General features: G+C 40.4%; 6 protein-coding genes across 10 annotated transcripts; 3 read left to right on the plus strand and 3 right to left on the minus strand.

Moving 5' to 3' along the window:
- Positions 1-999: 999 nt before the first annotated feature.
- On the plus strand, positions 1,000-10,439 carry dhx57 (DEAH (Asp-Glu-Ala-Asp/His) box polypeptide 57; the record flags this gene model as incomplete). Its single annotated transcript, XM_083907004.1, has 23 exons — positions 1,000-1,178; positions 1,294-1,569; positions 1,708-1,905; positions 2,062-2,957; positions 3,066-3,247; positions 3,344-3,465; positions 4,031-4,226; positions 4,348-4,472; positions 4,848-4,981; positions 5,070-5,124; positions 5,218-5,432; positions 5,528-5,644; positions 5,736-5,832; positions 6,524-6,697; positions 6,788-6,988; positions 7,230-7,506; positions 7,720-7,815; positions 7,928-8,011; positions 8,223-8,360; positions 8,463-8,537; positions 8,616-8,750; positions 8,834-9,034; positions 9,569-10,439. The coding sequence occupies 23 exons, from the start codon at positions 1,000-1,002 to the stop codon at positions 9,710-9,712; spliced, it is 4,317 nt and encodes a 1,438-aa protein (XP_083763130.1). The 3' UTR covers positions 9,713-10,439.
- On the plus strand, positions 9,976-11,225 carry smkr1 (small lysine rich protein 1; the record flags this gene model as incomplete). Its single annotated transcript, XM_083906805.1, has 2 exons — positions 9,976-9,981; positions 10,955-11,225. The coding sequence occupies 2 exons, from the start codon at positions 9,976-9,978 to the stop codon at positions 11,204-11,206; spliced, it is 258 nt and encodes an 85-aa protein (XP_083762931.1). The 3' UTR covers positions 11,207-11,225.
- Positions 11,221-12,969, minus strand: stmp1 (short transmembrane mitochondrial protein 1). Its single transcript, XM_083907011.1, has 3 exons — positions 12,813-12,969; positions 12,481-12,534; positions 11,221-11,951 (listed from the first exon to the last, which is right to left on the minus strand). Exons 1-3 carry the CDS (start codon positions 12,825-12,827, stop codon positions 11,880-11,882), a joined length of 141 nt encoding a protein of 46 aa, XP_083763137.1. The 5' UTR covers positions 12,828-12,969; the 3' UTR covers positions 11,221-11,879.
- A 251-nt stretch (positions 12,970-13,220) lies between these two features.
- LOC310942070 (dynamin-1-like protein) lies at positions 13,221-32,278 on the plus strand. 2 transcript variants are annotated; one of them, XM_083907350.1, is made up of 19 exons: positions 13,221-13,323; positions 13,783-13,924; positions 16,824-16,870; positions 16,959-17,030; positions 18,678-18,764; positions 19,183-19,345; positions 19,486-19,606; positions 19,863-19,994; positions 21,042-21,248; positions 21,459-21,579; positions 23,097-23,252; positions 23,342-23,431; positions 23,627-23,719; positions 24,662-24,715; positions 25,046-25,126; positions 26,198-26,326; positions 26,423-26,532; positions 31,297-31,456; positions 31,563-31,735. In XM_083907350.1, exons 1-19 carry the CDS (start codon positions 13,222-13,224, stop codon positions 31,617-31,619), a joined length of 2,124 nt encoding a protein of 707 aa, XP_083763476.1. In that variant the 5' UTR covers position 13,221; the 3' UTR covers positions 31,620-31,735. The 2 variants fall into 2 exon arrangements, with proteins under 2 accessions (XP_083763476.1, XP_083763475.1); XM_083907349.1 differs by having other exon boundaries at positions 31,297-32,278.
- A 3,238-nt stretch (positions 32,279-35,516) lies between these two features.
- tnnt2e (troponin T2e, cardiac) lies at positions 35,517-49,463 on the minus strand (the record flags this gene model as incomplete). The annotated part of the gene is made up of 15 exons (XM_083906806.1): positions 35,517-35,660; positions 37,219-37,259; positions 38,275-38,365; positions 38,474-38,586; positions 38,923-39,021; positions 41,219-41,296; positions 41,375-41,491; positions 42,582-42,639; positions 42,733-42,754; positions 43,276-43,296; positions 43,804-43,818; positions 44,029-44,049; positions 44,157-44,171; positions 49,344-49,351; positions 49,432-49,463. 15 exons carry the CDS (start codon positions 49,461-49,463, stop codon positions 35,621-35,623), a joined length of 771 nt encoding a protein of 256 aa, XP_083762932.1. The 3' UTR covers positions 35,517-35,620.
- Positions 49,464-55,607: 6,144 nt separating this feature from the next.
- On the minus strand, positions 55,608-117,881 carry cald1a (caldesmon 1a). 4 transcript variants are annotated; one of them, XR_014593090.1, is made up of 16 exons: positions 117,747-117,881; positions 87,013-87,098; positions 77,812-77,949; positions 75,566-76,001; positions 75,444-75,473; positions 73,997-74,091; positions 71,528-71,795; positions 68,976-69,113; positions 64,312-64,355; positions 64,040-64,115; positions 63,616-63,756; positions 62,447-62,542; positions 61,346-61,414; positions 61,138-61,189; positions 59,981-60,017; positions 55,608-57,361 (listed from the first exon to the last, which is right to left on the minus strand). XR_014593090.1 is itself a non-coding variant. In XM_083907287.1 (15 exons), the coding sequence occupies exons 2-15, from the start codon at positions 87,087-87,089 to the stop codon at positions 57,348-57,350; spliced, it is 1,659 nt and encodes a 552-aa protein (XP_083763413.1). In that variant the 5' UTR covers positions 87,090-87,098; positions 117,747-117,881; the 3' UTR covers positions 55,608-57,347. The 4 variants fall into 4 exon arrangements, 3 of the variants coding, with proteins under 3 accessions (XP_083763413.1, XP_083763414.1, XP_083763415.1); XM_083907287.1 differs by lacking the exon at positions 61,138-61,189; XM_083907288.1 differs by lacking the exons at positions 61,138-61,189; positions 117,747-117,881 and adding an exon at positions 88,593-88,697.
- Positions 117,882-144,179: the final 26,298 nt, after the last annotated feature.

Here is a 144,179-nt window from a genome sequence, read left to right on the forward strand (position 1 = left end):
CTGATAAATTAGTCCCGACGACATGCGACCTTATTCCCAGTAAGGAGTAGTGAGCTGTTGAGCGTGACTTGTTGATAAAACGCTCTGTGAGGCAGTCGACCGTGTCGTTCTGCTTAGGCTGTCGGTCTGCGTGTTCAGTGTGATTGTATAATTGTAGCCACCAGCGCTGTGTGTGTGTGTATTGCTCACACATGAATTGAAGTGTTAGAACGAGCCACCTCACAATTCTGTGTTACTCTCACTCTGTTCACTGCAGTGGATGTTGTTCAGTGCAGTAACTCGCAGCTTCATCACATACCCACAGGAATGAGAGAATACACCTGCCTCTATTCACAGATTTTTGCCGCAGGCTATGAAAAGACACTGAAACAACGTGAGTATTTTATTTTATTTTTTCACTACATTTTTCTGTCCAATAATACAGATTTTCAGTATACACTTGTATGGGATGCCAAATTATTTGATATTACCCACTCACAGTAGGTACATTTTCTGTTTTAGGGTAGTAGTAAATGGGAAAATTGTTAATGTTATTAAATTTGGGTCTTGAATATGTTACCAAATGCCCCAACATATAGTCCTGCTGATTTACTTTGAAGTGCCACAAGGAGGATCAGTCAAAGCTGGCGATGTCCCAAGACTTTAATACTATATTGTATGTCTAAATGCTGTTTTTGAACATGAAACGGTGCAACAATGCTTTTGTAATGTAATATATTAAATATTTTAGCAACACAATGCACATGTTGTTATTTTTAGTAATGTTGTGTAAATATATTTACATTTAAGAATCTTAAAACAACTGTATTTTTAGGATTATTGCAAAAGTATCCCAAATTGCAATTATTTTGGTCAGGAGAATTGTGACTTGAAATGTTTGTATCATGCCATTAGTCATACTTGGGTCCCACCAGGGTGTTTTTCATAACACTTTGAAGTTCAATTACTTTAAAATGTAATTTATCTGATCAAACTCCCCACATGTGTTTTCATAGAAAAATGAGTGCAAGGAGAAGAGGAGGGAAGCCAAACCGAGGAGGGGGGAAATTTAACAAGCCAAGAGGAGGTGGCGGAGGAGGTGGTGGCGGTGGTGGAGGCGGGCGAATGAAAGGAGGAAGTGGTCGATGGGATGACGAGGATGACTTCAGCCTTGATTTTGGACCCTCACGTTCCAGCAGGTATATCTGAACTGTGGCGGACATAATTACCAAAATATTCCAATCTATTATTGATTTAATCCTCTTACCCACGTGTTTTTTTTGTTTCCATTCTACTTTTCTGGTTTGTCTCTAGATCTGGCAGAGGACAAGGTCGTGGGGGCAGTCATACTGGGGGCAGGGGTCGAGGTAGAGACAGGGGAGGTAGGAGTCAGCCACCTCTTCCTTCTCAGAAGAGAAGTGTCAAGGTTTTACCAAGTTCTCTGGCGAGAGTCAGACCATCCCCAAAGGCATCAGATGGCAACATCCGGGAGGTGAGCTCTATGCCTATGCAGAAGATCTTCATGACTAATGAGAACCAAAAGCAACTTGTGGAACTACTGCGTGATCTGCAGACTCAGGATTTTGATGAGTAAGTACGTCCTAGTTTCCCCAGGTTAGGCTGAAGGCATTTATGTGTTTAAAAAAGGTTTAAATGGCTGTTTACGATGATGTATTTTTCCACCTATTTCAAGTCCACCTGATCTTACACCAGTGCTCTTTCTCTCAGTGAATCTGGTTCAGATCATACAGACGGAGAAGAGGAGGAATATGATGAGTTGGATCATAGAGAGGATGGTCAGTTTTGGGTCACTAATGATGAGCCGGTGGAGAGGGCAGAAAGCCCGTCATATGATCCTGAGTCTGATGATGAACGACCTTCCCCTGAACCGATCATCTCCTTATTTGCAATAGGCAAACTTTGCAGGTAATAAGTCTTTATTGTCAATGCAGATTTCGGATGTTGTCGCCTTTAACAGTTATTGAATCTTTGTTGTTATGCTGTCACAAGCCTAAAAAATAAGTTTGACATGAATTTATGTTGTTGTCTCCCTCTGAGTTTGCTAATGTTTTCTGTTCTTAGGTATGGATTTGACAGGGAGCGTGGTAAGCTGGCGCTGGTGTCTAGTGGAGGAGATTTCGGAACAACTTTGGAACAGCTCCTCCAACAGGTTTTTAGTGAGCGTTTTGGCCTGAAAGCAGTTTCCCCTGATGGACTTGAGGGACTGCCTATGGATGAGTGTTTGAGTCAGAGGCAGGAGGAGGCTCTGGCTCTAACTGCTATTTTTGGTGAGCGTTTCAATGAGCGTATTGCTAATACAGTGTGGACAGTAACCCTGGACCCCTCATTCATGGCAGCCACCAGTGCTACGTATGTTGAGAGTCGATGTGGTGGAGAGTCTGTTGACATCCGTGATGTGTGCAAATTCTACTTGAAAGGACAAGGCTGCCGCTTTGGGAACAGATGCAAATTTAAACACCAGCTTCCCACCAAAGGCAGGTCTGGAGCTGGTTCCCCAGACCTGGAGGGCCCGAGCAAACCCGGATTTAGCAGTTACTCTCCCCCCGAGTATGAATTAGAGGTGCGTTTCCCCAAAGGAAATCGATACCCATTTCAGGCACCAATAGTTGCCTTCAGCACCAATGATGAATCTTTTGGAGCTGCAGGGCGGCTTAGTGTGACTGAGAGATTATTTGAAGAGGCATTCACTGCAGCAAAGAGCAGCGAACCTGTTGTTTATACTCTGGTCACCTTGTGCGAGGATGAAAATGTCATGAAAGAACTGCTGGCCGTCGGTCACCACAAATACAGTACGCCACCACCTGTTGTGGTGGCACCACCTCCACCCTCTGTCACCATACCCAAGAGTAAGAATGTGAGGAGTAAAGTATCGGAGGAAAGCAGGAGTAGTACTACAAGTAGTAATCAGACTAACAGCAGAAGGACTGCTTCATCCAACAACCAAAGACCCACTGATTGTGAGTCAAAAACACTTAATATTCATTTATTTATATTCCGTCTTCATCAATTTCATGAGTTCATGTGTATTTGCTTGTGTATTAAACCAGCCATTTCTGTTTTTCAAGTGAAAGAGACGAGCGAGGCAGAGGAGCTGGATGAGAGGGATGGAGATCGAGAACATCAAGCTGTTCTAGTTAATAACGAGAGTTATGTTAGTCAGAGGAAGATGGTAAATAGGTACAACATAAAGACAGAAAACTCACTGCAAGAAAACCGCAAGCTGTGTCGCGACTTCCAAAAGAAAAGGGTAAGAAGAGAAGTTCTGTGTTGTTTTCTTTTTTTCCTTGACCACATAATCAATGTTTTAATTTTGTGTTGTTCTTTCCTCTTTCTTTTCATCCAGTCATCAAAAAATTTCATGTCCATGCTGGAGCAGAGGAAAAGTCTGCCGGCTTGGCAAGAAAAAGACCACATCCTTGACCAGTTGGAGCAATGTCAGATGCTGGTGATCAGCGGGATGACAGGGTGGGTCATTCAGAGAAATACCCAGTATTAGCATTTTCACAGTCTTAAATGGGGGGGAAATGTTGTTTTTTAAGCTGTAGTTTGTAACTTGTGTTGTTTTTCTTATGTTGCTGATGTTATTTGTCTGCCCTCTGTTTGGATCAGTAACATTATTTGTAGCTTGTATTTGCCAATAGACTCTGGCTCGCAATACCAGACCAGGCTGTTTGTGTGTATACAGCAGCAGTACAGGGGCAGGCAGGGCAAAACATATTTATTCTGTCAAACTGCTGAACAACTCTTATTTTTTTTATTTTTTTGAGCATTAGCATTTACTTCTGAAACTTTTCTTGGGTACTTCTCTGTTTTTTTAGTCAGACAGAAATGTCATTGGGCAACACGAGATCTAAACACTGCTTTGCTAAAAAAAAACAGATAGACGTGTGGAGCTGATGAGCTTAATGAGATTGGCTTACATTCAAGAGTTAAGCATGAGAGTTTTAAGAAAAAGTCAAACAAAACCTTCTCTTAATATCTGTAGGATTATCTTTTTTTATGTTTTTTTTTTTTTTTAACATCTCTACAGGTGTGGTAAGACCACTCAGATCCCTCAGTTCATTCTGGATGCCTCATTACGTGGCCCAGCAGAGCAAGTCGCAAACATAATCTGTACCCAGCCTCGCCGTATATCTGCCATTTCCGTGGCTCAGAGAGTGGCCAAGGAGCGTGCAGAGTGTCTTGGCAACTCTGTGGGATACCAGATCCGTCTGGAGAGTGTCAGGGTATGAGCACAATCAACCGTTAAGTCTTGAAAAATTAACAAACATCTTAAGCTCTGGGAAAGTGAACAGAAATCAATAAAACAGTAGTAATGAATAAATAATGACTGCTCTTCTCTGTCAGTCTTCTGCCACCAGACTTCTGTACTGCACTGTAGGCGTGTTACTGAGGAGACTGGAGAGTGAGACAGACCTCAAAGGCGTCACACACATTATTGTGGATGAGGTGCACGAGCGCACTGAGGAAAGGTGAGACTGTGCAGAATGTGTACATTCCTGCTTTTCATTGTGCATGTTCATATTATCCTACTTATCTTAATTCTGCCTCATACTGACAAATGTTACTGTATATCTCTCATTGATTAGATTATTGGTTAATCTGTGAAATTCAAACAGTGTTTGACAAACCACAAAATTGCAATGTCCTCAAATGTTTGCCTTGTCCACAAATCAGAGCTCTTCAGTTTTACTGCTGAAAAATGTTCCATTTCATAAAAAAATGTATTTCAGTAAATGATAAATATTGATAAAGGATTATCTTACTCAAAATGAATACTTAACCAGTTGATTGTTGTAGCACTAATATGGATAACCTTCTTAAATGGCTTCTCTCATTTTCATCAGTGATTTCCTGCTGTTGGTGCTCAAAGACCTGACTGAGCAGAGACCAGACCTGAAGATTATTCTCATGAGTGCTACACTGAATGCCAGCCTCTTTTCTGAATATTTTTACAACAGTCCTTCTGTCCATATACCAGGTACAAAAAAGAATAATCCTGCATTATACTCTTCCCATGTGTCATTTGGAATTTTGACTTGTTCATACTCATTGAAATTCTGTTCCAGGGCGGACGTTTCCTGTCGACCAGTTTTTCCTTGAAGATGCTATTGGTAAAACTGGGTATGTTATAAATCAAAACATCATTGAACTTAATACATTTTCTGCTTCTTGGACTATCTTTATTTTATTTTTTTTTGTTATTTGTTTTCCCAGCTACGTCATTGACGATGGCAGTCCTTACTTACGCTCAGGGAAACAGAACTCTTCTTCCGCGGGTGGACGTACAAGCAAGGTACAGCCGAGGGACATGGAGGATGATTTGTCTAATGACTCGTGGAACTTCTCGTCTTTCTGTAAGAAGGACTTTATCAAAGACTCGATCCCAGACCAGCAGCTCAGCCTGCAGGATCTCACAATCAGATACACAGGTGAGCCAATAAGTATCATAATGTGCTTCTGGGTCGGATAAACTGCTGCTGCATATCTGTGCATTAATTTCACACTTTGATTTGTTGTTGTGCAGATACTAAGAAGTCAGTGCTAAAGACCCTTGCTGCAATGGACCTGGACAAGATCAACATGGACCTGGTGGAGAACCTGCTGGAGTGGATTGTTAATGGAAAACACAACTACCCTCCAGGTGAGACCCACGCACATACTCTGCATACTCACAGCCCAGTCCCAGTGACTGCGCTGAATCTTATGAACCTATACCATGTTTCGGCCTCCAGGGGCGGTGCTGGTGTTCTTGCCTGGCCTGGCTGAGATCAAGATGCTCTATGAACAGCTCCAATCCAACAGACTGTTCAACAACAGGGGCGCAAGCAGGTCTGTGCCTTAAGATATGCTTCTACATTTTACAATGCATATTACATCAGAATTTATATTCAGGAGAATTTTAGATTTTATGCAGATAGTTTCGGAGCAAATTTAAATTTCCTGGAAAGCAAAACTTGGACTGAGTATAGTGAGTTGGCAACATACGGCTCAATTTCACATTAATATGTTAACACCAGGCTGTACAATTATTTATTTTATATGTATTAGTTTTGTAATATATACTGTATTAAGAATCTTACATATTTCTAGAATTAAAGGACACAATCACCCCTTTATTTCCCAAATATGATGGAACTATGGTGGAATACACACGCCTACAAAAATGTTATTGTATTCTGTTAAAGTTCCCATAGATAGAGCTGTTTCAAATATTATTTATATAATATTATTTATTGGTTGTAAAATGTAAGGTCATATTCACAGTTCATAGATGGTAAGTTCTTCTTTGTTTACAGATTAATCTTTAAGTTTAAGTACATATGAAAGGCTAATTCTAAGCCTATGAAAACCATACGATTTTTATATTTAATATTGTTTAATACTCTTAACCAAATATACTTATAATTATACATTTTCTGTCAATGAACCCTCCTAAACACTGGACCTTTAAACTAAGTAAGAAATGAACACAAGCCATTTGTCGAATGTTAACATCCTCGAGTGTTCATCCCCACTTCAGGTGTGTGGTGTACCCTCTTCACTCATCTCTGTCCAATGAGGAGCAGGAGGCAGTTTTCAGTCGTCCACCAGAGGGCGTCACAAAGATCATCATTTCCACCAACATTGCAGAAACATCTGTAACCATCGATGACGTGGTATATGTTATCGACTCTGGCAAAATGAAGGAGAAAGGGTAACTAAATGTTTAGCTAACGTGAACATTTGCTCTGCTGGTGACTTTTGACAACAGATGTGAAGTTATATTACCCTTTTTCTTATTAAGGTACGATGCATCTAAAAGCATGGAGAGCCTGGAGGAGTCGTGGGTGTCCCGGGCCAACGCGGTGCAGAGGAAAGGACGAGCGGGGCGTGTGGCCTCGGGGGTCTGCTTCCACCTCTTCACCAGCCACTGCTTCCAACACCAGCTGGCTCAACAACAGCTGCCTGAGATCCAGAGAGTGCCTCTGGAGCAGCTCTGTCTGCGGTAAATCCATCTGTTTACTCTTTGCACGGTGCAACCGTACTGCTGTTTGTGAATGCCAATAATAGAGTTTTGTGTATGACAAGGGTATACACAGGATTCATGATTGGAAATACTGCATGAGAATATGTCCAAACTTGGGATTTGTCTAATCCTGCCAGGCTTTACCTGTGATACCTGTCAGTGAATAGCAAAGCAGTTGTTTATCATGCTAGTATTTACAATCCCTTAATCTCTCTGACAGAATCAAAATCCTGGAAGTGTTCGCTGAGCAAAATTTGGAGTCTGTTGTCTCTCGGCTCATCGAACCCCCGGCTATGGAAAGCTTGGACGCAGCTAAACAGCGCCTGCAGGAACTCGGAGCTCTAACTGCTGAAGAGAGCCTGACCACGCTGGGCTACCACCTGGCCGCTCTGCCTGTTGATGTGCGCATTGGGAAGCTCATGCTGTTCGGAGCCATCTTCCGCTGCCTCGACCCAACGCTCACCATCGCTGCCAGTCTGGCCCTTAAATCACCATTTGTAAGGAAACCAAGTAGCAATGTTTGTTTATTGTTAACACAAAAATGATTTCCTGATCAACAATGTTACAGCAACATGTTTATCAAATGAAGAGTAAAGCTGCTCAACTAGCTCCTTCATCTTCACAATATATGTAATATGTGACCTAAATGTGTCTTACTTTATGGAAATTTTATGTTTCTATATTTTGTCGTGGTTCGCCTTTTTTTCCAGGTGTCTCCCTGGGATAAGCGAGAGGAAGCCAATGAGAAGAAACTTGCCTTCGCAGGGAACAATAGCGATCATGTTGCTTTGTTAAATGCATATAAGGTAGGTACTGGGGTTATTTGTGTGGACAAATGACACAAAAACACTGATGTTGATGGAGCCTTTGGATACAGCATGTTTTTTTCAGTGTGATGTATTTCCCCCTCTGTTGCAGGGATGGTGTCGTGCGGCAAAGAATGGCTACAAGGCCAGTTCTGTTTACTGCAGAGAAAACTTTCTGTCCTGGCGAGCATTACAGGTCAGACGCTGCTGTTTGTCTTTTCTCTTCTATAAATGTGTAATGTGGTTTCTGTAGAGCTCTTGTTCAGCCAACTGCACTGCACAACAGTGTGTATTTATTTATTTGTCAATGTTGATGTATTTTAGACTACAACTTTTACCTTGTACCCCAGAATTCACAACAAAAAAGGTTAAATTGTGTAATTATTTGTGTAATGTGATGTTTGTAGGAGATTGCGAGTCTGAAGAGGCAGTTTGCTGAGCTGCTGTCTGACATTGGCTTCATCAAGGAAGGACTGAGGGCCAGGGTGATCGAGCGCATGTCGTCTAATGGCACTGATGGTGTTCTAGAGGCTACTGGTCCTGAGGTAACACACACACAGTAAATGTACAAAAAACATACATTTTCTAGTATTGGTGTAGGAGAAAATGTGATAATGATTAATAACATATCTGTCCACACTTTCTAGGGAAACTTGAACTCAGAAAACCTCCGTCTGATGTCCGCCATGCTGTGTGCTGCCCTCTATCCCAACGTGGTCCAGGTAGATATTCAGTCTCACTGTTGTTTTGATGAAAAACAACATCCTGGCTTGACTTTACACTCTGATGCTGTGATGTAGGTAATAGAGCCGCAGGGGCATTACCAGATGACCAGCACAGGAGCAATGAAGATGCAACCTAAAGCCAACGAGCTTCGCTTCATGACCAAGAATGATGGCGGTGTTTACATACACCCCTCATCTGTGAACTATAAGGTGAGACGGAGACGCACAGATGGGGCCATGTGTATGAAGGAAGTGAAGAAAAACAAATTCCTTGACTGTTGTTGGTGTTCCAGGTTCGTCACTACGGAAGCTCCTACCTGGTTTACCACGAGAAGGTGAAAACGAGCCGCGTCTTCATCAGGGACTGCAGCATGGTCTCTGTTTACCCGCTTGTGCTATTTGGAGGTGGTCAGGTCAACGTGCAGATGCACAAGGGAGAGTTCATCATCAGCCTGGATGATGGATGGATCAGATTTGGTGCTGCTTCTCATCAGGTCAGAGAAAATATATATATTTATTTGTGTGAAATTGGGTAACACCCCATACAGACCTCATGTTGACATCCGTTTTCAGTGACTGTCTCCCCTCATTACATATGAATAGTTGTAAGATAAGATGTATTTAACGACTCTGACTGTACAGTGTACAGGTGCATTAATGCCCTACTCTTGCTGCTGTAACATGTAAGAAGTTTTAACCAGTGATGGAAGTTTTTAATTTTGTGGCAGTGACTGCAAAAAAACAAAACTGTGGATCAGGGGACGTAACGTGTGGCAGTGCTCTCTAATCCAGTTTGTGTTCATGAAGATCAGGAATGTAGTCGCATGTATCCTTTAACCACCTCCAAATGTGGCTTCTGTAGTAGAGGATACATTCTGGACAGAGTGATTCTGACCTATACCAAATGTGATCATCAAAACATCAGTGAGATGATGATAAGAGTTTAGAAATATTGTTTTAATGAATAATCAGAGATTAGGAGCTACTATATATGGCTTTGTGAATGAACTTGGCTCTGTTTGAACCAGGTGGCCGAGTTGGTGAAGGAGCTGCGATGGGAGCTTGACCAGCTGCTTGAGGACAAGATCAGGAACCCGAGTATGGACCTGTGCAACTGTCCCCGTGGCTCCCGCATTATCCGCATGATCGTCCACCTCATCTCTACAGAGTAGCTCTGCTCCTTAATTAACCTTTCTGCCCCTATTTTCAATCTCAAGGGCTTTGATTCATCGATGTCCTCCTATCCTGCAGCACTGCTACACATTAAACAATTTATGTTCTACCAGGATGAGGTTTACAATTTATTTGTACTTTGTAAAGAACGAGCCACACCACTCTGCTTTCACCTGGCACTTTACTGAAAGTATCAGTTAACACCAAGCTTCTGTTGTGCTGCTGCTCAGGAGGCTTATCAAGCAAAGTCTGAAACAAATCTATGCAGGTGATCAACAAACCTCCATATTTTGATACCTGACGAAATGGAAAAAGCTCTTGTTTTTGATACCATACTGTATGTGCAGTAAATTGACACACGCACACTAACAATAATTTAACTGTGCACTTCTATTTTAGGTTGTGTCTTGCTCGCAACTGAAAACGTTCTTGTGTCCATATTGGACTTGCTCTGACAGAAATGGTGTGCTTTTTATGTTTGTGGATATTTATTGATTATGCATGAATGATACACACAAGAGCTTCTGCATGAGACTCGGTCGTTTTACATTTACTGAATGTATTTAAATGTTTACGGCAATGACAAAACTACACTTTTACAATATGAATGCAAGGGCTTTTTCATTATCATGAGTGATGACTTCTACTGCATTCAAAACAAAAATAAAATTGTGACTTGAAAAAAGGCTGACCTTTTGCCTCTTTATTTTTTCCATTTCATTTTTGTTTACCTTTTTGTCTTGCATTTAAACACTTGCTGTGTTGTGGATGCCACATAGGAATTTGCAGGCTTTTGGAAGAGGCCAACCCTCTCATTCATGAGCAAGTATGTTCCATCTCCATGACAACAGGACAAAAACAAAACAAATGGGGTATCGCTGTTGAAGCTGTCCGAGTTGAAGCCATTCAGTTGCCATTTACAAGTGCCAATTCCAGAGCTGGTAAGACAAATGTATATATTATTAATTTGTGCTTACACTGTTGTGAGAAAGCATTATTTATTATATGTCCATTAAAGCATCTTGTTTCCTATGTTTATATGCTGCTTATTTTAACATGTTTTGTTTTACAGTAGAAATCCTCGTCCGCCTGGATGTAACCTTGACGTTTTCACTATGGTATGTATATTAAGCACATTTTGCTCCAATTAAAAAAATTAAAAAGAGTTCAGGGCACATTGTGTAGAACGCCGATTGTGTAGGAACTGAACCTAAACAGACGTCTTGTATTTTCTTCAAAAGCCAACCAAGTCAAGGAAATCAAGGTCCCACAGTTCTCGGCCTGTCAAGAAGACAAAGTCACCCAAAAAGAGGTCTTCTAGTGCCAAACCGACCAAGAAAGAGGTGGACCTCCTCAGCCCAGCAGCCATGGAGAACGTCTACTATATTTCTCATAATGCGGTGGACTGTCTGAAATTCAGAGGCTTTGGCCGGCCAAGTGCAAATAAAAAGAAGAAAAAGAAGAAAGGACCAAAGCGAAAGAAGAAAAAGTAGATCATAATATCTGCCAAAGTTAACAGAATTTTATTATTAGCGTAAAATGATTGTATTAAAATGCCTTGTCAGTAGTGCTGTCTAGTGGACAGATTTGTAATAACACATTTGAATCTGAAGGTTTTGAGGGCTGGAACTATTGTAGTGCAAATTAGCAGTAAAATGTTACTAAATTCATGACGACTTAAAATTTCTTCATCAACTTTAATGTAAGCCAACTGATTCAAATGTGCACCTCCATTAAAAAAAAAAAAGGCTGCTCAAAAACTTGTTGAAGAATGTCTTATCTCAATGGAATTCAACACCGGAGCAAATGCACACTCGGTCTTGTGATGTCCACATAAATGTGGAGATAATGAAGGTTAAACACCAAAATGCATCACACAAAAGGCCTTTCAACAGTGCTTTGATCAATTCTGCAATGTCTGTCATGGCACTATTGGACAATGTGATCTCACAAGTAAGTTGTAACAGTTTTAAAATCCACTATTTTACTATCTTACAAAAATAGGCTACAATTGAACATGCCTATACAAAGGGATAAATAAATGGTGTTTTAGGCACTGCTGACATTTTCAAACGTATAAACAATCTGTCCTTCCACCAAATGTACACTCTTTATACCAAAACTAAAATAAATAGTTTCTCTCTGCATTGCTGGTCTGTTCTTGGCTCACTCTGGGGGCTTCTTCTTGGCCTCCACGTCTTTCTTGAAAGCCTCGATTTTCTTGGCTATGTTGGGGATCTGGGAAAGAAACAGCATTGCATGACTTAACATTGTTTCCTGTTTAAGATTTTTCTTTTCCTCGGTAAGTTTACCGAAAGTGTGGATTGCATGGACATCTTCTGAAAGCTTGTGGATATGCGTGAACAGAGGGCTCTTCCCAGCTATGTTTATGAATGTAAAGAAATTGAAGCATACTCTTACAAGTATCACAATAGTATTGTAAATCCCAATACATTGTGGTCTAAATGTGACAAAATCAAATCCCCACATATCCAGGCCAATTAAACAATCATCTAAACTAAATACAGCAAAATGCCATTCAGGAAAAGGTTTGACTTTGAGCATCATTAGCATAGATTGTGTCTAAATATGTGTTCCAAATAAGATGGCGGCTAATGTAGGTCACTGAAGGGGAGATAACTTTCGGTTCACCTCTCTAAACACACATAGTTTGGGGCAGAGGGAGAGACGCAGGTAACTAAAGTAACTTGTTGAATTCCAGTTGTGGATTACGAATAAAGGCAAAAAAGAGAAGAAATAAACTCACATCGTAGTTTTGAGCGAGGTACATCCCAACAACGTTACCCAGAGTGAAGCCAGCCTGAAAGGTAAGAAGGAGAAAAAACTGTCATTAAAGGCCGAAATATGTAACCAGTAGATACCACAATTGGCAAACTCGTAATATTTTTATTTAATTCGTGTCATTTAAGTAGAAGTGAATAGCATATTTAGAGGTGTTTGACCATTTAAGCTTAGTTTGCCTAAAACTAGCAACACTAGTTATGTGTACTGACTGCCGTTTATCATTACGCTAAGCTACATTCGCAAGCATCTTTTATCAATGTCGATATTGTGCACGTTGACGTCAGTTTAACTCACCAGGAATTGTAGCATGGTTGAATAATTGAGTCGGTATCTTACTGTCCACAGAAAAGTACCGTGCTGGTTTTTAAAAAAGACAAGTCAACTGAAAAGTTTGACAGGAAAAAACAAACCAAATTGCGACTTAGCCAAACAAGCTAGTCTGACAGCAAGCCCTAACACTGTCACTGCGCGAGAAAACAAACCATCGCGATATCTTGAAGAGCAGATGTTATTTGTAGTCTTTTCCTGTTCTTTACCCTGTGGTTTTTACCGACAGGAAAACTACAACTCCCACCACAGTACGAACTCGTGCCTCCATCCAGTGGGTGTTGCTGCAATGGTGGTGTCGATGGGACATTGAATGACTTTGGCTCAATCACGAAAATAACTGGTTTTTATTCACTTTCACAGCGTCGACGCGAGCATGGAGGCTCTTATCCCGGTCATAAACAAGCTCCAGGATGTGTTCAACACCGTGGGTGCGGATATCATTCAACTGCCGCAGATAGCGGTGGTCGGTACCCAGGTGAGCAGCTGTGATTGTGATTGTGTGTGTGTTGACAGCTAAACAGATAACCTTGCTTAAACAACATTCATACATGAATTAAGACACTAATTATGAAACGTGTAATAGCTCCATAGAGTGTATTCTGGTCCCATTCTGGCGCTAACACCCTTCTATTTAATGAAGTCGTCTGCTGCAAAGGCTGCACTGGCAGTGGCAGTGAAGTCTATTTTGATCATCTTTAAATTTAATCACTGCTATTTTGACACACACACACACACACACACCCATACACACACTAACCTCTGTTAGCTAAACCAGGTCAGAGCTTTTGGAAAAAGACAGGTGCAATTAAACTGTGCTGTCTCTATCTCTGGTTCATTGTGGTTCAGACCTTGATGGATTTGTTGTCCTAAATCAGTCCTTGGTTTATTCCATCATATTCTAACCCATATCTGTGTTTGTGTTCTTCGTCTCCAGAGTAGTGGAAAGAGTTCTGTGCTGGAGAGCCTGGTGGGCAGGGACCTGCTGCCCCGTGGGACTGGCGTGGTAACTAGGCGACCTCTCATCCTCCAGCTGGTCCATGTGGATCCAGGTGACGCCAGAAAGAATGATGACACTGGTAGGTACCAATATAGCTGGGAAGTTATTAAAATATGGCTGTCAAACTATTATTTTTGTTTCTCTTCAGGATTAATCGCATACATTGAATATTGATTTGCAGTTTTTACAGTTCATATCAATAATTTAAAGCAACTTTTTCAAATGAATGCAAAGAAAGTTACTTAATGGCTAACGGTGATAGTCGTGTTTCAACTGGAAGGTTGTGGATTCAGTTCCTGGCTCTGCTAGTCTGCATGTCGATGTGTCGCAGGGCAACTTGACCCCCAAGTTGTCTCTGACGGCTGTTTTGGCAGCTAATGTATGGGTATAAAAGATGTGTGAATGGATGAATGGCAAAACTGTTGTGAAAAGCAGTTTTGAGTGGTCAGCAAGACTAAAAAAAGCACAATATCGACCATTTAATGAGCTTGACTTTTAGATTAATTGATTATTTCAAAACTGCTGAAGTACACTGAGCCTGAGGATACCGGACATTTACTGTAATGTTAATTAATTTATTTATTTAAATTAGGACAATGCATATTCATCGACATGTCAGCATAGAGCAACAATGTAAATATGCCAGAGTTAGCACAATAGCTAGTTTTCATCCGTTGTCCTAAGGCAGGTCAGTACATTAGACATTTAACAGGACATGGTACAAAAGAATACATAAATCACAAGACATTACAAAAAAATAAAAAATAAAAGTGGATAATCTAACTGTGAGTGCATGTCTGGTTAGTTTTCAACCATTGTTTCAGTGATTGTTTAAATGTTGAATAGGTGTCACAGTTTCTGACATGGTCTGGTAGCTTATTCCATGTCTGTGTGCCCCTGATGGACCCCACCATTTGGCCAAATTTCGTCCTGCGCCTTTGTACGTTGCAGTCCCCTCTGGTCACTGCTCTGGTGTTTACTCGACTGTTGTCTATTGAGAGTTTGGAAGAAATGCATCTTTTTTTGTTTTTTGATTGCAGGATTCAAGGACTTTAGCTTTGCAATTGGTTCTGAACTTTTTGTTTCAGTCTTAGAATCATTTACCAAAGGTGGTAGTCCAGGCCCAGGTAGGAGTAGAGGTGGTAGCCCCGGTAGTTGCAGAGATGGTGGCCCAGGTGACTGCAGAGATGGTGGCCCAGGTCGCTGCAGAGGTGGTAGCCTAGGCCCAGGTAGGAGTAGAGGTGGTAGCCCAGGTCCAGCTTGCTGCAGAGGTGGTAGCCCAGGCCCAGCTAGCTGCAGAGGTGGTAGTCCAGGCCCACCTAGATGTCGAAGTGGTAGCCCAGGTAGCTGCAGAGGTGGTAGCCCAGGTATAGCTAGCTGCAGGGGTGGTAGCCCAGGCCCAGTTAGCTGCAGAGGTAGTAGCCCAGGCCCAGCTAGCTGCAGAGGTGGTAGCCCAAGTAGCCCAGCTAGCTGCAATGGTGTTAGCCCATGTGGTTGTGGTTGCCTAGTTAGCTTTAGCCCTTCTAGAAATGGACCAGGATTTGGTTCAATATCACCAGCCAAAAGTAGTATCATCACCAGGTTGCCAACTCCTAGGAATGGTCTAGAAGTGACAGATTGTTCATTTTTACCTGGGGGTGATCTAGCATGGCCATGGTTCAGCAGTCTTGAAAACAAAAGGTGTTGATGACTCCATCTGACTGGGTTATCCCTTTTCCTTGGGCACGTTAAACTCAGGAGAAGATAGGCAGATATAAAAGCAATCGTCACAAATGTTGATGGCAGAATCCGAGGTCTAATGATGACTTTGAAAGATTTTTTAGGCAACCACACAGGACCTGCCACACTGTGTGCCTGCACCTCAGCGGCCATCTTTTCCAAGATGGCCGCACCAATTCACCAGCATGAATTGGCTCACACCAATTCACCAGCATTTGTAGGAGTGGCAGTTAAGTTTAATTCGGACTGCAAATTAGGCTTAAACAAAACCACAGCACATGCAAATGAGTCAGGCTGAGTGATTCTGTAACACAGCAGAAAGCAGCAGAATTATTTCTCACCATTTCTCAGCAGATGCAGCTTCATTCATTCATTCATTCATTCATTCATTCATTTATTTATTTAATTTCCTGTAGCTGCTACAGTCTGTTTCCCAGAACTAGTCCAGTTATTTTTTTTAAGATCATCAGCTGACTTGAAAAGATTTATCGCCATAGACGTACATAAATATTGCAATAAATTCTTGTTAGCTAATTCAAGATTAAGCGTTACTCCTGAGTGTTAGTTGAAGAAACCAGTAAATGGTGGCTTTAAACTTCTTTGTGAACAGAAAACAACGATTACTAAAGGAAGAAACATTTCACAAATCTGAGGCAAAACATTTAACAGCAATTATGTGACTTATGTGTTGATTCGATATAAAAGAAAATTCTATCACAATTTTCATTGTTTTTGGATTTTCCTATTCTCAGATTTCAGATTTTCATCTTTTTAGAGATGCTTGTGTGTGTGTGTGTGTGTGTGTGTGAAAATCCCAGTAGATCAGCAGTTTCTGCAAAACTCAGACCAGCCCATCTGTTATAGGGAATCCCATTTTTCCAAATCTCCTTTATTCTCCATTTTGACGCCGAGTTTGAACTTGTCCATGTCTATATGCCTAAATGCTTTAAATTGCTGCCTTGTGATTGGTTGAAAAGATATCTGTATAAACAAGCCATGGACCTAAAGTATCGGCCACTAAGTGTATTGGGGTACATCCTAGTCCTCAATAAGCAAGCATGACGTTTATATAGTTTTTAAAGCACTGTACAACACTTTAAAATGCCCCAAATAGTCTCCTAATGTTGCTCCTTTCATCACAAAGACACACATTTCTGCTTCCTTATTCGCAGAACAACTATCTGTCATCATGTGTCCTCATTGTAGTTTTATTTTTACTGAATACCATCACACACACGCTGTTTTCTCTCGATTCACAGGTAGAGAAGGTGAAGAATGGGGCAAGTTTCTTCACACGAAAAACCAGGTCTGGGTTTGTGCGATGTCAAGTGTTTTTCCTTGTCGGTGTTTGTCACCAATTGACTTTAGCAATCTCTGCGTTTTCCTCTTTGCAGATCTTCACAGAGTTTGATGAAATCAGGCAAGAAATTGAAACGGAGACTGAGCGAATATCGGGAAATAATAAGGTGAGGAGGACATTCAGCGTGTTTTCTAAACCCCAGTCATCTCATTTTCTCACATATGTCGCAAAAAACGAGGACTTCAAATAATTCAGTTTCATCCAAGGCAGTGCTCAGATTTAAAGGTGCATTATGTAATAAATCTAAAGCAACTGGCATAAAATCCTTCTAATATGTCACATAGACTCAGGAATAATGTTCATATAACAAACTGAACTCACCAACAACAACAGTACAGCCAAAATATTCGCATTAAAAAAATCATGTTTTGGCATGTGGCGCCACCTACCGCCGTCTATCAATCATTGCCGTCAGTAGAGTCTCAGCTGTCGAGCAACCACACATCTGAGCTACAATGGTGGAGAAAACGAAACCTAAAAGACCTCTGTATATTGAATTTGTGTGTAGTAACTGTTTTTGGCCACATTCTTACATATGGCGCCTTTAATGTGGCCTTGGATATTTTACTAAATCGTTTTTGTCACAACTAGGTTGAAAACACAACCAAATGTAATTGATATAATTTTCAAACAGATGTAAATACATGTTTGAATGAAGTAGAGCACTAGCTAAGTGTGATGGGTAATTTTTTTTACCATTATACACCAGGGTCACCCTTGGCAACCACATACTCTCATTTTACTGAAAAGAACAAATTAATAGATTTGGACATAGTTTATCATCTGTTCATCAGAACAAATTATAACACACAACATATGCCTGATTTGGAAGACATAAAGTTCTATATCCACTTCAATGCCCTGAAATGTAATGGATTCTTTCTCGTATCACAGCCCAAACTTCCATCATGTTTCAAGAAAATCAGGTTTGCCTGATCCTGCTAACACACACACACACACACATAGACAAAGAACCAAATCAAACAACCAACACCCTTGGTGGAGCCAACAACCAGACATTCTTACTTACTGGAACACCGGCTGCAGGGATTGGTGACTAACAACAGAAAAATTACAATAATCCAACCCCAATTAGATGAAAGCATACAAAACTTAAAAAAATACCCCCTCAAGAATGGGATTATGTATAATATATACAGTTTATATTATATTAGTATTTTATCATATTAGAAACCAATAATTTTGGGACAAGTATGAGTCATACACATTCCTTTGTGTGTCATTAGTGAGTGTCACACTGTTGTGAAAGCCCTCTGTGTGACCTCATCAAAAGTGACACTGACACTTCAGCAACAGCGATTGTAAAACTCCTCGGCGTGAGATACTGTCTCTCGATCCCTGCTGTTTCCTCCAGAGCGGAGCATTGAAAGTCTCAGTGCACTCGGTCTCCTCACACAATTTTTGTCTTGGTCTGTTCTGGTTCTGTGGGAGAACTGTGTTACTCCGTAACTGTAAACAGTCCTAAAATACCTGGAAAGTCTTCAGCCTCTCCTCAACACCTCTGGGTTGCCATGTTTGACATCAAGGTTCCAGAGCAAAAGCTTCCATTTGTCAGAGATACCTCAGAATCACACAAGGTCATTCAACAACACGTGTGGCTGTTTCCTAGTCTGCTCCTGTATTCTTAATAATCCTGTGTTTACGCCATAATTCACACAAAGACTGTGCTCTGCCAAGTTTGGTAAACCAGTGTCAGAGTTGTTAAAAACTGTTTGTTGTTGTCTCTCTGCAGGGGATCAGCGAGGAGCCCATTCACCTGAAGATATTTTCTCCTCACGTTGTCAACCTCACACTGGTGGATCTGCCAGGAATCACTAAGGTAACACAAGCTGTTTCTTCTGACCTCCTCCGCCCCAAGTCAAGGCTTTGATCAAATACTACAGCACTCCGTTGCTCGATTGAAGATGCAGCTGTTCATTAAAAACATTTCAAAGGCGTGATTTTCTCAAATATATATGGTCATTATTGCTAAAAAAAAAACCTATGTGGCTAATGGTTTTGTGTATTCAACGTTTGTACACCGCAGGGAATTATCAGCTCGGGCTTAATTTTTCAGAAGCGTGTGCTGTTAAAGTTCAGGTGTATCCACTCAGCAGGCTTTAATTCCACACTCATTAGTTTCTTCCCTCCGGTGCAACATGTTCATTTTAGAAATCCCCCGCTGCACTTCGTAATGAATCACACACCGACATGCTCCCGTGTTTTTGTTTTGACTCTTTGGCATGGCTTCCGATCAGGTGCCTGTCGGAGATCAGCCGAAGGACATCGAGGTGCAGATAAGAGATCTAATCCTGAAGCACATCTCCAACCCTAACTGTATCATCCTGGCTGTCACGGCTGCAAACACGGACATGGCCACTTCGGAGGCTCTGAAGGTGGCTAGAGAAGTCGACCCTGATGGTGAGGAAAACACTTAGTCTTTCATGATAGATTTTTGTCACCAATGGTGACGAGATAAAACGAAAAAAAAAAACAGTTTAAACCGAGGATTAAACTGTTTTTTTGGGGTATTAGTCACCATTTTTGTGACTCATCACTAGGCAGGAGGACACTGGCCGTGGTGACCAAGCTGGACCTGATGGACGCTGGCACTGATGCCATGGATGTGCTAATGGGCAGAGTCATACCGGTCAAACTGGGCCTCATTGGAGTGGTCAACAGGTCTGTACCATATTTAATAAATCATGAAATAATGTATTACTCACAATGGAGGTGGGATAATAATAGAGACATTTTTAATACTCTTTAAAGGCACATACATCATCAATGGACGTTTTGCTTTATTGACTGCATTTACATTGTGGATTATATTTTTTAATGTCATCACTTACTCTATGTTTAGTTATCAGTGATCAGTGAGTATTATTATTATTTTTTTGCCGCACTGCTTTAAAGTGTTGCTGAATTTGAATCTCAGGAGCCAGTTGGACATCAACAATAAGAAGCCCGTGGCCGATGCCATTCGAGACGAATACGCGTTCCTGCAGAAGAAATATCCGTCTCTCGCCAACAGAAATGGAACCAAATACTTGGCCAGGACCTTAAACAGGTAAAGGATACAATGCTCATGTTTCTTAAAGAGATAAAAATAAGTAATTGTGACATTTCTGACAGATAGACTGTGATTTATTGATTTGTCTTCCATGACTTCCATTTAACCTGTGGAGGTCCAGTGTTTAACAGTGAGGGTTTATTGGCAGAAATGAAATATTCTATCCATAAATGTGTTTATTCACTTAAAAATAACTAATTAACTTATATATAAAGCTTTTACGTGTACTTTAGTACACTAAAGTCACTAATTCATACACACTGGACCCTTAAAAGTTGATAGAACATTAACATGCAATTATTAAGTTCTTTCTCATGCAAGAATGAGAGCCATAAGATATTATTAATTGGCATAAAAACCCAAACAATTAAATAGCAATGTTTGCAATTTGCCAGTTACATTTATTTTGAAACTGACTAATTGTTCAGTCCTTGTTTCTGTAATTTCAAACCATTCTAACAACAGTCTCTATAACAGTTGATGACAAAACCAGACATAACTGTGCGCCGGTAAATTTATTTCATTACATCATAAACCAACTTATCTAATAGTAAATAAGGTAACACTTTAGATTAGGGAACACATATTCACCATTAACTAGGTGCTTACTAACATGCATATAAGTCGCATACTAGCCCTTTATTAGTAAATATTAAGCACGTATTAACACCTTATGTAGGAAAAATCTTAATTATTGTCATTATAGAGTTAGAATAAGGTGTTTAATGATTACTAATAAAGGGCTAGTATGTTACTTATATATGTTAGTAACCATATAACCTAGTTAGTGGTGAATATGTGTTCCCTAATCTAAAGTGTTACCATAAACAGTAATAGTGCAAAAATTAAGATGTGATACAGATATAGATTTAACCTTCAACAAATGAAGATATCCCAGTTTCTTTATTTTGAATAACAACAGGAAGCCTCATATTATTATTATTAATAAAATGTGTGATGAATAATATTGACGTCGCGTGTGAAGCCATTTTCTGCCGTTTTTAAACAATAGCAATGGTCTGCCCTTTGCTGTGTTAATGTCAGGTTACTGATGCATCACATTCGAGACTGTCTCCCCGAGCTGAAGACACGGATCAATGTCCTGGCAGCACAGTATCAGTCCCTGCTCAGCAGCTACGGAGAGCCCGTTGAAGACCAAAGTGCCACCTTGCTCCAGCTCATCACCAAGTTCGCCACCGAGTACTGCAACACCATCGAGGGCACGGCCAAATACATCGAGACGGCAGAGCTGTGAGTACCCGGTGTCTTTCCCCCGCTCGGCCACACGGTGATGCTGTCGGTCCAGCGCCGTGAAAATGAGCAAAAAACAACTGCATTGGTTTCATAATTTAATATGACACAACTTGTGAGTTGAGGCACGCACAGCTGCTGCGAAGGAAGAGCTGACAGGAGAGGAGGGCTTCACTCTACAACTAATATCCCCCCGCTGCTGTTTTTCAGGTGCGGTGGAGCCAGGATTTGTTACATATTCCACGAGACTTTTGGCAGAACACTGGAGTCTGTGGATCCTCTGGGAGGACTCAGCACCATAGATATCCTAACAGCCATAAGGAACGCAACAGTGAGTGCTGCTGCATTGTCTCATGAGAAGTGACATCATTAGGGTCACTGCGGTTTCTCCTCTCAGCATCATTAGCAGTCGAAAAACAATAAAATATGACCCTTTTTTTCCCCAAGCACGTGTCTATCCTAGTTTTGTAGAACTAGGATAGACACATCCTTAAACTGTAGGCTGCAACTTTTAAACATATAATGATGCGCATGGCACTCAAACCTTTGTCAAATAAGTGAACACAATGCTGATCAAGCCTATCAGCTTCAAACAACTCTGTCTGTTTTTCTCGCTGTAGCAGTGATTCACCTGGTGACATTCATACACAGGAAGGGATTTATTTTATATCAAGACAGACTGACAAAATGTCTTCACTCCGAAAAGATGGACATTCAGTCGGAATTAGAGCTGAAGCAATTGCTCGATTATTAATCGATAGTTAATCGTCGACTATTTTGATAATCAAGCTTTTTTTAATGATTTAAAAAGAAGATTTCTTATTTTTCAGCTTCGTAAATGTGAATATTTTCTCATTTCTTTGCGCCAAGTAAGAAGGAAATCATTAAAAATTAATAAACGATTTGCGAACATCATCCTTTCCAGGTTTGAGAAACACTGATCAACATGTTTTAACGTTATCTGATATTCTATAATCAACAGATTAATCGATTATGAAAAGTTGCAGCCTGTCTGTTCACTATCCGTTTCAGGAATAATCACATGACTCACCGATCTGTATGATGTTCGGCATATACCAGGCCTCTCGTTTCCCAAAGAAATTTATCGGATCAGAGTTTTTCGGATTGGCATGTTTACTTTTATTCCGATTACTTGTGTCCATGTAAACATAGCTAGAGACCGTAGTGACGTTGCGCTAGTAAAGCAAAATGGCTCCAAATAGGTGAGAGTATGACTGAAAACACTAAGAAGTATCGACGATAAGTTTCAGAAGTGAATTCTGTTGGGGACTACACTACCGTTCAAAAGTTTGGGATCACCTATAAAGTTTTTATGTGTTTTCCATTAAATCTAACACTTTTATTCGTCAAAAGAGTTATGAAATGAATAGAAAACATAGTCAAGACATTGACAGGATTAGAAATCATTGCACAAGGGTTTTCTAATCATCCAATAGCCTTCTAACGCGATTAGCAAACACAGTGTACCATTAGAACACTGGAGAGTGTTTAATGTTCCATTAAAAACCAGACATTTGCAGCTAGAATAGTCGTTTACCACATTAACAATGTATAGAGTGTATTTCTGATTCATTTAATGTTATATTCATTGAAAAAAAAAAGTGCTTTTCCTTCAAAAATAAGGACATTTCTAAGTGTTCAAATTTTTGAACTGTGGTGTATGTGTAATAAGAAAAAAACAACTGCTAGTTTTGCTTGTCAGAGTGGGATTTAAGATGAAGGACGCAGCAAATAAATAGACCAAACACATGCTAAATAATAACATCATCACCAGTTGTGATTCCTGGTAAACCACTAACCTGCAGCTCCCTCTCCTCACCCAATCAGGGCCCTCGTCCGTCACTGTTTGTGCCCGAGGTTTCCTTCGAGCTGTTGGTGAAGAAGCAGGTGAAACGCCTGGAGGAGCCCAGTTTGCGCTGCGTGGAGCTCGTCCACGAGGAGATGCAGAGGATCATCCAGCACTGCAGCAACTACAGCACACAGGTAACTCTGCTCTGCTAATGCTCTCATGAGACGAAGAAGAAGGAAGGACGGTTTGATTTCTACTCATGTCCTGGTGTTTTATCACGCAGGAGCTGCAGAGGTTCCCTAAGCTACATGAGGCCATTGTGGAAGTGGTCACCTCCCTCCTCAGGAAGAGACTGCCTATCACCAATGAAATGGTACCTCTGCTTTCTGCCTTCAGCTCATAATGTCAGCTCCCAGCTGTGCTCCATGGCGCGCAACTGCTACTTCCATCCAATTTTCTGAGCTTTTTCTTTTCTAACGGGGAAAACTCTGTCCATTTTTGTACACAGTGGACAATTTCAACAAAAAGACAGACCAATGACTGAAGTTGTTCTCTTTTCACGTTGTAGGTCCACAACTTGGTTGCAATTGAGCTGGCCTACATCAACACCAAACATCCCGACTTTGCAGATGCCTGTGGGGTCATGAACAACAACATCGAGGTTTGTGTTTAAAGTAAATCAATAAATATATATACAGTACATTTATTTCCTTAAACAAATGTATGAATGTATAATACGAGTGAGATTGTATTGAGTTTAGAGCTGAAACGATTATGTATCAGTTTGAAGCTTTTTTCATTATTAAAGGCGCCATATGTAAGAATGTGGCCAAAAACGGTTACTACATTCACATTCAAAATACCGAGGTCTTTTAGGTTTCGTTTTCTGACGTAACTGGCAACCCGTGGTTGCTCGGCAGCTGAGACTCTACTGGCTGCAATGATTGGTAGATGGCGGTAGGTGGCGCCACATGCCAAAACATGATTTCAAAACATGATTTGCAGTCTGCAAAATATTTTTTTTAATGCAAATATTTTGGCTGTACTGTTGTTGTTGGTGAGTTCAGTTTGTTATATGAACATTATTTCTGAGTCTCTGTGACATATTAGGAGGATTTTATGGTCAGTTGCTTTAGATTTATTACATAATGCACCTTTAAAACAAGATTTCTGATTGTTTCAGCTTCTTAAATGTGAATATTTTGGTCGTTTCTTTGCTCTTTATAAGAAAGAAATCAATAAAACTGAATCAATTTGGTTTTTATGGACAAACAAGACATTTGAGAACATCGTCATTTCCAGGTTTGACAAACACTGATCAACGTTTTATGGACCAAGCGATTAATCGAGAAAGTAATAGACAGATTAATCGATTACAAAAATAATCGTTAGTTAGCCCTAATTGAGTTTAGATATTTGCTTTTTCTATGGCACAATTAAAGGAAACTTAAACATGCATTTACTTGCTTTCTGCATTGCCTCTTTTCCCTTTTTTTTATGTGTTTTCTAGCCGATTATCTTCCATACTTTCCTGTGATGTATTGAATCTGTTTCGCCAAAACCCTCCGACTGTACCAACATCTGCTTTTGTGTGTCTTCGTAGGAGCAAAGGAGGAACAGGATGAGAGAGCTGCCCGCTGCAGTGCCCAGAGACAAGGTAAAAAAAAAAAAAAAAAGACAAAAACCCTGCTTGGAAATGTAATAACAGCAGCCTACATGTTCTGTGTGTTGAGTATAAAGGGGACTTGTGTGGCGTAAATCACTCATATCGCTACAGGATGAGGATCTCTGAACCCAAATGCTTCGGCTAGTTTCCATTGAGGAATTTTATCCCCACATCTCCTCTCTCTTTCTCAGAGCATCTCCTCTCCTCCCCTCAGATGTCTTTCCACATTTCCGCTATATATTTTTTTCTCTCTCTCCTCCCTCGCCCCCTCTCTCTCTCTCTCTCTCTCTCTCTCCATTCCTGTTCCCTTATTCCTACTAGTCTGTTGGTAAAGGCCCGGCTGGTTCAACTGTGGTTTCTGGCGAGCCCCCTGCATCTGGAGCAGACGTGGACGGTGCCAAGGTGGGCACGTACGCAGCTCGCTGGCTGTGGTGCTGGTGGTGGGGCATGGATGGATGGATGGATGGGTGAATGCGTGAATGGATGAGCACGGGCTTCTGGCATGCTCTCTGATCTGTCTGCTGATGCCATGCTTATCTGTCTGTTTGTGTGTGAATGTGCATTAACTGCTTCTGTTTTCTGCATTTTCCCCCCAAAGCTGCTCCTCCTGTCTCACAGAAAATGCCTTCTCTCTCCTCTCAACCCCCTTTTTCAGCCTTTAAACACTTGGTCCTTGCTTTTGTCGCGCTGCACTCGAGTCATTTTAACAGCTTAAAGTAGGGCTGATATGGCCAAAAAATGTTTTTCACATTATTTGATATTGATTATCATAATAATTAATTTTTTTGCTCTTGAGTAAAAATTTAAACCATTGAAACCATTTTTATGGACAGAAAACAACAAACACTTGTTAAAAAATGAAACTTTTTACAATTTAGATTTGTAATTCCTCACGGTTGTTTGTGTAATGCAATTATTACATCTATATACCCTACCGTTCAAAGGTTTGTATATAATATATATATATACACCTATACATTTTTTTTTAAAAGGCACACTTTTATTCATCAAAAGAGATGCAAAATGAATAGAAAATATGATTTTTATTCCAAATAATAAGTTTGCCCTTTCGTCAAAGAACCAGCAAAACTGTTTTCAGCTGTGCTAACATCATTGCAAAAGGGTTTTCTAATCATCCAACAGCCCTTTAACGCCATTAGCAAACACAATGTACCATTAGAACACTGGAGAGATGGTTGCTGGAAATGGGCACCATTTTTATGGTGACCTATTTCTACAGCAGCCTGAGCGTACATTATTGTGTTTTGAAGGAGAAGGCGAAGAGAAGGGTCCTTTTTGTTATGGAAAGGCCTCTGTTTGTTGCATCGACAGTCTCTTTGTCCACACGCATATGTTGCATATGAAGATTATTTTCAAAATACTCTCCTAGCAAACCTTGGCGACAAGTGAAGAGTGCTGGTCAGCGGCCTCGGTGTTGAAGTGGTGATATTTGGTCTGTTCTTGGCTCCTCAGGCTGCAGCAGGACCTCAGGGCGATCAGGAAAGCACAGGCAACTGGAGAGGGATGCTGAAGAAAGGAGACGAAGCCCCAGGCTCTGGACCTGGAAGCCCCCTCAAAGGAGCCGTCAACCTACTTGATGTGGTAACTAAACATCTGCCTTTCACCATGCACCAGTATTTTTTTTGTCAATGACCAACTGTTAAACCCAAAAACGTCCTCTTCCTTTTGTCCGTACAGCCTGTGCCAGTCGCCAGGAAGCTGTCGTCACGTGAGCAGCGGGACTGTGAGGTCATCGAACGCCTCATCAAGTCTTACTTCCTCATTGTACGCAAGAACATTCAAGACAGGTAGGATAACAAACTCCTATATAACTGATACATCTGGTCCTATATATATCGAAATATATACAATATTTTTGACCATTTTTAAGTGACATACTATTCTTTATAGACGTTGACCAATTTTGATACATTGGATGACATTAAACTATGATGTTTTGGTTCACTTAATTAGTATGAAAAATGAATCTGTGATGAAATCAAATTGTCAAAATGGTATAGTATGACGTTTTTTTATCCAATTTTGGACCAAAATATGTTTTCAAAAAAACTTACTTCAAAAAGTAGAGTATTTACACATTTGTAAATGTTACTACTACTACTACTTACTAATAACGTACTTCTACTGCTTTTACTTAGCCGCCTACTACTAACTTACTACTATTAGGCCGCCTACTACTACTACTACTACTACCTGCTTTTTTTTTTTTTTTTTACTACTAGGCCCCCAGTCCCACCTTTCCACCACTTTTTTGCCACTCCGCACCACCGAGTTATCTCTAGGGACTGCGAGGTGGAATCGAACCAGCCACCACCAGACTGGTACAACCTTACAGTTGTGAACTCAACCACTACGCCACACATCCCTGAGAGATTTGGGAGCCCTTGGTGCTTTTCAGTGTTCACTTTGGATGTGGAACCTTAAATGTTGGCGTATAAGGGGATTGAACCCATAGCCTCAGGATCCTGATGACTGCTCCTTAACCAGTTGAGCTAACTGCACACTCTTGCTTTTATTTTCTAACTGTTTGGCTGTGTGTGCTGACGTTATTAAGTAGTTCAATACATTGAGGTCATGGGTTCGATTATTGAAAGGCTCCCAAATTTTGCAGATAAGCACACAAGGACAAATAGCTCATGGGACTAAGAGAATGACTCAAGTTCCTAAGATTTGTGTGAGTATGGGTTCAAATCTTGCATGGACTGATTTTTAAATACAATATTCAACCAGAAAGAGTAAATAGGAGTTCGAAAAATGAAAGAAAGAGTCTGGCGTTAGCTCAACTGGTTAAGGAGCAGTCCTCAGGATCCTGAGGTTATGGGTTCAACCCTTGGTTCCTGTGAGTATGGGTTTGAATTTTAAATACAATATTCAACCAGAAAGAGTAAATAGGAGTTCGAAAGATATAAGTTTGAGTGTGGAGTTAGCTCAACTGGTTAAGGAGCAGTCCTCAGGATCCTGAGGCTATGGGTTCAATCCCCTTATATGCCAACATTTAAGGTTCCACATCCAAAGTGAACACTGAAAAGCACCAAGAGCTTCCAAATCTCTCAGGGATGTGTGGCGTAGTGGTTGAGTTCACAACTGTAAGGTTGTATCAGTCAGATGGTGGCTGGTTCGAATCCACCTCGCAGTCCCTAGAGATTACTCGGTGGTGCGGAGTGGCAATAAAGTGGAGGATGGGAGGGAGAGGAAGAGGGAGGAGAGTAGGAGAGGAAGAGGGAGGAGAGTAGGAGAGGGAGGAGAGAGGGAGAGTGAGAGGAGAGGAGGAAGAGTAGGAGAGTGGAAGAGGGAGGAGAGTAGGAGAGGAGAGGAAGAGGGAGGAGAGTAGGAGAGGAAGAGTGAGAGGAGAGTAGGAAGAGGGAGGAGAGTAGGAGGAGAGGGAGTGAGAGGAGAGTAGGAGAGGGGGAGGAGAGGAGAGGGGGAGGAGAGTAGGAGAGTGAGAGGAGAGGAGGAAGAGGGAGGAGAGTAGGAGAGGAGAGGAAGAGGAGAGGAAGAGGAGAGTAGTAGGAGGAGAGTGAGAGGAGAGTAGGAGAGGGAGAGGGAGGAGAGTAGGAGAGGAAGAGGGAGGAGAGTAGGAGAGGAAGAGGGAGGAGAGTAGGAGAGGAGAGCGGGAGGAGGAGAGTAGGAGAGGAGAGCGGGAGGAGGAGAGTAGGAGAGGAGAGCGGGAGGAGGAGAGTAGGAGAGGAGAGCGGGAGGAGGAGAGCGGGAGGAGGAGAGTAGGAGAGGAGAGCAGGAGGAGGAGAGTAGGAGAGGAGAGCGGGAGGAGGAGAGGAAGTGGTAGGAGAGGGAGAGGAGAGTAGGAGTAGGAGAGGAGAGGAAGAGTGAGAGGAGAGTAGGAAGAGGGAGGAGAGTAGTAGGAGAGGAAGAGGGAGGAGAGTAGGAGAGGAAGAGGGAGGAGAGTAGGAGAGGAAGAGGGAGGAGAGTAGGAGAGGAAGAGGGAGGAGAGTAGGAGAGGAAGAGGAAGAGGGAGGAGAGTAGGAGAGGAAGAGGGAGAGGGAGGAGAGTAGGAGAGGAGGAGAGGAGGAGAGGAAAGTAGGAGAGGAAGAGAAGAGGAGAGGAAGAGAAGAGGAGAGGAAGAGAAGAGAAGAGGAGAGGAAGAGAAGAGGAGAGGAAGGGAAGAGGGAGTAGGAGGCAGAGAAGAAAACAGAAGGATGACTTCCTCTCCCTCGAGCTCTTGGTGCTTTTCAGTGTTCACTTTGGATGTGGAACCTTAAATGTTGGCATATAAGGGGATTTAATCTACTCTCCTACCTCTTCTTCCACTCCTCCCCACTCTCCTCCCTCTCCTCCCTCTCCCTACTCTCCTCTCACTCTTCCTCTCCTCCTCTCCTCTCCTACTCTCGCTCTCCTCTCCTACTCCCGCTCTCCTCTCCTACTCTCCTCTCCTCCCTCTTCCTCTCCTACTCTCCTCCCTCTCCCTCTCCTACCACTTCCTCTCCTCCTCCCGCTCTCCTCTCCTACTCTCCTCCTCCCGCTCTCCTCTCCTACTCTCCTCCTCCTCCCGCTCTCCTCTCCTACTCTCCTCCTCCCGCTCTCCTCTCCTACTCTCCTCCTCCCCCCACTCTCCTCTCCTACTCTCCTCCCTCTTCCTCTCCTACTCTCCTCTCACTCTCCTCCTACTACTCTCCTCCCTCTCCCTCTCCTACTCTCCTCTTCCTCTCCTCTTCCTCTCCTCCCTCTTCCTCCTCTCCTCTCACTCTCCCTCTCCTACTCCTCTCCTCTCCTCCCTCTTCCTCCTCTCCTCTCACTCTCCCTCTCCTACTCTCCTCCCCCTCTCCTACTCTCCTCTCACTCCCTCTCCTCCTACTCTCCTCCCTCTTCCTACTCTCCTCTCACTCTTCCTCTCCTACTCCCTCTTCCTCTCCTCTCCTACTCTCCTCCCTCTTCCACTCTCCTACGCTTCCTCCTCTCCTCTCACTCTCCCTCTCTCCTCCCTCTCCTACTCTCCTCCCTCTCCTACTCTCCTCCCTCTTCCTCTCCCTCCCATCCTCCACTTTATTGCCACTCCGCACCACCGAGTAATCTCTAGGGACTGCGAGGTGGATTCGAACCAGCCACCATCTGACTGATACAACCTTACAGTTGTGAACTCAACCACTACGCCACACATCCCTGAGAGATTTGGAAGCTCTTGGTGCTTTTCAGTGTTCACTTTGGATGTGGAACCTTAAATGTTGGCATATAAGGGGATTGAACCCATAGCCTCAGGATCCTGAGGACTGCTCCTTAACCAGTTGAGCTAACTCCACACTCAAACTTATATCTTTCGAACTCCTATTTACTCTTTCTGGTTGAATATTGTATTTAAAATTCAAACCCATACTCACAGGAACCAAGGGTTGAACCCATAACCTCAGGATCCTGAGGACTGCTCCTTAACCAGTTGAGCTAACGCCAGACTCTTTCTTTCATTTTTCGAACTCCTATTTACTCTATCTGGTTGAATATTGTATTTAAAAATCAGTCCATGCAAGATTTGAACCCATACTCACACAAATCTTAGGAACTTGAGTCATTCTCTTAGTCCCATGAGCTATTTGTCCTTGTGTGTTTAGTTGCAAAATTTGGGAGCCTTTCAATAATCGAACCCATGACTTCAACGTATTGAACCACTTAATAACGTCGGTCCAGCACACACAGCCAAACAGAAAAGGTAAAGCAAGAGTGTGTAGTTAGCTCAACTGGTTAAGGAGCAGCCTTCAGGATCTTGAGCTTGTGGGTTCAATTCCGTAATCCTCCAACATTTAAGGTTCCACATCCAAAGTGAATACTGAAAAACACCAAGAGCTCTTAAATCACACAGGGATGTGTGGCGTAGTGGTTTCATTTGCACCTGTAAGGTTCTGGTGTCTGGTGGTGGCTGGTACGATTCCACCTCGCAGTCATACTATGTATACAGATACAGATATTTGCAAATTACATGTTTTTTCTGTGCAATTAATTAGTAATCTTCAAACGTCAATTTGAACTTTTATATCCGACATACAATTCCACACGGCAGTGTTCATTATGAGGCTTTTATTTATTTTTTACTCAAGGTGGACTTCAGTGTTTTATTATCTCACAGATACACATCGAACCAATCAGAGTCCATGTTGTTATTGTTGATGTGACATCAAATACAAACCTTACTGCGGGTAAAAAAAAAAAAGAAAAGAAAAAAGTCTTCTCTCTCCAATTTTTTTGCCTGTATCCAGATATTTTCTTTTTATTTAGTAAAATGACTAAGCATCAGCACAAGATACCCACTCCACTCGTTTCTTTCCAAGAAGTGAGTTCTTTTTTCTGGTCTGTATAATTTATTTGCTTAATGGCTTCTTAACTCACTTCCAAATTATGTGCAGTTTCATAGCCTTCCTCATACCAATCTGTTTTGATGTTCATTACCTCCAAGAAGGAAAAAACTTAAATCTTTCAGTCTGGGGTGCCTGAGCTCTATTGAACACATTTTGTTAGTGGACTTGATACCGAGACAGACATAATCACCAGGTGGGTCAAACCTGAACCATCTGTTCCATTTGTTTCCCCTCTCTCTCTATCTGCTGCAGTGTGCCAAAGGCAGTGATGCACTTCCTGGTCAACCATGTGAAGGACAGCCTCCAGAGTGAGCTTGTTGGTCAGCTTTATAAATCTGGCCTCCTCAATGATCTGCTGACTGAGTCGGAGGATATGGCCCAGCGGCGCAAGGAGGCGGCGGACATGCTACAGGTAACGCACCTCACCTTGTTTGTATTTGATGCCTTGAAGCTTCCCTTTTTCAACCCTTCTATTTTTTTGTGTGCGTTTTTAAAAAAAAAAAAATTCCTGTCCACAGGCGTTGCAGAAAGCCAGTCAAGTGATTGCCGAGATCCGGGAAACTCATCTGTGGTGAAGAATCAACAAAGGGAGCTGAACCTGATCCATTATCTCCTAGCCATGCACTCATGTCTGAACTTGAAGTTTACAATTTGCAACCTGGATAAAATGCACTGTTCTGATCCCTGCGGTACTGATACTTAAAGTTACCTCTAGAGGTAACTTTAAGTATCAGTTTGTCTCACAAGCTAGCTGAAAGTAATTAAGGTTAATTGAAATTGTCAATTGAAATTCTTTGTGTTAAATTGAGTAAATTAAGTATGCGTCTGCTGTTAAATAAGGCTCATGGTTAGATTTTGGACTCTTGAAAGTCCCACATTGCTACAGGTGCAAAGAGCATTTCAGTTTTGACAGACTGTGGTGAACCATTATGAAAATGGATTTTAGTGTGTAAGTTAAAATGAGCTTTTTGATGCCATATTGGCAGTAAAGCATTCTGAAATTCTAGGGTAATATAAAAAAATAAAAACAGTCAGTCCCTCATCTGCTGCTTTTTCATGTAGTAGTAAACCACAGAGCCTTATCAGAACATATCATGGTGTAACAATACAGCATGGATTTGTTCACAGAATTAATATACTTTGCTCCAGACTTGTAGCAGATATTGGTCCCATAACCTGTGTAGTGTATATACTTTATTTGTTGCACTGTTGTCATCACACTGTACTGTATAGAGAGGCCATCATCCTGACACTGCACTGCTAAAACTGTATTTATTGATGTTATTTAAGTGTGTGGATATTATAAGCAAACTGCATTTGGTTGATTATTTATGTTTACATGTGAAATCTGCTGTGCACTGTGGTTCTATTTAGATTGTTCCCAAAATAATAAATTGAAGTATTTTATCGCCACTTGAGTGAGTGATTTGTGGAGACTGAAGATGAGTGGAAAGAAGAGGAAGCAGGATAAATGGTAAACTGTTAAATATCATAGTATAGTATGTGGTCCAAATAGGTATAAAACGTCATAGTATACATGTAGCAAAGTATGTTGTCCAAAAATGGTCGAAAACGTCATAGTATAGTATGACATCCAAAAATGGTCAAAAATGTTATAGTATGTCGTCCAAAAATGGTAAAAAACGTAGTAGTATGGTATGTCATCCAAAAACGGTCAAAAACGTCATAGTATGTCGTCCAAAAATTGTCCAAATAGGTCAAATACATCATAGTATAGCATGACATCCAAAATTGTCAAAAACGTCATAGTATGTCGTCCAAAAATGGTAAAAAACGTCATAGTATAGTATGTCATCCAAAAATGGTCCAAATAGGTCAAATACATCATAGTATAGTATGTTGTCCAAAAATGATCAAAAACGTAATAGTATGTGGTCCAAAAATGGTCAAAATTGGTCAAATATGTCATAGTATAGTATGTCGTAAAAATTGGTCAAAAACATCATAGTATAGTATGTCTTCCAAAAATGGTCAAAAATGTCATAGTAAAGTATGTCGTCTAAAATTGGTCAAAAACGTCATAGTATAGTATGTCTTCCAAAAATGGTCAAAAATGTCATAGTAAAGTATGTCGTCTAAAATTGGTCAAAAACGTCATAGTATAGTATGCATCCAAAAATTAACAAAAACTTCATAGTATAGTATGTCGCAATGACGTCATAGTATAGTATGTCGTTCAAAAATGGTCAAAAACTTCAATGTATAGTATGTCGTCCAAAAATGGTCAAAAACGTAATAGTATGTGGTCCAAAAATGGTCAAAATTGGTAAAATATGTCATAGTATAGTATGTTGTAAAAATTGGTCAAAAACTTCATAGTATAGTCCAAAAATGGTCAGAAATGTCGTCCAAAAATGGTCCAAATACATCATAATAAGAATAATAATGCATTATATTAAAGGCACCTTTAAAGACACTCAAGGTCGCCGTACAACAACAAAATAAAAAAAAAATAACAAAAGGTAAGAGCAACGGGTAGAGAGTTAGAGGGCATAGCATAGTAAGTCATAGCATAGTATGTCGTCCAAAAATGGTCAAAAACATCATAGTATAGTATGCATCCAAAAATTAACAAAAACTTCATAGTATAGTATGTCGCAATAACGTCATAGTATAGTATGTGGTCCAAAAATGGTCAAAAATGTCATAGTATAGTATGTCGTTCAAAAATGGTCAACAACGTCATAGTATATCGTCCAAAAATGGTCAAAAACTTCAATGTATAGTATGTCGTCCAAAAATGTCATAGTATAGTATGTCGTCCAAAAATGGTCAAAAATGTCATAGTATAGTATGTCGTCCAAAAATGGTCAAAAACGTTATAGTATGTGGTCCAAAAATGGTCAAAATTGGTCAAATATGTTATAGTATAGTATGTCGTAAAAATTGGTCAAAAACATCATAGTACAGTCCAAAAATGGTCAAAAATGTCGTCCAAAAATGGTCCAAATACATCATAATAAGAATAATAATGCATTATATTAAAGGCACCTTTCAAGACACTCAAGGTCGCCGTACAACAACAAAATAAAAAAAAAATAACAAAAGGTAAAAGCAACGGGTAGAGAGTTAGAGGGCAAAGCATAGTAAATCATAGCATGTCATCCAAAAATGGTCAAAAACGTCATAGTAAAGTATGTCGTCCAAAAATGGTCAAAAATGTCATAGTAAAGTATGTCGTCCAAAAATGGTCAAAAATGTCATAGTAAAGTATGTCGTCCAAAAATGGTCCAAATACATCATAATAAGAATAATAATGCATTATATTAAAGGCACCTTTCAAGACACTCAAGGTCGCTGTACAACAACAAAATAAAAAAAAAATAACAAAAGGTAAGAGCAACGGGTAGAGAGTTAGAGGGCATAGCATAGTAAGTCATAGCATAGTATGTTGTCCAAAAATGGTCAAAAACGTCATAGTATAGTATGCATCCAAAAATTAACAAAAACTTCATAGTACAGTCCAAAAATGGTCAAAAATGTCGTCCAAAAATGGTCCAAATACATCATAATAAGAATAATAATGCATTATATTAAAGGCACCTTTCAAGACACTCAAGGTCGCCGTACAACAACAAAATAAAAAAAAATAACAAAAGGTAAGAGCAACGGGTAGAGAGTTAGAGGTCAAAAGCATAGAAAGTCATTGCATAGTATGTCGTCCAAAAATGGTCAAAAACGTCATAGTATAGTATGTCGTCCAAAAATGGTCAAAAATGTCATAGTATATTATGCATCCAAAAATTAACAAAAATGTCATAGTATAGTATGTCGTCCAAAATTGGTCAAAAACGTCATAGTATAGTATGTCGTCCAAAAATGGTCAAAAACGTAATAGTATGTGGTCCAAAAATGGTCAAATATGTCATAGTATAGTATGTCGTAAAAATTGGTCAAAAACATCATAGTATAGTCCAAAAATGGTCAAAAATGTCGTCCAAAAATGGTCCAAATACATCATAATAAGAATAATAATGCATTATATTAAAGGCACCTTTCAAGACACTCAAGGTCGCCGTACAACAACAAAATAAAAAAAGGTAAGAGCAACGGGTAGAGAGTTAGAGGGCATAGCATAGTAAGTCATAGCATGTCGTCCAAAAATGGTCAAAAACGTCATAATATAGTACGTCGTCCAAATTTTGACCAAAAAGCCATACTATAGCATTTCGTCCAGAATTTGACCAAAAAGTCATAATATACCATGTGGTCAAGAATTTGACCAAAAAGTCATAATATACCATGTCGTCCAAAATTTGACCAAAGTCATAGTATAGTATGTTGTCAAAAATCACCAAAAAGTCACAGTATCTTATGTCGTACAAAATCACCCAAAAACGAAAATCAAAATCAATATTTTGACCCACCCCCATTATAGAAATTTTAATATTATCCAATGCCCCATTTAAGCACAATTTGAACAAAGCAGAGACTCAGAAGCTGTGGTTTTATCGTTTATCTTCACCTAGTTCTAACAGTTCTTGCCTTTATTAAAGTGAAAGTTAAGATTAATCACTGCTGCTTATTTTCAGCCTCTTCCTCACAGCACTGATGTTTATCTCAGCCTGCCTTTGGTCTTGCCTCTTCCTTTGGCACTGTGGAATCAGACAACAAAACATGTGTTGGCATGGAAATATTAATTGAACTGAATTTTTATATGTGCAGAAGTTTGGTCGTTGGGATGTTCCACTAAAAATAAATCTTTAAAAGAGCTACTCATTTCTTCCTGGTGGCAAAACAGAGGACAAAAATGGTCAAATAAAAAAACGGGAATACTCTAGAATATGTAATAATGCATGTCTACACTCCTCAACATTGTCATTGTTTACCAGAAATATTGTTTCCCGTCACAAAACGTCCTTGGATGTTAGATAAGAACAAGTTGTTCTACAAAAGGCAAATAAAATGTCCAAAGTTTTAATTTATGACGTAGGACACGGACTGTTAAGATTCTTGTTAAGAATACAGAAAAGACTTCCTTTCTGCCTTAAACTATGATGGAGTAAACATTTCTGTCTGAATTCCAAAAATGAACTGATAAATTTACAGATTTCCTTTTCAAACATTTTAACTGATACTGATGAAAGAACATAGCAGGTCTTGTCCAAGGACAGTATTTTAAGACCGATATATAAACAATGGCATGCAAGTATACTGGAGTAGTATTGGATTCACCTGTCCTCACGTTCACCTGTCCTCACATTCACCTGTCCTCCAAATCATTCACATGTCCTAACATTCACACGTCCTCCAAATCATTCACCCGTTCTCCTCACATTCACATGTCCTCCACATTATTCATCTATCCTCATCAGTCACGTCTTCCACATCATTCACATGTTCTCACCATTTACTGCCAAAGTTTTTTATTAATTATTATTATCATTTTTTTAATTCAGGCCAAATTCAATAAAATATGTGATTTAAAATGTAGCAAAGTACAGTACTTATCAAAAAATCTTACTTAAGTAAACATGTAACTAATTTTCATCTTATTCTATTTTCCCTGTAAACTATATTTTCTTTATTATCATTATTATTATTATAATATCAAACAGTTACATAAAAGGCCACGCAAAACCAAAATAATGATTTAAAGCATGGTGGCTCACCTCTGGTGGTGCTGAATGTGAGCCTGGAGCAAATTAATCTGAGGGAACAAACATGGAGGAGCAACACAAACCACAGCACACAGACACCCACCAGTCTCCTGGTGGGTGTCAGCAGGGCAGGACGTATATTTATTTACCTGACGGGTGGAGAACCTCATCAGCACATGCAAACTCACCTCTGGTCTTCCTGAATGAGCCACTATTAAATTCTGAGAGATACTGTGGTGCTGTGGTTATTCCTGTATCATTAAAAGTCCAAATATCACTCATAGCTGTCACTGAGGGGAATGGAAATCTAATTATTGATTGGTGGCTTCAAATGGTGCATACCTTAATTTTTATATACCAGCTGTAGCTCCAATAGGATGTTCAAAGTAGGTCTACCTTCCGTCGCTGCAGTTTAGGGTCGTGTCTCTCTCTGCACTGACCAAGTCTGGATTTCTGACCCTCTTGCACACACACACACACACACACACACACACACACACACACACAGGCCCACACACACACAGGCCCACACTCCTCATAAAGCATTACTTACAACTTCTGGTGCTCTGTGATTCGGGTCTGGAGCACATTGATCTGAAAGTCAGGCCACATTCATTTTAGATAGTTGCCCCGAGGACAGCCTTGCATACATGCATTTAAGCATTTACTTTTTCTGGCTCTTTTATAGACCTGTCGCATGTGAACCATACATACGAGTAGGTGAGGATACTATGTTCAATTCTTCAGTTGGTATCATGACCAGACAGTATACATTAGTTCTCAATCACATCCAGGATAAATAAAAGGAAACCTGTGTGCAGTATTAAAATAACAGCTTCTACAGGTTTAAGCAGATGTGTCAAACAGGCGGCCCGCAGGCTACATGTGGCCCCCAAATCGATTACATGTGGCCCAACACTTAATATCATGTTTTAATGAACCTCCTCGAGGCATAGCTGCCAGGAATATAGACAGAATATAATCCTAAAAGCTATATTGTTGTATTAGTAATAATATGGCATTTATTTGTAACGATCACATTATTAAATGAATTACATTCAACATTAAATCACATATAATATAAGGTGTTTTAATTACAGTTATCCACATTTTTATTCACTTAATTTCAGATGTTGTGATTAATAGATTCATTATGCATCATATAGATGTTTTACTTATGAAGTATACATAATTACAAAACAAGCACTTTTACTTTGAAATTCTGTGAAATATCATCGTATTGTATAATCATTTTCTTTTTCTACTCTAGACCGGCCCCTCATTGACCAGATTATCCTCTCATTGGCCCCCATCATTTAAAAGTGTGACCTACTCTTACAACCATTCAAGGTTGTGTTTGTGCTACTATATCAAATCGACAAATATCTGCTGTTTACACACAAATGCTCCCTCAGGTCAGGTCTGATAGTTTTGCATGACAGAGTCCATTTTCAAAAGCCAGAGGCAGAAAAACAACAGCAACAACAAAACAATCATGAAAAGTTATACACTGGAGCTTTAACTGTCACCAGAATAAGTCAATGTTTTCACTGAAGCCATTGTTACAGAAGTGAAGGATGTATAGCTAAGATAAAAAATAAATACTTACATCATATTTCTGTCTCTTCAGTTTCTCCATAAGCTCAAACTTCTCAGACTCCAGTGTCATCAGCCACTGCCACAGCTCAGTGGCCTTGTCCCTTTAAAACAGAACCCAGGAGATCAGAGAGAAATAGAAAACTCAAAGACAAAGACACTGAAAGTGTGGATGTCAGACAGACTGCGGAGAGCATCTTCATTTCGCTCACTTCACTTTGTCCTCGGTGAGATGATCGACGATGAGTGGCTTCCTCCTCTCGGCCAAGACCTTCCTCTTCTTCTCTCGCTCCGTCTGCTTCTTCGCTCCCTTCTTGCCATCGTGCTGGACACGGAGAGAGCACAGGATGTTTAAAATTATAAACTCGAGGAAGAAACCAGTGAGTGCAAACCTCTGCCAAGGTGTCAAAACACTATATTTTTTTAAAAATTCTGGACAAACATGGTCAAAACAAAACTTATAACTAATCAAAACTTATAAATTCAGACTAAGTAAATTCCTTATTCCATGACACTTTATTATGATATTTTATATTTAATCCTAATATTTTCTGGCTAATTTTTCTGTAATTTAATCTCGTTTTCTTTAAGTAAAGTGCCTGGAACTGCACAGCTGTAACAAAATAACGTCCCAGTTTCGGGATCAATAAAGTACATCTACCTTCTGTTGGGTGGTGATGTTCGTAAGCGCCTTCTTCTTCTTGGCGTCCTCATCCTGCTTCTTCCGCGCCTCCTCCAGCTCCTTCCGCTCCTTTTCTTCCTGCAGAACGCAATTGTACAACACAATCAGGAGACAGAAGAAACACCTGTTCACCCCTCGAAAGACTCAGGTGACCTTTACAAGAGCTGCAAATAAATCCGTTTCCTCCCGTGACAATGGGATTAATATTGATTTCACCGACAGTTTTTATTTTTTTCTGCCTCTTGGGGGCAGTGGAAACAAGCAACTTAATACAAAACGGACATTACCAGCTCTCAAGCTGACAGAGCAAAGTTGTTTCCATACATATCTAGTTGCGGAGTACTGTTAATATAAATATGAGCAATATATCAGCTGCTCATTATACTCTGACATCACAACTCGCATGTTCCAAGATGGTTCTTCTACCAGGAACCATTTGCTTCTGAAAAACCCTTTCCAGATGAAAGGGTTTTTCAAGGCTTCTTGGTAACACTAATGGTTACTTACTTTGCACTTTTATTTCTAAGAGTGTGGGATAAATGTGTGTGAGAAACAGAAGCATTTTTATCTAATTATTTTAACAGAACATAATGCTGAGGTCAATTTGTACGTGTGCAAACGTAAATTACAAGTGCACTTTCCATTACTGTAGTTACACAACTCCAACACACAATTTTAAAATGTTTTATACTGTTCAAAACATTTTCTTTTTTCTTCATTTTGAATTGTTAATACATTATTTTAACATGTAGTAAATTGTAAATAACTGCCAAAGTTATTCTGGGACATAGGACATTTTCTGGCCTTTTTATGGTTAAAATAAGCAAAGAAAGTCCAGATGGACATTTTGAGGCTTAGGTGTTAAAGGGTTAATCTTGAACAGTAAAACGTGGAACCCAAGTTAATATTCTTGGTAAAAACCTATTTGTCGTTTATATTCAAGACAAGTTTGCTCAAACCGACTTTGAGTCACATAATTTTAATCCAAATGCCAATAATCACATAATCGGACAGACATAAAAACAAAGAGTACTGTGTTTTTAATTAATTGACCAAAATATTTCAATTGACTCACATACTAAATCATACTGATATATATATTCAAGATGAGCTGAAGGACACTAAAATGTTCTGTGTAGCAAAGAGTAACTTGGTAATAATGAGAAGAAAACTTACGAAAATGACTCAGGTTTCTCTGCAGTACTTGACTTAAATGCAGGTTTGGTAAATGCAGGTGAAGCAAAGAAAACACAAAGGAGAAACAATGAAATGTTTTCTAAAAAAAAAAACAGAAACTGGCAGCGAACAAAGGGGAACACTGAAGACTAGAGGGGGAACAGGTGTGGGTAATTAGAGAAAACACATGGGCAGGAAGTTCATCCAGACACAAACAGGGAAGAAAAGCTTCAAATTAAAACAGGAAGTTTATTATTGAGTCAATTTTAAAGCTTCTTTTAATCTCTTTTCAAGGCAACAAAACAAGAAATATGTGACTGTTTTTTTGCTTTTTTTCAATCAGTACAATCAGTTTACACAATTCCTGATTGCAAACTGTTTTTTTTTGTTTGTTTTTTTAAATAAACTGTCGTTTGTATTAACTTGACATTTGATTGGAATTGTTTGAAGACAAGTTTTGTGTGTGTCCTTGTTTTTATTGTATTTGTGCTGCAAAAACTGCAAAACAAACGTCCTCAGTCATCGCCAATCGAAATATTAACTACATCATTTATAAACAGATTTGTGCAGATTTACATTAAATCAAATTAAATACAGAACATATTTTTGAAACCCTAACCCTTATTTTTAGAGTATATAGAGTGTTTTTTCCATGAGTACAGTATCTGCAGTCTTGTATAAAGTAACCTATATGTTACTTTATATGTTAAATATGTTACCAGAAAGTGACTTTAGTAGAAGTCACTTTTTATAATATTACTGAAGTAAAAGTATACGACATTTACTGTACTTCAGTATCACAAGTATTTGTATATATATTTTCTGAAATAAAATGTACTTAAGTTTTCAAAGTAAAAGTATTAAAAAATTGAGGAATTAGGATTGAGCCATGGTAGCTCAGTGGTAGGGCAAGTTGTCTTTTCAACTGGAATGTTGTGGGTTCAATTCCTGGCCCTGCTAGTCTATATGTGACCTTGACACATGGCCAACTCCCCTGATTGTATTTCTGAAACTAGGTGGAACTACAGGGCGCCAGTCATTTATTTGTTGTTTACGCCATCAAACCTTGAAAAGGATGCGATGACTGGCGATTACTCACGGCAACACGAGCCTGCCTCTCTTTCTCCTGCTCAGAACGGATCCTCTGCTGGTCGGCCCTCTCAGCACGACGCTTCTCCTTCACACACAGAAACACAGTGTAATTGTTGGGTGCTGCATCACTCCAGTGCTCTGACGCATTCTCTGGAAGACTTACGATCCTGTTAACAAGAGCGATGAGCTCCTGCTCGTCCTTCTTCCTCTGAACGAAATGGGCCTCGATGAGTGACTGCAGCTCAGTCAGATCCTTCTCCTGACGCTTCTTCTGGATGTCCTGCAGACACAGCCGCGGCTTTTAAAGTGATGTAGAGGAGGAACTCCACTCATGACATCAGGTCATAAATCTTAAATCAGGAGCTCAATTTCCTTTACATACTGTACATGTGTCACTTAAAAAAGTGCGAGCGATGCAGAGACACTCACTTTATAGTGAACACACACACACACACACACACACACACACACACACACACACACACACACACACACACACACACACACACACACACACACACACACACACACACACACACACACACACACACACACACACACACACACACACACACACACACACACACACACACACACACACACACAATTTTCAATCAGTCACAACAAATACAACCAGTTATTTATATTCATATACTGCTGTACCTTAACTGTAGGGGATATTTGGGTTGCAAATATATTTTGAATAGTAGTTTTTATACTTAATTTGTGTTGTACATAGTATATAAACACACATATACATAATATATATGCATATACACATATATATACACACATACAGACATACATATAAACATATATACATACACACACGTATACATACACACATACATGTACACATGTATTTTACACACACACATGTATACATGTATATATACACATATACACACATGTATACACATTTAAACACACAAACTCCTGGTCAAACAGGGATCCAAACTAGCGTCCTTATTGCTGTGAGACAACAATGCTAGCCGCTGTACCCATGTGGGTCATTATAGTCTTGCGCGAACAACAAATCTAATGGTGGTCTTAGACTTTTGCACAGTAATGTATTTTTGTACGTGTGTTGCTGAAGGAGATATGTGAATATTTTAAGGGTAAACATCATCCCCTTCTTTCTTTCCCGTTATCTGTGCTCTATAAATAGTTTCGCTTAAAGCCTGGAAAAGTGGGAAATGACCAGCCGGCCTATTTTGAAAAGTGAAAGACAAGACAGTCTCTGATACACCTTGTTTGTTTTGTTGCACAATAACTGTAGCAAAATATCCATTAAAAGGTATTAGATTGTATTAAATTATGAGAATATACAAGAAAAACATTATTCATAAATAAAATCAAATGTTCCTCACGTCAAAGTCGACTTTATCTCCCTCTGGGATCTTTGGCACACTGATAGACACAGAAAACCTAAAATAAAACAGAACTGGTGTTAAAACATGAAGAACTTCACACCAGTTTGTGTATGAAAATAATTTAAAAATAAAATGACAACAGACTTACTTTGGTTTGGGTTTGAAATCCTCTATTGCAGAAAAAAAGAGAGGACACAAACACAATTTTGCATTTAAGCTTTAAAATGTCCTGGATACATAAAAACGACGTTACTCACTGGGCCTGAATCTGTGATCTACACTGAGTGAACGATTATACATCACTGACCTTCTGTATTGGAACGACAGAAATCAAATTCCATCAACACACACACACACACTTTGTACAATGTACTGTGTCAGTGAATAATTACTGACTCAATCGTACCGAATACAATATGTGTTTTTTTTCTTCCTCTCTGTCCTATTCTCTTCTAAATCTATTATTTCCCGTCTGTAACCATTTCACGCATGAGGTCCAGTCCAGCTGTCAAATAATGAACAGCATGTGGAACAGAATCAGTGTCCTGGAATTCAGTGGCCTACAGTGTGAGAGGCGGAATCTTTGTGGTGTCCTGAAGGATGTTTTTGGAATAAATCATAGCCTTTTATGTGGTTTGTCCCACAACTCAATAATGAATATTAACTGTAATCAAACGAGGCCTCCTCGTACCTTCATCTGGGGCCGGAGTCTCTGTGGCAGAAAACATAAAAGAATGTGTTATGGTGTTATTTGCAGGCAGAACACAAATGTATTCATTTTTTATTATTTTCAAATTTCACTCGGAGCAGAAATCTGCTTTATATATTTTGATGTGAAAAGGTTTCCCGGCTGTCGGAGGGAAGAAATAGAAAGTCTAAACTGTTTCTGTATGTCTTATCAGACCGGGTTTACGGTGGGACTATATAATTCAATGCCATGAAAGCTCTACCTTCAGATATTGGAGGCAGTCTTTATAAAAAAAAAAAAGTATATTATCAGAATAGGCCCTAAGGCACGAAGGGGGAAATAAGATAGCGGGGTATTTACTTACACCAGGCATGAATTCATCCATAACAGGGTATTGAAACAACTAAAATGTACTATTACTATTTCACAAAAATATCATATTTCCCAAAACTAAATGATTCTAAAACATTGTGAGATGAAAGTTTATTCACACTATAGACATAAATGTTTGAAAAGTACGCTGTGTGTTACCTTCTTCTGCAGGTGCTTTGAGAGGGAAGGAGGAAATGGACAAAATCTAATCAGTACCTTTGTTACTGTGTGTGTTAATGGTTCAGTCTCAACAAATGCCACAAAACATCAAATTGTACTGAATAAAACATATCAAACATAAAATAAAATATAAATAATACAGACCAGCACCAGAGCAGGTATCTGTGCTTGATTCCTTTATGTCAAGCTGTCATTAGTCCTTACCTTCAGCATTTGCAGGAGGTTCTGAAGTGGTGTCAGATAAATAACAATAGAAAGAATGATTAGACGCAACAATAAAAGAAACAGAACATGGAGCAGGATTAATGAGAATAAAATGAGCTGTCTGTTACCTTCTTCTGCAGGCTCTGTGAGAGGGAGACGTGAGCAGACAGTGGATCAGTGACAGTGATCAATGGAAGAAAATGGAAAAAAATAAAATTCAGACTCATCTGTTAAAAACTGCAGAGAGGAAGTTGCTCACTTAAAAATAAACTAACACCAGTGAAACATTATAATTCGATGCAAAGACAAACAGGATATGCAGCAGGATTAACGTGAACGAGAAGATGGGAGAGATTCACAGAATATTCAAATTACATATTACAACCATAACCTATATAATATAGTTAACGTTTTTATATAACCAAGACATTCAAACTCAGACTTGTAAGTTACGGAAGCGTATTGCTGCCACACATACAAAAAAAAGTGGGGTGCTCAGTATTACGTTATAACGAGAAACTCACGTTATTTCGAGATAAGAGGTTTTCTCCTTATAATGTCAAAACATCTTACCTCGAAATAACGTGACAGTTTCTCGTTATAACGTGAAAACATCGTATCTCGAAATAACGTGACAGTTTCTCGTTAAAACGTCAAATCATCTTATCTCGAAATAACGTGATAGTTTCTCGTTATAACGTAATACTGAGCACCCCACTTTTTTTTATGTGTGGCAGCAATACGCTTCCGTAGGAAGTAATTTCCTTATTCTTTGACACTTTATTATAATATTTTTATTATTATATTAACTCCTAATGTTTTCTACATACTTGCACAGCAGTAAAGATCTTCTATAATGTCTAATTCTTATTTCTTTACATGATTATTTTTGCTTTTATCTCATATTTTCTATTCTTTACAGACTATGTCGTCGTCGTGTGTGTTACCTTCTTCTGCAGCTTCTGTGAGAGGGAGACATAAGTCGATGGTGAATTATGATCAATGGAAGAAACAGACAACAGCTCATCAGTTAGTTAATTTTTGCATTACACCGAATAATAGTCCGGTCTAAAAGTAAAAGAAAACGCATAAAAACAAGACAATTTCTGTATCTGCGGTTGATTATTTTATATCACACAATAACAATAGAAAAAGTCTTTACCTTCAGCTTCAGGAGGTTCTGATGTGGTGTGTGAAATACAGATTCAGTTAGTTAATTCACTCACAGACCTCAGAAAGGCACGCAACATTTTTCGATTTTCATCCACTGGATCAAGAAAACTCTCTGGATCTGAATAGAATTTACATCGCTAATAGCTTTTCAACATTTCACATAAGCAGGACAAAATGTATCCTGATCTGTTAAGATGGACATCTGAACATGTTAAACAGGACTGAAGTTTGATTTAAATTGCAGATATGCAAATATGTCATCTGGATATGGATTTCTTGAAAATGTAAACACAAATGGGAACACACTTGAGTGTTGATCATCTACCAAGGACAACAAAAAAAAAAATCCAGATTGCAAATATAATTAGATGCAACAATACGACAACACAGTGGGATACACATGAATGAGAAGATGGAGAGATTTAAATAATTGTACGTGTTTGAAAGAGATAGACTATGTCATTGTTGTTGTTTTTGTTTGTGTGTGTTACCTTCTTCTGCAGCGTCTGTGAGAGGGAGACGTGAGCAGACAGTGGATCATGAATAATGATCAGCGGAAGAAACAGACGACAGCTCATCAGTGATAGATGAAGAATAATGGTGCAGTCAAAGAAATTGCAGGAAATCAATTAGTTACTGTATCTGTCAATTTTACACTCTTAGAAATAAGGGTTCCAAAAGGGTCCGTCTACAAGGGCTGAGGTTCTACCTGGAAAATAAGAGTGTACTGGACCCGGATTTCTACATGTTGTGTTTTATTGTTGTATTTCCTTTTATTTTGAAGCACTTTGAGCTGCAATCCGTGTGCTATACAAATAAAGTTTATTATTATTATTATTATTATTATTATAACTGTATCTGTACAGTACCTGGTTATTATTTTCTTATTTCATAATAGAATATGACACATAGAAAAAAGTCCTTACCTTCAGGAGGTTCTGTAGGGATGTGAAATAAAGATTCAGTTAGTAAATAATGATTTAAAAGTAACAGTGAGACTATAGCAGTATATGCAACCGGATTAACATGAATGAGACGATGAAGAGGTTTGAAAGATAGTAAGTTTTTCTGTCCTTGCAATTTTCTAACTTTGCCTGAGCCTGTCCCAGTTTCCACAGAGAGGGAAAATCTCATTTTTGCAATGATTTAATTCACTGCAAACTCAGCAGGCAGCTCGGTGGCAGCCAGACACTGCAGTGATTAGTGAAATCCTAAATATAACTCTGATGTAGGTAAATGAATAGTGCTGAAGCAATGTTTGCACATCAGTGGTGTAAGCTGTCACATAGAGAAAAAAGAGAAGAAAATTACCTTCTACTTTTGGTGTCATTTCTTCTGTAGAACAAGAACAAAAACACAGACTTATTAAACCAAAACCTGTCATTGTTGGCCCGAAACATGACAAAAGACGACACGGCAATAACACCCCGCCAGTGTGGAACACACAAAGGCATTATTTACGGACAAAAAAACAATTCATACAAACCTTCCCCTTTTTTTCCCAGCGTTGCCATGACTGAGCGAGCAAAATATGGATTAGTGGATCAGTGAGATTCTGGCAAACAGCTTGAGGCTGGGATTCGGTCAAACTCTGAACACTGTGTGATTTTTGTCTCTCGGGATTCACCGAAACCCCACTGTTGCTGTCTGACATTCATTCTGCACAAAGCTGAAGCAGCGAGTGATTTCTGATGACAAACTGAGCCTGTGAGCCGTTTTTATATGAAAGCCCTAAATCCCAACATGCAACAAGAACAATGAGGGGGGAAAACATGTAATGTTTTTTTTTGGTGTCAGTCGACGTTAATGAAAGAAGTATCAATAGATCACTGCAGTATTGAAAATAATATCAAAACTGCAGTAAAACAGTCGTCTGGTTTACAAGCTCGTATGATTCAGACGATAATATGAGGCAGCAAGAGAGAAAAAATAGTGTCTTCTAGAATTTGTATTCCTACTATTACATTGTTTTGGTGAAATATGAGTCTGTTGATGTTGCTGCATCTAAACAACAAATTATTTCTGTCAAAGTTTAGAGAGTAAATACCAGCTATTTATGGACATTACAATCTGTGTTGCAGATAACATGAAACCACGTCTCTGCTCCAGTGTGAGAATGAGCCGACGTGCTGCCCTAAACCGAGCGAGCTAAATGGAACTCAGCCATCGCTAATTTGATCCCGTGTCGTGTCACACACTGTGACCTGCCAAAATGGCTGCCGCAACGCTCCATTTAGACCAGAGACCTCAAACTCAAATTGTCTGTCTTGTTTGGGAGGGTCCGGGTCAAGTGAAAAAATCTAACAATTCGTGGGGAAAATGAACGGTTTAGTGATTAGAAATTAAGATTATATGTTGATCATCCATCATGCTGTTGCAATCACAAATATTGAGGATGACATTGCACACCATTTCAAAGTAAAAGAGTTTGTTTTGGTATGTAGCTCACAAAAAAAACATTTATGACGCAACATCAATCAGAAAACAGACAGAAATATACATGTAGACAATTGTAATTAAAACCCTAGACAAGCTTATATATAATTAAATGTTGAATTTAATCATTTCAAAATAAGTGTAGGGCCGCAGGACATCGACGGGCTGCAAGTTTGAGACCCTTTTTATGACAATAGAAACATTTGAGGAGACTGTTCATGACCCTGGAATAGTCACCAGATATATTTATATTATCCAACATAGAAATGACCTAATATGTCATTAATGCCTTGTTCACAACAGCTGTAAAACATGCTACTGTATATTTAGTTCATTAAAAGTTTAAAGTGGGGTATAGGTTGATTATATTTTTATATTTAGCTCATGTTTTGAAATATTTTGTTATGTAATGTTAATGTCCCTGTGCAATATTCCTATTCTTGGCGCAACATTCCTATTATTATAATAATAATTTTACAGGTGTCCTGATTCCACAGCTTCAACAGCACAGCTCATCAACTATAACTATATAGGGTTAGGGTTGTGTCCTTTTCTGAGGGTCACATTTGGAACCAACCCCAGATGGTGTGATGTCACACACCCTGGACAAGACGATGAATAATAATGATGATTTATAATTGTCACTAATGTTATTAATGTTTGAAATTCTTCTATTTCCTCTCATTGATTTTTCTGATAGATCCCAAGAGGGTCTAAGGACAGAGTGTGTCACTTCCTGTGCAGACTGTTAAGCCCTTTGAGGAAACTTGTATTTGTGATTGATTTGCTTCTGAAAAACCCTTTCACGAAGAAAGGGTTTTTCAAGGCTTCTTGGTAACACTAATGGTTCTAGTAAGAACCATTTTGATCCAGAGAACCCTTTAAAACCCCTTTCCTGAATAAAGGATTTAAAAAGGTTTCCAGGTGTACCTGAAGCCAAAAAGAGTTCTCCTATGAGGACAAGCCGAAGAACCTTATATGGTTCTACTTAGCACTTTTATTTCTGAGAGTGTAGTCCACATAGAGACAAACAACCATTCACACTCACACTCACACCTACGGTAAATTTAGAGTGTCCATTTGCCTAATCCTCAAATCCGCATGTTTTTGGACTGTGGGAGGAAACCAGATAAGCCAGTGAAAACCCACAAAAACCCCTTTCTATCTCCCGTTTTCCCTTTCACCCCAACCTGTCTAGGCAGATGGTCGCAAATCTTTGAGTCTGGTTCCGTCAAGAGAATTCTTGATTTTTTCGAATGTCATAGGTGCAAAAAAAAAAAAAAAACTATGTGAAGTCAAACTTAACTTGACAGCCACTTTAGAAAACCTCCATGCAATGTTCATCAGGACATTAAACTCCATGGATGTACGACTGCTAAAAATGGGATTGTGAGCTCACTTTGCCTCGAAAAAGTGACATTTATAGTACATGAGTCGACCTCTCAGCGCTGACAAATGAAGTGCGTTAATATTCCGACAGGAAACACATCCAGCTGTCACACTGGGGCTTTCATCGCTGACAGCACACACTGTAAGAACAGCACACACACACACACACAAAGTCCTTACCTTCCTCCTCATGAAAGGTTTCTACCTCTGAATAGACATAATCAGGTCAGCTACATCAACCAGTGGAAGCTTGGAAGTGACGTTTAGCTTCTTTCTCTTTTTTTTTAAACAGTTAATGCTTTAAAGCCTTTACTTACCCACCACCCTGAAAAGAAAAGAAATAAAGATATTAAACTTGTGCACCGGTAGGTGAAAATAAGCTTGCATGCATTTTAAAATACTTACTGCATCACCGCCTCAATGTCTTCTTCAGACATTGTGGATCAGTGACCTAAATTAAAAAGAAACACAAGAGACAATCAAAATCAAATGCTCTCACTCATTCTGTTGTTGTTTGAGTTAGTTAATTAGCACTCTTCACACTCAATTTTATATTATACTTAATGTGATTTGTATTGTTGTTTGGCTGCTGCATATTTCCCTCTTTATCTTATCAACTGTTACGAATCGTTGATTTATTTCCCTTGGACAGATGGTTTTTATCACTCGTCTCCTCTTTTATATCATTTGTGAAAACAGCCAAATAAAAACCTACATAAAAAAATAAAAATAAAACCTTGGCTACATGCATACTGTGCATAGAATTTGAGAATATTCGACCATGGGCAAAGCGAAGCAGAAGCCCAGGGCTTTAAACAGCTCCAGGCCTAATCCTCAGCCATTTACTCTTGGCACTGATCAAGGCTGCAGGAGTCTGCACAGCACTCAAACGACCAGGACCGCACCACTTTTTCAGAGACGTTCCGACGCAAAAACTCAAGCTGCGCGCCAGCTTTGATATGTACACTCGGAAACAATTTTCCAGGTGCTCGACAAACTTCAAAGAGACTCAAAGTGCACTCGAGGTATGTCATAACAAGTGGGCTTTAGTCTGGCGTTCACTCAACGCAACATCTTTTATCCTCAGCCTCCAAGAAACGTTACGTTTGTACGCGACTCCGCCGACATTTCCGTCGTCAATTGGAGCCGCTATCCCGCACGTTAACTATGCCGCACCTGAACTCTTGGCTTGGGCGGTGAAAGGAGTGACGGGAAAGAGGGTCAAGACACCTTTTGAGTTGCATGATGGGAAATGTAGGACACAGCTTTTTGGAGTTAAATATGTAGCAAGGATTAAAAGGTGCTGTTGTTTGGAAAACTATTTCTTAACGCTGGATATTTGTTCGTGGAAGATCTGTAGCTTATGTTATTATTTATGATACCAAGTATAAATGTATTTACTAATTTATGTTCTGTTTGAATTGGTTCTTTTCTGTGTTATTTATTTGTTCCAATTGTCTGTGTGATGATGACGATCTGTGTATTTCAAATTGTTAAGTAAAATTATTATAATTACTATTAGAGAGAAGTGGCAAAAGAGGGTTAAAAGACACCTTTTGAGTTGCATGATGGGAAATGTGTAGTAGGAGTCAAGATTTTGCAGTTGCTGCTGTTTGGAAAAGCATTATTTTATGCTATTTTTAAATGATGGATATTTGTTAGTGGATTGACACAGACAAGATATCACATTTTAATCTGTAGAGAAGTTAGAAATGTTAACGTAATTTAGGATAAAGCGGTAAATAATGGATGGATGTTACAGAGTATCATTCATTTATTATGTTCAGTTTAAATTGGTTCTTTTCTGTGTTTTGGTGTGATGCATTTGTCTGTGTAACGATGTCTGTATTTCAAGTTGCGGTATTATCAGTATGAATTAATGAATGGATTAAAGGATAAACGTACTACATAAAAAAGGGAGTAGGGGTGGGACTATATCAACTTGTGTTAAATTTAAATTGTGTTAAGTTTAAATTGTGTTTTTTGTTGTTATTGTTTTTTTTTTTTTACTACAACTTTCAAATCACATCAAAGATGCCTTAGCTTGGCTTCCCTGCACACATATTGATCTTACATTATAACTCTTCTGTTCTTGTTAATAATTGCTGATGCTAATAAGTAAATATACATTCAGAATAGTCAGTCAAGCCTTTAACCCTGTAAGACCCACGGTTGTAAAATTACAACGTTAACTTTAGCCATCCCTAAAAACAATCTGTTATACTTTATCTGTTTTTTTACCACATGTACATAGTCATTGGGTCTTATTGTTCAGTCTAACAATGTTAGTGGATGTTACATTTGTTTATAAGTTCCACTTTATGGCCATGAACGCACACAACTTTTCAAGATTTCCTCCGAATAAAATCTCTTTGATTCATTGGACTGGATTCATCAAATTAAAGTAAGTAAAATGTCTTTTATATTTTTTTTGGATGTTATTATAATGTGTAGAGCATGTACATATTTAGTTATTGTGGAAAAGATGCATCAAATTTCATTTAGAGCTTGTTACATAATTGTTGTAATTTTACAACACTGGGTCTTGGTGGTAGCAAAAATAGCAGGCTTGTTTCAGTGGACACAGACAGGTTATATTCCTTCCACTACACCACTGCCTGAAACAGAGGATTTTCTTTATACATGAACAGTATACATTACATACATTATACCCTTGTGTTGTGTTCTGGTCAAATTTGACTGATTTAAAAGTTTTATCTCTAAAAAATGTATAGTTAATTTGATCAGACTGAGCTAAAATCCCATGTCTTTGTCCACAAAGAGGATATCAACAGACAATTCAGTTCTGGGAAAGGTGTAAATGTTCCTGAATGTGGGGTGTGCATGTAAGTGGGGGTTTGCATGTTTTTCTTCCAGTATGATAAGTAGAGACCATAGGCTCAGACAATTACATTTAGGGCATTTAGCAGATGCTTTAGTCCAAAGTGACTTACAATCAGCAGACAGTATCGTCTGCCTTGAAAGCATTTCTACCCAGAGGACTTGGTTCACGACCCTATCTATTCCTTCATATTATGTACTACTATATAAAAAGCATATTTATACATGTTAATTCATTGCTTTTTTTTCCAGAATGCCACCAGCAAGAGCCGTGATACAGTGTGCAGGATGTGATTGATATCATCCAAACTGGAGAGAGTGAAGTTGAGATGGAACTCAATGACAATGATGAGAGTGATGAAGACTCAGATGAAGATGTCTGTCAACAAGTGGACAAAGAAAACCAACCACCCATGGACTGTCCAGCTGATAATTACGTGGACATCGAGCCAAAAACACACAAACACATCATGCACCGTGACAGGTGTCACTGGTCGATAATATATTTCATCAGTCACAACACTGATTTTTCTGGTCTGGATTTCATCTTCAGACAAAGAGAGTCCAGCAACACAGACAGTGACATCATGAAGCCTCTGAATGCTCAGAAGAGACCATCCAAGAGATGTGCACACCTGTCATTGGACGTACACAAGGACATGAAGCCAGGGAGAGGATGCTGCGATAAAGGATTCACCAACACACAAATGCAGCAAGTGTAATGTTCGCCTTTGCTTTTCAGAGGACAAGAACTGTTTTTAGGACTTTCACTAAACATGAACGTTTGTCATGAAAAGAAAAAAGGAATGAAGAAGTTGCTAGAAAAAGCTAGAATTGTATCCTTTTTATTTATTTAATTATTTATTTTTAATAAATGATTTCATAAACATATGACTAATGTGTGAATATTTTTAAATATATACATTTATGGAGCTAAGTAAGCAATCAAACTTGCAAATTAACCTTTAGTTAGTTAGTTTAGTTGTTCAGACAAAGTGAGTAAAAACACTGAAATTCTGCTACCACCAAAGCCCAACGTTGTAAAATTACAACGTTTCTCTAAAAACGTACATAAACATTTTTTTTTCCTAAAACTCTTTGATTTCTGCATCTAAGGCCTCCTACAACAACATCTGAAAGGTCAAATAATTTTTTTTTTAGGTTTTTCTTAATCTGGGTCTTACAGGGTTTTAAACAACAACAACAACAAAACTAGTCTACTGAGGTCAAGGTCAAGGTGACAGGAATGGCTTTAATGAGACTTGGTTCCTTACATGTCGGGGCATGACTGTGCACTACAGTCCCTTAGACCATGTGCTTGTCAATCATCAGATCATAAAAGTTGGTGTCAGTGGGGCAGAGCGGAGGAGAGAGCTGGGGCTCTATTTATAAAAAAAATAAATAATCGAGTGTGCTTTTGAACAGGTGTTGAGTTACTCCTCCAGACAATGGCTTTGGCTCACCTCGACATACTCACAGTAAATCTGTGCGCCGCATGGGACCAAGTTATTTTTGTCATTGCCGGGTTTGGTCAGCTGCTGGTTGGGGAATATATACTGTATATTTATATATTTAATGATATATCATATGTCACATATTATTCTGATCTATAAAAAAAGGAATACATTTGATATGTTGATTGAACGGGTGATGCTGGAATATAAGATCCACTTTCAAAATCTTTCTCCTCCAGCTGCACATTCAGTCTTAACACGCCATATTTCACACCGTCCCTGCATATGGTTATCGCACAAAAGTCCTGGCCACTGGCAAAAATTCTGTTACATCTCTTCTCAAATTCAAACACTGGGGTCCCGGGCGTGGTTGTTACTCGTTTCATCAGATCGAGGCAGCCAACGTCAGAAGGCAAGGGAAGAGAAATGTGAAGGAGAAAGACAAATACCATCTGGCCGAGGAAAAGCACTGACTGGAAAAGCCAAAGAGAATCCACAGTGTATGTGGGCTGTCATGGCTGGGGTATTAAATGTGTATTTGCTTTAATGCATGTGGTCAGTCCACCGTCTGGCTCAAACGGTGGAATAACACACAGTCTGACAGTGGCAGGAATGTTGCGGCTGCTGCTTTCAGCATTAGGCGGCATTAAGTCAAAACCCAAAGCACGTTACAAACACGACATTCTCGGCGCGGAGCTTAGCACCTTCTTCACCAGCGCGTGGATCAAGGACAAGCCGTCATAAAAAATCTTTGGAGTCGACTAAAGCCAATTCAGCATTTGTATGAGTAACAGCTCCTCGTTAGATCATGCTAGGCGGTTTGTGGATTTATCAGAACAGCTCACTTCAGCTTTTGTCAGATTTATTTGACGTTTTCATTAAAAAAAAAAAAAAAAAAACTATGAAAAATGTAACTTCAAATAAGATGCAAGGGGTCACACTCATGCTCTTACCTCCTGAATGTCCCAGAGGAAGAAACAGAATGACCAGCAATTTCAGGTCTTATCTTCACATCCACACAGAGCACATACTTAATACAGCCCTATGCGTCACGTGACCACATATCTTTTCCACCAGTGGGTCGGGTTGTCAGTTCTATTGTTGGGGTCAGAAAGAAAGATGAGTTATACCTGGAGTGGAATGCTGCCTTCAAGAGTGTCCCTCATCATCTGTTTCTCTCCAGGCCTGAAATTGGAAATACAGTTTAACTTGTTCCACTTCAAATGGGTTTTTTGGGCCGAGAATACAATTGATCTCAAGAAGTCATATTTTGCAGTTGCACAACATATATATATATATATATATATATATATATATATATATATTTACACACACCACTTCTTAAATATATTGGACCACCTGTCATAAAAACATATGCTATGTGCAGGAATGCAAATAATTGTGTGCTTTTTTCCTGTTTTTTTTTTTTTTTAAAACAATACATTTGTAAATAATGATTTTTAACTTTTTAGCTATAGTGATTTAACTAGTACTTTCTTGTGGGCTTAAATGTCATATCCACACATCTAGGACTGTTCAGTACGTGAATCACAATAAATCAAATGATAATTGGTGTCTTCAATGGATGGAAAAACCAACTACGGGTGTTGCATTTAGCTTTGTATTACTAAAATAGGCGTTATATTTTGTAAAAATAATTGTGCTTCCCTCTCTCAGTTTCCCGTAAGTTAATGAATAACTTCCCATTTTGCGCATTTCCACAAAATGACACGATTCAGGTTTTAAACTACTATGCTAGCTCTGCACTTTCATTCATTTAATTCCCAGAACGTGAACAGCGTCCGCCATCTTTGCTAACTGTTAAGCTAACATGCGCGTGTTGCTCACCAGAGTTGACTGAGAAATACAATGGCAGAATATAGTTTTCAAACTAACTGATATGGCTGCGAGGAAACAGACCTGCTTTTCGGTGAAAACGAGGAGCCGGCTCGTGGCGGCTGGCACCGGCTGCTGCCGAGGGAAAAGACCTGCCTCTCGGTGAGGATAGGGAAGTGAAGTCGGCCGGTGCGGCGGGCGCGACACCGGCTGTAGCTGTCGCCAAAATCAGCAAGGGGGAGATTAATATGAGCTCAATATTAAATAAATTACAAATTCATTATTAAAACAGTATTTTTGTTTTATTGTTTAACTAACAACACTAGTATTTATGCTGTTTCTTAAAAGCTACATATCATATGTGTTTAAAGGCCTTAAGATAAACTAATTGGTTGGACACTGCAGGTGTGTATATAGCTAATGTGGTTATATATGGACACAACAGTGTGGAATACCTCAATGTCTTTATTGCTGTTGTTGTAAAAAGGTACAATGTTTAAAACATCCATCCAGTTGGAAACTGCCCACTTGTATGACATTGGGAGTGTTCAGAGAGAATACAGAGAGTGTGTTTTTGCATAGGCTTAGCACTACACAAACAACAAGTGTCTGGTTAAACATGGAAAGTAAAATAAAAAAAAAACAAGGCATTATGAAACCATTGTATTAAAAACAACAATAACAACATAAATGTCACATTACATCACGGTGTATCATATTTTGGTCGAGCTCCCCTGCTCTTTTCAGGAGCCATGGAATGTGATTGTCAAGACTTTTGAGCAGTGACATGGATCAATTTAATGCCCCAGCAAACCATTCACATGCTTGTCAAAGCTTGTGCCGCGCATAAACAAGCGAAAAGGGGGGGGATGTGCTACTTAAGACCATGTAAGTGGAGAAACGAAGAAGAAAATAAATCAGAGTTTATATCATACTTTTGCTTTGAGGCTTTTATGTAGTTTTTACCTCAGCTGTCGTAAATGGTGCAATCATAAGGCCAGACGTTACATAGTGGTAAATATCCTTGAACTGTACTAGTATCTTGCTATATTTGCTAAAAGCACCCTGGTTTTACTTTGCATGCCCTTTATTAGAAACTATTTGCCGAGCTTTAGAGTGTGCATAGAGGCGGAAAGAGGAAAAACTAGATTTAAAGACCAAAAAAAAGGTGGTTTGTTGATTTCCCACATTAAAAAACCTACAGCTTTGAAGCAGCGAAGGCACCAGCGAGCGCACCTGCTTTTCAAAAGAGGAATGTCTGAAGATTTTAAAGTGATCAAACAGGTACAAAAGCTACAAAAAAAACACCCCAGCTTGGAATAGAAAAACATATTAATAAAAACATAAATAAAATGACATAAAGGATAATAAAAGTCATAATGGCCTTCTGGATATTCAACACGCTGGTTCACATCTGAAATGAAATGCCAGCTGGTGAATAGTTTGTGGATATAAAAACAAAAAAAAGAAGAAGAAGCAAAAATACCTTTTGTTTTGAGTATAGAGATGTTATATACGATACAGTATGATAGGTCATATTCAAAACATCACGTGTGCTAACATATATTACTCAGACCATTGCTGCACTATTGGTAGGACAAAAATAAAATGTGAAATCAGCTAAATTCTATAAGTGCTAATATTTCTATCCTGAACTGGTGAACGATGAATAAAATAGCAATGTGTGAAGCGTTTGCTTTAAATATAAATTAAAAGAAAAAAGAGACAGAGATGGAAAATGATCCGTTTGAGGGAGAGAACTGATTTCACCCATCTCTTTGGAATGTGGAAACTTTTTTTTTTTTCTTAACCGATCCACGCTGTTTCTACCAAAACTGTTGGCATGGAGTACAACTGATAAATCTAAATTTAATTAGTTTTCCTTCTTCCTGGCAGGATTGTATAAAGTAATTAGTAACAGTTATTACAATGTCCAAATTTCACAGCATTTTGTTTCTTTTAGAAAGCAAAAAAATATATAATTGTGCAAAGGCACTATACGTGGCAACCGTACAAAAAGAAAATATCTTGTTTCAGTACAGTGCTCAGACAGAGTCTCTCCTGTCCTTCTGTTTTCTTGGGGTCCCTCTTCTTGAGAGTGTGGTCGATATATATTTGGTTCTTAAGACAAAGTCAAAGGAAGTGTCTTGGATTGTCGTGGTCCCCAGCTTAAGTGGCCTCTTCAAGACATTAGTGTCCCATCCCTGGAGACAAGACACAAAGTGAGTCCATCAGCAGCTTGTGACGAAGTCGGCAAACAGATGTGACACGGAGGTGCAAAGCAAGCAGAAAAAACAACACAAAGAAGAGCAGAAATCATGCAGTGAACAAGCAGTTTAAAGCCAAGAAGGAAGTTTCCAGACAAATGCAAAACTTCTTTAGATCATTATTCTGTTAACAATGTTTATCTGTAGTATTTCTGAAAGTGCTTAATCACAACGTGTTCTAATTAGGAACTCTTCCCTACGTAACAGCCACTAAATGACAGATATTATCTATGAACTATAAACGGCTGGGGACAGATATATTATGTTAGTATTTGTTTAACTAAAAGTCTGGCGAATGTCCAAAGATCCAAAATCTATTGGAAAAACTGTATAAATCTTGTCATAATTCCAAAAAAACAAAACCATTCTGGCTTTAGTGACCTATATTTTTTTGGGTGAAAACCTCTCTACTTGCACTGTAATGTGCCTTTAAAGGTCCAGTGTGTAACATTTAGCAGGGTTTATTTATTGGAAATTGAATTACACATATCGTTAGCCGATTAGCATAATTGGCTAATTTTTTGTTTATCGTGATATCTGCCTAACTTTACCAATGTGCTTGCTAAAAAATTAGTTTTTTCTTGTTTTCAGAAAATCTTTAAATATGACTTAGGCAACTATGCTATTAGGCTAACGATATGTATGTTTACACATATGACGATTATGTATCAGACAGAGTCTGTGCTTTGGTCATGGAGGAATTACCGAACTAATCTTTTTAATTAACTGATTCTAATTATTCAGAACATTGAAAATAACTGGTTTACAAGTCACAACTTTGTGTGTGTTTCGTATAAAATGAAGTGTCATGCAGCTGTGCTGTGATGACTCCGCCCACGAGCCGAGGCGGTACTATATAGTGGAAAAACGGCATATCGTTAGCCTGATAGCATAATTGCCTAAAAGTCATTTTTTTGGTAATTGTGATATCTGCCTAACTTTACCAATGTGCTTGCTAAAATATGTGTTTTTTCTTGTTTTCTGAAAACGTTCAAATATGACTTAGCCAACTTTGCAAATTAGGCTAACAATAAGCAAACGAAGAACAACAATTTTGTGTATGCAAAGGCTACCGTAGTTCCCTGATGCACTTGGGGAAGAGCAGGGTGAGCTGAGGTTTTTAAATGTCAGAATAAATCTCCTAGCTTTCTACTTATGTCTTTCTAAATTTAGCCAATTCTGTGCGAGTTAAATTTCCACCGACTCCAGAACTGTGAACATTTTTTTTTGGAAGCTCTCGATAAGAGCCAAGTATGTGGAGAGTGTGGGGCTGGTTCACTTGTATGTGGTCCAGGTGTGGTGTCAAATGTCTGCAGCCAACTCCTGGCAAGAAACACAAGGTCTATACAAAGCCGCTGTCATCCTCTGAGTCAGACTGTGATTGTGTGCTAATCGCCAACATACCAGCTATTAATGTGACAAACTGACCTGGCAGGAACACTGCGGTTTGAGCAGCAGAAGTGGATGTGCACACGAGTGGAAAAGCAAAGAGGTTTGAGTGGCGTCAAGATGGCTGTTGAGTGGGTTTACAGGGGTGAAATTGCTGTTTTAATGCGTCTCTGTGCGTACGTGTGTGATCTGTGTGCTGAACAAGCAACACATGACGCAGACGTGTGCGGAATCCCTCAAGGCCAAAAACCCCCGTCTTCTGCCCGACCGAGCGGAACAAAACGAGGAGGAGGAGGCTGCGCTCAGATGTGAGCTTAAAAATAGCAAACAATGTTGACGTGGAATCCTAAAAACGCTGCGGGAGCAAAAGGCCAAAAAAAGGATGCAGCATCGGCAAATTACTGGGTCACAGTTATTGGATTTGGACACATGCCGTTGTATAAATCAAACGGCCGCAAGAGGGATTGAAAACCTAATGAGAAGGTCACAACTTTGGAGTTTGGACTGCACAAAGGTGAGCGTCAATCAGACATGTTTATGACCGAGTGCTGGAACACCCGTTGTCACCCACAATCTAGTTACAAATACGTGTTATTGGCATAGACGTCACTGTATGGATGCAGTTTTCCGGTTTGAAAAGGAAAAAAGATGCTAAAGCACGCCACAAATAAGTGGATTAACAGCTGGTTCATCCAATAGGAGCAAATCTCAACAGGAGTTTGTTTTACAACCAGAAAACTACAACCAGAGAGTCATAATTCCTCCATCAGTCAACCAGTGAAGGATCCTGAGCTTCACTAGCAACATGCAGTTGTGGGTCAAGACTACAAATGTCAGATTTGGCTGTTTAAAACAAATAATCCTCCTGGATTATTTGCTTCTCTTTTTCATAAACACTGTCAATTAAATTGATTCTGTTAAAGGTTTTTCCTTCAACTAAAAGGATGAAGCGCTTCTCTGTGGGCTTTTGTTTCTGTCTGAAAGCAAGGTGAAAGGAAAAAAAAAGGGCAAAAGGCCTGAGAACAAAACAGTGTTTTTCGAGGTTATGAGCCACGAGTTCAGCAGCGTACATGCTCACATACCTGCCAACTCATTTGTTTGCTTACACATTCACAAAGCTCCACGGTTACAAGCCAATAGCTTTCCGGATGCCTTATAAAAACTCACCGTTGGCGACTGATTTGGTCTCACCTCTCCCTGCCACCTACAAGACACAAAGACAGGAAGTTAATAAAGTGATCAGAGATCTATGCGGCAAAGCCTCGTCGTTTCCACCTATACAGGCTCTCGAACTCGTTGCCAATCCTCATCTTGCTCTCTGACATCACCGCATAGCAACGGTAAACTAACGACCAGGTTGCTAACCACTACCTTTCCTGTCCAGAGATCCTTTTTTTTTACGTCAGCGCCAAGTGCATTCCTCCAGCCTCACTACTCACTGTAGCGGACCACAGTCGTCGGGCCTGGTCTGCAGCTGTTGGCTGTGAGAAAACACCACTACCAGAGCAGGAAGAAGAGTTAATTAAAAAAATAAGTGGGTCGGTAGAAGGATATCCTAAATAGACTTCATTCACGTCGAGTCAGGCTCGTTTTTGCTCCGATTCAAATCTGTCAACCTGCCACTTGTGAAAAAGAGCTGTAAACACTTTCTCCATCAGGGCAATAAAAAGTCAAGTGAAGCTGGACTGAGGAGACACAGAGCAGTGATTTGTGGTTGTCAGAGCAGAGAGTGGTGATGTGATACAGCCATTTGTGAAAAGCATTCAGCCCACAATGAAAAGAATTGTTTCAGGGGTTTCTTTTTTATTTTTTTTTTATTTACACAAAACTGTAATCTTGTGGATTTTGTTGCTTTAACGAGTTCTGGGTGTTAATGGAGTCAGGCGTGTAATCCACCTCCAAAATTGGCTCCACTCTTTTGCTGCTAAAAAGTTAATTTTGCTCCTTTTTTACTTTACAACCCTTGTAGCGTTTGGCAAACACGTTTTACAAAGAGAGAGGTCTGATTTCCTAATTGCCTTTGGAAAGCATTTTTTTTTGTTTACAGGTTGATATTCACATCATTTATACAACAACATCCCCCTAAAATGTTATGCCTTTGGTGTGGTAAAGTACACCAAAGTCAATTACCTCCAAATAAACACAGATAAACATCCCCCTGGACCGAAAACTCTCATCGTGGAAGATTGAAATAAGCGGCGGTGTGGAGCCACAGCAGAACAGAGAGCAAACAAATCGACAGTGTGACGGCAGAGAGTGAGCTCGCTCGCTGTGTGTGATAAGCAAACTCGGAGAAACATTTACATTTACAGTTACTTGTTTACCTCTCCAGGCTTATTCCAGATTTAATGGTGAGATCAACTAGCTATGAGAGTTCTTGAGGAGGAAAAAACAAACAAATACGAGTGATCGTTACTCCCATTTCTGCCACACCCAAATCCATATAATAATGTATGCGATTGTTTTGTCACTTACTGGAAAACCAGTTAAAACCTCATGTAAAGAACGCACACAGACTGGACGGATTTATACCTTGGTTGGAGAAGCTCCTTTGTTTTCCCATAGACTCCTCTTGTTGGTGACGTCGACAGGTTTAAGGTCCTGTGACAGAAAACAGGAAGCAAACACAAAGCGTTACAAGATGACGTGACGTGCTGGGCGTTTGTAGGTCACTTTAAAAATAGCCGTCACGCTGTGACATTGGCAGAGTCGCTGACATTAGAGAGGGAAGTGGCGACACAGGAGCAGGGAGAAAAAAAAAAGGTTGACACACACTCTCACCTGTCCATCTCTCACTTTCTCTCTCGTAAATATTTGTGTTTCTGATTTTAGCTCAACCATAATCTGCAGCGTGGAGAGATCGAACATGAATATTATATTGGTGAAATTGACTTACTGGTGATCTCTGGTTTAGAGCCACGAGGTTGCTGATGTAAAGCTTGAGATAAAATGATTAAGTATTTGGATATTATGACAGACCTTAGGGTGGAGTTTAAAAAGAGTTGTTTTGAAAAGTAGCCACCAGGTGGTGCCAGACAGAAAGCATCTCACAATCTTCCATGAGGGACAATCTTGACATGTTTCAACTGCATCATTTGAAATAAATGATGAAATATGCATTGAAGAAGTAACTAATGACTAACTTTGTATTTGTTTGAATGAAAGCAACTCAGATGGTTCACTATACTTTTTTTTTGTGAGAATTTAATATCCATGATTCATTTGAATTATTACTGGCAGGGTTTGTTGTGGGTGTGTTTTGATCGGATCTGACTGACGGTGACCAAACAATCCATCAACTCTCGCCACATTATGAACTAAATGTTATTAAATACTTGATGACATGTCTACGTTTTTTTGATCTAATCTCAGATGTGAAAAAACAAACCACAACACAGTTTGAACAAATCTCGTGTAGGACCCAATCGTGCCCAGTTAGTTAAAGTGATAGATATATTTTCTTGCTTTCAAAGAAGATCCTGTCAGTGATAATGTACATAAATATAAACCTGAATAACAATAATGCAGATCAATCATCACAACTGTTGTTGTTTTTCCATATCAGGCCTTTGAGCTGTAAAGTACATGTCTGACACTGCTGTGGTCACAGGGGTCGCTACGGTGACAACCTACCGCTGGCCTTCCTCCTGGCGTTTTGCCGCTCTCCGGGGTTTTATTCAGCCAGTCATTGATGCGGCCTGCCACGCCCGTCTTCATCACAGCTGCTTCCTGTTTGGACGGGGTCAAAAGTCAGCAGAGCCTCGTCATCGCCGGCAACAGGGCAGAGCAGGAAGTGCTTGTGAATTGGGCTCTTTCCTCTCTGTCTCTGTGTCTCTCACACACACAAAGGACCCTGTTCAGACCTGGTATTAACATCTGTCCACAGCGATCCCATCACGGGCGGACAACCTTAAGCAGGACTGTTCACACCTGGCGTTTTAAAATATTTCTTGGATACGTCTCCAGTGATCGGGTCTGGCGTCCCCACCCTTAATTCAAATACACACTGGCCGACTGTTTGCAGGAGCAATACAATGCTTTTACTGAGTCTGACTGTACAGATGTGTCTGATGATGAACATGTTGGAGAAAAGGCTTCAGAATACCAGTCACTTTTTATATAAAATCTTACTGAAATCTGATGAAAACAGAACACTTCATATTTTTGAGACCAATATTGGGGAAATTCAGAATTGTGGCAAATTTGTGAGTGAGATTTTGCTTGGGAAGATGGCAGTCTCGTTGTTTGAATTTGCCGCACTGCTTGTTGTTGGTTGAAAATGACAGTATATGACGGTTCTCATTCATGTTACATATCCCAGAAATCGCTGATCTAGGTCAACATAATGAAGCGACACAGATCGGATTGGATCAGATCAGATTCCTGTATCCACACACTGAGCTCCGAGTCACATAAGCCTGGTTAACATACTGCAAGTGTAGCCAAAGAGAATCCAAGCTCTACTCGTGATGCTGTAGCATGAAATAATTGTAAATCATTAGAAAATAGAAACCATGTGGCAGTCAGTGTTAATATGAAAATCAATTAATGTATGAACGCTGATTAGGACAGAGGACGTCAGCTGAGGAGGTCTCTCATACATCCTGTGGACAGACTGTGTCCCCGCACGCTCAGGACTGTGACCACATGCATCCTTAGACCACCTTCTAATGTGGTTTCTGTGACTGTAGCTGAGGAAAACATTCAGGACGCTCAGACCTGTACTTGGTGATCAGCACGTGAACTCACATGATGGATTTTAATACCAGATCGGAACGTGGTTGATGTTCCCTCTGCTTTACCTTAAACACGTTCCCGCCGACTCCAGGCGAGCCGAACACGTTGCCTTTCTCCCACATGCTCTTGATGTTCCGTATGCTGTCGGTGGCCATGGGCAGATCCACGGCTCCAGAGCGAGGGGATCGAGACTCCTTGTTCTCCCTCTGTAGACACAAAGCAGTGGCTATAAACTTAACGCCTGTCTGGGTTGATAATTTATTTCCAAATGTTCTACATCAGTATGATTTATAAATTACACAGAAGATCATGAAAAGCTGTAACTGAGTGTTTTTCTTCTTGCTGGTGCTGCGCATGTATTCCTGGAAGATGTCTTTTTATATTGCCTGTGTTTGACACACGGCGGTTTTGCGTAATCCCACATGGACTCGGCTAAATGTTTGACATGGCACGAGTTTTACATTTTTTTAGAATTGAATCAATGCAAACCTGAGCAGCTGAGGTGTACTGCTCCAGCCTGTTGTCTATCTTGGACACCACAGGAGAAAAAGACGCCTTCGCTGTGCTGCTGGGCAAAAGCACACAGTTAACATGCAGCACTTTAAATAATGTATACCATTTGGGCTTTAGATCCTTGACAGTGGACACTCAAGTTTTCTGCGGATACAGTTCTGGATTATTGCTGCAAGGCGCACACGCTCAATTAAAAAAAAACAAAAAATAAAACTTCACTGAAACATGATCTGAAGTTGCATTTTTACCTTTTCTGCGCTGACTTGTTCAGGAACTCTGCTCTCTCTCCGATCTGTGGAGAAACATTAAAAAGCCTTTGGGTTAGAAATATGGCAGCGATGTTCCCCTCATGCATACATCACTGCAATGCAATATTATCCTTTCACTCTTCAGTAGCCTCAAAACAGATGTTAAACCAAAGCTTCCTTTTGATTTCCACGCTTCTATCGTTGCTTTATTGTTTGTATGAGGAGCTTCACTGTAATCAGTTTGCGTCTTAAGATCTCAAAATGCCGACACACTCATGTAATTCTGTTCTTAATAACGATGCGTCCTCTGAAGAGTCTTAACTTACACTAAAAGTGCTTTTTTTTAACTACAAAAGGCTCTATGTATAGATATTTGACTTATTTTTGTCTGTACACTCAGTAAGATTCATTTTCCTGACCAGACAGACAGACGGAGTGTGGGGAAAAAGAGGAAAAGCAAGATGTTTATCTGCCTTTGGACTGTGGGAACGTCACAGGAATGTTTATGATGTATGACATAAAGGCTAAAAAAGGGGCAACGCATGCACTCCTTGGACGCTCACAAAAACATTTAAACAGACAAAAGAGCAGACACAGTTGTCTCCCCCCCTGCCTCTGTGGAAAGAAAAAAAGGACCTTGTGCTCCGCTGCTACTGAATGTAGGAGTTCCCAAAATACTCCCAGGCAGGAAATTCCCCATTCTCTGATGCATTTTTAAGAGCTGTAGCCCTCCGATCACATTTACAGTAATCCCGTTAACCATAATCACGTTTCTGCATCCCTGCAGCCTGTCCTTCATCCTGTCTCACCGTCCTCTACCCCGAGAACATTGTACTTCATTTAGAGTATGAAGCAGAGCTGTGCTGGTGTGCTGCTGATAACATGAAGGCCAGTTCCTGGGACTGTGTGTTCCTCTGATCGCTGATAGCGTTGCGTAATTCTCCTGGTTTTAGTAATGTAATATGTCACGACAGGGCAGTTGGCGACAAACACACACATACACAGAGAACAGAAAATGAAGAAAACAAAGTTTGTTCTCAGTGTCATGCATATAGTTTTTGAAAAAGTGAAAGGGTGTCAAATTCACTCCGCACTTTTATGGAGCAGGAAAAGCAGCTCTGTCTGGGAATTGTTTATATGACCCCAGCAACATATAAAGTTCACTAGATATGAATCCCTTTTTGAGCATTTTGTTTTATTTTATGTGACTATATTGTGCGCCGTGAGAATACTCGCTGCAGTTTTATGGCAACCGAGGGTCAAATTAATGCGTGCAATTTGAAATGTCTTAATCACAGTGATGAAAACCACCCCACACACCAAAATTCTTCTGTTTTATTTAAGCGTGTGGTTTTTAGTTTTACAGACTGTAACATTAATGTTCTGGTTCAGCCTCATTGTTCTCATTAACTCCCAGAAGCGACTGGACAATAAATGGTTAGCACTGGACTGCAAACTGGGCCCAGTCAGAGATGAGCTGACAAACGTTACACGAGTATCTATCTATAAAGCAAGTTGCATCTGTCTGTGACAGGCATATCTCGCTGACTGGCTATGGGTTGAGCATGGCCCGATGGTGTGCATCTTCCATTTCCACATTTTTTGGAGGAATTTTAATTTTCGCTGATTTATTTATGAAGGCAGCGGCTCATCAGCAGCGGCTGCGCTGTCTGGAAAGGGGAGGTGGGAGGTGGGAGTGAAGAGGCTGTCCTCACGGTGGGTGAGACATTTTCACAGGGTTCACCGCAGAACACGGTGTTATACTGAAATGACGAGGTTGGTGTCCATTAACCAATACACGAGCACATGTTTATTTTGCATTAGAATGCTACTACTTTGCGGCTAACTTGGCGAACAAGTTTCCAAAGGTAAGCTAGAGAGGCTACGATTAGCATTAGTGTAGGGCTAACATAATACAAACACTGTGCAACCTCATTAGGCACAATGCAAATGTTTTCATTTTCGATTGGCATTAGCGTAGCTAGCAGTTGTCACAAAACAGTGTTTGTATTATGTTAGCCTTTATGTCCCTTATCATGCATTACCATAACTGAAAAATATTCTTCAGCTCCCACTATAGGAATACATACTTCCTACGGGCACTGCACTAGTTGCAGCAAGTCGTTTTTGACACGTTTAGCAGGTAAACAGGTGTTTCATGTGTCAAGAAAGTGAGGCCGCTAAATGGAACTTTAACTTAACATTCACTATACATTTCACTATTTACACCTGTGAACTTTCCTACTCTGTCCTGTCCAAATTAAATGACTTATGTAGCCTTTACACTAATGGGTAGATCTACACACTGTCGTGACAATAGCAGCATAAGTGATGAACTACTTGACAGACATTGAGTTAAACTTAAAAAGTGACATTTCCTTTTAGGAAAACCAATGTTCTTTTTATTAATCTGTTTTTATAGATGCTGTTTTTATGTTTCTAGTTTTATGACGTTTTTATGTTTGTTCTCTTTTATCTCTTTTAAATTGAGGCAATTTTATATGTAGAGGGTTGTTTCGCGTCATTTCATTTGACGTCAAATATAAAATGCAACATGAATAAGGTAATGTATTATTATATTATAGTATGTGTCATATTTTATCATGATTTCACACTCTCTCTCTAACACGTACACATACAAGTTGAAAGACACAACACAGACAGCACAACTCTACACAAACACACAATCAAACAAAAAGGTACGACACTGCAAAGAAACAATTCACACAGCATTGTGCGACAGACGCATCAACACAAGGGATGGGTATCAAGAACCAACACAACGATACTGCTATTAATATTTACGTTGTGTTAATTCCAATTTTAGCACAATTTGCTGCCATTTTCTGTTTTCCAGCCACCAGCCATAATTGTGGGCAAAGTTTCCTACGCCACAGGGATTAAGTGTGATGTTGCACTGTATTGTTTACTTCAGCCATTACGGAAGATTAGTGCTCGGATGTTCCGCTTCCTCGATGTCAAATTATAGAAAATTAAGGATAAGGATACCCATCCCTAAATGACAAACACACACACACACTGTACCTACAGTGAACATGATGACGAAGTAAAGCTGTGTCTGGGAGGCAATTACAGATGAACGACACTTTAAAAAAAAACTGACCACAAACAAACAAAAATACTTGATTCCCGTGCAATCACATGTGTGTTATGAATTAGATTTTCTCCACTGGCTGAAACTTTACCCTCACTTTTCAGTATGTTGGAGTGAGCAGAGGAAACATCTCTCCACATTTGTACCGCAAAACAGTGGGGGAGGGGTCACACACTGTGACAAACTGCTTAACAAGTCAGCTAAATTTTTCAATATTTTGGCCGACAGCTGACTTGTAAACATTTCCATCTCTCTGCGATGCACTGATGTTTTTTCCATTTAACTAAAGTGTCCATCTCAGTCAAAAATCACTTTATCCAAAGAGCTAGACGAGGTGACAGGGGTGGATGTGAGTAATCTGGCATAAAATCGCTCTCTCCAAATACTTTGAATGTTTAGCTTGAGCGTTGCTGCATGACCAGATGAGTGGGATTTGCAAAAATTGGGTATTTGTGTTTACAAAGAAAATGCATATCATCTTCTTCTAGTTTTTTGGCCTCATTTAACCTTTTTCTTGTTGGATATAATGCCTGTTGAGAGTGAGCGAACGTGAGCCTACTTAAAATAAAAGCCCCATGCTTCTATTATTAACAGCCATTATGTTAAAATGTGATAGACTCACTACCATTGAAGTGGCATAAAAAAAGGCCATCACTACCATCAAACTTCATCATCCAGGGTTTCAGGACTGCAACAACAATTTTGTCTGTACGCCTGTAATTATATTTTTACTATTTTAATAAGGTAATTATGGGTTGTGTGATGTGCGCTGTTAAGATACTTTCATATTTGTAAACAGTTAGATTAAAAGCAATTACATAATGAGCTAATTATTTGTTATTGTGCCGGAAAAACTGTTTGACCGAGTAAATGATGATATGTTGCTGATGTAAGTGCAGCTATCGCACCTGTAGGATTTTCTAACATCATGCTGAAACCTTACACTGAAGCGTAAAAAAAGGAAACGTAAGGCAACTCAAAAGTTTTTAGGTTAAATATTAGTGACTCTCCAAATCAGTACTTAGCAGCTGTAACCAGAATACCACGGGGCTATAGTCATAAAGAAACTGGTAGGATTAGTATGTCTAAGTTACTACCAACAGCTAAAATCCACTACAAATCTTGATAACAGATCTGAAAATCATGATTTATCAGTTTTTGAAACAGGAAATTCACAGACATCATCTGCAACCAGGCTTCGAATGGAGTGTCGATCACACTGGTGTCCACTCACATTACAAAATCAACATCGCCTTCTTTTGAAGAAGTGATTGAGACTATTAACTCTGCAGGAAAATGTTTACTGACATTACAAATCAAGTGAAGTAGAAGCTAATTTTCGCCCCCTAGTGGAAAACAGCTAATTCTGTCCTACTTTTCAAACTGGAAGCCTACGTCCATTTTTATTTCCAGCCTAGTGGTTAAATCATGACAGGGGTCTAGTAACAGTGAGGCTGGTGAGGAACTGAGCGAATGGTTAAATGGCAAAATAAAACTGGACTGACAGCTGCTGGTGGAGGTGATGAGGGACTAAAAACAATGGACTGACCTTCAGAGAGGACCCTCGGGGGCTGACACACTTGAAGGGTTTCTCATCTCCATCCATAGTGTCCTCCACCTTCTGTCTCTTCTCGGCAGCCTCTGCTCTCCTCCTTTCAATCTCCTCCTTCATCTTCCTCTTCTCCTCCTGAGAAACAAGGATGCGCATAGGGTTGAGCTAAGTTAATGAGCGCAACATTATGGACACATTTTCCTGGATGTGTTCCTGGTGTTGAGCCAGAACTCGGTCATAGTTTCATCGGAGCATCGGGTATGCAAGTGGCTCTGTGTTCTTTACTTGTTCATTTTAACCTCTAATCTATTTAGGCAAAACACAGTTTCTTATCTTACAATATATCTATAAAGCAAGTTGCGTTTGTCTGTCTGTGACGGACATATCTCTCTGACCGTTAGTCAGATCACCGTAAGACTTTGGATTTGGGTTGAGCATGGCCCGATGGTGTGCATCCTTGATTTTCAAATTTACAAATTTTCGTGATTTATCACGCTACACCAGGCAGGCAATGGCTCATCAACAGCAGCTGCGCTGTCTGGAACGGGGAGGTAGGAATGACGAGGCTGACCGGTGGGTGAGACATTTTCACATGGTTCACCGCAGAACGCGGTGTTATACTGAAACGACGAGGTGTCCATTCAACAATATGCAAGCACATATTTATTTTGCATTAGCATGCTACTAGTTTGCGGCTAACTTTACTGAACCTGTTTCCAAAGGTAAGCTAGCGAGGCTACGATTAGCATTAGCGTAGGACTAACATAATACAAACACTGTGCAACCTCATTAGGCACAACGCAATTTTTTAAATTTTCGATTAGCATTAGCGTAGCTAGCAGTCACAAAACAGCTAGATACGTTCCTTATTATGCATTACCATAATACCATGTCAGTTACTAACATGCAGCACGCACAGACAATAGATATGTGCAACTCTCTAAATGATTGACTTAATTTATCCAATGGAGCAGGTCGGGAGCGACTTCAATTACTCTGAGCTAATTCTTATTTACAGCAATTGCTTGCATCGGGAAAATAAGGGTTTTGTAAAGCCTTTTTTTTTCTCTCACCCACAATTAATGTATGAGCCATTTGTACTGTATTAAGAGGAGAGCTGGCGGTTGGCAGTGTATCAGCCCTTTCCAACAGCCTTGTCTTGGTTAATTAGTCTCTCTGTATCTCTGGGCCATCTTTTAATTAGAAACCAAAAGGCCTCATTAACATCACACAAGAGGAGAAGAACAGGGACAGATAGCGAGAGACGGGCCGCCACGTTCAGAGCCAAGATCAACAAAGAAAGACCAGTCGAGGCTCATGGTAAGAATGCTGGGTGAAATGCTGAAAGGGAGCATGAACGACGTTGTGCAATTCAGCACATATGTGAAGACACAGTGGGGAGGTTATCATGTTTAAGACACATGCGGGTGAAGAGAAAGAAGAAGTGACATGAGTGAATTTGTGAAGTATGAATAGATAACATCAGTAAGGTTTTAAGCCCAGGACACAATGACCTGTTTCAGTAAATAGCCCTCATCTACAGTACATGTATATACATTTTCCCCATTTAATTTAGACATTAATGCGACTATAACTACATCATGAAGTTAATAATCCATTCATCCGTCTAAGTGATGACCGAGCAAGATAAACAAACACTGTACGTGCGCCACCCACGGCCAAATGATTGTTCCGTTTTCAACAATTTAATGATGGATCCAGACTAACCCCCCACCTGCTGATTAAGGAAAGTAGTTTTTCTTCTCATGCTGGTGCAGAACATATGCGCTAATTGCTTGTCATTGTGATGCAGTGTGTGTGTACTGGACCTGTGTGTCCTCCGTTTGAGTGTGATGCATAATCTACAGCTCACACAGGTGTAAAAACGACGAAAACGTGAAAGCGGTAACGAGAAGAAAGGATTTGACAAATCGAAAATCATTTTTCCTCGTTCATTAAGATCGATTACATCCCGGGTGTTTTGTTTGGCCAAAACAAACAATGTAAAGTATTGTTTATTTTTCCTCCTGTGATGCTGGTTTCATCATTACCATACTGTTTGTATTATTTAAATGGGTAGATAAAGCATTTCCAAGATATTTTTGGTAAATTAATCCAATGATCCATGTTATTTTAAACACAAAAATCTGAAATAAAAGGTTGCTGTACATAATTTCACATATTATTTACACTGGACACTGAAATGAACAGTATTGTGATCACAGCTCTCCGTGGCAGTGAGATTTGACAGCACTGTGTGGGTTAGCGGGCTACGCATGCTGTGTTTCACTCAGTTGCGTACAAACAGAAGTTGACATCATGTCTCAGAGCAACACGGCTCATAAATGTGATTTAACCGCTGCCATGGGAAACACACACCCAGAGGTTTAGATGCTCTTCTTCTGATACATCCTTAAGCTTTTGCAAAATGGGAGAAATGTGCACTGCAGTTTCAGCGTTATCTTTTTATCCCTGTGTGTGAGGATTGAAATTTCACTTCAACTCTAGCAGTATTGATCAAATATAACTTTGTATCTCTCTTCCCTTACCTCCTCTTTGGCTTTCCTCTCCTCCTCCTCCAGCTTCTTCTGCCTCTCCTCCTCCTCCAGTACCTTCCTCCTCTCCTCCCTCTTCTTCTTCAGCTCCTCCAGCTCAGCTTCGGCCTCCTGCTGCTTCAGTCTCATCCTCTCATACTCCTCACTCTCGGCATCGTCGCGGCGGCGCTTCAGCTCCTCCAGCTTGAGCTCTGCTTCCAGGCGGGCGGCGTCGTCCTGGTCGTCAGCCACAGACACCTCGGGGGAGCGCACACTTCCCCGGCTGAACGAACGGGACGCGTGAAGCACAAAAGAGGATCAGGACGGACACAAAAGCTGTCCACTCCAGGGTGGAAAAAAGCTAGTTGACGTGCAGGTCAACGCCACAGACATTTGATACACGCTGAATATTTAAACATACACTTGAGGATTTATCTCTTTCATGGATAAACAAACACACACACACCCACACAAATACCAACAATCACCCCTGCAAAGATAAGGTCACAGCTTAAGTTTCTTTCTGTGTTTCAAGCTGGGGATTTACTGTATGTGATCCACGTTATAGAAAAAACAGCCGTGTGTAAATTTGATTCAGATATGCTTTTTTTGGGGGGGGGGGTTATTCTGCAGGACGCCTTATACCTCAACAACAAAAATGTCAGTATCAATAAATCCCTGTCTGTTTGAGCCGCACCAGTCCAGCATATGCAAACACTGTGGACCAAATATACAAAGACTTCTCCACAATATTAAAAATAACACTATAAAACATGTGCTTTGAAATACTTCATTTTGTCATTTTCGCTTGCATACGCCACTGTTCTATCTGAAGTGTCTTATTTTGGAAAGAAGCTGCAATCTTTGTTAGGGAACATGATCTTTTCAGCTGACCTTTCGTGGGAAGAATATTAAGTTACTGCAGTACTTTTCCTCAGCTGGTCAGGTGTAGAGGCGGTAGTACTGTATATCAGCTTACTGCTGAAAACAGCCATTTTTTTAAAATATATATAAAGAAATACTACAAAAGTTTGATTTCTGTGAGACATCCGTGACTGATAATCACTTTCAAAACAAGTCATCATGGCTTTTTCTAAAAAAACGTCAGAAAAATTGAACGGTATGGAAATTAGAACGATAAATAAAGAGATCGCAAAATAATTGGCAGCATTTTTTATTTATTTTTCTAGAATTTATTGACCTTTCAATCACTTACGGAGCAAAAATAAAACTCACATTTGAAAACACTAGTGAGTGTTTTTAAAGTCTGAAAACATTACACATACACTAAGAACCATGTCTATTAACATTTTCCCCCCTGCATGCATTTAAAAAGCACTCTATTCTTATTTATCTATTGATGCACTTCATCCTTTCTAATACGTTTTATTATGTGTTTAAGCTGCAATTCATGTATTAAAAGGTGCCATATAAATTAAATTATTATTATTATTCAACTAAGTAGGAAAATATTGAAAAAACTGGAGAACAAATATGTATATTTACAATTTACAATTTTCACAGTGAAGCAGAATGAGAGTCCTACATATTTTATAATACAACAAACACAGGGAATCCTGAAGTTAATTTCAATACCTTTGTAAGACTTTTTCCCAGACCTTCTCAAAGTATATTAAGACCTTAATGCTCATTCAAGCTGTAATCAGCAACACATATATAACTTAAAAAACAGTTTTAGTTTGCAATTAAATCTATTGAGCAGAATTTCGTGCGATTTCAGATATTACGCGCCATTAGGAACGTGTTCGCTGTCGTAAGATGCATAACGTCACGTGTACATGCACGACCCCGGGCCGATCATGTGTGTACAGGAGATAAAACATGCGATGTTGACTTCCGCGCTCATTGGGACGTCACAATGCGCTAAATTCCTGGAATTGTTGGCTCGCGGAGCTCTGCTTTGTCCATAAAACACACTGGTGCTGGCGAGGGCAATGGCATCCAAAAACCGGATGTCTGCGAAAAGTTCTATTTTTGGCTCCACAGTGTAGCACAGAGTTCTACACACACTTCCAGCCTCAGAGGATGACGGCAATGTGCCTGCTAGAGCCTGCAAATGATCACTTTTCCAAATGCTAACTACTGTTAGCTCCCAGTAGCCTCGGTGGCTGATGTCATTTCCTGTCCCTTAAGTTTTGTTTTCCTTTTTTTTAAGGTGGCCCTAAAGAGATACTACTAAATAGAGCGTTCTGAACAGGGCTGTTTTGGCAGGGTGATTGAACTGCTGTGGTGCTTCATCCTTATGGTTTTTTGACCAAAGCATGTCCTTGGAGAAATAGGGTATAATATGTCCCCTTTAAGACCATGCAGACACCCTGAAACAATAATAGCATTCAGGTAATTGTGATTTCATTAGTAGCACACTGCCACACGGATTATAGGAAAGTTCTTTGAATAATCAATAAGATCTGACTGTGAGAACCACGCAGTGACTTTGCTGGTGTTATTGTTGTGTCTGTTTACCTGAGAGTCCTCTCAGGTTTCCTGTGTTGTTTGGGAGCGTCTTCATCGTGCAGCCCTCCGTTCTGCTTCCTCTGCTCCTCCCTGTCCTCATTCACCTGCACACAAGCAACCACCAGGACGGTAAAAAAAAAACAAAGACGCAAACTGGTGGACAGACTGAGAGGGGGCGGGATCTACCATGTGACGTCACAGGATGTCACATGACATGAAGAGAGAAGAGAAAGAGAGCTCACCCCAAAAATACAAAATAACACAGAACATCACATCAAACAGTGTCCACTCCAGAATTACTGCTGACAGGGGATTATCTAACTTGTGATCAACCTGGGAGTGTCTGCAGCTGCACATGTTCTCATCTCACCACCCTGAGAAACTTTTCAGTGCATGGTTTCTTATCAAGAGTACATTTTCTTACAAACAAAATAACACATTTAGTCGACGATGGTCTTTATTTTATTCCTGAATTGTGGAAATTCATCACATATGTACAAAACAGGGTCAAGATGCCTGTCTTGACTTGACTTAATGTGATTAAACGTGAGGTGATGTAAAACCAAGTCGACTAATATATTAACCTTGCAATTCCAAAAGAACAATAATGTCACCAACGATTGTCAATAAATATCGAAAGTGTATAAATATCTCAGGTACACCATTAAACTGCTCTCTTGCAGTAAAGATACCGATCGAGTAAAATATGTCTCTCTGCCTTAATGAGTTTTCAGAGTGGAGTTGGTGTAGTGTGAAGATTGCCGTGGAAGACATGCAGAAAGAGGAAAAGAAACACTGTGACCACTCTGTGGAGCATAGCATTAACCTTATTAAACATCTGACCACATGGCTGCAACCACACCTCATAAAAGTTTGGCTCGGTTACCGTGAGTTTTCAAATGGTGCAGACCACACTGTGACGACACAAGGTGCCTGGGTAATTTCAGTGTCTGGCTCTGGAATAAATCACTATGTCAACAAGATAGCCTTATTCAGGAACATTTTGTGGCAAGGCCTCAAAAGCATAAGTATTATTTACATATTACATATCTCGAAAGGATGTGTTAAGACAGTGAAGTTACCCAGAGAGATTTTTTCCGTGCTGTGAATGACACCTCTACTAAAATTCTTACCGCATGTTTGATACCTCATTATCCTGTGACTGCGGTATCTCAGGCACCTCATTGTCCTCTTCATTGTCATGTATGAGTGTGAAAGACCTGCTCTCTGATGAATTTGAATCTACATTATCATCCTCGGGTACCCTCTTCAGTCATGCCTGATTCTACTTCCTCCTCCTCAGCCCCAGAGGACCCTCACTGACTACAGACAGCATTTTTTTCTTCAACAAGCTCCAATGAAAATGTTTCATGGCAGTTTTTTTTTTTTTTGCAAAAAAGTCCAATGATCACTTCAACAATGTGCAACTGCAAAGCCAACACATTCATGACCATACCTTGCTGTGGGTCGTGGATTCTTCCGACACCTACACAAACAAGCATCATATTTCCAGCCTGTCAGTGACAACAAAAGAACAAATTGCTATCGTAAATGGACAAGAATGAAGAGATGACTCACCTGTTCCCTCAAGTAAGACCTTCTAAGTTTGTCCTCTACCCCTTCCACTTCCTGCTCCTGCACCTCATCTTCACCCTCCTCCACGTCCTCTTCAGCCACCAGAGCAGCCACCTCTTCCTCTCTCTGCTCCTCTTGCTGCATCTCCTCCCTCCTGGAGCTGTATGTGGATGTCTTCTCTACTTCTTCTTCTTCTTCATTATCACGGAAGCGACCCCTGCGCCAGGATGGCCTCTCCTCCTCCTGGTTGTTTTTCTCCATGCCGACACTGCTGTTGTCCTCTGTCACGGTAGAATCCAGCTGCTTCTGTCTCTCCAGCGCTTCTTGCAAGCGCCTCTGCCGTCTCTCCTCGCGTTTGGCCATGCGGTCCAGGAGGGCTTGGTCCTCGTCGTCTCCACCGCCTCCATAAGTGCTCGTCACAGACACTGTCTCTGACACGCTAGGAGAAGAGAGAGAAAACACATTTTACCGAATGGTAATGAGGAGGCAGCGCTGGCATCAGTGAAAGTGAACTTATTATCCTTTCTTCTGTTACAATGAAAATGAACAAGACCTGAGAACTCTATCTGCTTCACAGGTGCTAAGAGGCAAATATCAGAGGATGTTGCTTAATGAGCATATCCATGGTGCTTTGACAAGAACAGGAAAAGGCAGAGAAAACTTGTAATAAATGAACTTGTAAGGGTTTAGATCTCTGACTTGCTAATATTATATTTTTTGATTGTCCCACAATGGCTAAAAACTAAAAAAATCTATACTTAAACCTCAAATTCATCCAAAGAAACATACAATGGTCACTAAAAACAATAGTCGATATGTAATCCAGTATCGGTGCTGGTCAAAATAACTGACTGGACATCTATAACATGAAATATATAGGATCCAAAAAACCTAAATATCACGTAAAGCGAGATGTACACCACCAACATCTGGCGAATAAAAGATGATGAAGAAAAAAGACTATATCAGACTGATATCAGTATCAGTAGATACTCAAGGTTATAATATTGGTATTGGACACAAAAAAGTAACATTGAGCCATCCCTACTAAAACTACACACAGGAGGGGAAAAAAAGCCCCGCAAGCTCAAGGAAAGCTCAAGAAAGTTTATAGAGTGGCTATAAAAATGGCTGAAGACATTTGGTTTAAATGACAAGGTTCCACAAGAAAATTCTGTGAAATATAAACTAATGCTCATTGCTGGATTCCAGGGGCTGTCATTGTCATTCATTTGACTGTCTAACGGGAACGACTCAAAACTCAAACTCATAACTATTGTGGACTGAAAGTCTGGCAAACATTATCCTTACGTCCACACAATCGACAATGGGTCGTCAGCAGCACTAGGACCTGCCTCAGCATCCTCATGGACAATCCCCTGTTGTTTGACCGGCCCAGGATGTATCTCTGAGCTCATAGAGGAGAAACATTCAAGACCACAAAGCGTCGTCTGTGTTTGCTGGATGTCAGAGCGGCCCACCACCACTTCCCCTGTAGCCAAGGCGATTGATCTCATGGCCTTAAATTTCATAGGCATTGATATTTAGCCCCTTTGTTCCCGTGGAAGTCTCTGATGAATGGGCTTGAGCTCATATATTGGTCGTCATACTGGCAACTTCTTTTTTTAATTATTATCTTGAAAATTATTATTTCAAGATATTAAAAAAGATGGTCAGCATAACTCTGTATAAAGATTGTTGTTTTGTTTACATCGCTGTCTGCTGTAGCAACATCAACAATTATAGCATAATGTGTGCAAAACACATCACCTACGTTCTCTCACCCCTCCCTTTCCTAAGCTTGTCAGGGAACTACGGTAGCCTATGCATACCAAAAAGGATTTCATTCCTCATTTGCATAGTAAGCTTTGATTCAAAAAGGATGGCTTGGGTAATATATTCAAGAACACAGTCAAAAGTTACCTCGAGTTTTGAGAGGTAAACTGCACACGTGCTATGCAAGAACAAAGAGCTCCATGTTCCACTGACTGTTTCCACTCCCCAAAAGCCTCCAGATAACCTTTCTCTGAACCATGAACTCCCACTAAAGCAGAGACTTTTTGTTTGGTATTGTTTCCTCATTTTGTCACACAGTGTTGGGACATGTGTTTATTATTTATTGATGAGGTGCAGCCCTTTTAACTTGGCAGGAAGCTGCGGCAGCGATACAGAGAACGGGAGCTGAGCACAGTCGGCTGCCGACTACATATTGATCACAGATGCAGCCTGTGTCGCTTCGTGCGTGTCACCTGTGGCTGTTAGTCACGACCAGACTGTCTGGCTGTCCACTGGGCTCCTCGCTCTCCCTGCCCCTCATCCTCTCCTGGCGCGCCCTGCGCCTCCTCTCACGGGCCGCCTCTTCTTCGTCATCGTCGTTTCTTGCCATCCTGAGGGAGACAAAAGAAGAAAGAGAGGACGTCAGAAGAGATTTTCGCTTTCGTCTCATCTGTTTCTGTTCCTTGCCTCCATTTATTCCTCCAGTTAGAAACTTCAAAGTGAACGATTCTTTTAATTGGACTCTAATCATCGCAGTGATCAAACCTGCTGGACTTTTCCTGAGTTTTCTTTCCCTCTTCTCCTATCAAGCTGACCTGTCAGCTGTGCAACAACTAATTCTTCTTATCATGGCTGCAGTTTTCACGAGCTGATAAAAACTCAGTCTGGAGACATGGTTTGGCTGATGATAAGACAGAGCCGGAGTAACTGTTTCTGGCCCACAGTTTATACTGCTTCTGCTTTGTGTTGAAACAGATCAGAACTGGGAAGGTATCGCAGAAGTAAGTGTGTGTGTGTGTGTGCGAGTGTGGTTTTGCAATCCAAAACAACCACTAACCTTGAAAATTTATATTTTTACAAGAAATTTAATACAACATTAAATCTAATATTCACATTTCTCTTGAGCTAAACTGAAGTTATAACATCTCCTGTGTCGAAAGTACTTAGGAGTATTTTGTGCTGACACGCTGAAAGATACTACTTCTTGTTTTAATAAAACAGTTATCGTGAACTCCGTTTTACTGGGACATGCATTTCAGCACAAATATCTCTTTTCCAATTCAGAAAGACGGTTCATCATTTTGCAAAACACTTATTTGCTCTTTTAGCAAAGGTTTGGTGACAAAATGTGACATCAGCCTTTCATTAAATTTGAAGCTACTAACAGCTACAGTATTTTACTTGAGCTCAGCACAAATCTGACTGCCAGGCCCTCTAATGCTCACTGAGTAACACATTATTACAAGTCTGGTGTAAATATTCATATTCATGCCAGGCTAGCTGTTTTCCTTGTTTACAGTCTTCAGGCTGAGCTACGCTAACCTGCTACTAGCTAGGGCCATGTTTGTCATGGGCAGAAATGAGAGGGGTATCGACCGTCTTATGTCCCTCACGGCAAAAGTCAAAAACGCTGTATTTTCCAAAACACTGAACTATTCCATAATGAGACACGAGAGAATCTACTCAGCGCAGTTTTATGCTGCAAAGCCTGAGGGAGCCTGTTTTTAATTACATTGCTTCTTGAATACTGCTTCTTGTTTTAATAAAATTCTCAACAAGCTCCGTTTTGCTGAAACACCCATGACAACACAAGTATCACCTTCTCAGTTTGTTTTTTTAAATAATAATGAGAAAGAAGTAGTGTTGAATGTGGTGCTGTGTGAGGTTTTTGTTCATTAGCATTATTATTTCTATGATATTTGGTCAAATTAAAGTCACGCTTAGTAATGTCTAACACATTTTTGTGTATTCCTTCTCTACGAACCATTTTGCCAAAGCCATCATTCCGTTTAATGTCAATGCAGTGGATTAAGTAGCGGGTGCAGCAGCATGTAATCACCAACATGACTCCATTGTTCACAGTCTTGCTGCTTATGAACTGCTGTGTATTTATGTGCTTACATCTGATTGAAAGCAACACGTTCAGGCCCTTATCTGGAGCCAGGCCATAAATATTCTGGAAAAGGCTTGAAATCTAACTCAAGTAGAAGTCGACAGACTGAGGGAAATTGGGTAACCCCAAAAAATAAAAAATATACTTGATGTTAAAGGGGACATATTATACCCTATTTCTCCAAGTTAGTTCCCTGGTGTCCTAACGAACATGTCTGTGACATGCTTTGGTCAAAATACCATAAGAATGAAGCACAACAGCAGTTCAGTCACCCTGCCAAAACAGCCCTGTTCAGAACGCTCTGTTTAGTAGTATCCTTAGGTCCACCTTAAAAAACAAACAAACAAGTAAAACAAAACTGGCAGGACAGGAAATGACATCAGCCACAGAGGCTACTGGGAGCTAACAGCAGTTAGCATTTGGAAAAGTGATCGTTTGCAGGCTCTAGCAGGAACATTGCCGTCATATATAACATGTATCCACTGGACAGATAAATCCTCTGAGGCTGGAAGTTTGTGTAGGACTCTGTGCTGCACTGTGGAGCCAAGAATAGAATAGAATACAACAATTCCAGGAATTTAAGCGTATTGTGACGTCCCAGTGAGAGCGGAAGTCAACATCGCGTGTTTTATCTCCTGTTCTTAGACTGAGGAGGACCACAAAAACATGAGTGAGTCATCTTCCGACTGATAAGACTCCAGAGTCCCAAATATAAGGATTTAAATTATTAAAACGTTGATTTTGCATAATATGTCCCCTTTAAAATAATGTCATTTAATGTAAATGTACTTTTCTCAAATATTAAATTAGCTCTCAAATAGCAGAGTTTCTGGCCACCTGACGTCCATAAACTCAGCTCCATGCTTGATCAGTGTTGCCCCAGCTGACCTTTACACCCACCAGTGACCACATGCTTAGCTACCTCACATCACAGCACAGGCTTTGAGGTCAGTCAGCGAAGCGTGCGTTTGCATGTTAATTGCAACATGTGTGGTGAACCGAGCTAAAGCTGCTTGGGTTTATATGAGCTTTTACAGCTCGTGAACAACAGTTTCCTCTCTTCTTCCTCTTCTTTTTCCCCCCTAATGCCATACCCCTCTGCCCCCTGTTTCTGTCTCTCAGATGATGAACGTTGTCATAACACAGCAGATTAATCTGTTAACGCCCCAAGCTGAACCTATGGGATGGTGACATCAGTGATGTAGGGTGATTCTTCACACATGTGCACCAGTATTTGCTTAGTGCAGATAATGCTGAATATTAGAGGAGTGAAAACTCATGAAATCTAATACTCATTTCAGTGTTCAGGGCCAACATATTGTATATGACTTTCATTAAACGCCAGCCACAAGTAACAGTCGTGCTATATAATGGCGAAATGTAGAGCAACCTTTAAATCTATGTTGTCAACAGGTCAGGAATGCGAGGGCTGTGTTTTGGCAAGTATATTGCAATATGATACATATCCTGATACAGAGGTGACAATATGATGTATTGCGTTATATGGAGATACTATAAGCAAGGCTATATATTGTGATTATTCCCCCCCACAAATATTATACTTTAAGAGAACGCTTAACAGTAAAAATAACAACAATGATATGAATAAAAAAACAGTTTTCTTTGTCTAGCGACAGGAGTTGAAGGAAGGGCTGTCAAATGGCCCAAATCCTGCTGCCAACTAGTGGCTGGAGGCTTAAATACAACACAAAACGCCCATCAAGAATATTTCCATGTGGATACAGTGCTTCAAAGAATCTTAGACCTAAAATAAACTAATTAGGGTTTAAATACGACTGTGCAAGAACCCTCTCACTCCATTGGAAGTGGGAGGGGCTTAAGAGCGATGCAAAAAAGTGCGAGTAGGTCATCTCCTGTCGGGTTTAACATACATGAACGAAACTTGGTACACATGTTCATTAGGTTGTGCTGTAAATACAAGTTGATGACAACTGTCCTGTGAATCATACAGGAAGGCCACCATCTTGGTTTGAACCTGAAAACGGAGGCGTTTTTAGCGTTTTTGCACCAATGCTACAAAATCTATCTAGTTAAAACTGTTGCTTGTTCGGCCTTTAAATGTGCAATGTGTTGTATTTTTTTTTATCTTGTACGGTCCATAGTCTTGCTGTAAAATAAATTGTTCCATTCATGTTCTATTAGCTTTGATAGGGCCCTCCCTATAGTAGGAACAACATTAACCCTTATTTAAAATTCCAGCATGATGTGTTATTTATGTAAGCGGGGGAAAAAAAGGAAAGTTGCGAAACAACTGCCTCAACTCCCCAAGGACTGTGCTGTCCCAGAAACGGCACCAAATGTCATGAGAAAGAGAAAATGGCAACAGCTAAAAATGGAAAACGAAAAAATCCTTGATTGTGGTGACGACGACAATCTCAGGGTTAAAGATTCCTCAGTAGGAGGGAAGAAGAAACTCCTAAAAGCTGAATTAGCATTCCTGTCAATCACAGTCTTGGCTACAGACGCATACACAACTAAAGCCCCGATTTAATATCCCTCTCCTTACCTAGGCCCCAAACTCTATCAGCATACTGACACAGAAATATGGGGAGTGGTGGAAAGGGGGGGGGATAAGAGGAGAGAAACAGTAAGTACACATGAAATGGAAAGTGAGGATAAAAAAGAGAAGTGGGAAATGAAAGATGGGAAAGGAAAAGGAGTGCACGGTAATGGAAAACGGAGTAATCTGCAGATTTTATCGCAGACAACACCTTTTCCTGTACAGAATGATGTGCAGCCACAGTTATCCACTGCGGGTACGCGTGTCTGCCTCTATAGTACACAACGGATCCCTTTTCCCCGGGTTAGCCGAGAAGAGTGAGCTGCACACTGTTGACTGACAGCGAATACTGACCCCTACACACTTAGTTTAACATGTGGCAGCTGACACAACTGAAAAGGAAATGAAAAGTTTTTTTTTACACATCCGTAACTTCCTCGTTCGCTTCAGTTTTTCACATGCCGAGCACAGTGAGGATGATTTAAGCGGTATTCTGAGTCCACAAAGCAAAAAGGCTGCAGAGGTGCACGAAACAATTAACATCAGTGAGCCTATGAGGGAGAAAATATGTGCAAATATTTTCTTTACTGTGAAATATCTCAAAAATGTCAGTGAAAACAATTTGGGAAAAGCCCATGAGAAAAGACTTCTTCTCCCCTCCCTCTGCTCGTGAAGGGACGGGAGGGAAGGGAGGGATAAAAAAGAAAAAGTAAAAGAGGAAGACAGAAAGAAAGAGAGAAGAGAAAAGCTGCTGTGAAGAGAGGAGAGGGGAGAAAGAAGGAATGGAGGGGAGGGAAAGAGGGTTGGGGCTTGTGCTGTCAGAAATGCTGACCCATTCCCACGCTGGTCTCTCTGGACTACTTCCCTTCCTACTGCAGACCCAAAGACCCACATCATACCACGTCTGTCTCTCCTCCCCACCCGATTCTCTCCAGGCTTGGCTCCAAGGAAACACAATGTTAGCGGTGACTGAATTCCCCCACGACTGCATTTATTCTTACTTACAGTTGAAACGAGCAGTAAAAACAACCTAAAGCGAGCTCAGCTAAAATAACTACGTCCCAAGCTGGTGTTGTACGTGTGATGTTGGCATACGTTTGGGCCGTATCTGTCAATCTGTGTCTCTCCCGTCGCTTCCTGTTAAAACCAAAATTGTACACAATGCAAGGCTAGTTTGGAATGATCCATTCATGCAGGGTGGGAATTACTTGGCACGGCTCATTCACAGAGGATGGGTGTTATTTCCTTTGCCCTTCCTGGTCGGAAGAGAAAGAAGAGGTAGAGGAGGATGGCGGAGAGGGGACGGGAAGCTGAACGGGAGAGGTGGCAAGAATGGCAGACAGTGAGGAGGATGATGAGGGTGTTCAGGAAAGTGAAAAGCGGAAAATGGGAAATGTTAAAAGGAAGAGGAGGGTGTGGCAGAAAGAGAGAGATTGAAAAAAACAGAAGCCCTTAATAAATTAGGTTTAAAACTAAAGGAATAGTTCAACATTTTGTAGAAATATGCTCATTAATTTCTGTCTTGCTGAGTGTTGGATGTCGCCCATTTCGGTATGATAAATATGAACTGCATGGAGGCATTTGTAGGCCGGGTAAAAGCAACTGTGCTTGTTGTGATGACGGTATCTATCTTTATGTGAAGTGTACTATTCTGTTACAGCCCTGTCTGGGACAATGGATGGCACAAATGGTCCAGCTGGATTCAGTGGGGAAGAACCCACAGTTTTTGTTGTTGTTGTTTTTTTAAAAGTTGTTGGTCACTGAATTGGCTGGGAAAATCTCTCATCCATGCGCTCTCTTCGGATAAAATGCATTGGAGACATTCCTGTGTCAGTGACTGTGTGTTTATGTCGAGGGAAACACTTTTTTTTTTTTTACTGTCCTGTAGCACTGATGAGTAGCAGGGTTTGGGGAATTGAAGAACGTGAGTGTGAGAAACCACAGCAGAGCAAAGACAGTGTGTGTGTGTGTGTGTGTGTGTGTGTGTGTGTGTTTCTCTTTGTGTGTCTTTAGGGCTTTAACCAATAGAAGTACAGGAACACTTTTTCTTACAGCTATTACTAATGCTGACAGACAAAGCAGTGAAAACATGGCTGCTGCTTTACACACGAACGCTGGTTTTGCATTCTTTGCGTGGACACTCGTAGACATAAAGCATTCCTCAGCCCCTTCCCCTAACCTTAACCATCACAAACAAATGCCTAACTCAAACACTAACCCTAAAACCAGGTCTTAATCCTCAAAAACTTAGACCAACTATGTCCTCACAAAGATATGTTGGCTTCACAATTGGTCCACACAGCCTATTTAAGATATGCACACACACACACACACACACACACACACACTTAGTTGAAAAGTGAATGGAGCTTGTCAACCCTTCGTCACCTGATGCTGATCCAGACACGGAGTGAAATGAACGTCCGCATGCTTAACTGCATGCATGTGCTCCTCCTAACTCCTGTGTGCAAGCATAACACAGACATGAGCATAGCTGCACAGCCTTGGGGGGGGGGGACAAAAACAACTCCCAGAAACAACCCAAAACTCACACATGCGCGCACACACACACACATACACAGAGAGACAGACAATCACACAGACAATCACAGCTTTCGCGCAGACATCTCAGAGCCGCAGCATGTAGGAAACAGCTCATGGAGATCTGGCCAGTAAACACTTATAATAGCCAGGAATTTGGCATTCCTACAGCAGTTATTATATGGGCCCACACTCTCCCTGCATGCGCTTTCCAGCTTCTCACAGCACACTCGGTGATGGTTGAATGGGAGCAGGCCGATGAGACGACATGTGGTTCTGACTAGTCCGACCGAGAGGGGCATGTAAATATTGATTGTTTCAATATATTGGCAGAAATGGAAACAATGCAGCGATGTAATCTTTTATCAATAGCAGGAGCGGCGCGTCGCCTGCCAGCTGACATTACTGTTGCTCGGACCAAATAAACAACCATGAACAAACTCCCGCCGAGTGAAAAAAAAGTCAACGTCGACGATCCTTACAACCCCTCTCTCTCTTCCTCTATCGTTCAAGTCAGTCAGGCCTCATCTCTTCTCTCTGCCGGGTCTGCATTTAGAGCTGAATTCCATCTCCTCCATGTAACATAAACACCCAAATGCATAAATAATTCTCACAGCGGGGGGTTTATGAGGGTTGTACGCAATGAAATGTAACAACAGCATTAACCTCCACTTCAATCACCTATTTAAAGTGTATCTGGGGAAATGAGGCTGAAAGACGTTAAAAACTTAAAGACGCCAAGTAGCATTAAGAGTGTTGCATAACTGGAAGAAAACGTACATGATCTGTCCTTAAAGTGATTCTGGGAAAATGTCCCAGGTCACGAAGTACTCAGGTTTAGTAGCCTTGAAAGTGGTAGCTAGCTATGTGTCAAAGTAGTTTGGTCATTTCTTTGTTTATCACACTTTCAGAAGATATTATTCACAACCATTCTACATGTTTTTAGCAGATAGCATTAAATAACGCCTTTAGTTGATGCCCTTAGCTGTCAATATTGCTTTAGCATCTTTGAGCTTATTATTTTGGTTTGTTGGCTCACAAACTCTGTTCTCATCAAACTCATTACAGCACATTTTTCCCTGCACAATAGTTTGTGACCTGAAAGAAGACTTAATACTGAACTTGAATTTGATCTAATATCACAGCTCTTAGCTGTCAATATTGCTTTAGCATCTTTGAGCCTTTTATTTTGTCTTGTTGGCTCACAAACGCTGTTCTCATCAACCTCATTACAGCACATTCTTTCCTGCATAATAGTTTGTGACCTTAAAGACGACTCAATACTGAACTTGAATTTGATCTAATATCACAGCCCATGAAATAATATTATAATAATAGTATTCATAAGCCCATGACTTCCAAGTGTCGCGATTGACGAATGACTCAGACCTCCATTCATATTGGAAATATAGAAGAACTTGCCCAGGCTCCATGTCATGCTATTTATCTGTATTTCAATTAGACCAATCTTGTTCATAGAAAAATAACCTTGAAAATGTGAATGACCACGATTCATAAACAAACCTGTCAATACAGCACATGAAAACTACGACTTTATGTCCGTATGAAAGACGAATTAACCCTGAATATTATTACCTGGAATATTTCCACTGATCAAAACCTTGTACCTTAGAAACGGCTGAGAAACATCTCCATATCCAGTAGTGGTGAAACCTACAGTATGTCGGCTTGTTTTTCATTAGTGAACTGGCTTTCACAAAACACCACTCACAGGTACATCAAACAGGCAGGTGACCTTGGTCAGTATCAGCATCCACATCAGCCTCCCTCTTAATTGCCAGGGCTGCACCATAGATGATGAGACTTAAGTAAAAACAAAATGCCTCTTCAGCACTTTCTATCAAACTTCCCCAAATAAACTCCACCTCACCCTTTTTTTAAACTATGTTTGATGACTGCACTTGGCTTGTACCGTTCAATTTACTGAAATGAACTTTAGTTTAATCAATTTCTTCCACTGAATCAAAGACAGTTTACAAGGCCACAGTAACTGGGAGAGAAAATTGAAAAGAGGGAGGGCACGATTGAACATTGCCACTTAAAGGTCATCGCATCGCTTATCAAACTTCTTATCGGGCTTCTTTTCTTCAAGCCAGAGTATATTATTTGCTGAGCGATGTCTTTAAAGACTTAGAGGAGGGTGTAAGCCGTTAGAGTTGGCTGCCTCTTTTTTTCCCAGCTTGGCATGAACATCTGAGGAGGTGAGCTGCACACTGACAACCAGAGCTTCATTACATAACACAGGCTGCTCCCTCAGCTTCACGCCACCTTAGCAACAAAATCATAACCAACAGTGACTTCACTTCCTCTGGACTGCAGGGCCTCTTTGGCTCCAACCACCAATTAAGCCAGTCCAAAAAGCAAATTGAGTCTATGTGTAGAGCTGACTTTTTAAAACACATTCTGCTTTGAAGGAGAATAAAAAAAAAAAAGTATGCGTCTGCAGACACGAATGAAAGACAAGTAAATGGATCTTACCTTTCAGCCTCCAGGCGCATCTCCTCCCGCTTCTGCCTTCTCAGCTCCCGGCGCCGCTCAAAGTCCATTTCCTCCATGATTGTGCCCTGTGGGATGACATCATCACACCAGACATGGTCATTCACTCAATTTCAGGAAAGAAGACATTCTTAAGAGGAAATGCTGCGTCACAACGCCTCAGGTTGTTGGACATTGAACAGTTACATTTTGAAAGTATGTATTTACATCATGTAATTACCACAGTTTTATTGTTAAAGAAATGACGTCAAAGAAAACAAGGGGTAGTTAATAGGGCAGTCAATTTTTATTGAACCAGAGGGTCCTGTGCTCCCAAGCGTGGCTTTAGATCCACTTTGATCCACTTGTCCATTCAGAACAATAAGACAGTGATGTTGTTTTGCTATGAAAATGGAGGATAATCAAGACACTACACTCTTAGAAATATGGGTTCAAAAAGGGTCCTTCTACAAGGGCTGAGGTTCTACCTGGAACCAGAAGAAGAAAGGGTTCTTGGTAACACTAATGTTCCAGCACACCATAAACCATTTTGATCCAGAGAACCCTTTAAAACCTCTTTCCTGAATAAAAGGGTTTTACAAGTTTTCTTGGTGGAACCTTTATAAAAAGGTTCTACCTGGAGCCAAAAAGGGTTCCCTATGAGGACAAGCCGAAGAACCTTATATGGTTCTACTTAGCTACTTTTATTTCTAAGAGTGTAGAGCATCTGAAGGGCATGTGTGGAAGCGGATTCTGCATCGTAAATGGCAAAGCAACAAACGAATCAACAGAACTCAGCTGTTAGCTTCACAGCTCCACCCGAGTGAGGCAGCAGACGAAGCAGATCACAGATGAACAATGCAACGCTAGTCCTGCATTTTAACCTCACATGACTAAGAGTGGGAGGGATAATTCAATGTTAAATGTGATGTCATGGTAGTGATATTTGGAGAAAAATTGTGTCATGTAGTATTCGATTACTAGTGTGTGACCTCCAGTGTCACCAAGTCAACCAGAATTACAGCAGGTACAACAATCCTAGTTCACACAGCACTAACTACAAGTGTGGAGACAGCTCTCTGTCCTGTGACACAGTCCTGTGACTGGCTGGAATGCATACCGACAAAGTTTGTTGAAAAACAGCGGATTTGAGGCAGAAAGTAAAAGAAAGAAGAGTGGAGGTATATATAGGGAGAGAAGGGAGAAGCCAGGACAGGATGTAAACTCAATCAGTTACAACTACTCTCACTAAAAATACCACGCTAGGGACTGGCTCTGCTGTGAGGACAGAGACCACCCAGGAGCCGCTGAGCCTCCCATCATACGTCTACGACCCCTGCTTAACCACAAGTGCCACTGACTGTACACCGGAGCTGATTGGACAGACACTCGCCGGGCAGCTGTGACACCTCACTGAATAAAAGCACGACATTGAATTAAGTCACATTTCACTGCTGTGTACTTGTTGTGTTGCAGCACACCAGCAGTAACAAGACAGGCGGAAAAACAAGACGTCTCAAAGTGCTGCGGGACAAATCTGGAGGCAAAAAAAAAAAAAAAGGAAGCAACTGTGACTGCCATACCTTGAATTATCCTTCAAACAATGTCTTGCTCCTTCATACCATTCCAGGTTTTTACCGTGACCCCTCCAAGCACAAACACAACAACCTCGTGTAATAGTCTTCCACAGTCCAGACTCAGCTGACAAAAAAAAGGCAAATGCTTGTTCCTTGCCCTCCCTGCTAGTCGTCCCTCCCTCCATCCCTCTGTGACCTCCTTCCTTCATTCCCTCGATCTTACCCCCCTCTTCCTCCCTCCCTCCATCCTGTCTCTGTTTCTCTCCCTATCTATACTGCTAGCTTTTCCTGTGTTGTTTATCGACATGTCAGAGCTTGGCTAAACTCTGCACTCGGACATGACTTGACTCTTGAGACCTGTTTCCTGTGTGTTATAAGCATGTATTTCTCCATCTGCTGGGGGGGGGGGGGGGGGCGATTTCCATGGAAGTACGCATGCACATGTGTGCAACAGGAAGGACACACTGATGCGTACACATGGGCAGGACAAACACAGAAATGCTAAAAGTCTCCATGATCCGAGGGATCCTCCTAAACCTCACCCTCCCCATTTTTTTTATCTTCTCACCCAGTCTCCACCCCCAAGCACCCGTACAGTAAATACAGCCTTGTTTCCCCCCTGCTATTACATTGTAAAACAGGAGAGAGACAGAAACAGAGATATTTTAAATACCACAAACAATCCCTGTTTAGATGCACGAAATGGGTGTGGTGGTGGGCAAATGCCCCTTAGATCTGGGACTATTCATTTCATCCTAATTGAGAGAAAATGAGGGCAATAACTAAAACCAACGAGGGACTCCAAACATCTCCGATCTAATCAGATACTTCCAAGAATCATCAACACCAAGCGAGACAAAGTCATCAGCAGTGTAAGCACGGTAGAATATACATTTGGAGATATTTTTTGCAAACAACGCATGATTTACGCAGCCACTTATGGACATTTATGGTCCAACTTCACACAAACATTTGTTATAATTAATTTTAAAGATGTGCTATTTACACTTCAGAAATGATCACTAGATTCATTAAAATAAAAGGTTTGTCAACAAAATGCTCGCAAAGTATATCACATACACGGTTTTACATTAATAACAGCCTTGAGATAATTACGTCTTAAAACTGATTTATGGCCGATTAAAAGGGCAGCTCATTAAACGGGGGGCTTACTGCTGCGCACACATTGTCTTTGTCTCCACGTGGGGCAGAACCATGAAGAACAGCGTCAGCACACAAACACTTACAGAGTCAAACAGCAATCCATAAAGTTGAGCAGCCTGGACTCACAAGTTTTTGACATTTTTCAGACTATTTTACAAGTTCTGCCTGTCTGCATCTGTTCCGTCATTTAACTATATCCATCAATTCACCTCATTTCTTGCACTGTCTCTCCATTTTCCCCTCTCCTCCCCCTTGTTTCTCTCTCGCTGTCTGCCCCAACCTTCCACAATGGCTGTAATGACACATTTACCAGTCAAATTACTACCTGTCGAGACTGCCAGACCCTGGCACAGAACCCAATGTCTAAGTGCATGCCTTTTAAAAAGCCTTAAAAGCCAAGTTGATATTATCCTGGGATTACAGCACCTTATAATGTCTCTATCTTCCCACAAAGTCTTGAAATAAAAGCAGGAAAACAACGGGTCCTTATCAGCCAATTGAGGCAGAGAAGATCAAGTATAAGTCTGGGAGTAGGGCAGAAGAGTTTGTGTCATTCTATTTTATGTGAAATGTTCCAAATGCTGGTTTAGCGTTTTCTGAGAACTGCAGCATTCTGGTCAGATTTGTCACTATGATACTCAGAGCATCTATTTCCTCTCAAGCTTTAGACAAACACATTAATCTCCACATTATGGCTGCAGAGCTATGCGAGGAATGCTCCCATTTAACCTCCGATTTCAGCAGACAGGACTTGAAAGAGCCTCAGAATTACTCATTCACAAGGCCAGTCAAGAACTGGAAACTCCTCCTCTGGATCCTGCATATGTGGTGACTGGTTTGGTTGCTAAGAAAAGGAAAATAATTTAAAAGATAAACAAATAAAATGACACAAGTCATGTAAATGCCAGCGGTGAGGCTGGTAAATACAGGAACAATGTTGACTTGTCAAAGGAGGAATTTACAAGGCTTAAACATTCACAAGGCAAGTCACATACAGTTGCAGCAGTAAAAACAAGTAGTCATTCTGAATGTTAGAAAATGATTAAAATATTGTTTGAGTCTGACTCTAGCATTTTAGGACAATTGAAGTCCTAAATTACTATTACATGTATATGTTCAACTGGAGCCAAACTCGCCACGGCACCGTGCACATGCTCCACATTTCCTGCCCCCAAGCTTTGACCCAAAAACAAAAGCTAGTAAAAAACAAAAAGAGAGTTTATGCTCTGTCAACCCAAAGAATGGAATACTTTAGAGTAATGGATTGTAGGACTCAGACATGCTACTATGGCAGGCAGCTTCGGGTGACAGGATTCGTCCCTAACGAAGATAATCTGCAACGCCATTCTTACAAGTCAAACTTACTTCCAAGTCACTTTTGCCATTCATGTGTATGGGGTTTGTCATTTATAGATATCTATAACGTTATTATAAGGACTTGTCACCATTCAAGTTCAAGATTTCTTTAATTATCCTCAGATGAAGGTATCTACATTGGCCTTTTAAGATATCTTGAATTAAGTTTCAGAGTTGTAGATATCTGGAACTCGAATTAAAGATATTTACAACGACAAACCCCATGCACATGAATGGTAAAGTAGTTTGAATCTTACAAGTATTGCAGATATACTAGTGTTTAACTAATGACAACTAGTCACAATTAAATTACATATAGTCAAAATGACCTCACAGATATCTGTAACAGTAATTCCAGATAGTCAAACTTGGCAATTAAATGTTGAAAAGGCTTGCCATATGCTACAAACTAGCCGCTAGCTAATGTTTTGGTGTGTGACGCAACAGGTAAAGCAGAAATTGTCTATATACTAACAATACTAACTAATACTAACAAGCCAAAAAGGTCTGATACATTTAAATCAGTCAATGAATTCCCCACTAGTGCTTACATACTGAGATGAGGGCAGTTGTCCAATTAAATAGCAGCGTAAAGCTACAACCATAACATGACCCTTAGCATATATAAATGAAATGTTGAACCCCATATACAGTAATAAAGCTGAAAATGCTTTACTAACTAGTGACATAAGTACACTATTATCCCTATTAAAAACACCACCACTACTACAAACATATGCTAATTAGCACTAAAGGTGACGAGCTAAAGCTAGTGCTAGCTACTTTATTTGGTTGTAAACAGAAATATTAGCATTTTAAATCCTGGTTTACAGACTAAGTTATTTATTTTAGCAAATAATATGGCCAACTAATAATGTCAACAATAAGTACAGTCTGTCCATATGTCCTAAATATTTTCTATCGAGATTCTATCGTGCCACAGATACCCACTGTTACTCTCCTCATTGTTCGCTGAGGCTGAAAGAAGAGGTTAAATGTCGAAAGCAGATATGAAGTCACAGCTGTGCAGGTGTCCAGGTGAAGACAGGGATCCCAGGAATCTGGAATATGAAAACCACACTGGCACAAAGCCCGTCTCCCCCCCCCCCCCCCCAGCTTTTGCATCAATGGAACAAAATAGTTTGCCCACCTGCTGCCCACCTGTGGTCGGTATGTTGGAGAACTCATCATGAGTCACTTCCACTCTTTTAACAAAGAGCAATTTGGTTTTTCACCGCATAAACAACCTTAAAATACCAAATGCAAAATGTCATTGAGAAAAACATAATAATAATAGAATATTATAATATAACAGACTAATATCATTGGCAAATATGTACAAAATGTTTCGACAAATAGCCTCACTCTCTCCATTTCTCATCACTTTGCTTCCAAGAAGGCTCTGTGCACATTTTCCTTGACCCGCAACAATGCCAAGTTTACATTAAGTGTTTCTCAGAAAAGGACAGAGGCCTGACAAAGGTGTGGAATGAACTTCCTTCCTAAAAAACACAGGCAGAGACATCTATTTATATTGTCTGCATCCATGTTCCTGCTGTTTATCTATAATATCTCTAAAATGTGCATTGCACGGTGGACACGAGCAAATTTTTTACTGGAATTCAACCATGAAAACACTGCTCCAGAGGACAACCTACACTAAGTTGTCCATTTATGGGCATACTGGATGTTAAGTAAGGGAGAGGAAACACACAAAAAGGAGACACATGGGAAAAGAGGTAAAGACTGAGGTGTACTGGTTAAGTCTAAGGGGGCTTTTACACCTATAGTTTGATTGCTTTGGTACGCACCAGTCAGAAAAATGTTACAATGGAGCCTTTCACATATGCATAGTTCTAAACGAACCAAAATAGTCCGCGAAGACCATCGGCACCGGAACCAGACTAACCGGTGGAGGTTCCGCATGCTGACGCGCTCGGTGGAAATCCGGGCTAATCACGGATCTCATCTGATGCCCAAAATGCATTAAACTAGACCATTTTGTCCCATTTGGTTTGGTTGCTTTCACACCAGAGGAACCGTAGTCTCGGACCGGTTGATCTGGTGCGCACCAAAGTACCAAGATCACATTCACACCTATGCAAACGAACCGAACCAAGGGACCAAAACACATTGGTGCGCACCGAATGGTGTAGGTGTGAAAGCACCCTAAGCTAAGCTATATGAGCGATGCACTTTGGCAAAGTGAGACGGATCATTATATGATTACTTCATCGTACAGATATTACATGTGCAGTTTAAATGGGGGGGTAGGGGGAAATAAAGAGAGGGAGATGCTGCATGCCTGTAGGTAGCACAGATTAACAGCTGTTTTGGCAGAGGCTCTGGGGACAGCTTGAGTTGGGTAAACCTAACGTTTTCTGCAGGGGTAAAGAGTCTCCTGAGAGAAGCCTGACAGGGCATTTAAAGTATGTTCAGCCTGTGTGTGGGGGTGTGTGCATCATTAGGAGTACTGCATTTACCTTGGTAAATGTGTGTATTTATGTAAATGTGTATGTGGAAAGTGTCTACAGATGTGCACCGCGGAGTTAACGAATGACCGCGAAGCCTCTCTGTGTAGAAGAACACGAGTATGTGCTGTCAGAACTGTTCTGAAGTTGTTCAGAAGGCGTATTTCACGGTACAGCAAATGTGTGTACATGTGTGATATCCATCACCACCTGCAGTGGCCGTGTTTGGAAAGCTGCTCTTGTGGGTTTCTGTGCTAAGTGTCTCTCCCTTCACACGTCCAGGCCTCGGCAGCATTAACACGTTTACAAGCCCAGGTTGTAAAGTGGCTAAGAATAAGCATTCACAAATTCACCAGAGGTGTTTGGCAAAAGAGTCGTTCTCTTCCTGTCCTACACTCAAGGGGCCGATGTTATTGACTTTTACCATTTAGTCACTTTTTATTTGAAATTAAAGCTTGAATGAAAGTTAATATTTCTACATCTAATCTCAAAACGAAGGGTAGTAGAGGCTTGAAAGTCAATCGTTAAACTACTCTTTATATCAAATTTCCTGTTGATTATTTTCTTGGTTATTCATTTAATAGTTTGGTCCACAAAAAAAGTGTGGAAGTTTTTTGGAAATATCTCAAAATGAAGACATTCTCATATATATTGTTTGGTCAATAAACCATAAAATATGTTCAGTTTACTGTCACTGTCAGGAGGACAGAAACCATAAAAACATTGACATTTAAGAAGCCGATATAGGAGAACTTGGTTTTATTTGATGAAAAACATCATTGCACACTTTTAGAAATAAGGGTTCCAAAAGTGTTCTTCTACAAGGGCTGAGGTTCTACCTGGAACCATTTGTTTTTCAAGGGTTCTTGGTAACACTAACGGTTCCAGTAAGAACCATTTTGATCCAGAGAACCCTTTAAAAACCCTTTCCTGAATAAAGGGTTTTATAAGGGTTCTCCTATGGCTGAAAAACCTTAAATGGTTCTACTTAGAAGAATGCAGCGCTCGATATAACACTAACAATATAGGCTGTGGTGTCAAACAGCTGTCGTCCTTCTAACTAATGTTAGGTCCAAAATGTATGGATTTTAAAAATGTTTCACAAAGAAAGTTCAAGCTGTCTTAAAACAAGTAATATTGCGTTGCTTTCAAACTCTCAGATATCAAAAAAAAATTGTATGAAATGGTCCACGCTCTTTACTCGTTCGTTTTTATTCCCACTTTCTCTCACCCATTTCTCGCTGATTTTCATTCCCCCTTAGACCTCATTGCAGCAGCAGAGCCAGCAGCTGCTCACTATGTGTTCAGCTGCAATATGAAGAGACAGAGGATTGGCTGGCTATGAATTGCGCTTAGTGCTGGGTTTGAATTTTATTAGATTTACCCGTATCTAAGCAGCCAAGCTTCTTTCTGTATTTGTCTGTGTCTGCATCTGCGTGCCGCAGGGTGAATATCAACCACAATGGCCTCTGTTGTCAAAGCTGAGGCCTTCAGCTGCAGCTATATATTCTAGGCCAGATATGAGGTGGCCAACTGCATCAGAGCTCAGCTCAATCTCAATACCATCTGCTTTCCACTAACACTCTATACCCCCAAAACAAATTTTTTGAAAGTGTGACTTCAGCTCGAATGAGGAACATTTTTCAGGGAGCATGAGCAGACGGTATTCACAGGCAAACCTGAGATGCTTCTACCACAGTGGCAATTGATATGCACATGGATAATGTGCCGACAGTTTTGAGGTTTGGGGGGGGGAAAAGATGGGCTTGGGACCTTGACTGCTTCAGGCGCATTGTCATTAGTCACTTAAGATGTGCCGATCACACACAATCCTTCCTCAAAACGCCCTTTCAAATGACTCTGGATGGAAGATTTATAAAAAGAAAGACACGCGAGGGGAGATTTCACATTGGTGTAGGAAAAAGACCTGAAGTTTAAAGATGTAAAGTTTCCATTTGGTGAAGAAGAAAAGGAGACTCCTGCATTCTCAGACAACGGTTCACATTCCAAAACACCTCTCTGTGCCCTGTGAATCATACAGAGACAGATCGACTGACTGAACTTATCTGTTCATACATAAAAACACGTCCAGCAAAGAACCTATCGATGGTATATAGCTAAGATATACTTTTTTTTGGTTACATAGCAAAGTCCGCCACCACGACAGGTACCCACGGGTACACAGAAAAGGGCAGTGTGAAACGGGTGAAAAATTATAAATGCACAAGTTCAGGTAAGGGTTAAAAAGAACTCAATGCAATAGGGCAGTGGGTGGTATCAAAAACATGTGTTTTTAAAATGTGCATTATAAAATAAATCACTCTCATTAAGCCAAAATTACTTTTATTTTGAAAGTCAGATGCTTCCGGCATGAATGAAGAGGAAAAAAAAGACAGCTTTAGCACACTCACTTATAGTTACAGTTGTCCATGCTATTATTCACATATGTTTTTATTGTAAAGTATACATACTTTTACTTTGAAATTCATGAATATCTTAATTGCAATATCAAGATGGAATATAGTGTTATAATTTTACTTTAAGCTCTTAACAGTTTTTTCTCTCTCTCTCTAGACCAGGTTAGACACTCATTTTCAATTTGACACCTCTGTCTTAAAAGCTTTGTCATATTTTGTGAAACGCGAGTGTATTTGTAATTTTTTTTTTTTTTTTTTTTGACACGCTGAACTCAGCAACAGCACTGGGAAACAATCAAGCACTGCATTTATCAGAGTATCAGTGACCAAAAAGGTCAGCTATGTAATTATCAAACTTGTAATTAATAGACTAGAAGTAATTAGCTTCAAAACTGAACTAAGCCAAATGAAAAACAACAAAAAAACGACTATTTAAATTAAAACTTTATATTTCATGACCAAAAATCGCAATAGCAAACATATTCACAGATCAATGATCTGAAAAGCAAAAACTAATTAATTACTTCTCTGACAGTATAGTTTGGTGTTTACTGTACTGTATGTGTTATCCATACGGCACAAAGTAAACCTTTAAAAACTGGGATGATGCAGCCTCCTGTGAGTGACAGGATAATGCTACGCATCAACTAAGTAGCACGAGAAAAACAAACAAATTAGAACACGAAAACCCACTATGTCAACATTAGCTAACAGTAGCCCACATAGTGTATTATATTGCATGGGAATTTAACTTGAGTTCTTTACAAGAAGAAGCTGTGTGGTTACCCAGACTCACTTAAAGGTTTTTTTTCCCCCCTGAAACTCTTGGTGTGCACTTTCAGTCACACTCCAACCACTTTACTTGCCATCTCTATCTGTCTTGACATAAAATAAAACTGCTCTACTGAGAATGATGGAGTTGATCGGCTAAATCATCTTTGTGTACTCGAGGGAACACACGCTCGTTTATATCTAAACGTTACGCACTACAGCTTTAAAGGTGCCATATGTAAGAATGTGGCCAAAAACGGTTACTACGTTCAAATTCAAAATACCGAGGTCTTTTAGGTTTCGTTTTCTGACGTAACTGGCAACCCGTGGTTGCTCTGCAGCTGAGACTCTACTGACTGCAATGATTGGTAGACTTTTGCAATCTGCAAAATATTTTTTTAATGCAAATATTTTGGCTGTACTGTTGTTGTTGGTGAGTTCAGTTTGTTATATGAAGATTATTCCTGAGTCTCTGTGACATATTAAGAGGATTTTATGGCCAGTTGCTTTAGATTTATTACATAATGCACCTTTAAAGACACAATGTACTTATCATCTAGCGCTGTGCAAACAGAGTTACTAGCAATGTTTAGGTTGTGCTTCTAGTCTCTCCTCCACATAAAAAAGGACTAACTATTTTGTTTTGATAATGTGATTGCATGCTCCCAAATCCTATCGATTACTGAGGAATTAAAAACGTATAAAAACCCAATAGAAATGTTGGCCAAAACTGCAAAAGTAGTTTAATCCCCCCCCCCCTTGAATTGGAATCATCCTTTAATGTTCTTTGTGCAGCTACAGCTACGGATAAGATCATGACAACAAATAGCACTTGTTTAAATTATCTTTTAAACCGTCAGGGCCCTTTTTTTGGAAAGCGCAGTGTAGCCTGATACTCTGTAAACTCTTGTGTTGCTCTGATGAAAACAAATTACTCTCCGTGTAGACTTTTTTTGAACCGTGTTTTATTTTCCACTGTCAGCGAGATAACCTCACTAAACTTTGAGCACACTCTCATCGGTTGTATATTTAGACTGTGACTCACTTTTCTTTTAATATTTACCCGTGGTCTCACACATAGGTGGGACATTCACAGTGTTCGGTACACGTCGAAGCTGCGTTGGATCTGTCGGTATATTATGACTTTTTCAAGCGGCGGAGAGAGACAGCTGAGAACACCTGCGTTTCATAGCGTCGCCCCTTCAGGCTGAGCGTGTGTTTATGTGTCCTCAAACCTCACGCCTGAAGTTAAGTCACACTTAAATTGCAGTGAAAACATTACCTAACACGCCGTATCCATCATCTGAAAGTCACAGGTGTTTGACAGGAAGGTCTCTGAGTGCAAATTCTCTCCCATCTGGAGAAAGTTGAGCACATTCAACATCAGCAACATACACTTTAAAGCACATACACTTTAAAATTAGAATGACGAATTCCTTGCATTTCACGATCCCATTTACTGAATTACAAACGGTACCAGTTAATGTAACAGTTGGCTGAAGCAGACGAGGACTATAAAACACCGTCTTGCCTTTAAATGTTGCTTTTAAGAGGGATATTTGCATTAGGAGTTGGATTCCTACCACGTAATAATCATAAATAAAAGAGTAAAAAAGCCAACTTCTTTGAGATAGGGCAGCCAGAGCCAATTCAATTCCAGGCTTTTAAAAGACTCGTGTCCCTTTTAAAAGTTCAGACGCTATACCCACAATCAGGCAGAATCGGGACAGAAAGCATTCCAAAAAGTACAAATCCCACACAAAATAGGGATGTTTGTACGGCATCAAAAGGCTACTGCTCACTGGCAGTGCTCCATATGACCAAATATGGAAGGAAAAAATGTAGCCTTTTCCCGTAACCAAACTGGGAAAAAAGGAGGGGAAAAAAAAAAAAAAAAAAAAGAAGGGAAGGTTTTCTTGCATGCTGTGTACACAGCGAGATAGAGCTCTCACACTCACTACACAGTGGCCGCAGAGCTGGCTCCCTATCAAAACAGAATGACGGATGGTGATGGTGGAACTTTTGTGACATCTGTGTGAACGCTATTAACACACACACACACACACACACACCTGCATGACCCACGAGTCACGAGAGAGGCGCACATCGATCTTTTCCCTGCAATGACATATTCATTTTTAAACACGCACACAAAAAGCTTTCTTCACGTTCCCATAATATGAGCGCTGTAACAGAGTCTCCGACGCTGCACGCTGACTGTATTGCAGCCTCCGAGAAGGGAACATTCCTCTCGGTGAAAAAGCAGCTGTCTCAAACGCCACAATCCTCTGCTTAAGTTAGAAATGGTTTGTTTATCTGCCCCCCCCCCCCCCGCTATATGGAGTGGCTCTGACATTCTTCTGCCAGTGCTGTGCTGCAAAAAATAAATTCTCCGCGCTGGTATGTCATTTTCACAGAGAACTTATCGAATAATCTCAGACATTTTTTTTCTTGCAGTGCGTGTGAGCTGCCAGCGACCGACAAAATGGACCGCTGGAAAAAGAAAAAAAAAAGAGACGAAAAGAAAAGAAAACCTCTGCAGAGTCATAGGATCGAAACAAAATATAGCATCACACATGGCGATACATAGGAGTCGGAGTTTTATTGAACAAAACCATTCGGCTGGACAGGTCCCCGGACATTTGTCATCCAGTTAAAGGAGCAGTTCAGCCATATAAAGTTCTTCCTGTAATTTTCCTGTCTACACTGTGGTAGCTGGCGTGTTCAAATTTCCCCCGCCATAGTTTAATTATTTAAGGCCTGGAATGCTGACTTAGTCTTTTGGAGCTGTGCGCTTGCTCATGCTATCGTCCATACGTACACACTCAGATCTCTTATGGCGTGTTCCCATCATGGCACAGTTCGGTTTGGTACAGTACGGTAGGGTTTAGAAATGGTAAAGCCCTCGGTCAGGCTCGCTATTCCATCGAGAACAGTACCTTTGGTAGGCGAGGTGTGTGACTTTATACCGGGGCCCCAACAATGAACAACAACATTGAACGCAACGCAACAGACAACAACCGAGGACACGCAGCAGCTTGTGGCTGTTTTTCTGCGGGCGTTGAAGAAACAATGGTCGCAAGGGAGTGGCACTTTTCTGCCGCCCAATTAGCTGACTGTCGTGGGTCTTGCTTCACCTATACTGTACCATTAATCTGGTACACGAAGGAAAGGGTACTGAAAAATGGAACGGTTGGGGCTACTTATTTTGTGGTGCTATTTATAATAGAAAAAATTTGTACCATACAGAATCGAATCAAACAGTTCCACTCGGTGCCAACACATTAGTTGGGAGTTTACATTTATCGGCTTTCTTGCAGAGCATTGGATGAAATGTAGCCACTATCATACATTTTGAATACAAAGCCGACGACAGCTAGCCTGGGTAATTAATTCAAAACTATAAATTAAAGGTCTAGTGTAGGGCTGGGCAATATGGTCTAAAAATAAAATCCCAGATTTTATTAGATTTTTTTAAACTAGTATAGTCAAAATAATTTGTTCATTACATCCTCCATGACTGGAGCACAGTCTCTGGACTGAAATACAGCGGCAGTGTGATGCCAGTCACACTGCTGATTGCCAGTCGTGGCAATCGTACCGCTGATTGCCACCGACCCTAAACACACCAGACTCCTCTGTTGAATATTGAGATTTTAGACATTTTAGGATTGTTAACTAGTTTTAACTGACCTAAAGTTTGGCATTGTTCGATTCGATCCTTGTGTCGGACGTCTCTTCCTGTGACGGCACTCGCGCCGTTTTTTCCGAGCACCCTGCCATGTTAGCTCTTCGCTAATGCACATTTATACGGCGTATTCTAAGGCTACAAAAAACGAATTATTTTTATTTTATTTTAAAGCAATAATACATTTATACAAACATAATTATGTTCTATAAACCCTCATAAATGTGAGACACTTGACCTTTGAAACAGGATCGTGTCTTTTCGCATTTTCGCAGTCTTTATGCCAAATTATGCCAATTCAATTAGTGTAATCAAGTCAAGTGTTGTTAAGAGTTTTCCCTGAAAACAAGGCAGAGTTATGAGGACTACACAAGGACAACAACACAGACTCTCTCGGTAGTTTAAGGTCACACCTTCTAAGTCTGTTAGATATGACTGTAAATAAGTAATGACAGACAGCTGGTGAATGAAGGGGAGGACAAAAGACCTGATAACAATCTCAATGCAGTGGGGAAAAGAAAAAAAAAACATTCAATATTCAGTCATTTAATCAACCAAGAAATCTCTTGCAGCATCATTAGATTTTTTCTGTCACTATAAGCAAAAAAGTAGTCGTTAGCAGTTCTAGGCTCAATGTAAGAACATGTGATTAGTTGCAAAGCCTCACTTCATCCATCTCTTGCTCCATTTCAAAGAGGAAGAGCAGCCTCGGCTTGTTCCCTTAAGGACAGAGCGTCTTGATACCTGCCTTCTCTCAGCATAAATGAGCCCTAGGCAGGAGTCTGCGTCTCCTCAACAGGACATTAATCTGCTACTAGTGAGCTGACCAGAGAGACTGGTGGAACCACAGAGCTGATATATGGCAGGTTTTAGTCTAAGTACTGCTACTGCCGACACTGCAGAGAGAGAACACTTTATCCTCATAATGGAAATAGTGCCAAATCGGATGGAAAAGGATAAAAACAGGCCAGGAACAGGACAGAAATGACCTCTGCCACGCTTTAAAGCCTTGTTCTCGTTCAATCTGTGTGGAAAAGTTCAGTTCTTATAAACTTACTGTGTAAATAAATATAAAGATATAAAGATCAAAGTTTCAATTACTGAAAAAAGCCAGTATGTCTGGGTGAAAGGCCCTCAGGCAAGATCTTAAACTTTTTTTTTTTTTTTTTTCACCATTTTGAAGAGAGCAACTCACTCGGGATATGCCCCAAACCACAATCACGAAAATGTATAAATGTGCGTGATTAGTGTGATTCAAACTCAGCAGCCCGCAGTACATGGGCAATAACATGACATACTTGGAACATTAAGTGGAACATAAAAACGTATTTCTCATAAAGCTTGAGAGGTTCCTGATGTGTTTCTTTAAAGCAACAAAGTGCAAAGAAAATGGCTCGGCTGAACATTTTGTGACATGCTTCGCTATAAAAGCAACATTTCAGCCGGGGTGGACGTGCGGCTCTCTGTGGCCGGAGAAAAATTACAGTTTGGTGAGAGAAGGAGTGAAAATTGGAAGGATAAAAAAAAAAAGAAAAAAAAAAAAAGGCAATATAACAGCGGAGTGATTTATGTGGCTGGCTCAAACCACACTAAGAAAGGATGTTCTTCCATCATACCTTACATGGAAAAATACAGTGCATGAGGGTAGAGTGAGGCTAAAAGGCATGATGCAATGCCCCCACACACGGAGAGCCTGTTAAAAAAACATGACAGCTGTGTGCAAACCATGACACAAAGTTGCCTTTTTTGCACATAAAACAGAGCCCTATCTGAGATCACAAAGACACTCACTTACTGCGAGGGCATATTTATCCAAACCTCTACAAAATGTAATAGATCTTTACTGCATCTTGCCTTGTTTTAACACACAAGTCAGTAAATCATGCAGCAGAAGGCTAGTTTTTTTTCAGCTGAAGTGTGCTGCGAGGCTTTTCACGGGTATTACATGACAAGGTATTTTTCAAAATAAGGGGCTGCATTCCTGGAGAGAGATAGGAAGAGATTAAGGAGAGGGTGGCGTTGTGTGGGTGTGGTGGTGGTGGTGGTGGTGGGCAAGCAGTGCTCTGACCGAGTGGGTCAATTACTCACAGTGGATGTGGAGAGGTGGAGTAATTCCCCCGATAGTGCTTTCAGTTCAGTCCTTATTAAGGGACAATCAGAGGATTCCTTTTGGGAACACACAGGAGGGAGAGCAATGCTGTATATATACTCACAAGTGTGAAAAAGCTATGATAACAGAGAGGGGTGTTTCATTTGACTCTTTTCCACACTCTACTCGGCCCTGACATGCTCTCAATAACACAGGGCCAAGCTGTTTATTAGAGGGTGAACATGTGTAGAAACTAAAAATCTTTAAGCAGTACATCGTAACGACTAATTGTCACATTGTTATTGTTCTCTTCTTCCTCCAACTCACTTTGTTTTCTATGTGTTTGTGATGTCACATTTAAAATTCTCAGGTATACTACTTTGTTTAAATTAGTGCTGGGCACTAGGTTAACGCAAGTTAACGCACGATGCGTTTCCATGACGACTGACCGAAAAAAGACGCATGTGACGTCATGTTTCTGTGCCTCGACACCGGAGTCCAGGCACCGTTTACCAGTTAGCTCCATTAGCTGCATTAGCTCCTTTTAGCACCAGTTAGCGCACCTACAGTCGAACTGAAGGCGCCGTTTGCCAGTTAGAGCCGTTAGCTGCATTAGCTTCTTTTAGCGCCAGTTAGCGCGCATACAGTCAAACTGGAGCGGTCTGTTTATTAAAACGGAAAGAGCAGCGCTACAAATAACCAGCGTACCTGTGTACTGCGTATGTGTGCCTCTGTTTTTAAAGTTTAGCGTTACTTTAGAGGCTCATTTTAACAACCTGGAACTCACGTAAACATGACGTCACGCGTGTCGTTTCCCGGTCAGTCGTCATGGAAACGCGCCCAGCACTGGTTTAAATTCACTGTTTCGTAGCAAAACAAAGTTCATGTACAGTATTGTCGCCATGTCGCAATATTGACAATATCAATATATTCATGTAAGATCATGTTAAACTTTGTTTTGCCTCCATATAATATATAATATATATTCCAGTTGATACCAAGTAAATGTGGCTGTTTAGCTACTAAATGCTAACTTACTGCTGTAGAGAGACTTAGCGTAAAATTTTTAAAAGATTACTTAAACGTAACTATGGGTCATTTTTGAGGTGCGTTTTTAGTGCACCAGTGTTTTTCGTCTAAACTTAGGGTTAGAGCTAAAAGACAGGGCTTAGCAGTTAGTTACAGACAATGACATAAATACCAGATTTCTGTTACTTATACCAGGGGGGAGCCTATTTTAAGAATGTAACTACAGGTTGTTTACAGGACTTTTTTTGGTGGACAGTCTCACTAATTGTGTCCACCATTTGCATACAGCTTTATAAAGTGCAGCTTTGAGGACTAAAGGAAATAGCAGTGGATCATCAGCAAACATTTGCATATTTTATCACTCTTCTTCTACTGTACTATATCGTATAAATGTAATGCACTCTGACAGGAATTGAACTACACTGTCTTATTGGAAAATATGTCAAAACTACATTTCCACATTGAAGTCCATGGCGTTTACTCTACTTCTCTCAGGTGTAAGCTGAGGGCGCACTTGAAGGGTAATATTTACAGGAAGAAAGATTACCCTCGAAAAAGCCAGAGCCATAGCTGTTGACAAAGGACTAGAAGTCAGCACAAAATTCAGTGGAGTGTACCAGTCGTAATCCCAGTCCACCTACACTGGTTGACAGATATGATGCCAGCTATTAAAAACATGGAGTTCTTTCATCCAGGCAGAAATGAAATCCCAGCTAATATCACACCCCTGTGGAAAATGTGGCAATTTTTTTTTCATTCTCTGGTTTGTAGTATCAAATTTTAGGATATTAAAGCATTAAGGTATTGCCTTTTGAAACAGCAGATGCACATTCCCTAAGTGACAGGGAGCTCACCTCTCCTTCCAAAAAATACATTCCACACTCCTCATACCACAAATCCTTTCAGGGCTCTGCAGGGCTAAAGTTCACAAGCTTTACCAGATCTCATTTTTGTGCATGGCTGTGCTGGTTGTTATTATTAGTGTGGCAGGCAGCCAGCTTAGATGGGTACACGTCCTATGTCCCCTTCGTTCCACCTTCAGGTGAAAGGCCCGAGCCGAGGTCTATAATCTGCGGGTATATCCAATGCAATGTTTGCCACTTTATACTCTGCCGTCACAGAATTTGTCTTTGTACTGTGCTCATTGTTTTCGGTCACTCTCCACATAACCGTGCCTGCTGGGGAAAACGCTTTAGATGCCGTTCTCAACCCTTAAAGTGAGACCTTCGGGACAGTTACCCTACATTTGTCTCGATTCTCGCTCTCTCTCTTTCTGTGGTAATGTGGCTTTGGTATCCATTGCCAGATATTTCAGGAAACCCTAGAGCTTCATGAGACATAATAAAGCTCCCCCTCTTCTCTGTCTTTGTCTGTTTCACTGTAGGTAACACTATAATTCTCCGTCTGCCCTCTGCAGGCTTGGACACTCCACAGCTCATTCATCCATGAAGCTGAAAGTCATTTTATCCAACGTTTGACTCGTATCACATCATTTTAAACGCTGGTGATTCTTACTTCTAATTCCTGTGCTAACGCTAGACCACACACACACATTTACACGACAGAAGACACCATCATCATTGAAAGCAATTAGCATGATGTGGCATTTACTGCAAAATGAAAGATAAATCTCAGCTTGAGAGGTTAATACATGTGCAGCATTTAAGCCTTCTAATTCCTAAATTTATTAGAATAACACATATCCCAGACAGCCATGAAATTGTAAATAATTGAGTCGTGGTCTTAGGAGGCTTCTCCGGTTGCTCCGTTGAGGTTGCATCAAGGATTTTTTTTTTAGCTGATGGCAAAACTGAAAATAAGATTTGGTTCACAAGGCAGCAGAGCTAAACGGAAATAAATCCAAAACCACAGCTGACCTCCCCGCGGACACTAATCTGTCCGTGGAGGTTTCACCCATCTCCTCTCCTTCCAAATGGTCTCCTCCACCTGGTCAACCCTGCGCTCAAACACACAGATGCATGTCTGAAACCCCTTCATTCACATGGACAAGCACCTACACACATACCTATCCACCCCCACCCACCCACCACCCACCTTGTGTTTATGTTCAGAGCTTGAGTGACTGGTATTTCATTTCGGCCTGCCCGGAGCCCTCCTGCACAGTTTGGCTTGGCCAGTGTACCATTACTGGTCATTAAGTCTAACCTGAACTAATAGAGGCCCATTTTCCAAGGTGGTCTCCCAGGTGGCTGTCACAGGAGTGAGTGGCATGGCGGGGCTCGGGGTTTGACTTAGGCACACAGGGTCTCATGAAAAATCAGCTGGGATGTGAGCCAGACTCCTTCATACATTGGGCAAAGACTCTAAACAAGAACCCATTGTTTTAGGGGGGGGTGTCTGGGTGTTTTGTTTCTCATTAAAGCAGGTTTAATGAGGTCAGCCAGAATAGGCAGCACGGGCACCACATCCCGACCCTCCGATACATGTAATCTGCTTTATTTGTGCGTTATTCAACATCATCTACTCGCTCACTAATAAAGCCACGTCATAATTGAGCCTGGTAGCAAGGAAAGCAAGCTCACACCAACTCTGTTGGTTCCAAACAGAATTTGATGACAAAACTCTTTGGATTTGAGGGATCATAAAAAATACTGTCCACCAAACGATCGTGCCTCCATTTTTAAAAACATAGAAAAGCCAAATGTGGTGGTTATGCGTCTAAAAACATAGTATTATTGGGTTGAGGGGCCACACTTGGCATAGTGGTTTGCGCTCTTGCCTTTGCAGCAAGAAGATCCGGGTTCAAGCACCAGATGGAACAAGGGCCTTTCTGCATGGAGTTTGCATGTTCTCCCAGTGTGTGCTTTGGTTTTCTGCAGGGTCTCCGGCTTCCTCCCGCAGTCCAAAAACATGCAGATTTGGGGATTAGGTGAACTGGTCACTCTAAATTGACAGTAGGTGTGAGAGAATGGTTGTTTGTCTCTGAATGTGGCCCTGCAATGGACTGGCGAGCTGTCCAGGGCATACCTCGCCTATCGCCCTATGTCAGCTGAGATAGGCACAGCTGTGCCGTGGAGGATAAAGCGGTAGATAATGGATCGATGGTTGGGTTGCATTAAAAAAAAAGGAGTAAACACATTTGTAAACTCAAAAAACCCTTAATTAGCTCTGCCACATGCAACACTTGATGTCGTAATTCCAATGAGAGCTGCAGTTCATAATTTAATTAAGAGGAATCTGGTTAGATGTTTGATTAATTCATGTTTTGTTTGTGAAATGGGGAAAAAAGAAAGAAAAGGATAGCAGAAAATGTCCATCATGAGAACTTCCCTAGCCAGTTAATAATTAATATCCAATCAAATAATTGGTGCACAGATTCTAGGACTGTCACCGTGAAGGAATTTCCCCGGCAGTGATTCACAGTTGCTTTAAAAGCACTTTATACCAGTGCAGTTGCCATGTTTTCTGTTTGCACTGATCTGGATACGAGGTGAGATCTTGCGGTTGTGACGCTTGTCTGCCGTCCACTGCAGTTAGCTTGATTCCTTCAAAGTATGTCATTTTGGTGGTTACCACGACAACCCTTATGATTGCAAATCATTACGCAGCTTCAACTGATTCCCACGCCTCATATACCAGAGCTTTATTTGTACATGTGCATAATCATGTGACGGTGGTTACAGGCTAAAACATTTTCTGTCAGTATAAATGTTCTCAAATTCATTGAGTAATTATATTGGAAAAAAAAAAAACTATGCATGTTTTAGCTGTGCTCTCCTGCATGTGACACATGTCATCATTAATCAGAAGAGAAGGAGCCATTAGTCTGAATGTGGGGGTAATTAATCCACACTCACACTCCATTAGACGTCATGCTCAATTTGTGCAGAGCGCTGCATACTGGGTAAATAAGCCGAGATGACTGGACCCACAGCTATTATTCCCCAATCTGAGTCGTTATAATACTGTCAAGGTGCTAACATGCGTCTCTGGGACGGTTTTGCTCTCAACTCGTGAGCGCACATGTAGATCAAGTGGATATTACACGTGAAATTGAAAGCAGGATGACAAGGATGGCTGTTTCTATTAAGGAATAGTATTCATGTGTCGTTTCATGTCGGAAATTTGTGAACTTCTCAGGCTGATCAGATAATCATTCACATGTGCATCTCAGTCATAAAAAATGTGACTGGACTTCACCATTAAAGCCTAACCATAAGCCTCCAACAAGGTTAAACTGCAGTAGGGCATGCAGTATGAATCAGCCTTTAGTTTAATAAGTACCATTTGGCTGTCACCTCAGTGGCCATAGAGCTGCTCTATTACAGTCAAGCCCCTCCAGTACAGAGCTGGGGTTATTCAATAAAAACCTGACTGAGTGTTTCTCCCAATCACCACTGGCAGATCTCTGATGAGGTAAAGAGCTCTCTGATGCCAGCCTCTGTCCCAGTGGAACGCTGTCTGATTAAAATGGTTTTCTGGGACCATTTTGTGCTCTGTGTGCCCTTGCCAGACCTGACTTTGAGCAAAGAAAGACAAATTACGAGATGCATACATCCACAAAACGAGATATGATCAGTTAAGGTCTAGGTAGATAGATGAGAACATAGGGTTTCTGCTTTTGCCCTAACCCACGTGAGTCTAAAACATATTCTGCATTTTTTTACTCGTGTTGAAGAATGGCTTTGCCTTAGCAATTCCGCTCTTTTCATCTTCAGCCTTAATCTTAATCTTCGACCACCCCCCTATGCCACTTATCTTCCCTATCCATGATGTGTAGTGGAAAGAAACAGCAACAGTGGAGTTTTCATACTCTCCGGCCCTCTTGACTCGCCTGGATTACATTCCTGAGCAATCTACGAAGGCTTGTATGTATGTGCACGAGTATGCTTCTGATTAGGAGGCACAAAGAGAACACTCTATAAATGCACTCTTAAACAATTACCACTGCTCCTGACTGCAGCCTTGACACAGACCTCAGACTGTGCTGCTGCCTCGCTTGCTTATTCAGGTGGGAAAGATGGATACAGACCATTTACACTGCAGTGTGCTTTGTTTAAAGACACGTGCCCACAGTTTGACTTTACATAACAGACTGCAAAGGCTATGGAAAACATTAAGGGTTTCACATACGGTGCATTTATTTATTTGTGGCAGCCTGCGGAATATTGACATTGATAGTTTCTTTTTCTGAAATTCCTTTACTATCATAGACCTGGAAGTCACCCGATTCAAATAAAACGTGTTATGTGCAGTTTTAATTATTGACTAAGCATTTAAAGTTGCTATAATCAATTTGTTACATTAACAATGCATAAAATGGCAGTGTGGTACTCACACTAATGAACTCGGAGAATAAGTACTCACCTCTGCAGTTTTTACCGATCAATGTTGTTTTCAGACAAAGTAGCTACATTTTATCAGTGAAAAGAGCTCTGCTAAACCTAATGTGCACTATTTGGAGCTACAATAGGCTATGTGCACAATGTGCACAATGGAACTCCCGCCTAGTAACTGTGGCTGCCGGTACGCTGAGCTGATTCAAGTAGGTCCTGTTGTCGTTGTGATTTCCCGGAGACGCTAATGAAGTGCTAGAGTTAAATAGTGGAGTCAATTTTATTTGTAAAAATGAGAAAACGGATTTCGGATACAAGAGAGACGGTTATCGTATCAAAAAGTCAGAACGTCAGCCCTACATTGTCTTGTTACTACAGTGTACCCCTTTGTACAAATGTGTCACGGTACAATGGTACGACAAACTTTCATAGGTTTCCGGTGGATGTGTTGAGACGAATGGATGGTGAGGGCACGGCGGGACGACTTCACACAAGTTTGCCGCTGGCATTTCAAAAAAGGACAGTTTTTTTTGTTCCAGTACACAAACACAAGCTGGAAAAATATTAATTGAATAAAGTATGTCCGCTTCCACTCCGCTATGTTAGGATTAGGTGTTTTTCAGGTTAGCATGCGGCTAATTAGGTAACGTGTCAGTTGCCATCTTGAGTCAGAGCATAAACTCACGTCTCCTCTTCAGTCCATAAACGTACCATGCTGGATTTCACCGTGTTCTCCACACTGCAACAAACTTCGTAACCGATTTTCAATGTTTTAATCCTGAGAAAGCACAGGCTAGTCGATCCATTCAAGACGCAGGACCACACACTCGTGATTTAACGCGAATTCAGAATGTAAACAGACATCGGCGGCAGACTGTCTCCGTACAGTTGTGATACGTCTTGCAGGACACATTGAACAACTTTTGCCAGAAATCCACAAGTTTGTCCTCTTTCGCTACCGTCCACTGGGCTCCTCGCATTAATCCTCCCATTGCACTGTGGGCAACCTGGTCAACTCACTCTCATTGGTTACTTCAGAGTTTTGCTCAAGCCCCAATCACTGTCGTAGATATCAAACATGTCTGATACTTACGATTTAAAATCGGGAAGACTCTGATGTGTGAACCACTCACGCTACAGGATGATTTGGCCACATATACTGTTCAAATCAGCCTAAAATTGAAAGGCAAAAACTATTGTTGGAAGGTCTGAATCAGTGAGTGATTCATCAACAAAATAGTGTGCAGATTCACTGCTCATAATTTATTAAGTTTTTATTATCATTAAGTAAGTATTTTCCTTAGATTTTACTAATTTTGTACAAGAACATTGAACAAAAAAACCCTCTGAAGCTTTTCCAATGAAGTAAACAGAGGTATGACTCAAATGAATATCCATGTAAGGACACAGGGATTGTTTTATGTGTATGAGGTAAGTCCTCACCTCCATCATTACCACATACATAACCGATCGCGTTCTCACTCCCGTGATAGCTGGCTTTCAACATGGCGTCTCCAAGCTGTCCTTCAAATTCACCGTGCACAATGCAACACGCAAATCAGCACCTCTATCGCCACAAGCATAAATCCAGCAAGCCTATAACTGACCTGCACACTGCCCCGTCTGTTTCCCCCCCTATGCGATTCATAGAGCAGTTAACCTTGCTAACTGTGTAAACACATGACCTCACTGGTCATGTGTTTACACTCAGTGCTATTTTTCACACACGCCGCTGGGATTTACATCACCTTATTACCTCCACGTTCCCTTAATTCCCCATTACCCTAAAATATGGGACTTTTAGAAGGTGGTATGACAGGCTCTTGATTAGCAATGTTTGTTTAGTTTTTTGGGGGCGCTACGGGAGGAAGGCGATAGGCTGAGAGGAGAAGAGAGGAGGTGAAGAGAGGACGGGGGTGGGGGGGAGAGAGTGGAAACCTGGAGAGGAGAAGAAATAGGGTGAAGTTGAATAAAAAAAAGAATAGAATAATCATTTCTATTAGGTAGAAAATGGCTGAGGTAGAATATATTGGTGTCAGAGGAAAGGAGAGGGAAAGATAATTTCGCTGTTAGGACAGAGACAAGAAAGGTGGTTTCTCTGCCACAGGGACACACTGTGCACGTCTGAGATCCCAAAGGGAGGACAAGGAAAGGAAACACAAGGCCAATCAGCTAACAGAGACATTTCCTGTGCTTGTTTTATCAGATGAGAAGATGCCCAAAGGCTAAATGTCCCTCTCAAAGTGTTGTACACTTCTCCAAATAACCTGCTTTGGGGAACCAAGGGGAGAACATGCATCTTTGTGGGATGACATCAGAAGCACCGCTGGGGAGCAGTGACCTCACTCTCGCACAATCAATCATCCACAAAAACCCCAAGAAATGCAGACCACGTGAATAACAGAGGAGGTTTTACCTTTTATGAGATAAAACAAGGCTGACTCTTTAGGTTAATCATCACCCACTTAAAAAAAAGATTTAGTTACAGGGAAAGGAATACAAATATGTTTTTTTTTTATATACCTATGAAACTTTAGGTGGAGCTTGGCATCTGGTAACTAGCAGATGGTGGACCAATGTGCGTATTACCAACACCAGCATGCCATGCTGCCTATTAGGCACTCTGGCCTTGAGTGATAGCACTTTAAAACTTAGAGAACAACACGAGCAAGAGGCTGATCCAACAAACCCTCTTCATCAGAGTGTGACTAAAACCCAGAGGAATGCACACACAGGTCTTTCATGCCCACATGACTGCTTCAGTCAGGAGAATCAAAGTTTGGGAAATAGTCTGGAAAGAGAGGAAGTAAAGATATGGATCCTAAAAGGAAGGATGACTGTAAAATTATTCTTGCATGTGCAGTGTATTCAGGCTTATAATAGCTTAATTTGGCAGTGACTGGGTTGAGTAAAAGCTGAGAAAAAAAATCATTCTCCAGCACCCAGAGTCAAAGTATGCATAAGAAATGGCACAGAATATCCCCCCCCAAAAAAACACATGGGTATTATTCAACAGTACTGTCCCACGTTATCAAGGCTACAAAATGACGGACAACAAAGAGGATATAAAGCTAAATTACAGAGAGGAAATTTCATTGCATGGAAGGTTTTTTTTCTTTGTGGCAAATAAAAGGAATTTTGAGTTATATCACAAGCATCTGCAAAACTCCTACTGCTAATTTTCCAGGCCCTGAATAAACATTATCTTAGGTTTCATGCCCTCATGTGACTTCACATGCAATTAGGCAGCACGACCAATTTCATGTCTACCACTTGTTGGCTGTTGTTAGTCTGTGAAAGAGTTAAGGATTCTTCTCCAACTCTGGATCTGCTCGTCCGTCCACGCTCACCATATTATACAACTAAGCGTGCGGTTTCTGGATGCAGCGCATTCAAATTACATGCTATCGAATTCAAAGACGAAGCGGGGGAACAGGACAAGTACGCCGTGGAGCTCAAGTCCACGACCGGAGTCCCATGAGCGCTAGCTGCACGTCAATCACAATCTCTGTACCCTGTCGTGATCCTGCTGTCGTCCAGAAGACACAAACCTAAAACCTAAACTAATTTCTTTCCAACGAGCGAGATGTGAACCACAATGACAGGTACACCTTTGATGAAGCAAGAGTGCAGTCAATTTTGTTTCAAGGTGTGCAGGCGAGGTGAGGCTGCATCTTAATTTTACCAAACGGGCCAAAAAGTCTAGCATGCAGGAAACATGCTTGACATAGTTTCACTGGTCATTTATGAGGTAAAAAAAAACAATCCCCCAAAGAAAGCTCTGGCACCTGCTGTGCAGAGACAATGTATGTTTAGCTGATGTGTTAGCATGTAACCACTGGAAACTGAATCAAATTTAAAAAACACATTATAGGTAAACATCTACTTAAAAAAAAAAGAGCAGAACAGTCGGATCATTTGTTTTAGAAATTATCTTTGCCAGTTTTCCACTCTATTCAAATTCAGTTTGCCACTTGGTTGGCTGCGTCTCCTCACTGGTGGTAAGAAACTATTGCCTTGCAGGGAAACTCTGGATTTTTGCTTTGGAACTTGATACTGTGCTGGATAATGAGTGTCTAGGATCAAACTATAAAAACAAAAGCATTCACATACAGTATATTGCAAGCATACCTGTAAACACATTACTGTGTATTGACAGATTCATGAAGGCTGCACACTTTAGCAGATGTTTAGATTGTGATAGGAATAGATGGCACAATATTATCCAGATCCAACTTTGTAACTTTTGATAAAGAGTATAAGAGAAGAGGAGGGGAAGGAGGTAGGAGAGGGAGCCAGAGCACAGTAACTAGAAGCCTTCACCGCACTGTGCAGTGCAGAGCCAGACTCCGGAAATGCATGGCAGTGTTCCCTACATCCTGCCTGCCCAGCCCTAACCCTGGCCCTGGCTCTCACCCTACACACTGCCAAACCCCTGTTATCACTCTATGCAATTACCTCCAGATTCCTCTGCACCCATATCACACCGTGCCAATTATAAAATCCCCTCCTAAGTACACTACAAAGCGCGACATGCATTTGACTGTAAAGCCTGCTGTTTTCTGTGCGATTGAGGCGAGAAATAGCCACGTGAGAATGTATGAATTTGAAAAGAAAAAAAATCCTACACCTCCGATTCCAAAAAAGTACGTGCCAAAAAGTACTCACAAAGGTGCGGTAAGTCAACTCGGATGAAGCAGAAAAGACAATTTGATGACAACTATATATCCACATATGGAGTAGCTGTAACACATGAACATATAATGTGAGATAATGGAATGTAAAAACTGGCAAGGGGGTTTTAAAACAATTAGAGATGGGAATCAGTATTGGTTTAAAGATAAAAAAGATCCAATCCAAACATCCTATATATCGCATCCTTCCCTATTCACAGACTGAAAAAAATGCAAATAAAAATCATGTTTGGGCTGTTTATTTCTTCTTTTTGGGTGAGAGCAATATTTGTTACACAGTTGGAGATGTTTGTCTCTGAAATGACTCTGACCAAATGTGTTGTTAACAGCTATATAGTTCACAAACTGTCTAAAATAACTGTATTGACCTAATATCAGTATCGGATCGTTCTATCCCGATGAACAATCAAGTCAAAACTGTTTTTATTCAAATATAAAACCGTGCTGTGTAACGTAAAGATACATAAACAAATGCCACATGAGTTCACCCACAGGTTACACCTGTCAGCGGAGGCACCATGGAGCAAGTAAAGTGAGATAGTTGTGGTTGGAGTATGGCCGGATTCTATTGAGTTGTGAGATGTGGGGGTGGATCATGATCACTGAAATATTCGCCATGTGGAGACACCAACAGTGTTTTTGTAATTATTCAGAATTCCACTGGTTTAAAGGTGTATTATGTAATAAATCTAAAGCAACTGCCCATAAAATTCTCCTAATATGTCACAGAGACTCAGGAATAATGTTCATATAACAAACTGAACTCACCAACAACAACAGTACAGCCAAAATATTTACATTAAAAAAAAAATTTGCAGACTGCAAATCATGTTTATGTTTAGAAATCCTGTTTTGGCATGTGGTGCCACCTACCGCCGTCTACCAATCATTGCAGTCAGTAGAGTCTCAGCTGCCGAGCAACCATGGGTTGCCAGTTACGTCAGAAAACGAAACCTAAAAGACCTTGGTATTTTTAATTTGAATGTAGTAACCGTTTTTGGCCACATTCTTACATATGGCACCTTTGAGTACTGTACAGTGAATAACCTAAACAGTACAAAACTATGGGGTAGGTTGCCCACAGTAACCAACCCTAACCCTAAAGAAGCAGTAGAGGTTTAAAATCCTACAACTTTTGTTGAAAACCTGTCTGAACAAACCGCGTCACGATTCCCTCTCATGAATTATTAGGACAATACAGTACTGCAGGATGTGGTAACACGTGTTTGCAGAATGGTGGGAAAAAGTCAAGTGATAAAAGGGAAACAGGCTGGTTCTGGTGGTTCAGGGTTCATCCTGTAAGACAATGACCCAAAACATAAGGAGAACAGAACCAGATGGGAGGCTTCACGTGACCGAGGGCATCACAGTCTCCTAAACCACATCCAGCTGGTTTGTGATGAACTGGAGAGCAGAAGGTGAGGGAGGACGAAAAAAATGGCAAGTGTACATTAGCTTTGGCTCAGGTGTTGAAACAAACTGAATCGATAGTTTATTTATGCCCCAGAGAGAACGTATGCAGAGTCACAACTTTAAATTGACCAATAATAGATCAATACCTAGTTGAAAATAAACATAAAAATGGCTGACAGCACAAAAGTAATGCATGTGATTAAATTACTTAGCCTGCCATAATGAATAAGCGGTTTAAATAATTTGCTAAAAGCAGTGGATTAATGTTAGAAACAGGCAACCTGAAGCAACTGATAAATAATGCATGTAACAGCCAAGTTGCTGTCATTGAAATGTGACTACATGTCCATGGGAAAATGGTGAAATGGACGGAGCAGCTAATGGTAGAAATGCTTCTCTAAGAAGAAACAAGTGCAAAAGCAAACTGGACTGTTATAACTGATACTGTCCTAATCAAAGTCAGATCAAATGAAAGCTTGTGGAATGTGAAGATGTTGGTAAGACATTACTATAGGGGCATGTGGCAGCACTGTTGGGCCACATCAGACAAAAACATTGGGAGCCACTGTACTCGAGGACTGTTATGCATTGCATTCCAGAGGCTATTCCAATCATCTGTCACCAGGTCGGGCCTGCACCTTATAAGGAGTGGAGGGCATTTTCCATGTGTTTTCCAAACACTGCACGACTTATCTGAGACAGTTTCATGGACAATTACAATGCTGTCTCTACCCCGAAAGCATTTTTTTGAAAAGGCGATACAGATGTACCCTCTCTACAGCCCCCTCTCTCCACCCTTCTATGCATTTTCCATGCTTCCATTTCACAGATACCACTATGTAATAAAGTCAAGATCAAAAGGCTTGACGCCCAAACTCCAGCACAATAAAGGTTGAGGAGTGTTTTTTTTGCCCCCGGGGTGGTGGGATTGTAGAACGTGATACCTTGAAATGATGAGAAGTGGATTCATCTGTGAATGAGTAGACCTATTTTTATTTGTAAAGCTGCCCTACAGTGTTGTCTGCAGGAGATGCTTGATGTGTTTTAGATCCACGCTTCAAAGGAGAAGCGCTATGTGTGAATCAGCACGATATCGTGGTCGCATTTGATCTTTGAGGGGAATCCAGAGTCCTGGTAGTCATACGTGCCATTGAGCCAACTTTGAACATTTTCTATACATCGTATTTCAACAGGTTCCTCCACATTCTGTTGTTAGGGGTTTCGCTAGTGACAATGAGGAGCAAGAAACTGTAAATCTGTCTTTCAAATAGTCTCAAACAGTTCTAAAATAGTATTGAGTAGGCTGCTGAGCAGGTATGTCGCATCAGGATACAAAAAGCAGCAACAATAATGCGACTTCTCCTTTAAATTCTACAAACAATTATGTACAGGAGAATGTAGTGACACTATTATCGGAAACTTCTTAAAGCCCCATACAACTATGGACGAAACCAGTAAAACTTTTACCTAAAGTTTGAATTGGGGCTGCGGCGATTACTGGATTATCCGATTACTTGAGTGTTTTTTCAATAATTAAAACAAGCTATCGGATTTTTCCGCTTCATAGATGTGAATATTTTCTGGTGTCTTTGTTCAATATAACAAATGAATCATTAAAGGTACCACATGTAAGAATGTGGCCAAAAACGGTTACTACATTCAAATTCAAAATACCAAGGTCTTTTAGGTTTCGTTTTCAGACCTAACTGGCAACCCGTGGTTGCTCGGTAGCTGAGACTCTACTGACTGCAATGATTGGTAGACAGCGGTATGTGGCGCCACATGCAATAACATGATTTCAAAACATAAACATGATTTGCAGTCTGCAAATTTTTTTTTTAATGCAAATATTTTGGCTGTACTGTTGTTGTTGGTGAGTTCAGTTCATTAAATGAACATTATTCCTGAGTCTCTGTGACATATTAAGAGGATTTTATGGCCAGTTGGATTTATTACATAATGCACCTTTAAAACTGGATAATTTGGTTTGGGGACAAAACAAGATATCCAAGAACATAATCCTTTCCAGGTTTGGTGAACACCGATCAACAATATTCAACAAGTACTGTATTAATCGGATACATAATCAACAGATTATTCAATTCTGAAAGTAATTATTAGTCCCAGCCCAAGTTTCAATGCATCTTTAAAAAGGGTCATCAAAATTAATTAATATCTTTCTGCTTCTTACATTCACAGTAGAATCATGAACATGAAGAGCACTTCTGTCAAAATTATTTAAAAAATAAATAAATAAAAACAAAGGAAAGACGCTGAAAACAAAACAGAGTTGGTTTTATGTAGAGCCCTCTGGGCCCCTGAAAATTGGGACCCTTCAAATCCCTAGAAGCGGCCCTGCTGCTTAGGCTTGGCAGGCCGGGGCTTTGGAGATCCCCCTCCCTCCCCCCTCCCTCCCCCCTCCTCCTCCTCCTCCTCCTGCCCCTTCATACTTTGCTCGATATGAATCTGAAACTATGAGCGCGCCTTACAGGGTTTGACCCGCATCTTTTCGAGTCGTTCACAGCGCTTTAACACGGCAGAAAAGTTTAGAAACAAAGCGCGCAGAAGACGCAGCGACACGAGAGAAAGTGAGGAAAAAAAAGTATCAGCAGCCCACGCAGAATGTGATCATCTCCCATCATCGTGGACTGCTGTTGTCGCTAAAGCATCAGTGGATGGTGGAAGTGTTTTCGCGTAGAAAGTTAAGCAGCACTGTGTGTTTGTGTGTGTGTGTTTGTGTGTGTGTGTGTGCAGGCGGTTCAAAGTCTTACCTGTGGGTCTTAGCGGGGACAGAGAAGAGTTGTGAGTCGAGTGAGAGGAGAGAGGAGAGGAGTTAGGAGCCAGTCTGCAGTCGATCCTCCACTACACTCAATGTTAAAAAACCAAGCCGAATTCCCTTCCAAGCCCCGCCCATCCACATACAAGCGCACATCGAACTCTTTGGCTGACTTTGTCAAAGCTGGAGCTCTGCTGCTCGATCAGACCTCACTCTAAAAACATCTACAAGGTCTGAGCCCAGAATATAGATATATTTAAAAAAAAAATCAAAGGTGAGGAACTCCTGCTACATTCCTAATACATGACATTTTTTTTATTATACTGGAAAGTGCCCTTTATGGTTAACATCTGAAAGAAAACAAAGAGTGATCACATGATTAAAAAAAGGAGGGTTGGCTGAAGTAACTGAAGCTACAGTTTAATTCAAATTTAAATGTTTGTACGCTGCCAAAATCACCACATACAGTACATTACTCTAGGTCAGGGGTCGAAACCTGACCCCTGAAAAAACAACAACACTGTTTACACTTTTCTAGGGATCGAGGTACTTGACAAATTTGTGTGTTTGAAATGTAGAGAATGATTCCCAGCACTTTGTCTCATTCCCACAAACAACTCAACAACAAGTTGGGATTGAAAAAATAAATAAAATTGTCAAAAAGTCACTTCCTTCAAAGAAAATAAATGCCCCTCTCTGCTCTTTACTCTGTTTCTGTCACATTTTATGATAATAAATTATCTGGAAAAAATCTATTAAATAAAAATAATTTGACATTTGACGTTTGGATCCACATTATGCCCACATAAAATCCAATAAATGATGTATTTTTTTTCAAAACAGGTCAAAATGGTAACGAAACTTCAACAGTTTTCTTTTTGTACTTTTAAATTTCAAAATGTTTTTTTAATAGGTTTAGCGGCTCCAAATTAGAGGGGACAACAATGTCTCTTTTAATACTAAAGGTTGCAAACGCCTGCTCTACAGTAGGTGCGTCATACACCAAGGTCAAGCTTATAGACACTGTTACTGTTAGCAATACTGTCATATTACACATTTTCTACCTAAAGCTTCAGTGTGTAACATTTTTGCAGGATTTTTTGGCATGAAAAGAAAATACTAACCATGTGAATTAGGTACGATACGTGGTCCACAGTACCAATAATATCACGATACAGCGATTCTGTGATAATCAGTTTAGCGATACATCATATATTGGTCTAACTGAAGGACATAAAGAGCAGCGCCACCACGAAAAGACATGTAGTAACAACACCGGGGAGTGAAACTGGCAGGGACTGTTTACTTCCGAGCACCTTGATTTATTCATTAAAATATCAATATTTGCCGTGGCGTATTGATTTTCGTATTGCACGAGGAAGGACGACGATATATCACTGAATCGATATTTGTGTGATTGTAAAACGACTTTAAAATAACAATGATTATGTTTCCATAGCCGTAGAATAAGCCTTTTTATATGTACTTTAAGCAAGGCAAAGAAAAGTCCATCCTTTCTGGTATGTGAAGGCCACCGTAGATTCCTGACACACGGAGCAGCCTTCTGTCTGCAGTCTCACCTTTAGATGTAATTCATTCTCATGCATTGAACCTAAAAAAATAAGGCTATAAAGTTCAAGTTTTTATCTGATTATGCACTAAATAATCATTACATTTGAGTCTCAGTAGAGCTGTACATCCCCCTGTGTGAAATCACAAGGTGGTTTTTGTCTTTTCACGTCATTTCTGCTGTTTGTGGGTTATTTCTAGATTTTATTTATCCCTTTTTTCTTTGGCCAGAAAAGCTCCCATTGAGACTCAAGATCTCAAGATAGCAGCATAGGTGGAAGAAAAAAGTTACAGAGACGAGACAATTTCAGATTTAAACCTCACAAGAGAATATAAAAGTTAAAAGGAGGTAATTAAAGGAGAGTAAAAAAGAGAATATATAATAATTAAGTAAAGGGCAGAAGTACATGGGCCGGATCCTTAATCCAAACATGCACGCACATTAATACATTCTACAAACTGCTCATCATTTCCAAAAATAAAGAACTTGTTTTATAGTGAATGCTTACTCCGTGTGATGCACATTTAATTTATCATTATCAAACATTTATCATTACATCTCTAAAATATTTTATGTGTGTATATAAAACCTGCTATGCTGAGTATTCTCAAGGTTTATTACAGTACCTTTAGATTTAAATACTACTTCAGGCAAAAACATTTAAATATGCAATGGGACAATTAAACATTTTTTTTATGATATTTAATTTTTTACACTCTGTTTAAATTATTAAGACGCAGTCATTATTTAGTTAATATGATACAGTGTTTTTTCCTCAATAAAACCTTTTGTTTTTCTTCATTTTAGCAAAAAAGTCCAGATTTAAGAATACTGAGGAAATTAAAGCATGTGCTTTATTATTATTTTATCTTTTTTTTTACAACCATGATACTAATAAAAGTGCGGTGTCACGTTTAATTTCCTCCACCAAATACAGCTCTGCTATTTGTGACCTTTTCTCCGTCAGCACTTTTGTCGAGGATGCAGGCAGTCCGGGGCGTGAGGAGTTGACAAACACAATAGCTGCAGTGTTCTACTTTTCCGTCTGTGAGAGAGCAGCTCGGAGACACTGCCTCACTTTGTCTTCGGCCCGTTAAAACAATGATGCTCACAACAAAAGAATGAACTTAAGAGCATTAGGCCACTGGTGCAGAAACGAGCACCATATGTGCTAGTGGTCTTTTTTTTTTTTTGCATGTTATTCTTTTTTTTAAAGATACATGGGTCTGTCTGAGTGTGAGTCTGTGCAGGAGTGAGCAACTAGAGAGCGGTTTGAGGGTTGCCCCGCTCGACAAATTTTAGAATGTGTTTATTTCCACTCCCTTGAAATGTGCTATTTTTTGTCAAGACAAACACGACAGCTGTCATTTTCGCAGGTTTCTTTCAGATTTTGTCTCCCAATCCAATTTGGACACATCTTTGCCACAGATACCCCAGTTACCCTCATCACAAACCACAAAAAAATGATGCATCTTATGCTCACGTGGCCCTACACTCTTACCCGTGAATAGCGCTGGCTCCCAAGGCACCACGCCACTGCTGTAACGCACCTGGTGGGGATTGACGCTGGGCAGAGGACGAAGCAGAACCACGCCGCTGACGTGCCGCGGCTGTAACGCGCCCAGTGGAAATCCGGGGTTAGAAATAAAAATGCTAAGTCGAACCATATAAGGTTCTTGGGCTTGTCCTCATAGGAGAATCATTTTTGGCTCCAGGTAGAACCTTTTTATAAAGGTTCCACCTGAAACCGTTTTGGAGGGTTCCACCAAGAATTCTTAAAAAAACCCTTTATTTGAGAAAGGGGTTTTAAAGGGTTCCCTGGATCAAAATGGTTCTTGGAACCATTCACTGGAACCATTAGTGTTACCAAGAACCTTTCTTCAGGAAAGGGTTTTTCAGAAGCAAATGGTTCCAGGTAGAACCTCAGCCCTTGTAGAAGGACTTTTGGAACCCTTATTTCTAAGAGTGTAGTGCAAATGACTGGAGTCAGGTCTTATACATGATAGTGCCAGCAGAGGTAGCAGTGAACATATGGACACAAGTCCAAGTAGGATTTAACAAGTTCTCAATTGCCGTCAAAAGATTCACAGATTGTTGTTGTTGCCTCGAGCCAAAAAAGAGCCGTCTTTTAATGCCACCTGACACACATGCCTTTAAAATGTTTCATCACATGAAACAGTCAATAATAAATGTTTTAACACCACGTTGCTTTCAACAAACCTTTGATATTTTTTTTTTTTTTTTGCCCCCATTTCATCATATTTTCTTTCCATCAAATGAAAGTCATCTCGTCGTCATCTCGTGTGAAACTGACATGAGAGGTGAGGTTTTTCCGGGTTTGCCTTCAAAAAAAAAAAAAAAAACCCCTATGCAGTTGAAGGAAAGTTCTGTTGCTAATGATGAAAGTTGCATATGTTATTCTGCAACAGCAGTAATACAGATGTCTCCATGGCAACGCCACAAAACACAAGAGCTACCAGGGTCACGCAGCAATATTAAATACAATCAGCATCTGCCGGGGTTGAACAATAAAATATGAGTTATTCATGTCAGACGTCTGTGATTCCTGCTGATCGATGTTCGTGCCAAATTCATGCAGCATCCAGGGTAAAAAAAAAAAAAAACAGGATTTTTTTTTATCATTCTGATCCGTCTCCTGTTCCTTTCCATCTCTCTCTGTGCTGTGTATTGTCAAACACAATAATGTCAACAGAGGACAGGCACCTGCAGTAGTAAACATGTGGACTATTTCCTTGGTGTACAGCTCATGTTTGACTTCATACCAACAAATGACCTGCTACATTCCTTGGACAAACATTCTCTGGCACCGCTGCTCGTACTAGACGAGACCTGGTCTTGTTTTTACAAGTGAAACAAAGATACATAGATAAACCAAAAGAATTGCAGTGTGGTTTGGGTCATTGTAAATTGGTAAACATAGGATTTTCCACTCTATATTACATATATGGGGCCACACGGTTGATGGAGTGGTTAGCACTCTTGCCTTTCTGCATGGACTTTACATGTTCTCCCCGTGTGTTCGTGGGTTTTACTCCCACAGTCCAAAGACATGCAGTTTTGGGGAATAGGTAAATTGGACACTCAGTTGATGGATGGACGGATTATATACATGCTCTAAAACAGTAAAAGTCAATGTCAGCCAGTCTCCCTCCAAACACCAAAAAAACATATATGTACGATGTTCTTCAAACAACCAGTTAAAGGTCCCATATTATGCAAAATCAACTATTTAATCATTTAAATGCTTGTATTTGGGACTCTGGAGGCCCTACCAGTCGCCAGGGTGTGAAAATAGATGACTCACAAAACATGCAATGTTGACTTCCGCGCTAACTGGGACGTCACAATGCTCTAAATTCTTGGAATTGTTGTCTCGTGGAGCTCCGCTTTGTCCGTAGAACACGCAAGAGTGCTGGCGAGGGCAACGGCAAAACCGGAAGTCTGCGAAAAGTTCTATTCTTGGCTCTACAGTGCAGCACAGAGTCCTACACAAACTTCCAGGCTCAGAGGATTTATCTGTCCAGTGCATACATGTTATATATGACGGCATTGTGCCTGCTAGAGCCTGCAAATGATCACTTTTCCAAATGCTAACTGCTGTTAGCTCCCAGTAGCCTCTGTGGCTGATGTCATTTCCTGTGCCTTAAATTTCGTTTTACTTTACTACTACTACTAAACAGAGCGTTCTGAACAGGGCTGTTTTGGCAGGGTGATTGAACTGCTGTGGTGCTTCATCCTTATGGTATTTTGACCAAAGCATGTCACAGACATGTTCATTAGGACACCAGGGAACTAGGTTAACTTGGAGAAATAGGATATAAAATGGGACCTTTAAGGTCACAGGTCACAGGTACCTCGGTGTTATTCTTGACTCCTTGTTCACTTTCTAAAATCAAATTAAAAAGATCTTAAAAAAAACAATCAAATCCAACCCAACTCAGACAAAATAGGCCATCGCTGACGATAAATGCGGTTTTTGCATGCTATGATTTTCTCCCATCTTGAACACTGTTTTACTAATTTGGTCTCTCACATGGCGTAACCACAGTCAGACTCAATAGAATCATTACACAAAAGAGCACTAACCGTTTTTGACAAAAACAACACATCTCTCATATCATTACTGTCACATCCTTGAAAAATATACAACCTCCTGAGTTTTTAAAATGGTTTTAAATCCTTAAATATGCCCTGCGCCTTGTATAAAATACCTCATGCACTCGCACCACCACTGTTAAACAATAAAAGCTGTCAGTGGCACAACCACCGGGGCCACAGAGGAGAGAGTATGAGGTGCCCTACCGAGGCAGTAACATCTGGAATAACATACCACTTACAATAAGAGATTATCCCACACATTCAAACACCTTCAAAATGCACCTCAGAAACTGGCTCAAACTAAACCAACACTGTAATCATCAGAGGGAGAATAAAATTAGAGCAGGCGTATGTACAGTAAACATGCACCATATTTGTTTATTCTGCACTGTTGTTATTGTTTTTTTTTGTTTTTTATGTCTTTGATTTAAAGTAGCACTCTGCAAACTTTGACACTTTTGCATAATGTATTGTACACTTTCAGAATGCCCATGAATGTGCATTGTCCCCTTTTCCATAAGTAAATTGCCCTTTTATGGTTAAAATAAGCAAAAAAAAATTTATGTGTTAAAGAGTTACCTGATGGTCACCACACAAATCATCAGAGAATTGATAATCTGTCTGTATTTCATCCGGAGGCAAGTCCTCAATGATGATTTTACTCGAAAACAAATATCAACCTTGTAGCGAGAGTCAGGAGGACGCCGAGACAGCCATTATTTGTGAATCACAAACTTCTCTACAAACTTGTGTGCTGATGCATTTTGTAGATATTGAGATGTTTCCCTGGATAAGTTACAGCTGTGTGCAGTTGGTAGGGTCTAGAGTATGTGAAAACGTCAAATTAATGTCAATCCACCTGATAGTTGCTGAGATATTTCCCTAAAAGCAAACAAGGGCAACATTTCCTAAGCTATGGGAGGTTACTTGCATACAGTCATACAGTCCTAGTTAATCTAGGCATTTGTGAGATATTCCAATCTAACAGTTTCAGTCCTAAATACGTACAGGCAATCTTGCACCACTGTGTAATGTACAACATTTTTGTATTGTCATATATCAATATGACAATATTGGATCACGACAAGATTTAATGTAATCTGAGCCATGTTTTAATGTGCAAAATGAAAATGGCTTTGAATCCTGTCCCTGCGCTCAGCTCGTCTCTCTGACCTGCTTCCATGGCTAATTTCCATTACATAAAATGATTTACAATGATCAATTACGCATAGCGTGCAGGAGGCTCAGGGCGGGATTAAAAGACTTGCGGTGACCCACCTGGCTCGAGTTCTAACTCCTTCACATGATCAAGGGCCCCAGGGTAGGTCCCTGGGGGACTCCGTCACACTGGCTGCGAGTCAAAACAAAGCCAATGCAGAATCCACTGTTTGTTGACTTTTTATGAAGTGTTGAATGTTGTTCGGAAAATATGAGAGTTAGTGTAATAAAAAAAAGGGCTTAGTGTAGCTATGTGAAACATTTAGTTTAAAGGGCTGTTTCACACATTTTTTTCCACTTGGTCAATTATAGAATAAACATAAGATTTATGTGATGCTGCTGTGTTTATTTCACATTCTCTTACAGCGCTGGAATATTATTTATTTTCTTATTGAAGATCCTAACTCATAACACTTCTTATTATTTACAGAAACTCGAGGAAGAGCAGCGTAGGAAGGAAGTGACTTTGACGTAGACAAGTAGTCAATTTTATTTTATCTTTTCAATGCCAACTTCCTCTGTTGTTTCGGGAACGAGACGTGCGTCTCAGAGCGGCCGTTTGATGATCACGTGACAAATTTATGAAATGAATAAAAAACTGTTTTTTGGGGGGGTGAAGTGTCCCTTTAAAGGTAAGAACTCATCTTGTGTTTTTTGACATTAAAAGAAGCTCTGAATAGAATTCAAGAAAGGGCTGGTGAAAAAAAAAAAAAGAAAAATACTTTTGCCCAAAGATGAGCTACTGCTGTCACCAGGCTATAATTATTGCCAAGCTCTCCCCACCGCTAACATTCGTTTAATAGATGCATGGAATGTGAAGGGCTATTTTCCTGCAGCATTTCAAAGCGTCACTTCAGGAATCACACGAGGAAAAGGAACAGATTTTCTTCATTTGCTTAAAACACATGATGTAAATTATATATGTGGAAAAGTGTGTCTGTAGAAATCCTGACTGAGTCAGACAGAGAGTGAGAGAGTGAGAGAGAGAGAGAGGGAGAGAGGATGTCACTGACGTTGTTCAGTGGGCACCTCCCATCACAGATGTTTAACTGAGTCATTCCCTCGACACCTCGGCAAGGCCCGTCTTAATCTCAGCACCGCTACATCAACAAACACGGGGATACATATCTGGATCTGGATGGATCTCGCTGCCAAGGCGCGCTGTCGTTACGTGAGAGCTAATGCAAAGATGCCTCGTGTTGAACCTTTGCACTGTGCAGTAATATTAGCAATTTATGGAAAAGTGAGGCGACTTCTGGCGTATTGGCTCTTGTTACACTCACAAACTAGAAATAAAGCATTGCTCGGGAGTCAACGCTGGGGCAAATTTACTGTAACATTGTGTGGGATGTTTGATATTACCATGAACAAAAAAAAAAAACAAAACACAACCCATCTGTGTCCAATCACAAGCTGCCATCTCTTCAGCATTAAAAAATACATCACAGTAAAAAGAAAATGCTAAATGACACAAGGAAGGAGTCTGAAACACCAGGACACTGACCGTGTTGTTTTCCTTTACAGATGTGATACATATAGTGCACACGTGGACACATAGATCTTTTACATTTACAGCCAATCTGGTGAAGACTATAATGCAAAAACAAGCTTTTTATTTATTATTAATGCGCACAAACACACACACACTGTTGAGTGTCTGTGAACACTCTAATCACCCAGCGGGGAGAAGTACAGTCGTCTTCCCCGCTGCACTAATTCACTCCTTTCAACTCTTTTCATGCATCAGTGAAGGATGAATGGGTGAATGGAGGGTGATGCTTGGACAGCCCCTGGTGGAGATTATGATAAAATGAACATTTGAAAGTATAGAGTCAGACAGAGCCCATATTTGTTATAGTGTCGGCATACTGACCTATACTGCCACCAACAGTTGAGAATGTAAAGTAGATAAAAGCAAAGTGTAAATCACTGGGTTAGGATCTCAGAATGAAATATATAAATAAAATAAATAAGACGAGAACAAATGGTTCCAAAGCACTCCTGTGTTATTTCCACTGTAGCTACACTGCAGCACACACGTTCTGTGACTCGCTACCTGAACGGTCGAGGTCTCGAGGGTCTTTAATGTCACACCTGACCACTTTCATTCCAATTTTTTTTTACTGCAATATAAAAAAAAGGTTCCCGACTGTACGACTGCCAAGAGACTACGTACTGTGCGTACAGGAGAAATATGTCATATGGCTTCCCTTTCAACTGTGAGAGAGTCCCTCCAGTGAGATATGTGAATTTCAAAGGCCATGGGAAGGCCACATATTTGAAGGAAGACCAAGGTTCGCCAAAAACATAGACATGCCTCAAGTTGAACTTTAAGTATAGCAGTTAAGTATCGTTGTTTCCTGTTACAGCCAAAGACAGTGTATGAGAGAGTCTTGGGATCTGAAGGAATCTGTATCTGTTTGTGTATAATCACTTAGAATAAACCTTTTATATGTATAAGGCAACAGCCTTATTTTACAGAGGCCACCATCATGCGCTGCCATGTTGCCAAAGGTGTAAAGTAATGTATTACATTTACTCACGTTACTGTAATTCAGTAGTTTTTTTGTGTACTTTGAGTATTAGTAATTTTACTTTTACGTAAGTTTTTTTTTTTGGAAGTAGTGTACTTTACTACATTTAAAATCACATCCAAAAATGTTGGCCTGAATTAAAAAACAAACAAAACAAACAAACAAAAACAAAAAAATAATTATATCATACACAAAACGTTGGCAGTGATGAGGACAGATGAATGATATGAGGACAGGTGAATGATATATGGACAGGTGAATGATGTGAGGACAGGTTAATAATGAGGACAGGTCAATGATATGAGGACATGTGAATGATGAGGACAGGTGAATGTGAGGACAGGTGATTGATGAGGACAGGTGAATGATATGAGGATATGTGAATGATAAGGACAGGTTAATGATGAGGGAGAGGTGAATGATATGAGGACATGTGAATGATAAGGACAGGTTAATGATGAGGACAGGCTAATGATGAGGGAGAGGTGAATGATATGAGGACAGGAGAACTGTATGAGGACAGGTGAACAATGAGGACAGGTGAATGGTGAGGACAGATGAATGATATGAGGACAGGTTAATTGGTGACAGGTGAGTGAGTGAGAAAGTTGAAGTATTTGTGACCTTTGACCCATTTTGCTGACACATTATGTGATAAACATAGTTTATTTTGTCAGCACTTTAATTTGTGACGATTTGTCTTTCATTAAAAACTATTAATGTGAGATTTGTGTCCTATTGTCCTTTTTGCATGACACAAGAAAGAACCCCAATCTTGTAAAAAGAAGTACATTTTAAACATGCTACTTTTTCACTTAAACTTTAGAAACTTTACAGTTTTAGACAAATAGTTTTGCTTGTACTTAAGTAACATTGTAAAACATAATAGAGTATTCTTTCCACGGCAGCCCGTACAGACATAGTTTTCCTGAATGGAAGAGGAAAGGAATTGGGCTTGTAACCAGAGGGCTGCGGGTTAAAGTCCTGGTGGGGGTCGAGGGCAGGTGCTGCCCCTGAGCAAGGCACCCAATCCCCATTGCTCCCCAGGCGCAGAAAAGTGCTGCCCACCGCTCATGCGCCTGACTTGTGTGTCTCTACTACTGGTGTGTAAAAAAAGGTTGGGTTAAATGCAGAGGTTAAAGTCACTATCACTAATTGGTGTGTGTGCAAAAAAAACAACTAATTCTAAAATTAGCTTAGAAAAACAAAGAATAATGGCTCCACCTACATTAATCTTACACATATGCCAACGAAAAAGAAGCAGAAGCACATGGGGAGGTCAGAGGTGAGCGGAAGAGTCCTCTGTTTATTGCACTCACCATTAGATGCAACTAATCATCACACACTGAGCCTCTAAAATAAAAAAGTCACATTTTTCTTCTAAAAGTTTGAGCATATTGTCTCATGAAGGGAAAACTCCAGACTCAGACTCAAATAGAAAGCTTTTTTTGGTCAAGTGTCAGCTCAAATAAGACAACCGGGGTGAATCACCAGTTTTCGGGGTGGTGGTGGTGGTGGTGGTGGTGGGGGGGTAGCCTGTTTGAGAGATGAAATTTGCGGCAACAATTGAGCTCGCGGAGTCATAACTCGCTCAAAGCTGAATGCACACTTTTCTATACTCAATGTGACTTACACTTCCCAAGGATACAATATCTCCAATATCCGTCGTGAATCAACTGCCACAAATCCACTTAGGAATCGCAGAGGAAATATGATCCTCATAACTCCAGAAGTTCACCCCGAAAATCACCTCATCTTTAAGTTTTCCTCTGTGTCAGAGTCATCATCCGCCGAGTGGTTGTTTGCACACCCTTGATACTTTTAATCGCGCTTACCTTTTAAGGAAACGTAAACAGAGACGACGTAAATCAGCAAACAAGTAAATAAGGAGCACCGAGTCACTGATGGTGTGGTAAACTTATACAGTTTTTCTAATCACTTCCTTCAAAGCTCCTAAGCTTTAAACAGGGTGTTAAACAATACAACCCTTTAACTCCAGTAATGACCAGTGGGGAAAAGGGACAGAAAAGGCAAATAGTGTTTTTTAAAGGCATCAACAGCTAACTCAGGTGTATTTACATAACGTTAACAAAGCAAAATTCACCTTCATTGCTAATAACTAATAACATAGGATCAATAAATGAAGAATACATACATATATAACGTTCCTCAACATGTTTTTAAAGGTTGAAATACCTTTGCTGTATGAGAGTAATGTCCTATTCTAATTGGAAATGGCAGTGACATTGAGTTAACGAGAAGGAAATCTTCTCTGCACATCACCACACTGCTCCACACGGAGAAGGACACGTATAACCGAGTTTGATGGATATGAGCTACTTTGAATTTCTCTTTTCCCACAAGGCTGCACTTTAAGATCACGCACTTATCTGCAGCTTTAAAATGCCAAGCAATGAACCCCCTGCTCAAATATGAGAATTATGGGGGGGGGGGGGAGGGAGTCGACTAATCCACAGCCTCCAGCCTCGTGTCCCTCTGTCTTCTCAGCGTTTTGATTTGGTCTCTGCGCTGCTTCACTTAGAGCAGGTTTGGCCTCTTATGAATCAGCTTTTTACAGCATCCTTTATTATAACCAACTGCACCAGCGTGACATCAGAGAAAAGTAAGTGAGTGTTTCTCTGTTTCTGTGCTTCCTCTTTGCCGTCTTCAGTAGATATGATTTTGTTAGGCAAAAAAAAAACACCGTGAATAAAGCAAAAAATAAAAAAATCCTTTTGTGGATTTAAGCAGATCACAAAAAGTGCAGAATCCCGTCTGACACAAAGCTTTTCTTCCCAATCTCTGCATACACGATCATAATTTCACTTTGGTGAGGTTAGAGATGTAAATAGATATAATCTGATGAGTTTTAAACACTTAATCTTCAAAGGGTTGGAGGTTACGTTAGGTGCCAGATTGGTTAGCCTGATAAAAAGTCTGTCAAACTTCGAGTTCATTTCCATTACAAAGACCTCGCGCTCATACCTGGCCACCCTTCCCTCCCCCAGTATCGAAGAGCTCATCATCCACCGTGTCAATCTCTCTGTGCAAATCCTTACAGCCGACCTGTGATGCGAACAGACTTAGGCGCCTTTGAACCACAACCGAGAGAATGGAAATAAAAACAAAAGAAGGGAACGATTCATCATCAATGCAAAAGCCACGGCTTTAAAAGAACTCACTCAGCCATCACAGGCTGGCTTTCAAAGGGGGTTTTGACAGAGTAAGGTAAACACGTCGAAATGCTGTTTATGCGAGACAGACACGAGCTGCACCAACAGAAAAGTCTTTTTTTTTTCTTTCTTTTTTTTTATAAATATCGTCAAAGTTTATCCAAATGTACATCCAGTGCACACATGCAGGAACCTGCCAGTGCATTCAGTGTGTGAAATAATACAGGGCAGCTGAGTTGACAGTGATGAGAAGTCATAAAAGCATAAAAGAGTACAGTGAAGGGAGAACAATGTAGAAACCACAATAGGCCAACAAAGAGACACCATCGGTTGCTATGACAGCCTGACTCGTATTTCCTGAGAATGTATAAGCACGACAAAGGACACATGTACAGCATATTTACATTTACGAAACATTTACCCAGAGTTTCACAGTTTGTCACCTTACTTATTAGTAATTTGATCCAGTATTGTGATAAAATACAGCAACTTTAAAGGTCCACCGTCTGAGAATTAGTGACATCCAGTGGTGCAGTGTGGTCTACTGTAATGGGTACACAGTCAGCACGGGTTGCCAAAGCAGCAGCACAGTAACCTGCAAAAATTATGAATTTTATTATATTTAGTCTTTTCTCCCATCGACCGGAAGTTCCAATTAACGCTGTTTTTTGGTGTGTATCTGCGCCATTACCTCGTTTATGAAGCCCTATGAAGTTTCGAAACAGGGACTGCGGCGGGGAGTCGTGACAAAGCTAATTTTAAACATTGTTAAAACAATGTTTTGATAATGAGTAGCAGTGCATCCACCGTTCCAGAGTGGGAGCTGCGCTTCTGAGAGCTGACGTGCTAATTACGTCACTACCAGGTACCTGGCCAATCACAAGATAGTTGGGAAAGCGCTCGTTGGCTGGAGGTCTTCTGGGGGTGAGATTTTGGTCTGAAACAGGGCGAGAGCTTCAGTGAGGAGAGATTTCGATTCGTTTTACATCAACTACGTTTTTGACCATAAAAACAAGTTAATGTATGTAAGTAGACTCACATATATGGACCACTTTTTGGATAGGACCACTTTATGGGAGTAAAATGAGTAAAAAGGAGAAAATGACAGTCATCTCCACTCTTTATTTGCAAAAAACAAATTACATGAGTATAATTTCTGTCAAAAAACATACGCACGAATGCCTATTTTTAAGTGGTTATACTGAAATCCAGGCCTTTTTGTAGTGGGTATACCCCGTATACCTGTGTATCACGTAGACTCCACCACTGGTGACATCTAATAAACCCCAACAAAGAGGACTCTCCTACACCCTTTCCCAACCACGTCAAAGAACAACGGTGGCCTTCACATACCAAAAAGGATGTTGTTTTTCTCATTTGCATATTAGCTTTCTGCTATTTGTGGCGCAAAGGCTGCCAAAAGCACTTGGGAATACAAAAATAGATGAATAAAATGAATATAAAAGGCTACATAGAATAACATATTTTTATTCTCAAGCAGTTATATACATTTTGAGGTGTTAAAAGGTTGAGAAGAGTGTATGGTCTGAAAGGTGAGCTTAAACTCACAAAGCAAATGATGTGAAAGCTCACAGCTTTGCTCAACAGAATTTTGATGTTGATGCTAACTGTCTGTGCTGTCCTGCATGTGTTAAAAATAAGGGTAGGTATAAGGCTCCTTCCTTATACCTGCAGATGTGTTTACCCTCTGCTCCACAGCCAGCTGAGGCTCAGCCGTTTTTAACAGCTTGCCATGTTGATTATTCATGTTTTAAGTTAACGCTGCCCAGTGGAGACAGAGAAAAATATTTATGCAGCACACAGTGTTTTGCACTTTGATTCCAAAGCACAGGCCACCAATAGACTCGTGGCACCAGAGGCTGCAGAGTGGATTACCCTTCAGTGATAGCCTGCAGGGATGTTACCCATATACAGATAGGATATTTAGATAGGAACAGCTAATGCACTCCGAAAAACAGGCATCTTTTGAATAGAAGCAGTAATATTATTTTTATTTTTCTCACAGCATGGAAATGTCATAACATTGTGGATAATTGCAAGCAAAAGCCCCCCTGCACTTAAAATGCTGGAAGGTCCTTTTTTATCTCGCAAAACTGCTCAACAGAAGGCGTCGTGTCAGAGTGTATTGTCAGATCTGCTGGCACAGATACTGTATGTGCACACACACACACACACACAAACATGCAAAAAACACGCACCAAAAACTTCCATTGTTACCAACATTTCCCCTGGCAATGCTCTGGTAATGAAAGTGCAAACTTAGCACGGTTTCGTCAGTGAAGTGTGTCAGTCGCTGTATTCATTACTCTTGTGTTATGAAGGTCACACTCGACTGTATGTGTCCAATAAATAAATGCATGTGCAGTATGTGTTTGTCTGTTATCAGATTAGACACAGCTGTGGGAAAGCACTAAGAAAAAGCTAAGGCAAGAAGCTGCTTGCTTTACAGAGGCTGCCATCTCACTGTGCCTTGTTTTTTATAGCAGCTACAGGATTTAGAAATTATAGGAAGCTTACCGTAAAAAAAACACTAATGCATAAATGAATTAGGAGGAAGAAATGACAGCAAGTGAGTGTTTGCAAAAACGTGATCATTTGCAGGCTTTAGCAGGCACATCATACACCGTCATATATAACATGTATCCACTGGACAGATAAATCCTCTGAGGCTGGAAGTTTGGTACTTAGACTGAGGAGGACCACAAAATATGAGCTAGTCATCTTTTTTTACACGTTGCCGACTGATAGGACCTCCAGAATCCCAAATATGAGGATTTAAATCATTAAAAAGTTGATTTTGCATAATATGGGACCTTTAAGTAAAGGCAAACCTTTACAAATTAAAGCACTGATGAAATGAAATACGTAAACACCTAATGTATCAGTGAAAATGGGTCAAAGGTCACAAATGTCACTCACTCAGGGACCAAAGTTTTATTTTTAAATTCAAGCCACCGTTTATTTTTTTACTCAGTAACGGATGTGATTCAAAATGTAGCAAAGACTTCCTACAGGACTTCCAAATAAACATTACACGAGTAAATGTAATTCACTACGTTCCACCTGCATGCCTTACACTCTGATCTCCCACCATAAGATGCCAATAATTGTTTAACACTGGCACTTTAATGTAGCACAGCGGTAGATGGACACACAAAATCATTAAAGTGACTCGATACAACGACTGACAACAAAAGCAGTTCCTGCAGCAAAACTTAAAGGTGGAAAAACTTTAATTAAAGCCAATAATAGTTCAGAAGGTAGCATACAACAAACAAACATCTCCCAAACGTGATCAATAATAAGGACATTATTAAGGAGATGACTGATTGAAATGCTGTGGGTCAGGCACACATTAAGCCCTAAGACAGGTTGTCCTTGTTTCGCCTTCCTTACGGAGAACGTAATAAGCAAACGGCTGGCCTACATTCACAGCTGTGGCACGTCAAACCCGGCACCATATGGCCTGTATTATAAGTTCATGAGATTTGATTATGGGTTATTAGATTACACGTTGTAAGGTATTTGCAATGTGATTAATGATAAAAGTTCTAGGCTATAATTTATGCAACACACACACATGCTTTGATACACATTAGCCTGATAGAGATAAGCAGCGCAGCGTGTTCCTGTGTGTGCACACATACTGTTAAAATGCAAAGCAGCGATCTTGTTTTTAACATAGCATTGATCTCCACTCCCGGCTCGGAGAAAGCAGCCAATATCAATACGCGTTTGACCGATAAATGGTTAAGAGCAGCTCTAATTCAACATACATCAAGGTGACTGAAGGAGCCAACTGGCTGCTTATGGGGATGTCGCTGTGTTGCGCTTCCGTGGCCACACACTGGTTCCCCTCACCTACACGCTGACCCGGGCCCCAGCTTGTATCTCGTCCTAGGATTTCTACAGAAAATGCTATTACAGCCAGGTCTCCAGGGACCACAGCGACAGAGATCCAGACGGCTGGAAAGAAAAAAACAGCTGACCCCCGTCTCCTTCATCACACACAGAGATGAGGATACCTGAGTGGGGAACGAAAGTTCATCCCGCAGGTTAATAGGGTCCTCGGATGAAATCACACGTATGATACAAACAAAAAAAAAAGACAAAAAAAAAGTGGAGGTGAAGAAGTTTTGAAAAGGATCCCTTGCTTTTTCCTTCCTGTGTGGCCGATTGCCCTTCAGTTATTTTGAAGGAGAGTATTAACTTATGAGAGATAAGATTTCATGCTGTAATTGAGGTTCGGGGAACATAAAAGAGCTTCAATATCCGTGTCTGCTGTACCAAAGAAAGACCAGCGCCAGGTTGCTGAGTTAAAGAACCCTCCTGCCTTAATGTCACCAATGTGACATTACACACTGGGATTGAACTTGTGACCTTCACTGCGACGCATCATTCTGCTGGTGTTGGCTGTCGTGGCCTTATTAGCTCCCGTGTGCTAACACACACACACACACACACACACACACACACACACACACACACACACACACACACACACACACACACACACATAGATTTTGTGTGCTCCATAATATGTCACAATGACACAGACCAGGATGTGGCCATCTTGTTAGAAGGTTACAATACATTAAACAGAACCTTTCGACAGGAGCTCATTTTTCTCTTTCTACACACACACACACACACAACACACACAACACACACACACACAGAGGTATCTCAGGTTGCAAATGAATAAAAATCAGAAGGACGAGAGGGGAGAATGAAGTCAATGCAGCATTTTACAAGCAAACGATCTGACACCGATAAAATGGATCTTTATTGGGAGACTTTCATGCTTAAAATATGAGGGAGTATATGAGCTGTGACCTGCAGGGGGGGGGGGGGGTCTGCTCTGCTGACACCAGCCACACGCACACATTAAACACACACATGCACACAGAAGCAATTACACAAGTACAAAGAGAGAGAGGGATTTCACCTATTTGTATTCATCATCGCACGCATCCATCTCTCGCGCAAGAGATAGGCACTACAATTGACTTTGAAAAATATCAACCAAATTATATTATGCTTTGACTTTTTCATAATAAAAGCACTTTAAAAATTGATAACTAATTCCTCAAAGAATAATTGCATCGATGGTAATGGGATTTCATTAACCCACAGCTCTGCATGTGAGGAGAACATGCAAACGCTGGGGTTTTCTCCGGGTTTCCTCTCACGTCACAGTCTAAAAACATGCAGAGGTTAATTGGACACTCTAAATTGTCCGTAGGTGTGAATGTAAGAAAGAATGTTGTACGTTTGCCCTGAGATGGACAGTGGCGCACTCTGCCTTCCCTGGAATTGGCGCATCACAACCTTGATGTGGAAGATTAAGCTGTAGAAGATGAGTGAGTGATTTATTAGCAGAAATGATGTTAAATTATGTTGCAATGTCGTAGTTTCAGTTTATGTTCTTGGTAACAACTTGTATTATTTCAAATGATTCAAATGAGTCGTTTGTTTTCCTTAACCCTTCAACACCTAAGCCTCAAAATGTCCAGAACATTTTTTATTTTTGTTTGCTTATTTTAAAGGTGCATTATAGGTGCATATAACAAACTGAAGTCACCAACAACAACAGTACAGCCAAAATATTTGCATTAAAAAAATATATTTTGCAGACTGCAAATCATGTTTATGTTTTGAAATCATGTTTTGGCATGTGGCGCCACCTACTGCCGTCTACCAATCATTGCAGTCAGTAGAGTCTCAGCTGCCAAGCAACGACGGGTTGCCAGTTACGTCAGAAAACGAAACCTAAAAGCTCTTAGTATTTTGAATTTGGATGTAGTAACCGTTTTTGGCCACATTCTTACATATGGCACCTTTAACCATAAAAAAGGGACAGAAATAGCCTGTGACAAAATTTGGTAAATTGTGTCTGCGTTTATACACTCCTAGAAATAAGGGTTCCTTCTACAAGGGCTGAGGTTTTAAAGGGTTCTCGGTGGAACCTTAATAAAAATATGATACCTGGAGGCAATAAGCGTTCTCCTATATGAGGACAAGCCGAAGAACCTTATATGGTTCTACTTAGCACTTTTATTTCTAAGAGTGTAGGTCACATTCAGGTTTTATAAAATGAGTTTTTGAGTTAAGTTATGATTACTCAAAAAATCGAGATTTGAAGTACTTTTTGCTGAGGTGTGATTATATAGCTGGTGAAAAATGGAAAGATTGCTTATAAGTTGTGCTGAAAAAATCATCAAGACTCTATATTGCACATTCTTATAGCCTCTGTACATACGTTTTAATATAGTAATGGTAAAAAAAAGCAGTCTCAATGCTCTGTGTTCTAAGAGTTAAGGAAAATAAGCAATAAGATAAAAAAAAAATTATAGATTTTTTTCCCCACACAGGGTAAATAAAGAGATCAATTCCATTTTATTGGAAACTCAGTTAAATAAGTATTCTTCTATATTATGGTTCAAAATCATCTTCCAATCAATTTTGTAATGTGTAAAGCTCCACTCGATAAACACTTTTGATTCTCGAAACAATGATTAACAATTGTATTATTGTTATTGTAAATATTTAGCTCACACAAATTCCTTTTTTCCCTCATTGTTTAATCGCCGCACAAGCAGCCACACTGTTCATTAATTTCAAATTTTACTCCTCCACATCGTTTCTTTGAGAGAACACTTGTTGTGCACGTGTGGCTCGTACTGTAACAACAACACGCACACAAGCTGTTCCTACTTGGGCATGATCCAGCCTCTTCTGTTTCTCACTGTTGCCACATAAAAATAAACTGGATAACGAAATAAGACGATTGGGTCAGTAATTCAGTCAGGGTGATAAGCTTCCACCCCCACCCCCAACCGAACCTATCCCTCCTCAGCACTGGCTGTGAGTGTGCTCGCGGTCAGGTGGTGCAGTCACAAAGCCTCATAATTGTTTAATGTTGCGTTTTATGAGTCAGCGCAGCCTAAAGCCTCTGAATTCCAGACAATAACGCGCCGGTTTCGGTAATATGAGGTTAATCACAGGTGGGTATTAGATCACTGTGGGCTACGAGGAGCTGCTAAAGGTGTGTTCAGCCTCCAGGGGATGGATGGAGAGAAGGTGCAATCCAGTGTTGTCTGTCTGAGTCAGACTGACCTTGTTGTCTGAGCACAGCCACACATCACAGAGGGAAGGGAACATGTTGTTCCCACAGCTGATGAGCGTGAGAAGATACTACTACTCACTTAAACACATACACACACACGCACAGCACTGTGTGTACACTGTGCCGTGACACACACAATTTTTTTTTTTTGCCGAGGTAGCAAATCTGAGCAACGTTTTTTGTTCCGTGATCAAAAATAACTGTTTCGGCAACTGTCTGCGTGCAGTGATGCAAGGTAACCTGAAACTGTCCCGCAGCGCTGCACTGCACTGCACGAGCTGAACAGGCCCCTGTAGACGCATGACAAATCACACACACACACACACACCACTGCAGTCATAAATAGTAATCATAACAAATTACAACACATTAATTTGTTGTACACTGCAGGTGCACACACGCTAAAACACAAACATACATATTTTTGCATATTTCCATTTTGTACATAGAAACTCTACATTCACTGTAAAAAAATTAAAGGGCTCTTTCCCCCATTTTCCATATTCCCATTCTTTCCTAATCCCAACTTCCTCTGTTGTTTTGGGAGTGAGACGTGTCTCAGAGCGGCCGTTTGATGATCACATGACACATTTATCTCTGAAAATTAGTATGTTTTTTTTTGTTGAAGTGTCCCTTTAAAACAGGGGCCTCAAACTCAAAATGATAAATAAAAGTGTTTGTTTTGATTGATAGTTCAAGACAAAAAAACCCCCCAAACATGTATGACGCAAAATGAAAAACAGACGGAAATAAAACACAATTAAAAGATTCACTCAAAATATACATGTAGACAATAATAATTATAATAATAAACACTAGACAGGATTATATGTAATAAAATGTGGAACATTGCAATTTCAAAATAAGTGTAGGGCCGCAGGACGTCGACTGGCGGGCCGCATGTGGCCCCTGGGCCACGATTTTGAGACCCCTGCTTTAAAAGGATGCACAGCTTCTCTTTAAAAGTCCAGAGTGTAAAATTTGTTTTGTAATACAAGATAAAATAATGATACTTGAGTTTTGTGTACAATCACCAGATGGTATGAACCTTTGTTTATCATTACACCAGAACGACACTTTTATATTTATATCAGGAGGCAGGTATTTCATAAATATATTTATAAATTATTTTTTAAAGCATATTTGTTTTCTTAATATTTAATTTAGAACATTAATCATGTGGCCCAAATCATCACTTCAATTAATTATTTAATCGTCACTTCAGATCACTAACGCTGCAGGTGTTGGGGAAACAGACTTATTTATAGCATATTTATAGCTACTTACTTACTTACTCACTGTACTTCTTAAGAATTTAGTCTGTGAGAGCGATCGGAGGCAAAATATCACTGTCACAGTTACAAGCTCGCACGCACACTCTCATTCTGTCCGTGAGATCACACTGATCTCTCAAAACCCTGATAAGTATAAAGATGCAGTGACAGATGAATGTATAATAAAATAGATACAGCAATATTAGCGACAAAGAGATCGAGGTTCAGACACAGATGGTATCTACCATTTGTCTATTGTTCCAATAAATTCTTAACTGTTTTTATTAACTAACACTATGTTTTTTCAGTTCCAGATCCCTGTGGCAAATTTTGAGATCTGTGATCTTTAAGCTGTAATGCGCAATGTATGTAAAATGGTAAACTTCAGCCATTTCTCACTACATTTTAGGTTGTTTTGTAAAAAGATACTTCATTAAACGTAAAACAAAGGGAAACTGTTGGAGTCCTTGTTGTTTATATGTTATTATACGACGATACTACTAAACTATTATGACTCTGCCTTAAACCATCATTATCTGTCATCCTTCTCCCTCCAGTCAAGTGTAATAATTCAGGTTGAATAAATAAGTAAGTAACCTAAATAAATAAGGTTAATTAGCAATGAAATATGGTCAGACAGATAATATGTGCATACGTGTGGCAATCCAATGTGGGCTGGAGAAACGTGGATGCGTGACACTGAAATAGAATTAAATCTATGTTTCTCTTCTCGAGGCGTTAACATAGTACATGTAGTGTACATTACACCCACAGGGGCTTAATGTTGTAGCACAGTAAAGGAGTTAAAGCTTCTATTAATCAGATGATGGGCTCTGTAATCGCCGTGTTCAAACTAGCGGCCTGCGGCGCAGCTCTTACACATTCAACCTATTAGGATAATCCTGTGAGGTAAATTTGAGAGGAAATTTGACATAATCGTCAGACACGATGGCAGCTACTCAAGCCTCGTTCACATCTTCTCGCCTGAAGAGAACAAGTGTGAATTTGCAAGTTTAACACGGCTGTGCGGCAGATGAACGATCAGCGGCGCACTTGAACCCAGCGACACCGCTCGGTTATTTGTTAGTGTTTACTCGGAGGTTCGACCAGATACGAGTTTCCAAGAGAAATGCTGCAAGACGGTAAATTAGGTTATGCAAATGAGGCACAGTAATAATATGAATAATATGGGAACATCCCTGGCCTGCATCTATACCATAGACTTGACGAGTGCAACGCTAATTCAAATTAGATTGGATTTACATAGCAAATTTCCCATTAGCTTGGTCCCGGGTGACTCCTCGCTGATGGCGCCAACGACTTCCTTTATCCCACAAACACACGCGCACGTGCAGGAGAAGAAGATGGAGAATGGTCTTGGAGCTGACCTAAAAACAAGCCCTCAAGACAAAGAGACACTCAAATATTTACTCCAAAAAAAAGAAGAAGCTGCACCCGATCGCTTTGAATACTGAATAACTGAAAAACATCTGTGCAGCATTTCACCGGGGCTCTTTTTCTCTCCGGTCTTTGACTGCAGGTTTTGGAAGAAAAAAAGGAATAAAACATCTTTTCTTTCTCACTCACTTGCCCTCAATTCAGCTGAGTGATTATATGGGCCAGTGTGGGGACTTACAGTGTGACGGATGCTCGCTGTAATTCTTTCAATGCTTTGGGATCATGTGAGGGAATTTGCATATGTATGATCAGGCTGCACAATAAGTAATCTTGCCAGCACACGTGTGGATTCACTCCACACCACTGACTTAAGCCCTCAAGCCCTACTATTTGCAATTAAGGTCCTTTTTTTCGGGCAATGTTTCGCTATTTTGGATTATCATGACTCAGCAAGTGTTTGATCAAGCTGAAAAGGGAACTCGGGAGACCGTATCATTCATAAAAGTATGAGTCAGAGTCCTCAGTCATGAGCAACCAAGCTTTTTTCCTTTTTTTCCTGCCACTGCTGCTGAGGTGACGCTGCTTCAGTCATTGTGCAGTACTTGTCCTGGCCACAAGGAGGTAGAGGTCTTCTGCTCTGAGTGGCTCCACAAGCACTGCAGGGGGAAGAGGGGGGAAAACTGGTGCCATGATTTCAGAGGAACGGGCTTGTAAACATGCCACAGACAGTTGTTAAAGATGATAATGAAAGCGGGGGGAGGACCAGAGTGCACCGCACAATGAATCCATTTTCCAGAGTGCATTAAAAAAAGGGCGGAAAGGAGGCCGAGGGAGTTGTAGTTACTGCTGCCGCGGTGAAGAATTTGATTTGAACATCATTGAGAAAGACCCTTTACAATTCCGCCGTCTTAAATCCATAAAGCCCTGACAGCGTAATAGCCTCGCTTACTTCTTGTCGGCAATCACTGTAGCTTTTAATTGCATTGTTATGGAAGGCGACATCTCTGTCACTCAGCTGTGTCCGCTGTGTACGCTCAGTGTACGCTGCTGTCACTCACGGCTGCCAGGTGTACTATTAGAAAAGATGTGGGTATATTATGTTTGTGTGTGTGAAAAAGAGGATGGGAGAGGGAGGGAGGGAGGCAAGTGGGAGTGACAAATTTGATCAACTTGTGTGTGGGGTGACAGTGTTGAGAAGGTGACAACTGAGTGGGGATTGAGGCTGATTTGTCTTTGTGCAGGTGACACAGTGTTGTCAAGCACAAAGGCTGCATCATCTCTTGAGGTACAGTTCAAACATTCTCTTCTTTTCTCTTGGCAGCCATTGCTCATCTTCAGCACACCACCACCAAGCTACCTTAAAGCCCCGTGGGGGTCAGTGTCAGTATTGGCCAGTATGTCCATCACAGGTCTGACCTTTTGGAGAGCTCCATCTCTCCATCCATGTGCCGCTGGATCTCTGCAGCCAAGCTACACTTGAATTTATGAAGTATACATACAGACTCGCCCGAGGCAAGTGGAGATAGTGGTTAGAAATGTATATGTGAAAGGCTGGGAGGGGAAAAAGATGAGGGAAGAGGAAACTGACATGGCAGGGAGGGGTTACTGTAGATATGGGGAAGAAATGAAAGAAGATGATGGAGAGAGATTGGGCAAAGATAGGTAGGCGAAGAGAGAGAGAAGGATTTATCGGATTCACAAAGTTAATTTCATATGACATGATAAGGTGATATAAAGCGCTAATGGACAGAGAATGATGGACAAGATCCAAAGGCAAGTGGATAAGGATGAAATAGTAATTTTAATAAAAAATAGTCAAAGCGTCAGTGAATATGAGAAAATGGCTCACTCTCACATCTATATGGTAAATATAGAGACAAAGCCAGCAGCTTGTTAGCTTAGCTCTGTCCAGATGTAAAAAACACACACAAAAAACCTCCCTACCTGCACCTCTAATAGTGGGAAAACATAAATTTGACTAGTCTGCACCAGTTGCCTGGCAACTGGTCCCACCAGCATTTAAAACACATCCTTTTTCATTAGTGGATTTCCTCACGAGAGCAAAACGGTTCTGAATTTTTTATAGCAAGATCAACTTTGGTCAACTATGACCTACAAATTCTCGCCAATCACCAAGAGCGAGCAGTCGTGACAGCGCTGACCTTTGAGTGGGGGAAAAAAAATGATGCCATTATCGCTTGTTATCTGCACAGCCCCAATGTGTTTTCAGACACTCGAGACAGGAGTTCTGGACACAAATACATCTTTTGGATAACTGTGTCGATTGATCGTCTCGCCGCTAACTGACTGCTAGCGACCCCGTTAGACTGGACAGTTTTATTTCCTCTCTTTAATGTATTTATTGAGGAAATGTGTGTACAGTGGTTACAACAATGCCATTCTGAGGTGAACAGGAACACACTGGAGACATTTGACAACACGCTGTAAACTATAACCTGACTATTTGTCGTTTTCTGCAAATAAGCACGAGTGGAAAAACGTAAATGAGTTTTCTTTAGAGGTGTTAGTTGTATCATACAAACACATTTAAGTTTAAATATTGACAAATTTGACCATTGTCAAATGAGATCATACAATGCTAATTAACCCTTAGAACACAGCATTTTGTCTGCTTTTTTCCATTACAATGCTAAGAATGTACAATACAGAGTGTCTTTGTCATCTTTTTCCAGATAAACACACACCCCTAGGATGTCCATATAAGGAGTTGTGTATTATTCCCACAGCAATTTACCAAGGGTGCGCCTGTGGCACAGATTATTAAGCATTAAGGGTTAAGTGCTCATCATATTCTCAGGAAAAGATCACTATTTTGGATTACAGAAGATAAAACACGGGGTGTTGACTTCCGCGCTCATTGGGACGTCAGAATGCGATAAATTCCTGTAATTGTTGTCTCGCAGAGCTCTGCTTTGTCCGTAAAACACGTGAGAGTGCAGGCGAGGGCAACGGTATGCAAAAACCGGAAGTCCACAAAAAGTTACTTTTTTTAAGGTGGACCTAAAGAGATACTACTAAACAGAGCGTTCTGAACAGGGCTGTTTTGGCAGGGTGATTGAACTGCTGTGGTGCTTCATCCTTATGGTATTTTGACCAAAACATGTCACAGACATGTTCATTAGGACACCAGGGAACTAGGTTAATTTGGAGAAATACGGTATAATATGATCCCCTTTAAAATGTGTGTGTGCGTATCAAAACAAGGCAACCAAAAAAGAAAAAAGTTAACTGCCACTCATGTTAAAGAGCCGGTCAATAGCTTTGGTTCGTTCATGAACGTCACAACTCTATTTTCAGAGGTTAATGCTACTGCTGAAAAAAAAAAACCTAGTCGTCGAGCAGTTTGACAGCATAAATGCTTCTTGCTCCCCACCCGCCCCTGCACTGCAGGTGTTTACACACCGACGTTCCCTCAGTCAGGTCTGATAGTATTTTCTTGACAGAAGCACATTGTTTTTGTTAATAAAGGCAGATTAATAAGATCAATAACAACAAAACGTGACTCACTGCAGCTTTAACTCTAAGCATGTGCGTCCAGAACCTCATAATCCCCCACCGATGCAAAGCAAAGCACCACACAAGTTTCATGTAGGGACAAAGCATGTGGTGCGGGCTAATTAACTTATAACCCTGAACTAATTGCTTTGCGTCTGCTCCAGATCCTCCAGATTAAAAAATCTGCTTTTGTTGAAATATAATGGCGACAGAGGTGCAAGAGCGTCAACTACGCCTATGAGTTTTATCAATCCAAGCACACAAAGTACATTAGCAGGAGCAAAAGACTTTGAGCTGATTAATTGATTTTTAATTGGGCGAGGCAACAATTGGGCGGCCACCGGCGCAGACTGATGGCTTTATGTTGCTTTGACAACCCCCGGTTATTGTTACCCCTCACATACACATGTTGTGTACTTGTGAACTCCCCTTCAGCAACGCTGAGATGATGTTAATTGAGAAGTAGCAACACCTTC

This window comes from Microchirus variegatus, assembly GCF_963457635.1.
Source record: "Microchirus variegatus genome assembly, chromosome: 20".
Taxonomy (NCBI): domain Eukaryota; kingdom Metazoa; phylum Chordata; class Actinopteri; order Pleuronectiformes; family Soleidae; genus Microchirus; species Microchirus variegatus.

Coding starts and splice junctions, on each gene's coding strand:
- stmp1 (XM_083907011.1), bottom strand. Junction 11,952..12,480: donor ACCTCGCTCAAAACTACGAT/GTGAGTTTATTT, acceptor TTTCTTTCCCAG/ATCCCCAACATAGCCAAGAA.
- LOC310942070 (XM_083907349.1), top strand. CDS start 13,222: ATGGAGGCTCTTATCCCGGTCATAAACAAGCTCCAGGATGTGTTCAAC. Junction 13,324..13,782: donor TAGCGGTGGTCGGTACCCAG/GTGAGCAGCTGT, acceptor CTTCGTCTCCAG/AGTAGTGGAAAGAGTTCTGT. Junction 26,533..31,296: donor CGCAAGAACATTCAAGACAG/GTAGGATAACAA, acceptor TATCTGCTGCAG/TGTGCCAAAGGCAGTGATGC.
- cald1a (XM_083907287.1), bottom strand. CDS start 87,089: ATGGAGGAAATGGACTTTGAGCGGCGCCGGGAGCTGAGAAGGCAGAAG. Junction 64,116..64,311: donor AACAAGTCAGCGCAGAAAAG/GTAAAAATGCAA, acceptor TTTGCCCAGCAG/CACAGCGAAGGCGTCTTTTT. Junction 61,415..62,446: donor CGCCAGGAGGAAGGCCAGCG/GTAGGTTGTCAC, acceptor TTTCTGTCACAG/GACCTTAAACCTGTCGACGT.